A 144,179-nucleotide genomic window follows, 5' to 3' on the forward strand; every position below is an offset into this window, starting at 1 on the left:
AGGTCTTTCCCTCGCCGCCAAGACGCGCCGCTCCTGCAAACTCCTCCCCCGGACCGAAGCAAGCTACATGCAGCTCAAACTTCCCCTCCTCAGATGTTTGGCAACCCAATCGACCACTTTGCCAAACATTTCTCCGATTGGGCTGTCAGTCACATGGACAGCATCAACAATGACGTCATTTCATTGGCGCCCCCCGAAGAGGTAACTCCGCCCACTCCCGATGACATCATTGAGCAAACTTTTTTTTTTCCATCTTCTGCTTCATTCAGTCAGCCACCTCCAAATGACTTTTATTCCAAGATAAAACATTATCAGGACATTTTTATTAAGTGTAAGTCTAGTCAGTCACATTCTGATTTTCAGACTCCACCTCCAGTGACTTTGGTTCCGCCCCCAGTGACTATTGCTCCGCCCACTGCACATATTTTTTCCCCCTGTGCTCCCACCCAATCTCAAGTGGGTGATGATAATAGTCAATTTGGACAATTTGAAGAAGAGTATACCCCCCTCCATACCTCCCCCCACCCACCCTTGAAGACAGTTCCAAACCGCAAAGAGCGCGTCTGGTATCCGCGTCTTGAGGGGGGGGCTAGTACTGGGAACTGTGCTAGTGCGGTGGCACAACTTCGGCGTGCTAAGCCGCAACCTCCTGCACGGCCACCGCCACCAGTTTTTCGGCGTACTAAGCCGCAACCTCCTGCACGGCCACCGCCACCAGTTTTTCGGCGTGCTAAGCCGCAACCCCCTGCACGGCCACCGCCACCAGTCTTTCGGCGTGCTAAACCGCAACCTCCTGCAAGGCCACCGCCACCAGTCTTCCGGCGTGCTAAACCGCAACCTCCTGCAAGGCCACCGCCACCAGTCTTCCGGCGTGCTAAACCGCAACCTCCTGCACGGCCACCTCCACCAGTCCTTCGTCCTGCTAAGCCACAACCGCCAGCTAGGCCACCTCCAGCTGCACCTCGGCTAGCACCTGTTCCTGCACCTTGGCTGACACACCAAGCTTCGTCTCCAGTACCTCCACCACGCCAAGCTCCACCATGCCAAGTTCCTCGGCTGGTTCCCACACCAGCGCCGGCTCCAAGGCTGGTTCCCACACCAGCGCCGGCTCCAAGGCTGGTTCCCACACCAGCGCCGGCTCCAAGGCTGGTTCTCACACCAGCGCCGGCTCCAAGGCTGGTTCTCACACCAGCGCCGGCTCCAAGGCTGGTTCTCACACCAGCGCCGGCTCCAAGGCTGGTTCTCACACCAGCGCCGGCTCCAAGGCTGGTTCTCACACCAGCGCCGGCTCCAAGGCTGGTTCTCACACCAGCACCGACTCCAAGACCAACCCCTGTCCCGGCTCCAAGGCTGGTTCCCACACCAGCGCCGGCTCCAAGGCTGGTTCCCACACCAGCGCCGGCTCCAAGGCTGGTACCCACACCAGCGCCGGCTCCACGGCTGGTTCTCACACCAGCGCCGGCTCCAAGGCTGGTTCTCACACCAGCGCCGGCTCCAAGGCTGGTTCTCACACCAGCGCCGGCTCCAAGGCTGGTTCTCACACCAGCACCGACTCCAAGACCAACCCCTGTCCCGGCTCCAAGGCTGGTTCCCACACCAGCGCCGGCTCCAAGGCTGGTTCCCACACCAGCGCCGGCTCCAAGGCTGGTACCCACACCAGCGCCGGCTCCACGGCTGGTACCCACACCAGCGCCGGCTCCACGGCTGGTACCCACACCAGCGCCGGCTCCACGGCTGGTACCCACACCAGCGCCGGCTCCACGGCTGGTACCAGAACCTGCACCTGCTCCACGGCTGGTACCAGAACCTGCACCTGCTCCACGGCTGGTACAAAAACCTGCACCTGCTCCACGGCTGGTACCAGAACCTGCACCTGCTCCACGGCTGGTACCAGAACCTGCACCTGCCTCCACGGCGACGACGGCTCCTCCTGCCTCCACGGCGACGACGGCTCCTCCTGTTTCCACGGCGACGTCTGCTCTCTCCTCGTCTTCGTCTCAGCGACCTCGAGTGGTCTGGCTGCGCAAGCGGCGCTCTCGGAGGTTTGTTTATGGACGCCAGTGGCGCAAACAGCAGCGACACCCGAGACGTAGTCGTAGAACTCTCCGGCTGCTGAACTTCTGGCGCCACTCACGCCCACCTTCTCGGCAGCCACGAATGTGGCCTTTCCGTGGTCGCCCGCCTCGCCTGCGGCAGCGGCGTTCCACTCGCCGCCGCCACCTGACTCTTCCCCGGTGGATTCGGGGACACGTGGCCTGGCGACCCACCACCAAATCCTCCCTCCACCCTCCCTTGACTCTCGAACTGTTTATTGTTTGTTGGGTTCTAGTTTTATTTAGTGTCAAGGGACATCTGGAATCTGTCCTTTAAGGGGGGGGTACTGTTACGATCCGCTGCCCGGATCAGAGTTTGTTTATGTTGTGTCACGTGTTTTCAGCACCTTGAGTTTAGTTTGTTTCTGTTGCCATGACGGCAGATTGTGTGCACCTGCCTCTGGTTAGTGTTCGGGACGCGCACCTGTTGCCCGGGCGCTAATCAGAGGGCTATTTAGTCTTTGCTCTGGCCTCACTCTGTCTGGCTTCGTAGTTTGTTCCCATACAACTGTTAACGACTACTTTGATTCTGCTAGCTTTTCACGCTATGCTATTTTTTCCTGCTAGCTCCCACGCTAGTCCTTTTGTTTTGCCTTTTGCTATTTGCACGTCTTTTGTTTGTTCATTGAATGATTTATATTGAAAATAAATCATTTTCCTACCTGCAAGCTGTGTCCGAAGCCGTCTGCATCCTTGGGAGAACCACACCCGCATCACTATGCGACCACGTCGTTTCAACTTGCATTGTTTCTCTCATGCAGTTGTTTTTAAAGTTTGTGTGTTTTGTGGCATTTGCATTCCCTATTATATTTGTTTCTGTTCTTTTAACATGTATTTGATTATAGCATTTTTAATTTGCACAACTTTCCCATTGCATTTGTTTTTACGGTGGTTGTGTGTTTTCAGCGTTGGATCATTTGTGTCTGGAGCATCTGAATGTTTCCATCGGCCACAATTGCATATGAAATGTTTTTTTGAGAATATTTGTGTCCAATAATCACATGTGTTGATGTCACAACAATGTGTGTCAATTGAATTATATGTAATGCACGTTAAAGCTTCTACCAGTTTCTCTCTAACAAATAGAAAACACTAGGATTGGATGCCCATTTCCTTGAATAGTATCGCCCCACATTATTTTCTAGGCATAGCGTTTTACACTCAATCTTTTAATAGGATCCATGACTTCTTACTGTACAGAACACTAAATGAAAAATATTATTTTTTTCTTTCCAATCAGAATTTACATTTATTATGTGGGCTAATCACTGCTCGCTCGAGGCAATGTGGGAAATGTGATTAGTGCATAAGCTCTAATTAAGTCTGTGAGGCTTCACACACATTGCTAAAGCACTGGCAGGCGGCTTGCACACACACACACACACACACGCACACACACGCACACACACACACACGCACACACACACACACACACACACACACACACACACACACACACTTGTATTTGTTAACTTCTTGAGACCTCTGAATAGTGCCTATCTCTTTAGGACGACCCTTTCTAGTAATATAAAGATCTTAAACATTAAACATTTACAACATTAATAATATATACAAACTATGTAAATATAAAAAAGCTTGTTGTAAAAAATGAGTTGTAATTTCAGAAGAAAAAGGTCACAATTTCAGAAAAAAAACTTATTATTATAATAAAAGTCGTGATTTTACTCAACGCAAATCAAAATTTTACAAGAAAAACTAAACATGTGTGCAATATTATGATAAAAGTAGTCATTATACTCAATAACAGTCGCAACTTTAGAAAAAAAGCTCAAAATGTTGGCAATTTTATGAAAAGAGTCGTAATTTTACTCGATAAAAGTCACAATTTTATAAGAAAACTGTAAAATGTTGGCAATATTATAATAATAATCGAATTTCACTTGGCAAAATTATGACAAAAGTCATAATTTTACTCAAAAAATGTCACTGTTTAACAAGAACAACAAAAAAACGGCAATATTGTGATAAAAGTCTGAATTTTTTACGACAAATGTCACCATTATGCATTAAAAAGTAATAATTTTACATGAAAAAGTAATACTTTTATGAGATAATATTGCAATATTACAGAAATGGAAAGAATATGATAAATTGTTCCCAATTTTATAAGAAAAAGGTCGACACATTGTGAGAAAAACTGCTTTTAGTAAAACATTTTTGTTGAATTTTTTGTTTGTAATTGGTTTTTAATCTTCATTATTTACTTCATGTTATTACAGTATGTCTCTATATACATATTTATTTTATTAATCTTCTTACACACACTTGTTATTACACATGTTGGCCAGAGGGGGAGCACTTCAAATTTTGACACACACTTGTTGCTTCATATGTTGACCAGAGGGGGCGCACTTTTAAAACCGACACACAGTCAATTTGAAAAATCCCTCCTTTTTGGGACCACCCTAATTTTGATAGATTTCACCACCAGGGGTGCAAATGAGATCTCTATTTTTTGTTTTTTTGTAATGTGCTTAAGGCCGATGACAAACGAGTCGCGGACCACAGATGGCCCCTGTGCCGCACTTTGGGCAACCCAGCTGTAGCAGCTAACTGTTAATGTCTACCATAGTCTTAGTACCGTAGTGTATTTGTTCATCCTTTGGTCACATATGGGACACGGGTTGTCTTACGTCAGCACTGGAAGTCATAAAATCAGCTGTTCACCGTGCTGGTTTTTCCGGGGATGAATAGGAAAGTCCTTCTTTAGCTGCCGTCTTGTTTTATCACATATTGCTGCCTTGGCACCTGTCAATGTTTACTTTTGTATGCACATTAAATCAACAAAGAATCCTGACTTTGGAGCAATGTTCACAGACTCTAGTATTTGGCTCGCTATTAGATGCAATGGTTTTCCATATTGGGACTATGATTTCGGTCCTAACTTATTCACCGGTCCTCATATGGAAGGTACTTTTCCTTGTTGATGTCTCAAGAAGGGTAGAAATAGAAGAACACACACACACACACACACACACACACACACACACACACACACACACACACACACACACACACATTCCTGTATTTGTTAACTTCTTGAAATATCCGAAAAATGCTTCACTCAATGCAAGTCAAAATTTTACAAGAAAAACTGAACATTTGTGCAATATTTTGATAAAAGTTGGAATTTTACTCAATAACAGTCGCAATTTTACAAGAAAAACTTAAAATTTTGGGAATTTTATGAAAAGAGTCGGAATTTTACTCGACAAAAATCACAATTTTATAAGAAAACTTAAAAATGTTGGCAATATTATAATAATCTGAATTATACTTGGCAAACTTATGACAAAAGTCATAATTTTACTCAAAAAATGTCACTGTTTAACGAGAACGACAAAAAAATGGAAACATTGTGATAAATGTCAGAAATGTATATGAAAAATGTCACCATTTTGCATTAATAAGTAATAATTTTACATGAAAAAGTAATAATTTACGAGAAAATATTGCAATATTACAGAAACAGAAAGAATATGAGAAATTGTTCCCAATTTTATAAGAAAAAAGTCGACACTGTGAGAAAGACTGCTTTTAGTAAAAATTTTTTTTTGGGGGGGGGGGAATTTTTGGTTTGTGAATGGTTTTTAATCTTCATTATTTACTTCAAGTTATTACAGTATGTCTCTATGTACATATTTATTTATTTTTTTAAATACATTTTGGCCAAAGGGGGCGCATTTCAATTTCTTACACACACTTGTTATTACACATGTTGGCCAGAGGGGGCACACTTTTAAAACCGACACACAGTCAATTTGAAAAATCCCTCCTTTTTGGGACCACTCTAATTTTGATAGATTACACCACCAGGGGTGCAAATGAGATCTCTATTTTTAGTTTTTTCTAATGTGCTTAAGGCCGATGACAAACGAGTCACAGACCACAGATGGCCCCTGTGCCGCACTTTGGGCAACCCAGCTGTAGAAGCTAACTGTTAATGGCCACCGTAGTCTTAGTACCGTAGTGTATTTGTTCATCCTATGGTCACATATGGGACGCGGGTTGTTTTACATCAGCACCGGAAGTCGTAAAATCAGCTGTTCACCTGGCAGGTTTTTTTGGGGATGAATAAGTCTTTCTTTAGCTGCCGTCTTGTTTTATCACATATTGCTGCCTTGGCACCCGTCAGTGTTTACTTTTGTATGCACATTGAATCAACAAAAAATCCTGACTTTGGAGCATAGGCGCCGATCCCGTGGGTGCTCGGGCCCCGAAGCACCCACGGGATCGGCGCCTATGCTCCGATGCCGTTTTACACAATAATAAAGCCACAAATCATATGGGATATTAACTTCGCTGAACGTCTATTTTTATTTTTTTTAATACACACACACCGAGCACCCACGGGCAGAAATGTAGATTGGCGCCTATGCTTTGGAGCAATGTTCACGGACTCTAGTATTTGGCTCTCTTTATTAGATGCAATGGTTTTCTGTATTGGGACCATGATTTCGGTCCTAACTTGTTCACTGATCCTCACATGGGAGGTACTTTTCCTTGTTGATATCTCAAGAAGGGTAGAAACACACACACACACACACACACACACACACACACACACACACACACACACACACACACACACACACACACACACACACACACAGATGTACAGTAGCAGTACGCGCGCGCACACAGAGGATGGATGCGCTAGGTTGCACAGTGCGCCCCTAGTGGTTAAAACTCTTGTTTAAAAGCAGGTGGCGAGCAGCGGTGCGCCACAGTGAAGCCTGACGCTTGACTTAGACCGAAAAGGCACACAAAAGTTATTAGTGGACTTAAAAAAACTGCAACTTGGGCGAACATCACCATGGCCAACACACCGCAGCCTCCTCACCTGCACTTGGCTGAAGTCACCGCGTCCCAGTTCCTCGACATCTGGAAGCATTTTGATTCTGATGGTGAGACCTTTTTTTTTTCTTCTTTCTTTCTTTCGTTATCCAGCATCAAAACATTAACAGTATTTGAAAGCTTAATCAACGACTATATAGTCGTTCATCTTTGGTTTAGGTATAGTAACACGTTTAACCAAATAATTAGTCCACTTCCTCCGAACAGGAAGTGGACTAAAAACAACTGTTTTCTACGAGTTGCATTCATGTCATTTTAAAAACGTTGGACTTTTCATAAATGGTCATTATATTTACTTGAACATATAATAAATGACTCGTAAACTATGACTGATATATATCTTAATATAAGCGGGGACACTATGGTTTTAAACGATGCATAACATGGTTCAATAATGATTTAAATGGAGAGTGAAAGTGGTATTCCGCAATTTTGCCATCCGTTTGATTTGTGTTTATTGGTGCTTTGTTAATCATATGAAAAGTGAGATAATACAAATATATTTGTGAGTAATATGTCGATTTGATTGGTTTCCATTGGCAATGAAAATCTTGCTTGTTGATGTGTTGTCAATAAGTGCAGCGTCGGGCGACATGTTCTCTTAAAAAAAAAAAAAAAGCTTCATACTGGAGGTCCTATCGATCCAGTATCTGTCAGCATAAAATTATCATTGTTGTAATTTATCCTTAGCACCTCCAGCCTCTCTTTTCCTCCTCTCTAAGCTGATGCACTGACGCGATATTCACTGAATAATTTGCACATTGGAGTAGTGTTGTCCCGATACCAATATTTTGGTACCGGTACCAAAATTATTTCGATACATTTCGGTACTTTTCTAAAATAAAGGGGACCACAAAAAATTGCATTATTGGCTTTATTTTAACAAAACATTTTACGGTACATTAAAAATATGTTTCTTAATGCAAGTTTGTCCTTGAATAAAATAGTGAACATACAAGACCACTTGTCTTTTAGTAGTAAGTAAACAAACAAAGGCTCATAATTTAGTCTGCTGACATATGCAGTAACATATTGTGTCATTCACCATTTTATTGTTTTGTCAAAATTATTAATGTGGTAGAAAATAAATTATTAATCTACTTGTTCATTACCTGTTAATATCTGCTTACTTTCTGATTTAACATGTTCTATCTACACTTCTGTTAAAATGTAATAATCACTTGTTCTTCTGTTGTTTGATACTTTACATTAGTTTTGGATGGTACCTCAAATTTGGGTATCAATCCGATACCAAGTAGTTACAGCTATTGGTTTTTCTCAGCAAGCAGTTGGATGGTTTGCAAATTACCTCACAAGTAGAATTCAGGCTGTTCAGATAGAAGGTTCCTCCTCGGATGTACTGCAAGTGAAAAAGGGTGTTCCTCAAGGTTCTGTGTTGGGCCCCTTATTATTCACTATTTACATAAATAATCTTGGACAGAATATTCCAAACTCAATTTTCCATTTCAATGCTGATGATACTGTCATATACTGCACAGCACCCACTCTTGCTGAGGCTTTTAAATATCTACAACATGCATTTGACAAGTACAAGAACAACTTTGCTATCTTCAACTGGTTTTAAATGCAGAGAAAACAAAGTGTATGCTCTTTACCACATCAAAAACTGTAAGATCAGCACTGTGTGAGAACATTTTAACAAGAAATGGGCAACAAATTATGTTAGTATCTGCTTTTAAATATTTAGGATTTTTAATTGATGACCACTTGAGTTTTAAGGAGCACATTCAGTATGTTGTAAAAAAACTGAAACTTTTACTGGGATTTTATTATAGAAACAAGTCTTGCTTTTCTTTTACTGTGAAACAGAAATTGGTGGAAACAACCTTTTTACCTGTTATTGACTATGGAGATGTGTTGTACATGAATGCTACTGCTGGTTGTCTCCACAAGCTGGATAGTGTGTACCACGGAGCACTGAGATTCATCACCAACTGCGCTCACCTTACTCACCATTGCGTATTATACTCAATGGTTAACTGGACATCTTTATGTGCTCGACGCCTCAATCATTGGTATATTTTCATCTACAAAACCATTCTGGGTATCACTCCATCTTATCTGTCTTGTCTTTTAACAAAGAAACAAGGAAGTCACAATCTTCGTTCAATGAATGTTCTGCAATTTGTCGTCCCCAAAGTAAGAACTGAACTGGGCAAGAAAGCATTTAGGTTTTCAGCACCGAAGGCTTGGAATAACCTACAATCGAATATTAAACTTCATACCCTAGTTACGTTGAATGAGTTTAAAGCTTCTGTGAAAGGACTGCAGTCTACCTTGTCTGTATGCACATGTGTCAGTGAGCAAGTTTTAATGTTGTAAATGTGATGTTTTATGTATTTGTTTACTGTTTTTAATGTAACCTTGCTGCTGCCCTCTTGGCCAGGTCTCCCTTGGAAAAGAGATCTTTGATCTCAATGGGATTTTACCTGGTTAAATAAAGGCTAATAATAATAATAATAAATACAGGATCATACATTGGTCATATTCAAAGTCCTCATGTGTCAAGTGACATACTTCCTGAGTTTATAGACATAATATACATTTTTTAAAAACGAAAGAAGATGTTGTGATGCCAAAAAATATCAACATAATCATAGTAGTATCAACTAGATACTAGGGCTGGGCGATATGGCCTTTTTTAATATCTCGATATTTTTAGGCCATATCGCGATACACGATATATATCGCAATATTTTGCCTTAGCCTTGAATGAACACTTTTTTTTTTTTTTTTTTTTTATATGTCCTGTCCAGCTTCTCAGGCAAATCATATAGTTGATGTAGATGCCCATGTCGGCTGTTCAGATTTACTTTACAAAAGAGAAGTGTAGGATACTTCTCTTGTTGCCTTATTTGTATTTGACTTTATTAAATGTATTTATATTATCATTTAGTGCAGCCGGGCCGGAGCAGGAGGGGATAGAAAGAGAAAAAAAAAGAAGACAGAGGGGGAAATTGTGGGGACAAGAGGGGGATTAGACAGAGAGACAAAAACAACAACAGCAAACAACAACAACAACAACAATAGAGCAACATCAGCAAATATGACATGTACAAATATGATGGTAAAAGTAATAGCAAATAAGCAGTTAGCGAAAAATAAAAAATAATACAGAAATGACAATGAGCATTATTACACTACAAATGGATCAATACAAATACCAAGCCTTGAATGAACACTTGATGCATATAATCACACAAATATGATGATTCTATGTGTCTACATTAAAACATTCTTGTTCATACTGCATTAATATATGCTCATTTCAAACTTTCATGCAGAGAGGGAAATCACAACTAAGTCAATTTACCAAAACTGTATTTATTAAATAGTTATTAAGCAGTGGCACAAACATTCATGTCATTTCAAAACAGAACGTGCAAGATTGTCAGAGACCTTTTTAAACAAGCTATTAGTGCACTTTTGTGCATGATGTCCTCAAGATGACAAATCAAAACAACACTAAATTAAAGTGCACTTTTTGTACAGAACGCCACTACAATAGTTTAAAACAAATAAAGTGCACTTTTGTGCATGATGTCACACAAGATATTTCAATGACTGTCAAATAAAAATTAGCTGCATAATAGGAAATCAAATTGTGTACGTCTTTCGCTATGTGGTAGGTTCTGGCGGACGTTATCTCCTTCTGTCGTTTTTTTTTTCATATGGTGTTGATTTTGAAATGGTTGCCTCGGCATTTTGTTGGTGTGGCACCGAACGGAGATGTTGACGTGCGGAGTAAGCACTGTTCATTCTCGAGCGGGTGACTTTTCAAATGATGCTACATATTAGCAGTAATGCTACTTTTTATAGCAAGACTTTTGCCCCACACTTGACAAATTACGGTTGTCTGTTCCACATATTCCCACTTGAAGCCAAACCACCGCCAGACGATGGACCCCATGCTGTTTTTTGGGGGAATTCATTGTTCCTTCATTTGTTACCAGATTCACACCTTCTTTCTCTCGTATTACCGCTAGCATCACAGCTAACGTTACCCATGCTGCTACCTCTTTGCTGCGCGAGGGCGTATGCGTATGTGACGTATGTCGTGACAGTATGTGACGTGTGTAAGAAGGTGCGCTTGTCTGTCTGTGAGAAGGAGACACAGGAAAGAGTGAGGAGAGCCTGTAGTGTAATGCCAGCAGCTAAAAGCAACTGCGTGAGAACGTATACTCGAATATCACGATATAGTCATTTTCTATATCGCACAGAGACAAACCCGCGATATATCGCGTATATCGATATATCGCCCAGCCCTACTAGATACACTACTGTACTTGGTATCATTACAGTGGATGTCAGGTGTAGAGCCACCCATGGCATTTGTTTACATTTTGATGCCAATGTGTAGTGAAGCATGTTTAGTTATTCCTCGTCCATCAGGGATGATACTTGTAAGAAACGTACTTTATTTGTCACCATGGAGGCGAGGATTAGTGATTTAAAAGTAGCTAAAACACTGCCGACTTGGGCTGGACTTTAGCCGTTAGCTAGCTAGCCATGTCTTAAAGCACCTCTTCCGGTGGGCGTTTCAGTGTTATAACTTCACCTTTATCGTTAGGATACATTTTGGCTTAAAAACTATCTCCCTATTCTGTCTACACACTGTCTGCTTGTAAGTACTCTGTGATTGTGCGTTGTCGAACATGCTCATCTTCTCGTAAACCAGCAATGACTCGAAGTGACGACGACGGAGGCGCGGAGGGGTGGTGGTCCCGTGCTTTTCAGAGGAGGTATAGTCCCGAAAATTATTTATTAGTATCGCGGTACTATACTAATACCGTTATACCGTACAACCCTACATTGGAGTCATTGAAAACTTTTAAGTATGCAACGTTAATTGGATAGGTTGATTGGCAACACTAAATTGGCCCTAGTGAATGAATGTGAATGTTGTCTGTCTATCTGTATTGGCCCTGCGATCAATCAATCAATCAATCAATCAATGTTTATTTATACAGCCCTAAATCACAAGTGTCTCAAAGGGCTGCACAAGCCACAACGACATCCGCGGTACAGAGCCCACATAAGGGCAAGGAAAAACTCACAACCCCAATGGGACGTCGATGTGAATGACTATGAGAAACCTTGGAGAGGACCGCATATGTGGGTGACCCCCCCGCCCCCCTCTAGGGGAGACCGGATGCAATGGACGTCGAGTGGGTCTGACATAATATTGTGAAAGTCCAGTCCATAGTAGATCTAACATAATAGTGAAAGTCCAGTCCATAGTGGGGCCAGCAGGAGACCATCTCGAGCGGAGACGGGTCAGCAGCGCAGAGATGTCCCCAACCGATGCACAGGCGAGCGGTCCATCCACTCTGGACAGCCAGCACTTCATCCATGGCCACCGGACCTGTGCCCCCGCCCCCCTCCACAAGGGAGAGGGGGGCAGAGGAGAAAAGAAAAGAAACGGCAGATCAACTGGTCTAAAAAGAGAATGCAAATGAGTTTTAAGATGGGACTTAAATGCTTCTACTGAGGTAGCATCTCTAACTGTTACCGGAGGGCATTCCAGAGTACTGGAGCCCGAATAGAAAACGCTCTATAGCCCGCAGACTTTTTTTGGGCTCTGGGAATCACTAATAGGCTGGAGTTCTTTGAACGCAGATTTCTTGCCGGGACATATGGTACAATACAATCGGCAAGATAGGATGGAGCTAGACCGTGTAGTATTTTATACGTAAGAAGTAAAACCTTAAAGTCACATCTTAAGTGCACAGGAAGCCAGTGCAGGTGAGCCAGTATAGGCGTAACATGATCAAGCTTTCTTGTTCTTGTCAAAAGTCTAGCAGCCGCATTTTGTACCAACTGTAATCTTTTAATGCTAGACATAGGGAGACCCGAAAATAATATGTTACAGTAATCGATGAGGTGGCGACTTGTCCAGGGTGTACCCCGTGTTCCGCCTGTCTGCAGCTGGGATAGGGTCCAGCTCCCCCCGCGACCCCGCAAGGGACAAGCGGTAGAAAATGGATGGATGGATGGTAAATACATTTCCGCAAATTACAAAATAATAATTATAAATGAAATATTTTCATTGCTTAAGCATACAAAAACTTTTTATGACCTTTGTGAATCCAAACGTTATCATTAAGTGAGCACTCTACACATGGAATAACACCCACAAGTCAACTTGACACTTATAAAGGTGAGACTGGATGTTACCTGAGGCAGAACCAATCAGTGACCACAATACTGAACAACATGCTCTGATTGGTTTGGTTTCATGTAGTGGCAAATATTAAGATAGTATTGATACATTCATGCTTGAAAATGTTTAATTTAGGCCTAGAATATGCTTAAAAAAACAGCATTGTATTAAAGCTGCAAATATAGAGTACGATGTGGCAAGGGCCAGTGGTAATTAGGGCTGCAGCTATTGATTATTTTAGAGATAACTAACAAATTTATCGATTAGTTTATTCAATTAATCGAGTAATCGGATAAAACACATTTATAGCCTCAAAGCATATTTTAGGGAAGATCGTTGAAATAAATTTTTTTTAATGAATAAAATAAACTGCCACACACAGATAATGGCACCCACACATCACCGCTCTCCTCTGTGCGCTATTGCCAAAGGCCGTCTGAACACCATGTCCGCATATTTAAAGTTCCGGGCACTCAATAAGGTTCAGATTTCATAAATTGTTATCAGTTCCACTCATTCAATGATTAATCGAACGAACAGAATATTGATCAAAGCTTTTTTCTAATCAAATTAATCGATTTTTGTTGCAGCCCAAGTGCTATTCAAAGTACCAGTAAAATGGAAAAACTAGTTGCCTCTATATTGAAACTATTATCATATTTATACACCAAAAGACTTACAGAGTTTGCGAGTAAACAGATCAAAATAGTATCACTCTCACGGAGATCCCCGAGCCATTTTGAGAAGATAATGAGCAATCCAGTCACGTGATCCGTGACGTAGCAGGAATAACCACAGTTCCCTTCCCTGTCAAAAACAATGCTAATCATGCAGACTTTGTGAGAGCCAACAACAATTACTTTTGGAAAAATGATGATCCAGAACCTTTTATTTTGGAGCCCGAACACAAGGATGATGAGCAATACGTTTTAGAAGGGGAGTTCGAAACGGATGTAGCTTTAATCAAACACATCAGCAGCATTACTAGGAGCTAAACATACAAACTAACCATAACAAACCATAATAAAAGAAACACTTACTCTACAATTTCCACTCACGCTGGGATGCCGACCGAGGCAAAATTTACATAATCCGGTTTAGATGAAGACTCAATCAAAATCCTAATGAAAGGTTTAAAAAAATGTTGCCGCAACTAGCGTCTTTTTGTGTCTTTTTCGCCATCTCGGAGATGTAAAAGTCAACCACCCTCTCTGTCAATGGCCACGTTTGTCTACCACCAGGTGAGAGGTGCATGAATTATAATCTAGAAATTAACTTTTACCAAGTCTGAGACAAACTAAAAGAAGCTAGCATTAGCTCACTGCTATCAATGTGCCGCTAAAATAGTCCGTCGGCCTTGCGTTTATAATAACAATAACACTCATATTTGGTTAATTTTCAGGTGACAACATGTAAATGGAGCATTTTTGGCGGTTTCTGAAACAGAGGATCTTTGATCTGTTGAGCTAATTGTTAGCTATTTATTTAAGATTTCGAATGCATAAAAAGCCAAACATATGAGTTCTTGTTTTACATAAAGATTGTTGAATGATAGACAGCACATCTCTTTCCATTGTTTGCGTATTTCCAGTATGACTGATCTGATGATATGGTCAGAGTGCAGGAACGTTCATCCGACCCCGAATCTACGAAAATTGCCCAAAATCTTCGGAGCGGAATATTTAAAATTTGTGGCAAATTTGTGGCAACATTTTTTATGTTGAGATGGTGTTTTCACATACTTTGCAGATTGTAAACACAATCGGATATGGTTTAATGGATACAATGAAACACAATCATATAAAATCAACTCGTTTTTCCATTCTACTGGTAATTTAAAAAGTAATTCTTTACTAGGTATTATGATGCACCTGGACATATCATCAGTGACACAGTTTTCTTACTTATTTAGTGTATATACTTTATATGTGTGATGCATATATACAATATCTGTTAATAGTAAAGAAAACATGATTTTGCTTATGAATGTTTCTTAGTTATGAAAATTTAAATTTTGCTCGTTTGTTTGTTTTTAAACCAGTCAACGTCCTTGCTCAGTCCACAATATACCTGCAGATGATGCAGTTGCGTCACATATGTTTTGTATACACATGCTCCTGGGAATCAATCTTGTACGCAATATGTTGTGGCTCCTGCAAGTGTTGAAAAATACAGAGAAATGAAAGTGGAAAGGGGATGGCTCCTGGAGGACACATTTACTGTATGGCCTGCTTAAAGCCCAGTAGTGTCAGCATCATCACTCTTGTTTTTTTAGTCCTGCTTGGGATTTTTACATACCGTGCTTTGCAACAAGCTGCTTTGCTAATCAAATGCAAGTAATGCATCAACACTTTTGGCTACAGTGTTTGATTTCTACCCCACATTACAGGGAGTGTGTTTTTGTTTGACATAAAGAAAGGAGAGATCATTTGTTTGCCTGGATTAAGTAAACATCTCATAGTTTTTAGTTAAAAATACACAGGGGGTGATATACCCAGAGATGATGAAACTATTTATTCCCAAATTGGCGCAGGATCAAATATCATCTGGATTTTGTCTGCATCCTGCAGCTCCTCTGTACTGCGTCCTTCTCATCTTTCTTTGCTTTCTCGGTCAGGTCTTTTTAATCCGATCTGTTCAGAGCTTTAAAAGAAGCACTTCCACTCTCTCCTGCTAATTATAGAATAGTTGTTGTCAATTCTCTTTGTAAAGATGTGGCATCATGGATATTAATCAAAATCACCCAGAACCTGAATCAGTCTGTCCGTCATTGGTAAGAAAACTGTTTGAAATGACTGAATTGCAAGCTCCTTAGGAAGACACACACACTTTACATAGCTTTTAAATATGCACTTAGCTGGCACTGCTCCCCTTTCTGAGAGTGTTCCTACCACATGGTTGAGTTATAGCATCAGAAACTAGAAGACTAAGGCTTCTTAAGTAGCATCTCTTGAGATATGTGACGCAGTATCCCAAAAAGTGTGTTCATGCAAGAAAATAGGTTTTGTCAACCCTCTACCTATGTGGCTGTTGCAGACTCTCAAAGCTCAACTGTTATATAATACACACGCTCCACATTCATACAATATGTGAGGGAAGTTTAATCACCGCAATGTAATGCACGTCTTTTGCTGTATCAAGACTATATTGACCACATATTGTTGAATCCAAGTGGATCATTCGTTCAAACATTTTTCAATATAAAACCAAAACTAAATACATTTTATTTAAATGTTTTTTACAGCCCCAAAACAAACAATAACGGATGTTATTTTTCCGATTTTGTGCACAGTTGAAAAATGGTCAAAAAAGGTAATAGGCAATTGCATATCTCCATTTAAGACACACTTGTACCTTGCCCTCCACCCAAGTGCAGCTGGGATAGGCTCCAGGCCACCCGCAACTCCAAAAGGGACACGCAGTAGGAAATGGATGGATGGATGGCATTTGAGACACCGAGTTTACCCAGTAGTAGAAAAGTAGTAGACATAGAAGAAGACAAGAGGACCGAGGTGTCTAAATCATTGAGGTTATGGGATGTTTTTGTTCTAGCTAAACATTGAAGATGTATGAATACAAAACTGGATGATTAGTCACATCAGGAATTAATCATCTTGTTATGAGCGTATTCACAAAAGGGGCAGGCTTGAATGACTAATCACAAACATGGATTGACTGCTTACAGTTTACGTCACTTCGGAAAATAATAATCTTGCGACGATACTAGATAAAGATTTTTTTTTTTTTTTTAAGTAAACATGGTTACAGTTGGTATAGAAAACCACTCACTACGGTCATACCTAAATCTCTACATCATAAATAAACTGTATATGACCACAACCAACATGCGAATGGAGACAGAATGAATGATAGATACTTAGATGTCACTGTAAAGCACGTTGAGTATCTAGAAAAATGTTGTATAAATCTATTCCATTACCAGTATTATTATATGCACATACATATACAGCAGTAGTTGACCATTTTAGTTTTATTCTTTCAACCTGAGGGTGCCACGGCACACTAGGGTGCTGTGAGATAGTAAGGTGTGTTATGGCAATTTGGCCCATTTCATCTAAATGGTAAAAAAAAATTGCAAATAAGTCTGTTGACCGCTAATGCCTTTGAGTGTTGTTCAATATTTTTCCACTAGATAGCAGCAGGCAGCTAAGTCAATTTAGAATCAATGAGGGAGCTTTGTCAAATGTGGATTACTATCGGAAAAAGGAAAATAAAAACTCTGAACTGACGGATAAAAATATGTTTTTTTGCATGTCTTTGTAAGGAAATGGTACCGCAACATAAAGTCTTGATCCATACGGAGTTCCACCGTATATCATGGCTGTATCCAGACAAACATGGACATTTTAAAAATGCATATTTTCTATTTTTATAGAGCTTATACTACATCTTCAATGTTTGGTTGGGTTAAAACAAAGACATCCCATAAATTTAACTTTATTTAGAACCCTTCGGTTCTCCTGTCTTCTTCTACGTGTGTTTACCTGCAAATCAAAGTCTATGTAAAACTACTTCCGGGTAAACTTAGTGTCTCAAATGGATTTGCAAAAAATACGTTCAAAAACCTGTTATCCGTTTTGTACATTTTTCAACTGGGCACAAAATGGAAAATTGGAAAAACCATTCCTTATCCGTTTGTTTTAAAGGGGAACTGCACTTTTTGGGGAATTTTGCCTATCATTCACAATTATTATGAGAGACAAGACGACAGGATGAGGAAATAGTCCAACGAGTTGGTCAACTTTGGCATCCAATTTAGATACAAGTCGCTTGATCTGCGTTTGGTTACACCACCCCCTCCGTAACTCCCACATCATTCATCGGATTAATCCCGTTCGAACGTCAAAACGTTCAGCGCATTCATTACATTTTCATAATGTCCACAGTGACTAGTAATCAGTGTTGAAGGATAGAGTCGTTGTGATGAGTTTTTTTTTAATTCATGTATGCTTAAAATGATTAAAATACGTAAAAATGACATGTTATTATAAATGGGCCTTTTACTACATTACATTAATACTTACAACATATATATAAAACATTGGAGGTGTTTGGATGTTTTTTTAGAGCGCTTTACAGGTCGAATAGAGCGATTCCCATAGGCTCCATTGTAAGCAGACTTTTGATCGCATTTACTAGTAAGAATGCATAAAAATAGAAAAACATGTCTTACATAAGGATTGGGAATGTTGGCAAAACTCCCCAAAAAAGTGCAGTTCCCCTTTAAGTCTGGAAACAAATATTGAAAAAACAAGTTATTTTGTTTATTTTAGTTTTGGGTTTAAGGCTCGCTAGTGGAAAGACGACTCAAAGGCAGACTTGGCAGAACAGACACAGGTGGGTTTATTCCAGGCAAGGTTCCATACACATGAAGGCAGTCCAAACATAGACAAAGGTAACAGAGGCATTAGGAAAAAAAGGCTAGGTCAAAGGTCAGGCAGGGTTCAGTAACAGAAAGGCAAGACTACATACATGGATAGAACAGCATGAATGGCAATAAACTTGCAATTGGACTAAAACACAGGGGAGTATATATAAGGCAGGTAATTAGCAGTGATGGTAAGCACCTGGGTGGACAGACAGATACTGATTGAAACACCTGGGTACCATGTATCACCTGTTTCCCACCTTTTTTAAGGGGTGCCTTAAGTGGCTGACCCGTTGGCGGTCCTGTTCTTGTGTCCCTGTAATGTATGTCTGCTCTTAGTGGGACTGTGCCGAAAACGTAATTTCAGTTCTTATATGTCTTCCATCCATCCATTTTCTACCCACATATACAGTACTGTTTAGCGCTTTATATCGTGTTCAAAGTAGACAAGCTTTAGTAAAATGTGGACTTTTGTCGAGGCTGTAACCCATTAATAATGTTTACATTGATCGTTAAAGAGAAATTGACTTTAATATACACACTTTTCTATTTACAATCGCTGTCTTAGAAACAGTTAAGTTTGTAAATCGAGCTTCCACCATATCTATTTTTTGTAATAGATAGATTTTGTAAATGACTACTGCTAAACTTCATAAAAGTGTAAAATTGCAAGTATTTAGTGTGCTTTACCTTACATTATTATTTTATCTGATACATGGGATTTGCTCAAAAATTATGTGTACGATTTTAAGACTTTCACTTAGACTGTCGAATATTTTATTTTGAAGATATTTCACAGAAAAAGATACTGTCAGTATAACAACTAATTTTAATATACCGGTAATTAAATTACATTTTCAGGGCTTCAAAAGTATTTTGAGAATAGTGACAAGTATAAATAGTCTATAGCAGGTAATGCCTGAAGTCTAACACTCTGAAGAGAGTACTAACTTCTGAGTTTCCTTCCTGGATTGGATTTGTCCGGGCTTCTCTACAGCCATTTAAACTTGCTACTTGTCTGTAGTTCATACTACTCTTCTTCTAATCTAGTAGTTCTAACATCCTTGCTTTTCTGGGTTTTGGCCGGCTTTTTCCTGCATTCCAAACACATGCATGTTAGGTTCATTGGAAGTTGACTTGGTGTGTTTAAAAGGAGAGAAAGGCTGCATATGAACGGTACAGGAAGACTTTATAGCATTGAGGGGCAGATGATGTATTGTAGAATCTCAGATGAGAACCTCCTGACCTCAGCCAGAACACTGAAGATGGGTCATGGTTTAGTCTTCGACTATGACAATGATTCAAAACATATACACCCAACACTACATAGGAGAGGAAGTGGCTTATTATCAGGTAGATGCACATTAAGATCCAGGAGTGTCCTTGCCAGTCTCCAGATCTTAATCCCGTTGAAAATCTGTGGAGGGAGCGGAAACTTCAAGTTGCCAGGCGACAGGCTCGAATTTATCATGATTTGGATAGTATCTGTAGAGCAGTGGACCAAAATCCCTCCTGAGATGTGTGAAACCCCGGTGAACGACGACAAGTAACGCCTGATCTATGTGCTTGCAAACAAGGGTTTCTCCATCAAATACTTAGTCATGTTTTGCTTGGGGATCAAATACTTATTAATTAATAACCTTTTTCTAGACCTGCTTTTAATAAGCTGTCTTCATTTGGTAAACTTAAACTACCAAAATTTTGCACTGTTCATGTCTTAGTAAGAGGTTAAACTTACACAATCAGTAAGTATTTTGTTTTACTTCTTAACATTTAATGTCACCTACTTTATATTTAATCACACACTTGCTAATTGTTTCTTAGGTCATTTCTCTCCAGGGAGCTAAATGTCAGTAAGACCTACAGGAGGGGGGCTCCATAGCAGGGAGGCTGTCCTACTTATCCAGGCATTTATGAGTTGTGATGCAGAGTAACATACATGTCCACACAGACACAATCACACATACATGCATACAAACATATGCATGCACACACACACACACACTCACACACACACACACTCACAGATAAAAGATGTTAAGATGTCGGCAGGATGAAGCAGGAAAGGATGGGAGAGTGAAGACGAGAGCAAGATGATGAGTTTTGACGAAGAGGAGGGGAAGGAGATGGCATAATAGTGTTTGCAAGTGTGAAATGAGGCAACTCTGCCTTCCAGGGCTTTATTGAAGCAGCTAGTCACATTGTTAGGAGCCATCTGTCCAAGCATTCGGCAGGCTCGTTCAAAAGATGTTGGCACACATTCACATATACTACCTGGGTGAAGGGAGCACAATCATTTGTGTTCTGAATGACTGCTCTCAGGGGAAAAAACAAGAAATATTTATAAGATGTGACGTTAAGTAATGGTCATGGCCAGCAACTGAAACAGTCAGTAAACTATTTAGTAGGGCTGTCAACCAATTACATGTTTAATCAGATTAATCAAATTTTTGCATTTTGATTAATTACGATTAATCACAGTAAATTACTTTATTGTCATATAATTTATTTTCAAAATGACATACAAGAACATTTTTTAAATGTTTTTACTTCAATGCACGTCATGTATTTGTTTAAAATAGTTTTATCTGAGTAAAAGTTCTGTGTTGTGAAGTGAAATCTCCCAGCGAGTCCACTCGTCTTCACTGATGTATGGATTGACCTAAAAACTGACCGTAATGCACACTGCTGCGCCTTTGAGTAACCATCTGCGATTAAGATAAAGGAGTATGTGTGGTCAAAATAAATAGCACAATTAATCTGCGTTTACACATGATTAATGCGATAACGTTTTGTGATTAAGTGTATGAGTTAAAGTATTATATTTGACAGCACTACTATTTAGTAAAACAAATTGTGAAAGCTATACTTGAGCTCTTACTGACTAGGGATGTGCCGATCAATGGGCCACCGATCAGTATCGGACGATTTTTGTGATAAAGTTAATTGTATAGCAGTTAATTGTATATCTCCATACATAGTGTGGAGCCGCGCTCCTAAGGTAATAATCACCTCTATTACGACAAATAAACTGCATTTTTTTTAAATACCTTAAGTATCATTGTCACACCTTACACCAGGGGTCCCCAAACTACGGCCCGCGGGCTGGATACGGCCCCCCAGCGTCCAAAACCCGGCACGCGGGAAGTCCCAAGTTAAAAATGTTTTATTTTTTGTATTATTATTATTTATTTATTTTTTTATTTTTTTTAATCTGTCCTTACTAGTCCATTTTCTACCGTCTCCTAGCCACTCAGGCAAATCATATTGTCTAAAAATGCATTTTACCATAACGTGACATGCAGCAAGTGCACTCTTTAAGTCAATTAGTGCGCAAGGAATATATATGTATGAATATATATATATATATATATATATATATATATATATATATATATATATATATATATATATATATATATATATATATATATATATATAAATATATATATACACACACACACACACACACACATATATATATATATATATATACACACACACATATAGACACATATATACACATACATACACATTACATATACTGTATATATATATACACATTTATACATATATACTGTATATACACATATACATATATATATATATATATATACATGGACATATACATAGACATATACATTTATACACACACATATATACACACTTACATATACATATACATATATATATCTACACACACACACACACACATTTACATATATATATATATATATATATATATATATATATATATATATATATATATATAGCGCGGCCCCCAGCCAAATTGTTTTACCCCAATGCGGCCCCGGAGTCAAAAAGTTTGGGGACCCCTGCCTTACACACTAAGAGCAAGCCAAGAGTAGGCATTCTAATAGCTAAGCTAAGATAGCCGCTAAACTAGCAGGAAATAATAATAATAATAATAATAATAATAGGGACGGCGTGGCGCAGTGGAAGAGTGGCCGTGCGCGACCCGAGGGTCCCTGGTTCAATCCCCACCTAGTACCAACCTCGTCATGTCCGTTGTGTCCTGAGCAAGACACTTCACCCTTGCTCCTGATGGGTGCTGGTTAGCGCCTTGCATGGCAGCTCCCTCCATCAGTGTGTGAATGTGTGTGTGAATGGGTAAATGTGGAAGTAGTGTCAAAGCGCTTTGAGTACCTTGAAGGTAGAAAAGCGCTATACAAGTACAACCCATTTATCATTATTTATTTATAACACCAATAAATAAGTGAATAGGAAAGTTTAAGACGTGTAGATAGAACTGCATTACAGCAGAAACTAAGCAGTTATTAAAAGGAAATTACCAAGAATAAGAGTCCAGAGAGAAGATAATATAACAACAACGGTTAGTGTGTCAGAATTGTCACAGTCAGTACACGATACATATGACACCTATGATACTATATCGGTATATGATCTTTGCCAGAGTGATTAGGTTGATATTTCAATGCACTATAAACCATTTTTAAATGGTTTTTGTTAATGTTTACAAATTCTGAGAATAAGTTACTGAACACAGTAGGAATTTGAGGGCAAAAGTTATTTCAATGAGTAGTAGATAGTACCGTATTTTCAGCACTATAAGGCGCACCAGATTATAAGGCGCACCGCATTATAAGGCGCATAGAATAGACGCTACAGTAGAGGCTGGGGTTACGTTATGCATCCATTAAATGGAGCTGCGCTAAAGGGAATGTCAACAAAACAGTCAGATAGGTGAGTCAAACTTTATTAATAGATTACAAACCAGCGTTCTGACAACTCTGTTCACTCCCAAAATGAATAAACAGCTGTTTTATTATTTTCCCTGAGGTAAAGTCAGTGACGTGGTGTTTTGTTTATCTTTTAACAACAGCAAGGTATAACATGTAATGCAACATTTATATCACATAGTGGAGGGGAACTTTTCCCTGATTCAATAAACACGTAAAAAGCAGTGATACTGTTACGGTAAATCAAACGTTAGTGCAATCACAATATAGTAACACTCGAAATAGTGCAGAGCAATAACAATATATCAATAACTCAACGTTGCTCAAACGTTAGTCACACAACACAACACACAAAATAAACATGTAAAGCTCACTTTATGAAGTTATTCCTCATCCACGAATCCCTCGAATTCTTCTTCTTCAGTGTCCAAATTAAACAGTTGGGCGAAGTCATTAATTGAGTCAGTGTCACTGCTGCTCTATTCCCGTGTTCTACTGCGTGACTAATCGTCTTAAGTTTAAAGTCTGCGTTATAAGCGTGTCTCTTAATAGGAGCCATTTTGGGGTCTTTACAAAAACAAACAAATGGAAATCAAACGTCACGCCTCGCGCAGTCATATATCCCAGCATGCACCGCGCGCTTCTTCTTCTTCTACGGGGGAAAATTAAGTTGGCAGCTGCTTACCGTAGTTGCGATTGATTGATTGATTGATTGAAACTTTTACCTGTTGGAGGCTCAATATTGGTCCATATATAAGGCGCACCAGATTATAAGGCGCACTGTCAGCTTTTGACAAAATTGGAGGTTTTTAGGTGTACCTTATAGTGCGGAAAATACGGTAGTTTTTGTTTTGTTTAGTTATTGTTTGCTATTGACTTTGTTTTGCTTAAACAATTGTATATAATAAAAGAGAATAAGGAAGTAGTTTAAAACATGTTTTGACATTGTTAAATTGTCAATATCACTGACCATAAATACATTTACAAAATGTAGTTAATACATGTGACTTGTATCAGTATTCGTATCAGCCGATCTCACTCAAGGATGATCAGTATAGAAATTGGCAGCATAAATCTCTGATCTGAACATCCCTGTTACTAACACATAAATACACTCACCACGCTCCTTGGTAGTTTTGAATAAGACATTTTGAAAACCACATTTTCTCTTTAAAGTGAATTATTATTTTCTTCATTTAGTTATCCTCCTACCAGGCAACCTGAATTAACATTGATTAGAGAAAAATAAACAAGATTTAAAAACCGCACGTCACTGCTATTTACCAGAACCCCCCGAGCCTCAACCCCTGCTGACAACTGCATCGACCTTTATGGAATAGGAGAAGCCACCTATAGATCATCACCTTCAAAATCCTAGATAAGCAATTTTCCATAAATAGCTTCTCAGTATGGGCAGTGATTGCTTTGCATTATATCATTTCATAGGTTAATCGATTGATCAGGGAGGGAAGTAAACGTGTTATTGGTACAAGGTTCTTGTTAGAATCATTGGCAAGATGCCCACATGAGACCTAATGTGACCATATGTGCTCTATGCAGAAGAGATCCTGTTGTTGACGGTAATAAACCATAATTCCCAGCTCCTCTGACAGAGTTCTCCACTTTATCACATGCTGTTTGGACAATTGTAACTCCCTGTTCTAAGCAGCAGGCTCCCATCCGTTGCTCTCAGATGGTCCAGTATGCAGCTGTACTCCTAATAACTGGTACGAGCAGCGTGAGCACATCACCCCTGTGTTGACATCGTCCCACCGGCTTCCTGTCACTTTTAGGATAAATGTCTTAGTGGTCTGGCTCCCTTTACTATGTGCATTTATTAGCCATAAACAAGGTCCACCAGAGTGACTGGTTCTTGGCTTGGGTCATCGATCTTCCACCCAAGTATTGAAAATTATTGGAATTTCTACAATCATGTCAATTATCCAAACACTCTTTGATTGGCACATTTGTATGTGAAACCTCTTAAAGGGATCCTATTATGCAAAAACAACTTCCTTACCTAGTGGTACCTGTTTTTGAGTATTTGGGATTTGCATAAGTCCCGACCAGAGCCTGAGATATTTATGTAACAATCTTGCCTTCTTCCAAACTTGCCCCAAATGATAAGTGCTAAAAACTACAACATGGCTGATGGGGTGGCGACACAGTCAAAGTAGGCTTGGCTTGGAGGAGGTCCTCTGCACTTAAATAAGAGCCACAAAGAGACAGTTAGAAAGCGGCTTGAAGATGGTCTGTAAAACAAAATCTTCAGAATTTTGACCAAAGCACCATTATTACATACAGACCACGAGGTAGTGTTTTAAAGGCCTACTGAAACCCACTACTACCGACCACGCAGTCTGATAGTTTATATATCAATGATGAAATCTTAACATTGCAACACATGCCAATACGGCCGGGTTAGCTTACTAAAGTGCAATTTTAAATTTCGCGCGAAATATCCAGCTGAAAACGTTTCGGTATGATGAAGCCTGCGCGTGACGTCACGGATTGTAGCGGACATTTTGGGACAGCATGGTGGCCAGCTATTAAGTCGTCTGTTTTCATCGCAAAATTCCACAGTATTCTGGACATCTGTGTTGGTGAATCTTTTGCAATTTGTTCAATGAACAAGCAAAGAAGAAAGCTGTAGGTGGGAAGCGGTGTATTGCGGCAGATGTTGTGTCGGATAACGCGCCCCCGCCGTAGAATGCACCCCCTGACTGTTGTGCCGGATAACACAGCCGGTGTTTCATTGTTTACATTCCCGAAAGATGACAGTCAAGCTTTACCATTGGCCTGTGGAAAACTCAGACAACAGAGACTCTTACCTGGAGGACTTTGAGTTGGATACACCGACGCGGTACCGTGAGTACGCATGCAGCTGCGGCTTCCAAACATTTGATCGCTTGCCCGTACGTGCGTGCCGCAATGTGCATGTTACGTACGTAACTTTGGGGACTTTGGGGAAATATATGTGCTGTATGAACTTTGGGGAGGTGAACGGTACTTTGGGCTGTGGGATTGAGTGTGTTGTGCAGGTGTTTGAGTTGTATTGGCGGGTTATATGGACGGGAGGGGGGAGGTGTTTGTTATGTGGGATTCATTTGTGGCATATTAAATATAAACCTGGTTGTGTTGTGGCTAATAGAGTATATATATGTCTTGTGTTTATTTACTGTTTTAGTCATTCCCAGCTGAATATCAGGTCCCACCCGCCTCTCACAGCATCTTCCCTATCTGAATCGCTCCCACTGCCCTCTAGTCCTTCACTCTCACTTTCCTCATCCACGAATCTTTCATCCTCGCTCACATTAATGAGGAAATCTTCGCTTTCTCGGTCTGAATCGCTCTCGCTGCTGGTGGCCATGATTGTAAACAATGTACGGATGTGAGGAGCTCCACAACCTGTGACGTCATGCGCATATCGTCTGCTACTTCCGGTACAGGCAAGGCTTTTTTTATCAGCGCTTAAAAGATGCGAACTTTATCGTCGATGTTCTCTACTAAATCCTTTCAGCAAAAATATGGCAATATCGCGAAATGATCAAGTATGACACATAGAATGGACCTGCTATCCCCGTTTAAAGAAGAAAATTGCATTTCAGTAGGCCTTTAAATGTAGAAAGAAAAAACAGTCATCACGTCATACTCACAATGACTGTTTCACTTTCAGTTCATTTTATTGGTAAAGGTCAAACTCAATCATTGTCCAAATATTTCAGGACCTAATTGTATGTTCTATAACTCCAAGGTAATGGCTTTATCGAAGGGAAGGAGTTAGAGGGTTTCTTTCGGGAGCTGGAAACAGCCCGGAGAGGAGCTGGCGTGGTGAGTTAAGTAGCCAAGCATTTAACACACTGCAAACACTTACACACGCCGCGTTCATTCTAAATAACTTCTGTTTCGCAGGACCCATCAAACCCAACATTCAGAGAAAAGATGAAGGAGTTCATGCAGAAGTTTGACAAGAACAAAGACGGGAGGATTGAGATGTCCGAGGTAAGACTGGATGTGGTTTGACTATTTGGAAAGATTTCAAATAATTTGTCAGTTAACCAGTTATCTTACTAAACATTTCTAACCAAGTAGGCTGTATCATACAATAGGAACATGCCACCTGAATTAGCAATCATCACAATGAAACAAAATATGTTTTTTAGTATAGAACTACAACATGTATTCATTTTCTGTGTCAGTAGGGATGTAACTATATGAACATTTCATATCAAGGTTATTGTGATCAAAATAATCACGGTTATCATTATTATCACGGTATTGTTGAATGTGCACACACTCTGAAATATTGTAACCAAGTTTTGTTGATGATGATGACGATGAAGAAAAAAACAGGTGTTGAGGCGTTTCGCTTCAAGTTTATGTAACGCAGGGGTTGCCAACTCCATGAAAAAAAATAAGGGACACCTTGTGGGGCTGGTGGACCTGATTGTTTTTCCCTTTTTTGCATGTTTGAAAAGAGTTTTATGCTATCTGCAAAGACTGAATGGAGGCAACTGGACCTTTATTCAGAAGAGTCCATTTGCTTCGATTAAACCTTTTTGGATTATATGACCTGATGACATTCCACACACATTGATTTTTAAACTTGACCTTAATCAGAATTTAATTAAATGTGCAGGTTTTGGAATTATACAAATACATAGGAAAGTAAGTGTTCAATAATCAATGTTTTTTGTGCAAAATAACAAAATGAACAGAATAAAAAAAAATTACATATATATAGTCGTGGTCAAAAGTTTACATACACTTGTAAAGAACATAATGTCATGGCTGTCTTGAGTTTCCAATAATGTCTTCCATGCTTATTCTTTTGTGATAGAGTGATTGGAGCACATACTTGTTTGTCACCAAAAAAATTCATGAAGTTTGGTTCTTTTATGAATTTATTATGGGTCTACTGAAAATGTGACCAAATCTGCTGGGTCAAAAGTATACATACAGCAATGTTAATATTTGGTTACATGTCCCTTGGCAAGTTTCACTGCAATAAGGCGATTTTGGTAGCCATCCACAAGTTTCTGGTTGAAATTCTGACCACTCCTCTTGACACAATTGGTGCAATTCAGCTAAATTTGGTGGTTTTCTGACATGGACTTGCTATTTCACCATTGTCCACACGTTTAAGTCAGGACTTTGGGAAGGCCATTCTAAAACCTTGATTCTAGCCTGATTTAGCCATTCCTTTACCACTTTTAACGTGTGTTTGGGGTCATTGTCCTGTTGGAACACCCAACTGCGCCCAAGACCCAACCTCCGGGCTGATGATTTTAGGTTGTCCTGAAGAATTTGGAGGTAATCCTCCTTTTTCATTGTCCCATTTACTCTCTGTAAAGCACAAGTTCCATTGGCAGCAAAACAGGCCCAGAGCATAATGCTAGACGGTAGGGATGGTGTTCCTGGAATTAAAGGCCTCACCTTTTCTCCTCCAAACATGTTGCTGGGTATTGTGGCCAAACAGCTCAATTTTTGTTTCATCTGACATCACATGGACAAAGATAAGACCTTCTGGAGGAAAGTTCTGTGGTCAGATGAAACAAAAGGTTCACTGCGCACAGTTCAATGGCTTGTTTCTCCAGTGAATGAGCTGTGTCAACAGTCTGTTAGTATATAAAAGTGTGGTTATTCATCACAGTTTTACGATAATTTCAATATAAAACAATAATACTAGCCGTCGGGAGTTCTATTGCGGTTTATTATTATACAGTGTATCGTTACATCCCTATTAGGTTAAAGAGTGACTACAGACTACAGTATGACATATTCTAATTTAACAAGATATTGTTTAAAAACTTATTACGTTGTTAAATATTTTTTAGCATTTAAATGTTATAGCAATACAAATCAAAGACACGCCAATTAACCAATATTGTTATCAACGGTGATGGCGTGTCTCAGATGTTATAGCGATTTTTCAGAAATTTGAAGTCTACCCCTGGGAAGCTGTGGCTACAAATGTAGCTTACCAAATGAATTACCGGTTCTCAGTTCTCATTATAAATCGTCATTCGCCTTTAGATATATATATATATATATATATATATATATATATATATATATATATATATATATATATATATATATATATATATATATATATATATATATATGTTTAATCCTTCAACAAACTTAGGGAACTTGGTTAAAACATGATTTTGAAAAAGTTTTTTTCTCGGCCATCGTCCATAGGTAATAGTATACTGTATTATTAATGTAAAAGTCACTCACCCATTTGAAACTTTACAGTCAAAAATACAGAAAGCATCCACTATCTTTTGTTGTCATCACTCCCATTTCCCTGTCTCGCTTTCTCTCTAGCTGGCCCAGATTCTCCCCACTGAAGAGAACTTCTTACTCTGCTTCAGACAGTTTGTCAGTTCCAGTGCTGAGTTCATGGTGGTAAGTGTTTTTTTAAGCAAGTACAGTATGTTAGTCTAATGCAAAACTTTTGCTCTTTGTCTGTTATGCTAGATGGCTTACTCAAAATTTACAGCACAGTTAACCCTTTTTACTTACAATCTGGCAAGATTTGGTATCGGGAAAAAAAAGACATTGTACAAAAAGTTGTATTCGCACCAAAACAAGTTTTGGCAACAAATAAATACTAACTTTGAATTTGTTTTATTTTTGGTGGATGTTTTCGATGCCAATATTCATATCTTTGTACACTTTTATTGTTTTTGTGTGTTTCAAAATTGTTCTTATGATTGCTTCCCTTTTTTACGATTTTGTTTCTTTTTTGTCAGTTTTGCTTCTTTTTTTTACGGTATCAGAATAATGGCAGTCTTTTCGCAATAGGGGCACTGTGGGCGGGAAGCAGTTTTACTGGACTTGGGCATGCAAATAAAACACCACAGAAGAAAGGAGGGCAGAGGGCATCTAAATTAAGTTTAAAAAAGCTTCAACATTTTCAATTATGAAGCAAAAGTTGTTTTTTACATTTATCTTGAGTAGGTCTGTATTTATTGCTGTCGGCAAAATCATCTCCTGCTCAGAGAGAAATCATGTATTTGTAAACATGATACAGTAACCTACTTTATTACTCTTTGACTACTTCATAACGCACTCTGGTCAACTTTGTTGGTGGAACGTCAATGTTCCACCACTCCTGTCGCTCTTCGTAGCAGATGTCGAAGCAAATGTCAAACTGCGACAGCCAAAATGCTTGCTCTCTTCCTTCTTAACCTTTTACGTGTATAAATTGGTCCACAAAATGTTGACTTTGTTTGCAAAAAATCTTTGAAATTGCCACAAATGCACCAGGACTAAGACCTTCTATAATTGGAGCCATGTTTACTTCCGTAAACACTGCAGCACGTGTGACGTCATGACGTCAAGTCTGCATGCAGGTCAATTTGCTTTCACATTAGACATCACATTTTTTTTTTTTACAATCTGAACAACTACGTAAAAAGATCGGATTTGACAAAAAAATCAGAATTGGACGTCCTACTCTCCAGCGTGAATGTAGTCTAAGTTGAACTCTAGTCTTTTTTGAGCCTTACAAAGTGTTTATACTGTAAGTATTATACTTATTACACACCAGCTGTTATGTAACGTGCATCTTAGTTGTAGTTTTCATTACTAAATTTGGAGCTATTTAAATCGCCATGTAAAATTGCTAATGCTAATCAGTACCATGTCTATAGAAAATCGAATGTAAATTAGCATCAAGCTAGCACATTTTAAAAGGTGGAGCCTTACTATATGTAAACAAGTATGTGAGTGCAGTATGAGTTTGAGTGTGTTCTATCAAGCATGCTTGCTTTGTTGACATGGAAAATTACAACATTACTGTAACTAGAGGCAGTCCGACTGAGTGCTGCTTGAGTCCTTGTTTGACTAACAAATGTTTGAGCCGGCCGAGTCTGCAACCAGACGTGACATCACGTGCAATAAAAGATATCAGAATTTGGAATCATTTGATTGTATGAGGATCAATACCCGGCAGTACAGACGGAATTCCGTCAGTGCCTTTCAAAAGTACCAAATTCCAAAACCCATCCCTATTACAAGTGCCATAACCTACGAATTCTCTCGGCTTATTTTTGGGTTTTAAGTTGCGAGCAAAATGTTGAGATAGAACTAGATACCTAGTTCGCGTAGCAAATGCCACGGTGAACCCCGTAAGATCACCCAACATGTGGTGTCTTACTCTTACTTACATGTTAGTTTTAGCTTGCAACAGCCTGCTAGACATACAAAACTTTGGTTTTCCAACTATTGGACTAAAGAAAGTCAGTTGGTTGGACAGTATGGAGAAGAAGAAGCAGATGATGTGCTTTGAAGAAAAAAAGATCCTCAATAAACATGACATGGTGAAGCAGTACGGGCATACAACTTACAATCTGCACCTTACGGACGAACCAGGAGTCAATAAAGGCTATGATAATGCCAGCCTAGAGCGTGAAAGAAAATAAAGTGTGTTGAAAAGGACAAAAATCAGCAAATGTGTACTTTAGCTCTGTCAAGGTAAAAATCACACTTCTATGTCAAGGCACCACTATACAGCCAAACTGTCCAAAGCTGTTAATTACAGTAAAATGATAAGACACTTTCGAGAGGTAACAGTCAGTTAGTAGTAATTCACCCGTTTTAGTCACTCAATAAACTGTTGGTGTACCTCCCTTTAAAGGGGAACATTATCACCAGACCTATGTGTGTGTGTGTAGGGCTTATATGGACTTTAATATAATATTCATATAAATCATAAAGCTGGTTTGAAGCAATATTGTGTAAAATATTAAAGGGGAACATTATCACCAGACCTATGTAAGCGTCAATATATACCTTGATGTTGCAGAAAAAAGACCATATATTTTTTTAACCGATTTCCGAACTCTAAATGGGTGAATTTTGGCGAATTAAACGCCTTTCTAATATTCGCTCTCGGAGCGATGACGTCACAACGTGGCGTCACATCGGGAAGCAATCCGCCATTTTCTCAAACACCGAGTCAAATCAGCTCTGTTATTTTCCGTTTTTTCGACTGTTTTCCGTACCTTTGAGACATCACGCCTCGTCGGTGTGTTGTCGGAGGGTGTAACAACACGAACAGGGACAGATTCAAGTTGCACCAGTGGCCCAAAGATGCGAAAGTGGCAAGAAATTGGACGTTTGTTCCGCACACTTTACCGACGAAAGCTATGCTACGACAGAGATGGCAAGAATGTGTGGATATCCTGCGACACTCAAAGCAGATGCATTTCCAACGATAAAGTCAAAGAAATCTGCCGCCAGACCCCATTGAATCTGCCGGAGTGTGTGAGCAATTCAGGGACAAAGAACCTCGGTAGCACGGCAAGCAATGGCGGCAGTTTGTTCCCACAGACGAGCGAGCTAAACCCCCTGGATGTCTTGGCTCACACCGTCCTTTATGCCACCGAAGATGATCAAGAGAAGAATATCGACCCTAGCTTCCCTGGCCTGCTGACATGAACTCCAAAATTGGACAGATCAGCTTTCAAGAAAAGAGCGCGGATGAGGGTATGTCTACAGAATATATTAATTGATGAAAATTGGGCTGTCTGCACTCTCAAAGTGCATGTTGTTGCCAAATGTATTTCATATGCTGTAAACCTAGTTCATAGTTGTTAGTTTCCTTTAATGCCAAACAAACACATACCAATCGTTGGTTAGAAGGCGATCGCCGAATTCGTCCTCGCTTTCTCCCGTGTCGCTGGCTGTCGTGTCGTTTTCGTCGGTTTCGCTTGCATACGGTTCAAACCGATATGGCTCAATAGCTTCAGTTTCTTCTTCAATTTCGTTTTCGCTACCTGCCTTCACACTACAACCATCCGTTTCAATACATGTGTAATCTGTTGAATTGCTTAAGCCGCTGAAATCCGAGTCTGAATCCGAGCTAATGTCGCTATAGCTTGCTGTTCTATGCGCCATGTTTGTTTGTGTTGGCATCACTATGTGACGTCACAGGAAAATGGACGGGTGTATATAACGATGGTTAAAAGCAGGCACTTTGAAGCTTTTTTTAGGGATATTGCGTGATGGGTAAAATTTTGAAAAAAACTTCGAAAAATAAAATAAGCCACTGGGAACTGATTTTTAATGGTTTTAACAATTCTGAAATTGTGATAATGTTCCCCTATAAGACAGGAGGAAAACATTCATCGATTTATCAAACACTAAAGGGTCTTGAGACAGGCCAAACAAATATCAACAATGTTTTGTGTATATTGTTAGTCCGGTTCCTGTCAGACATATAAAAAAACAGACATGCAAATGTTCCTGCATGAACCATGAGCCTGCCATATCACTTTCATGCAAAACAATTGTGCATGCCTGCCAGAGTCTCAGGTTCCTTCTCATTTAATTGGATGTATGAAAATATTCTGTATTTATATTCCAAAACATGTTGGACACATGGGCCACATGATTTTGATTATTGTGCCGTATCACATGGGTGTAAAAGACAACAAGAATGTGGATTTTTGAAGAATTGGTAATATTATTTATTTACCTAAGGTTGATAATATCATTTAACTTTCGCAGGGATACGCATTTACAACAAATGGGTTTATTAACCAAAGTGTTGTGTAAAGACGTTTGATGCTATGAGCAGTATGAATAATGAATCATTCTATAACTCACACAAAGCTTTCTTCAGAGTGTTGAAAGCGACAAGGAATAGGAAATAATTTATTTCACCAAATTTTCGCTGAAGATAAAACACTGGCAGATTCTGTGTTAGATCTGCAACAATGAAAGACTGTATCCAATTAGAAACCAATTGCACACAGTGAAGATTATGTCCTTCTCCTCACTGTCATTGAGAAGAATAATGAAATGGGTGAGGGAGGAAGGAGAATATGTGAAGGATAAAAAGGACGGACGATAGCAAACAATCACAGAGGAAACTTAATGAAATGTCGATGGGAAGTTGGTAGCCACAGTTTGAGAGCATAAAACAAGAGAGGAGGATTAATCAGTCTTTGTTGAAGGAGGAAGTGAGCAAAGAGATTTTTAAAGGGTTAGAATGAGAAAGCAGGACCTTCTATTTTCAGGGTCATGTATAATGGATAAGACCGCTGTGGCTCCTCTCTGCAGAGGAGAAGGGTGCACAGGGGGAGGAGGGGGGGGATGGGGAAGGAGCAAGACCATCCATCTTGACAAGGAACCCTTCTTTGGACATAGACAGCTGCAGGATTAAAACATTTATTAAAAAGCCTGTCCCGGCCGTGCTTGTATCTTTCTGTCTTTTGCTGCCCCGCCTGTGTATTGAAGGTAATTTGAAAAATCTTATTTTAAAGTTCATAACTTATTAAGGTTTTTTTGTGGGTTTCTTTTCTTGTAGGCGTGGCGGCGATATGATACAGACCGCAGTGGCTACATCGAAGCAAATGAACTGAAGGTGCGTTCTCATGTTTATGTAAATAGAATTGCCAATCCAACAATGTAACTAAATTATAATGATACATTTATTAATAAAAAAATATATATTTTATTATTAATTTTATGAATAAAAACATTGTATTTATGGGTCTTTGGCAATACTATAAATGTTGTATTTTTCTCATCCCTCTTGCCCACTTAAACTTATAAACAGGACACTCACCCTAAACTTTAATGATCATACATTGTCTTTGCAGTCATATTTAAATCACGGTGTGTCTTTCTATTATTGTATACCATTATTTCTATCACAGATTTTGAATTGCTGCCCTTACTGCACTATACATATTGTTTCTAATACATTTGTGGACAAGCGGTAGAAAATGGATGGATGGATGTGCTTTATGTTCTTTTAATGTCCAACTGTTTAGTGGTGCACATCAATAAAAATAATCAAAATTATGTGTTTCTAAATAAATAATTAGGGTGCTTCCGGAAAGTATTCACTTTTCCACATTTTGTCATGCTACAGCCTTATTCCAAAATGAAATACATTTATTTGTGTCCTCACAATTCTACACACAATATCTCATAATGATGATGTGTAAAAGTTTTTTTTTAATATAGCAAATTTTATTTTATTCACAGCCTATGCTCAACACTTTGTTGATGCACTTTTGGCAGCAATTACAGCCACAAGTCTTTTTTTAATACGATTCCACAAGCTTGGCACACCTATCTGTGGGCAGTTTGGCCCATTCTTCTTTGCAGCACCTCTCAAGTTTCATCAGATTGGATAGGAAGCGTTGGTTTTGTTGTATATTGGTCGATCGTGTCAGTCTCCCAGGACAGAGTGACTGTGTGCTGCATGATGAACCAAGAAGACATCAAGAGTAATCGTCGAACAAAAAGCTTTATTTGTTTCAGCGAGCCTCAGAGAGGAACTGCAGTTTCCCGGAGAAGGAATGGGCCGAATCTCTTCTGATGTCCTCTCGGACAACTATCCTTAAATATATTTTATCTAAAGACCCCCACTCTTTGTAACTCTAGCCTCGGGGCCGGCCAGTTTGGACAACACTCAGTTTGTTTGTACACATGCAGACAACACCTGGGCGTTGTCACTATGCTCAATGGAGTCAGTTGACCTCCAAGCACTGATCTCTACTCCTACCGGGGGGCCCTTATCAAATGTCGTAGTTGTGTTTGCACTTCCTCCTAAAATCCAACTGCTGCTGTCTTTTAAATTCCCCAATGTCCTGGGGGCAAAGCCTGGACATGTGCACTGCTGACCTTCGTAGAATAGTCCTCTACAGGATTCTGTGACCAAATACAAATACATGCTGCTTCCAATCATATAAGAAAATTGAACATGATATAATTCACTCCAGTTTTCATACAGGATGTCTATGTACGTTGCTGCATTCATCGTTCCCTCTATCCTGACTAGTCTCCCAGTTCCTGCCGCTGACTACCATCCCCACAGCATGATGCTGCCACCACCATACTTCACTGTAGGGATGGTATTGACCTGGTGATGAGCAGTGCCTGGTTTCCTCCAAACATAGCGCCTGGCATTCACGCCAAATAATTCAATATGCATCTCATCAGACATGAGAATTGTGTTTCTCAGGCTCAGGGTCTTTCTGTGTTGACTTTGCATGTACTCCCCGTGACTTTGTGGGTTCTCTCCGGGTACACCCTGGGATAGGCTGATTTTGGCACTACTAGTGTGTGAATGTGAGTGTGATTGGTTGTCTGTCTATTTGTGTTGGCCCAGTGATGAGGTGGCAACTTGTCCAGGTTGTACGCTGCCTTCAGCCTGAGTGCAGCCGGTGCAGGTTCTGCTATTTAAAAAAATAATAATAATAATAATAATTCACATTGTCATTATGGGGTGTTGACTGTAGACTTTTGAGAACAAAAATTAATCTATAACATTTTTGAATAAAGCTGTATCATAACAAAATATTTAATCCGTTATACAAACCCCATTTCCATATGAGTTGGGAAATTGTGTTAGATGTAAATATAAACGAAATACAATGATTTGCAAATCATTTTCAACCCATATTCAGTTGAATATGCTACAAAGACAACATATTTGATGTTCAAACTGATAAACATTTTTTTTTTTTGCAAATAATCATTAACTTTAGAATTTGATGCCAGCAACACGTGACAAAGAAGTTGGGAAAGGTGGCAATAAATACTGATAAAGTTGAGGAATACTCATCAAACACTTATTTGGAACATCCCACAGGTGAACAGGCAAATTGGGAACAGGTGGGTGCCATGATTGGGTACAAAAGTAGATTCCATGAAATGCTCAGTCATTCACAAACAAGGATGGGGCGAGGGTCACCACTTTGTCAACAAATACGTGAGCAAATTCCTGAACAGTTTAAGAAAAACCTTTCTCAAGCAGCTTTTGCAAGGATATTAGGGATTTCACCATTTACGGTCCGTAATATCATCAGAGGGTTCAGAGAATCTGGAGAAATCACTGCACGTAAGCAGCTAAGCCCGTGACCTTCGATCCCTCAGGCTGTACTGCATCAACAAGCGACATCAGTATGTAAAGGATATCGCCACATGGGCTCAGGAACACTTCAGAAACCCACTGTCAGTAACTACTGTTGGTTGCTACATCTGTAAGTGCAAGTTAAAACTCTCCTATGCAAGGCGAAAACCGTTTATCAACAAAACCCAGAAACGCCGTCGGCTTCGCTGGGCCTGAGCTCATCTAAGATGGACTGATACAAAGTGGAAAAGTGTTCTGTGGTCTGACGAGTCCACATTTCAAATTGTTTTTGGAAACTGTGGACGTTGTGTCCTCCGGACCAAAGAGGAAAAGAACCATCCGGATTGTTATAGGCGCAAAGTGTAAAAGCCAGCATCTGTGATGGTATTGGGGTGTATTAGTGCCCAAGACATGGATAACTTACACATCTGTGAAGGCGCCATTAATGCTGAAATGCACATACAGGTTTTGGTGCAACATATGTTGCCATCCAAGCAACGTTACCATGGACGCCCCTGCTTATTTCAGCAAGACAATGCCATGCCACGTGTTACATCAACGTGGCTTCATAGTAAAAGAGTGGTTACACCATAAATAACCATCACATGTCTAAAAAGTATTCACATAGTACTTTTGCATGTGTAGAGCAGTCATTTTTATACACAGTATATTCAGGCTTAGACAACACATCTTTCAAATGTCCAGTGTCCTTCTGTAACACCCAGCTTTTGAGGATCATGGTTCGACCCAAATTTGGCCTAATTAGTGAATGCAGGTGTGTTCACCTATATAAAGCCCTCAACCCCACCCTGCCTCTTTTAGTCAAATGTTCAGAGCCATGGTGAGTGACAGGTAACAATTTGTTTGTTGAGCAAATGCTTTTCACTGGCTAACAAGATTGAATGTTTGTAGTTTGTCCATGTTGAGCTTCCTAACACATGTGCACGGTTTGTAAGGAAGTTTAAGGTCAAACAGTGACAGTGTGGGGTCAAACTGTCACAGCAAACAAGATCAGTGCTCGCTAGTGATCGGTCACGTGACTTTCTAAAAGCGGTACGCGCACCGACACAGGGTTTTGATCTATGAGCTCGACGCATGCGCCGATGCATCGGTGTTGCCGGACCCATCACTAGTGCTCGCTAGTGATGGGTTGATGAGGCGTCATGAAGCGTTTCGACACATTGCAAAACTGTATTGATACTGTGTCGATACTGTGTCACTAAATACTGACATCTGCTGGACATTAAAAATCCCTACAGGCAACCTATGGACCGACTCAACTGACACTGATTTTATGACCTAGTATATACAATAATATAAACCAAGTCATTGTATTTCATTTAGGATTATTTCATATCTTCATTTAAATAAAAATATATTTTTATCTTTTTTAGATACAGTCAATAAAAAATGTGAACATGTATCATAACATGGAAATCTAAGAAAACGTGTTGTGAATGAGGATGCTTGTGGACTGGGATTTTTTTATTTTATTTTTTTTTTATACATTTTTATTTAAAAAAAAAGAAGTTTTTCCAACGTATTCAATTTTAGACGATTTCTTTCATTGATTGATTGAGACTTTTATTAGTAGGTTGCACAGTGAAGTACATATTCTGTACAATTGACCACTAAATGGTAACACCCCAATAAGTTTTTCAACTTGATATGATAAATGATACAGATATATACTATCATCATAATACAGTCATCACACAAGTTAATCATCAGAGTATATACATTGAATTATTTACATTATTTACAATCCGGGGTGTGGGATATAGAGAGGGGGGTTAAGTTTGGTTGTTATCAACACTTCAGTCGTCTCTTCTTAATTATTATTTCTCCGGCTGTAGAAAAGACCCGCTCACAGGGCACAGAGGAGGCGGGAGTGCGACACAGTTCACGTATCGGTCACGTGATCAAAACAGCTCATGATCGGTCACGTGACTTTCTAAAAGCGGTACGCGCACCGACACAGAGTTTCGCTCTATGAGCTCGACGCATGCGCCGATGCATCGGTGTTGCCAGACCCATCATTAGTGCTCGCGTTGCAAAGACTGCTTCTGCTTCTAAAATGCCCATAAAATGTGGTACATATCTCCTGCATGTTTGAAAAGATAGCAAAACACCACAGGTGGGCGGAGCATGATAACAGGAATGTGCAATAAACGAGTGTCTCCGTTGTGATGCCCCGTATTATACACGCAAAATCCTCATTAGTCATTCTGCACCACCTTACAATTGCACACGCAGTGTTCGTAAATCGCACGCAACACGCCCACTAATAGCACACGCTATTTCAGTGTGTGTTTTGAAGCAAAATTGAGTGCTAACTTGGACTAATTTAACGCCTGTACAGACTCTATTTGCTTGTGCGCGGACTGTTTGTCTGCAGAAAAGATTGCAATTTTTGACATGGTCACACGACATCATAATAAATGGCAGGGTCATTGTTTATTAGGTTGTGGAAGTGTGTAGGCTTTCAGTGTGGATTAGCGGTCCTCTGCCGATATTGTCCCGCAACATTGAGCGGTTTAGAATAAGGTGTGCATGCATACAGAAAGATTTGCTGTTTATAGATCATCTTTTTACCGGCCAGATGGTATCCTCCCGATGTTTAGGGGCAGCTTGATACTAGCTGCTAACATACACCACACTGACAATTGTTTACTCAGTGGCCCAGTGGTTAGAGTGTCCGCCCTGAGATCGGTAGGTTCCGGGTTCAAACCCCGGCAGAGTCAAACCAAAGACTATAAAAATGGGACCCATTACTTTCCTGCTTGGCACTCAGCATCAAGGGTTGGAATTGGGGGTTAAATCACTAAAAATGATTCCCGGGCGCGGCACCGCTGCTGCCCACTGCTGCCCACTGCTCCCATCACCTTCCAGGGGGTGATCAAGGGGATGAGTCAAATGCAGAGGAGAAATTTCACCACACCTAGTGTGTGTGTGTGACAATCATTGGTACTTTAACTTTAACTTTACATCCCCATCCCTCTTCTGTACTTCTTCTCCTATCACTTCCTCTATGAAGCCATAGCAAGCAACAACTCCGTTCAAGAGCTCCCCCTGCCGGCTGCACCTTGAAACAGCATCCTCAATGGGACACAGCAACACACTCCACATAACTGCCAAACAAACCAAACACATTTTGATACAGTGATGGAGATAGACCCAGATACCAACTTCTTCCACACAATAAGCAACAACTGCCAAATTTACACAGAAGACCAATACAATAGGAACATAAAAACAGATGATAGACTAACAATTATTCACTTTACCAGTATAAGCATGTATGCCATTTTTGATAATATTAACCTATACTTAAGACAAATAACGAACCATGTAAAGTAATAATGATCTCAGAAACCTGTATAGATACAGGAAGGGGAATATACTTTGAATTGGATGGATATGACCCTTATTATATTAACGGGTGTAATAAAACTCGAAGTGGAGTAGCACTGTATGTGAAAAATCATATGAACTATAAAGTAGTTAAAAACAAGTCTCTTGCTATTGACAACCTATTAAAATGCATCACTGTAGTCAGGAAAAGAATAAGAACGTGTTAGTAAGCTGCATACTGTATATAGCGCATCAAAGTCAAGTATAGTGACATGCACAGACTGGATCAAAAGCAACTTTTACATCCATCCATCCATTTTCTACCGCTTATTCCCTTTTACATCCATCCATCCATTTTCTACCGCTTGTCCCGTTCGGGGTCGCGGGGGGTGCTGGAGCCTATCTCAGCTACAATCGGGCGGAAGGCGGTGTACACCCTGGACAACAGATAACCAAAAATATTTTTTTTATATTGAGATTTCAACTTTGATTTTCTATACCCAAATAAGCAAAAAGCAGATTATGTCTTCATAAACACAATGAACAGTATGATAAAAATTTAAAAAAGACTAAAGCAAGCAGAATAACAGAACATAATGCCACTTTAATTGACAACATATTCACCAACGATTTTAATAACAATACAAAGAGTGGTTTGTTAATCACGGATAACACTGATCATCTTCCAGTCTTCACAATATACAATGCTAACTTTAGAGAGACAAAAAATGATAATACATCATACAAAATATTACACACACACAACAAAAGGAATTATGGCCTTAAATTTTTTTTTAAAAGAACAAACATGGGAAAAACAGTATAGTACAACTGATGTGAATAAAGCTTGTTTATGTTTTTTAGACATTGTTTAAGTATCTACATAACAGTGTATGATAAAAACTTTCCACTAAGAATAGTCTCTAAAAAGAAGAGAAAGAAAGAACAACGAATGACAAAAGCATTGCAAAAAGCTTTATCCATCCATCCATCCATTTCCCTCCGCTTATCCGAGGTCGGATCCCGGGGGCAGCAGCATAAGTAGAGAAGCCCAGACTTTCCTCTCCCCAGCCTCTTCGTCCAGCTCCTCCCGGGGGATCCCGAGGCGTTCCCAGGCCAGCCGGGAGACTGTCCCCTGGCCTCCTACCGGTCGGACATGCCCTAAACATCTCCTTAGGGAGGTGTTCGGGTGGCATCCCGACCAGATGCCCGAACCAGCTCATCTGGCTTGTCTCGATGTGGAGGAGCAGCAGCTTTACTTTGAGCTCCTCTCGGATGGCGGAGCTTCCCACCCTATCTCTAAGGGAGAGCCCCAGCGGAGAAAACTAATTTCGGCCGCTTTTACCCATGATCTTGTCTTTTCGGTCATAACCCAAAGCTCATGACCATAGGTGAGGATGGGAACGTAGATCGACCGGTAAATTGAGAGCTTTGCCTTCCGGCTCAGCTCCTTCTTCACCACAACGGATCGATACAGCGTCAGCATTACTGAAGATAAGCACGATCCACTCTTCCTCCACTCCTGAACAAGACTCCGAGGTACTTGATCTCCTCCACATGGGGCAAGATCTATTCCCTAACCCGAAGATGGCACTACACCCTTTTCCGGGCGAGAACCATGGACTCGGACTTGGAGGTGCTGATTCTCATCCCAGTCGCTTCACACTCGGCTGCAAACCAATCCAGTGTGAGCTGAAGATCCTGGCCAGATGAAGCCATCAGGATCACATCATCTGCTAAAAGCAGAGACCTAATCCTGCAGCCAGCAAACTGGATCTCCTCAATGCCCTGAAAGATTTATACGTACAATTTATTAAACAAAGAACAAAGAAGCTGAACACAAATATAAAACATAAAAAAACAATTTAATACGGACTCTACGTAAAAGTAAGAAAGAATATTACGACAAAATACTAAATGATAACAAAAATAACATTAAGGCAACATTGAACATCTTAAACAGTATTATCAAGAAAATGTCTTTGGAAAGCAGAATATCCTCAATTCTTTTTATCGGGTGACGGGGAAAAGGATTATATGGAAGGTCAAATACTTCAACGACTATTTTATAAATATCGGACAAAGCCTAGAAGACAAAATCCCACTAAAACAGATCTGATGATTCTGAAAATAACACAGAAAGAAATCCCAACTCAACTTTTCTAAGCTCAGTGACAATAGAGGAAATAATAGATATTGTAAATCTAAAACATCCACTGATTATGAAGGAATCGATATGAAATTGATTAAAAAAAAAAGGCCATAATAGAAATATTAGAACCAATCATGTTTAAACTTATCATTGCAAACAGCAAAATTCCTAGACCAGATGAAAATAGCTACAATAATATACATTTACAAGACAGGAGACAAACATCAATTCACAAATTACAGACAAGTCTCATTACTCCCACAATTCACCAAAATTCTTGAAAAATTATTTAACAGATTACACAAATTTATAAACAAGTATGAAGTACTGTTAGCTAGACAATACGGATACAGAAGAAATATATCAACATCAATGACAATAATTGAAATATCTGAAGAAATGACCAACGCAATTGGTCAGAAAGAATCTGCAGCTGCAGTATTTATGGACCTATCAAAATCATTCAACACAACCAATCACAGTATCTTAATACACAAATTAGAACGTAAGGCATTAGGGGAGTGGTGTTGAAATGGGTGAAAAGCTACTTAACCAATAGGAAGCAATGTGTGGAAGCAATATTTGGTTAAATCTGAGGACAAAAAAGACTTGACAGAACAAGTAATATGCACACGCCTTACGTCAGACTGTTTTTTTCACTTCCATCTTAAAAAAACACATTCATTACACAAAATTAGTAATAGGTCCACATTAATGTGAATAGATGTTTGTCAACATAAACATGATGCTACAAATATTTAAAGGGGAACATTATCACAATTTCAGAATGGTTAAAACCATTAAAAATCAGTTTCCAGTGGCTTATTATATTTTACTAAGTTTTTTTCAAAATTTTACCCATCACGCAATATCCCTAAAAAAAAGCTTCAAAGTGCCTGATTTTAACCATCGTTATAAACACCCGTCCATTTTCCTGTGACGTCACATAGTGAATACAAACAAACATGGCGGAAAGAACAGCAAGCTATAGCGACATTAGCTCGGATTCAGACTCGGATTTCAGCGGCTTAAGCGATTCAACAGATTACGCATGTATTGAAACAGGTGGTTGTAGTGTGGAGGCAGGTAGCGAAAACGAAATTGAAGAAGAAACTGAAGCTATTGAGCCATATCGGTTTGAACCGTATGCAAGCGAAACCGACGAAAACGACACCACAGCCAGCGACACGGGAGAAAGCGAGGACAAATTCGGCGATCGCCTTCTAACCAACGGTTGGTATGTGTTTGTTTGGCATCAAAGGAAACTAACAACTATGAACTAGGTTTACAGCATATGAAATACATTTGGTAACAACATGCACTTTGAGAGTGCAGACAGCCCAATTTTCATCAATTAATATATTCTGTAGACATACCCTCATCCGCGCTCTTTTCCTGAAAGCTGATCTGTCCAGTTTTGGAGTTGATGTCAGCAGGCCAGGGAAGCTAGGGTCGATAGGGGGTTTAGCTCGCTCGTCTGCGGGAACAAACTGCCGCCATTGCTTGCCATGCTAGCGAGGTCCTTTGTCCCTGAATTGCTCACACACTCCGGCAGATTCAATGGGGGTCTGGCGGCAGATTTCTTTGACTTTATTGTTGGAAATGCATCTGCTTTGAGTGTCGCAGGATATCCACACATTCTTGCCATCTCTGTCGTAGCATAGCTTTCGTCGGTAAAGTGTGCGGAACAAACGTCCAATTTTTTGCCACTTTCGCATCTTTGGGCCACTGGTGCAACTTGAATCCATCCCTGTTCGTGTTGTTACACCCTCCGACAACACACCGACGAGGCATGATGTCTCCAAGGTACGGAAAACAGTCGAAAAAACGGAAAATAACAGAGCTGATTTGACTCGGTGTTTGAGAAAATGGCGGATTGCTTCCCGATGTGACGCCACGTTGTGACGTCATCGCTCCGAGAGCGAATATTAGAAAGGCGTTTAATTCGCCAAAATTCACCCATTTAGAGTTCGGAAATCGGTTAAAAAAATATATGGTCTTTTTTCTGCAACATCAAGATATATATTGACGCTTACATAGGTCTGGTGATAATGTTCCCCTTTAATATTTTACACAATATTGCTTCAAACCAGCTTTATGATTTATATGAATATTATATTAAAGTCCATATAAGCCCTACACACACACACACACACACACACACACACACTTGTAAACACTTCATATGCTCTTAAAACACTTCACCTACATACAATATTTTATGTAATTTTAAAATGAAAAGTTAAATAGGTACTCAAATTTCAATTCAAGCAATCGACCGTAGTATGTGAATTGCAAAATGGTGCGGTAACACTAAGTAGCTATATTTTTCAGAATTACAAATTAAATTCGATAAAAATTGTCGTTCGGCTCAATAATATTTGCTTTCATGGATGTCGGTCATGCCTGTTAATTTCGGTACATGGCAAACACACACACATGTTGCGCCAGCACATACACAAAAACAGTTTGGGTGTATGTTACGTGTGGTGTAGCTCATACAGTAGAGCAGGAGAGGGTGGAATATACAGTAATGCTTGCAGCCCATTTTAAAGATAGCGTCTTTTTGGAAGCCGCGTAACCGTGGTAAACAATCCCTTCTAATATCATAGTTAAGCATTTATTTACAATGATGCGGAAGTAGTATCACACGTTTCAATTCAGAAAATTTAAAAAAAGTCTGTTCAGGGTCACAGTGGAGCTAGAGCCTATCGTAGGGGACTTTGGGCGAGAGGACAAGTTGCAGTCAATAACAGAGTTATGATGTAACTATTCAAATGACCATAACAAGCAATTTAAAATATAATGATGCAAATGTTTTTTACTACTGAGTGTGGTGGAGTGTATTTTTCAGAGCATTGAATCAATCACAACTGGACTGTTCAGGTTGTATTCAAGCCCACATTTTAACCACATTACTAAATCTGTAATCTACCTCTACTGGCATACTTTAGTGACCCTGAGCTATCTTAGTCTTTAAGTCAATTTTGAAACTGTTGAGTTTCCCGTGAGACGTTCTAAAACACTTTCGCTTGCTTACAGGAAATTGCTCTTTGAATTGCTCAATGTGTGTTTGTTGTGCTGTAGTTTTTGTTTGCACTGTTAGTGTCTAGCAGGCTCTGGCAAGATTTCCTTTAGATATTTAACAACTAGTTTTTGAGAGTGTGCAGGTCGCAACTACACTAAGGGCCTGATTTACTTAGATCTATCTACCTTGCAATCTATAAAATAGTGTGTACTGTTAGTGGGTGTGTTGCGTGCGATCTACTACGATTGTGTGCATTTGAAAAGTGGTGCAAACGGCCTTATTTAAATGAGGATATTGTGTGTACTATACGGTGCTTTCACCACAGAGACACTGTCATTTACCGCGCATTGTTGTCATGCTCCTACCTTAAACAAGTAGGAGACATCTACCACTTTTTATTTTAGAAGCAGTCGTGCTGTGCATCTACATTGACACCACTTGTTTGTTCTTTTCTTTTTTTTACCGCTGAAGATGCATGAGAGGGAGGCCACACTTACTGTGCTGAATATGTAAAAAGAAATGCATACTTTAAGAAGTTTTTATCATATAGGATATATATTCTATATGAAAAAAATGTATGTCATTAAAAGATATTAAATGACACCAAAACGCATCAATTAAAGTTATTTTATCAGCCCCTTAAGTCATACAACATCTATACAATTATAAAAGAGTATTGCTGAATAGACGATGTGTCTAATGTTTTTTATTTCTGATTGTTCAAATATGCTGACACACACACACGTAGGACGGAGGATTCTCTGTCCATCATGTCTTTGAAGCGCGAGCACACCTCTCTCACAGACTGTGTCAGTTTGTGAGTCCTTCTCAAACATAAAAAGGTCGCCCGACTCCATTGAGCAAACCGACAACGCCCGGGTGTTGTCTGCATTTGTACAAACAAACTGGGTGTTGTCCAAACTGACCGGCCCCAAGGCTGGAACAACAACGAGTAACTGTCTTCGTGTAAAAGGACAGTTGTCCAAGAAGACAGGAGGAGAGCTCCATACTCTCCTCCTGGAAGCTGCAGTTCCAGTCTGAGGCTTGCTGAATCAAATAAAGCTTTTTGTTCGACGATTGCTCGTTGGCGTCTTCTTGGCTCATCACTCATCACACAGTCACTCTGTCCTGGGAGAGTGACATGACCAGAAATATACCACACTATCAAGTTTGCAGATGTTTTAGTACACACAAAACCTTAAGTAAATCAAGCCCTTAGTAAGTAGAGGGCCACAAACTATGACCCTGCAGGCCTGAACTTGCCCATAGACTGCAATGGCCTAAGAATACAATGACATGGATAAAAAGACTAAATAATCAACACAAGACAAAAGGAATGCATTTACCAAAAACCTTAAACAAATCCAAAATAAAATTCAAGTTTGCAACAATATGATCCACTCCTGGTTCCAGACAGCAGTAAGCATGAGCATTTTGGACCTAATGAACAGTGTTGGGTTAGTTACTGAAACACAGTAACTAGTTACAGTTACTAGTTACTTTATTTCAAAAGTAACTCAGTTACTAACTCAGTTACTTACACCAAAAAGTAATGCGTTACTGTGAAAAGTAACTATTTAGTTACTTTTTTTTTTTAAGGCCACCTTTAATGCCCTTTTAGCCTTCATTTCAGTACTGTTATTGCACTGGAGAATAATACAAACTGTTGATCAACTTGACATGCATTTGCATCACTGAACTCTGCTAAGCAATGTGGTCTATATACAACACACAAAGACAAAGATATGTTTCAAAGGGCCAATTTGTTTCAGGCCAGAACAAATTGACAAAACTATTTGAAATAGCTGCAACATAACATACATAAGTAACAAACAGCATAATAACAACATAGCTGTAAACCAAGGAAGGCACACACTACATACACAAAGCCTAACCAGGCGTTTTTTTCTCTCAAGGAATTCTGAAATAAAATCATGTCTGAAGCCCAGAACACTCTACACATTTCCCCAGTTTTAGTTTAGAGATAAGGAAAGATTGGCCTGGCCCACTAGCATCCCTCTTTATGTTTGTGAACTTTATAGTCTATACATTTAGAGTGATGTGATAATCAAACACTCTAGAAGTCTAGAATGAAAGAGTATATAAGAGAATTGGCAGAGTGTGTGTACCTTCAGTGCTGAATGATGAGCAGAAGCAGAGTTTGGAGTGTTTTCTTGAGCTCGCTTTCCATTTTGATGTACTCACTGTCCAGGTGCCATTTGACGCCCGGTATCATGCTAATTAGCTGCCTGAAAGCGGGTGACTCCACTGTAGAAATAGCCTGCATGTCTTCTAGCACATATGCTGCAATGTCTCTATCAATGTTGTCCTGGCTAGCAGTGCCTTGTTAAAATTCAGCCGCTGTTGCTTAGGAGGTGAAGTGTGTCTCTCTTTACTAGCTTTGTCGAAGCATGTTGCTTTTGTAGCGGTTTCAGCAGATTTGAATTGCTAGGATAGGATCTTTGATCCAAGACACAACTTACATTTAACTAAAATGTTATTTTCTTTGTGGTGGACAAAAGAAAAGTAGTGAGAATATCTCCATGTTAAGAAACTCGGCTTCGGCTTCGCCGTGTCTTGTTAGTAAACACAGACACGCCCCCTCCCACACACACACACATACACACACACAGAGCGCGCCTCTTCTTCGTCGCCTCTTCTGCAGCGCTCCAATAAAACACACTCAGATCTTCTCAGTTTCTAGCCGATACTACATAAAAACTAACGTAAAATATTGCAGTAACGCATCATGTAGTAACGGTAACTAAGTTACTTAATATAAAAAAATTACGCGTTAGATTACTATTTACCGCCAAAAGTAACGGCGTTACAGTAACGCGTTAGTCCCAACACTGCTGATGAATAATCTTACGCACTTCTGTGTTGCTGTGTGTGTGTCCTCAGGGCTTTCTGTCAGACCTCCTGAAGAAGGCCAACAGACACTATGACGAGCAGAAGCTTACCGAGTACACACAGACTATAGTAAGGCTCTTTTCTCCACATTGCACTCGCTCACAATCACACACATTTACTTAATTCAGACTGTTTTTAATGTCTGAGTTTACATATTTGTCTGAGAGTGTGGAATAGAATTGTGGGTGTTGCTACTGCAAGGTAAAGTATTTATTTAATACAGAGCACAACAATATAAAAATAAAAAAAAACATCAAATCAACTGTGCGCATGAGTGGTCTGGACCACTCATGTCCCTCAGGTTGTCTGTTTACAACCCAGATGTTCTAACATCTGCTACTTCTTGGAGGCCCCAGAGGTGACCTGACCTGGTTTGGCGAGGCAGGTTGCTTTTCACACATGACTACATTTTAGCAAATGTTCCTTGGTGAGTCGCGCATGAGCATAACCACCTATGCTGACACAAGACATCACAAGCGGGCATATGGTGTACGATACATATTAAAGGGGTCATACTGCATTATGATTGTTTTTCAACATTTAAAACACTTCGGTGTGGTCTATATAACATGTAAAGGTGGTTCTTCGGTCAAAATTTTGCATAGATTGTTTTATAGACCGTTTACAAGCTGCTTTCTGAACGTTTCTTTTGGATGCGCCGTTTTGAGTGCGGTCTTATTTTCGTGCCTCCACTTCGACAGCGTCTTCTCCCCGTCATCCATGTTGTAGTTTTTAGTGCTTCCATAGCGAGTCTTCTAACAGATATAAGTTCGAACTAGTGTTGTCCCGATACCAATATTTTGGTACCGATACCAAAATTATTTCGATACTTTTCGGTACTTTTCTAAATAAAGGGGACCACAAAAAATTGCAATATTGGCTTTATTTGAACAAAAATCTTACGGTACATCAAACATATGTTTCTTATTGCAAGTTTGTCCTTAAATAAAATTGTGAACATACAAGACAACTTATATGTTATTAGTAAGTGAGCAAACAAAGGCTCCTAATTTAGCTGCTGACGTATTCAGTAACATATTGTGTCATTTTCCATTCTATTATTTTGTCAAAATTATAAAGGAAAAGCAGTTAAAATGTATTATTAATCTACTTATTCATTTACTGTTAATATCTGCTTACTTTCTCTTTTAATGTGTTCCATCTTCACTTCTGTTAAAATGTAATAATCACTTATTCTTCTGTTGTTTGATACTTTACATTAGTTTTGGATGATACCACAAATTTGGGTATCAATCCGATACCAAGTCGTTACAGGATCATACATTGGTCATATTCAAAGTCCTCATGTGTCCGGGGACATATTTCCTGAGTTTATAAACATAATATAAATTTGAAAAAAAACAGAAGTTGTGATGCCAAAAAATATTGACGTAATTATAGTATTATCGACTAGATACGCTACTGCACTTGGTATCATTACAGTGGATGTAAGGTGTAGAAGGGAGGGGGGGGGGGGGGGGGGGGGGGGGGGCGGACCGGTACTTTTCAGAGGCGTTATAGTACCGAAAATTATTCATTAGTATCGTGGTACTATACTAATACCGTTATACCATACAACCCTAGTTCCAACTATATGTTAATTTGTATTAGAAATAGCAACAGTGGAGGGTGCATGTGCATGTACAAGCCAGTCTGGCCCACAACAGAGGACAGAGAAATAGAAGGAACTTATTGACTACAACGTCTGACTACAATGGGGGACTCCCACAAAGCAATTGGGGTACATTTCTACCTTAGATGGAGAAATTTGCTGATGTTAATTAGGCAAATTCCAAATGGCTCGTTTGAAAGAAGTATGAAGGAAGGCAAGATTGTTTTATAAGTATCGCCACCATGCCTCCCTGGTTTGATTTTAAAACAAACATTTGAGACTTATACAGATCCCAAATACACAAGAAAAGTAGGTTTTGCATAATATATCCCCTTTAAACAAGAAAAACAATGGCTGTTTGTTTTGACCTATTCTGATTCTCAAGAAACATCTGGTTGTTACTTGATTAATTGATGTACATGAAAATACTGCATATGCAGTAACCATAGCCTTAACCACAATCCATTTGTTTCTATTTGTAAGTAGAGGACTTTGTCATTTTGACTGAATAAGCCTAGGAATTTGCTACTTTTCAGTCATCTTCCTCTGCTTCTTCCTTTCTCTGCTTCCACTTTGTAGCTCAGGATGTTTGATCTGAATGGAGATGGGAAACTGGGCCTCTCAGAGATGGCAAGGTAATATGCAATTTCACTTCCCTTGGGTGCTGCCTGCTTGACTGCATCACTATATAAATTAAAATCTATTGTGTCCATTTACCTCTTTTCCAGGCTTCTTCCTGTTCAGGAGAATTTCTTGCTCAAATTCCAGGTAAGGAAAGAAACACAATGTAAATTCCTCTTTAAAAGTAGTTTGTTACAGTGATTTTTGATATTGTATCGTTTTATACAGGGTGTCAAGTTGACCAGTGAGCAGTTTAATGCCATATTCACATACTACGACAAGGTGAGTTGTGCTGCAACACTGGGGGGTTTCTGTTTGTTTATGCACACCTAAATCTTAGGCTGTGTCGCAAATCTGCGGCTGAATTCTTCCAAGGACCCAGTCCATGTAGTCGACGAAGTGTGGGTCCCGGCTAGAGTCCTCTAGCAGTTCCTGGAGCGATATGAATTGGGACGGTCTAGTTTTCCTTGCCCTTACGTTTACGTCACCTTTTTGCTGCTCAGTTGTGCGAGGTTGAATAATGGTGAACTTAAGAGAAGAATGTAATTTTTTTTTTTTGTGTTCTCTTAGTCATTTACCTTATTTTAGAGGAAGCGGGTAAAAGTTACCGGCACCGCCCAAGTCTGATTTCCCTGCGGTTAGAGCCGGCCGATCATGGGAGATGGTTGTCATGAAGATGTGTCACGTGTTGACAAGCATTCTAAAACTGTCATTTCTAAATATTAGTTAATGGTGGATTTATTTTTATGCTTGTGAATGGTTGTTGGAGTGGGACCTTTGAAAACCCGCAGACAATCTAGAACAGGGGTGCTCACACTTTTTCTGCAGGCGAGCTACTTTTCAATTGATCAAGTCGTGGGGATCTACCTCATTCATATATATAATTTATATTTACTTATTTATAAAATATATGTTTTTGTTAACAAGTTAAAGGTGTTTAATGATAATGCAAGCATGTTTAACACATATAGTTAATATTGTTAATAAATTAAAGGTGTTTAATGATAATACAAGTATGTTTAATACATATAGTTAATATTGTTAACAAGTAAAAAGTGTTTAAAGATAATGAAAGCATGTTTAACTCATATAGTTAATATTGTTAACAAGTTAAAGGTGTTTAATGATAATACAAGCATGTTTAATACATATAGTTAATATTGTTAACAAGTTAAAGGTGTTTAATGATAATACAAGCATGTTTAACACATAGTTACTATTGTTAAAAAATTAAAGGTGTTTAATGATAATACAAGCATGTTTAATACATATAGATTCCTTTCTTTCATGAAGACAAGAATATAAGTTGGTGTATTACCTGATTCTGATGACTTGCATTGATTATGCAGTGGTGCTGATAAGGTCCGCATTTTCGAATGGAGGAGAAAAAAAGTCCTCCTTTCTGTCCAATACCACATGAAAGTGGTTGGTTTTTGGCATCTTATTTGTCCAGCTTCCGTACTCCTTTGTATACACTTTACAAGAAATACATGGTCGGCAAACTCCGTAGCTTGCTAGCTTGTGCACGCCAGCTTTCTGAGACTCCTATTTTGTTAGCGCAACTGTGCAACTGTGCAGTCGGTCTTTGGAGTTTTAACGACAGGTACGGCGCCAGAGTCTGTTGAAATAAAGTGTTTCTCGCCTTCCAGTCGGTAATTTTATTGAGCTGGCAGCAGCCGGCGTCATCTCAGAAGACCCTCGGGTGCCGTGAATGTCAATCAAGTGACGAAAGTGACGTCATAGTGAAGATTTATGATCGCTCATTTTTAGGACTATTTTTTTAATGCCTGGCTGGTGATCGACTGACACACCCTCCGAGATCGACCGGTAGCTCGCGATCGACGTAATGAGCACCCCTGATCTAGGAGATGTCCCAGAAAGAGTCCTCACGGTCTATTCATACAGCAACACCACACAATCTTATTTAGCAGTTATTTTATTAATGTGTGATTCACAACTGATGTACTTTTCTAATCTTGACAAACTGGTTGGATTACAGCCAGTAATAGAAAAAGTTGATTGGATATTGTGGTAGTCTTTCTCTCGTGGGTCCCCTGATACCGGCAGATCTTCACAGTAGCCCGGGAGTCTGGTGTTATCAATGTCTTTTATTGTGAGCTCACACACGCTAGGACCGCACTCCACTCTACAACTTTTCAGTCCCTCGTCTGGAAGCACCCCACAACAGTCTCTGTTCCGTGACTTTTCAGTCTTTTTGGCGTGTCGTCTTTCTGGCCTTCTCTCTCCGGCAATGTCCAGCATCTGTGTCCGCTCACCAGCAACTCCAACTCCATCAGTGTGTGTCGGCCCGGCTGCTGCTGATAAGCATGGCAGGTGATTGGATGATCAGTCCCAGCTGGGTAATCCAATCACCTGCCAGCTGTGCTTCGAGGCCGGTCCATACACACCCCATTCCTGCAGGTGGTTTGATTGATTGATTGAGACTTTTATTAGTAGGTTGCACAGTGAAGTACATATTCCGTACAATTGACCACTAAATGGTAACACCCGAATAAGTTTTTCAACTTGTTTAAGTCGGGGTCCACTTAAATTGATTCATGATACAGATATATACTATCAGATATATACTATCATCATAATACAGTCATCACGCCGACCACGCCCCCCACCACAGATATTAATTGGGATAGCATAATATTATTATCATATAATTATTTGCAATGAAGGGAGAGGAAATTAATCACAACAACTGCTGTTTCAGCACATGAGTTTATTAATTTATATTAGTTATAAAAATACTTTATTTTTAAATGATCATCCAAATTGGTATATGCGTGTTTTGTGTCATTTCCTTTTGGTCTGTTGTCGTTTAAATTGCCTTGTCTAAGTCCATGTCCTCCTTGATTGTTCTGCACAGCAAAAAAAACGAAAAGTTAAACGCATGATTACATTAATCATTTATTAAAGTAAACATTTTCAAATATTGATTGGCAACACTAAACTGGCCCAAGTGTGAATGTGAGTGTGAATGTTGTCTGTCTATCTGTGTTGGCCCTGTGATGAGGTGGCGACTTGTCCAGTGTGTACCCCGCCTTCCGTCCGTATGCAGCCGGGATAGGCTCCAGCACCCCCCGCAACTCTGAAATTTGATTGATTGATTGAAGCTTTTATTAGTAGGTTGCACAGCGAAGTACATATTCCGTACAATTGACCACTAAGTGGTAACACCCGAATAAGTTTTTCAACTTGTTTAAGTCGGGGTCCACAATTCATGGTAGGAAAGGGACAAGCGGTAGAAAATGAATGAATGGAACATTTACAAATAACATGCAAATGCACACAAAAACAGCAATAACTAATATCGGTACATTGATGCACACATTTACAATACTTCACTATTTCGGCCATTCATTAATAAGTCGACCTCGCGGTCTAAAAAAGTCGTAAGGCTTTACTTGCATGGCAGCTCCCGCCATCAGTGTGTGAATGTGTGTGTGAATGGGTAAATGTGGAAGTAGTGTCAAAGCGCTTTGAGTACCTTGAAGGTAGAAAAGCGCTATACAAGTACAACCCATTTATCATTTATCATTTACTTTCAAACGTTGAAAAAAAGCATCTGGCAAGAAGCAGTCTGCAATGGCCGGATATATGGCTCTCCCTTGGGATAAAGAAAAGAGCAAAGAGCACGGAGGTCGCTCAACATTACGATAGTAGAAGTCTTGTGTTTTAACACAAATGTAAATCACTACTGTCACCCCAGCTTGACGTGTATGCTTTTAGCTGTTTTAAATGAATAAATAAAGCTATACTTACATTTTAAAGTCGCTGTTTTCGCTCTGCATAGCGCTGCCATGTTGAAAAAAAGAGTTGAGTATGCAAAGGAAATTGGGATATGTAAGGGTGCGAAGTACACGGATGGACACTTGTTGGTAATAGGCGAAAAGAACACATTTGTCAGCCAAATTCGAAGGACTCTTGGAGCTTTTTGAATAGGGTCAGACTTTGCGCACCGCGATGATGTCAGTACGCCACAAATGCCCACTGTGAAGGATGCAGCCGCCAAAGAGAGACACCGCTTATATCTGATGTAACTTTGGATAAAAAACATCAACTTTCTCATAGGCTATTCATGGCTGTTTTAATTGAAGCAAATATGGCAACATTGAGTCTGAGGGCTGTCATGTTTGTAGAGTGGATTATTGCATGACTTTCTATTTTGGGGTTACCTTGGAAACAGATTGTGCAAGTGATGAATGTCATATTATGAAATAACTCATTTTCACATTACTTCTCATGAGATTACATTGAATATGCAAGGGTGTATTTACACACTGTTATAGCGATAACAATAGCAACAACAACAAAAATAATTATGTTGAAAACATTACTTTTTCCCTTTGGTCCAACACATGAATATATAATATCCTTCCCTTTCTACTTGGTATGCTCATTATTCTGGGAAAGGCAGCGGAGAACGCATGTCTCTTTCAAGAAAAGCTGGTAGTCTGGAATTGCGATGGTCTGTTAGGAGAGTAAAATAAACATGAAGTATGGTGTTGGCGTCAGCTAAAAATGAGTTTATGAGAATGTTTATTAGCCTTAATTTGTCTACCATTTTATATTTTTTTAAGAGCCCAGATAAAGCCACAGTGTATAACATAAGTTTATCTTGTGTCATATTTCGTATATTTTTAGTTAGTGCCTTTATCGATTTTCTAAAGGATGTAAAGAAGATATACTTGACAAAAAGCAACAGTCATGTCGTTTTGTCATGTAGTGTTGTTAAGACAGCGGATTGTGTGCTGGATTTAGAATGAGACATGTTAGTTTTACCCCCCTCACTATACGACATATTAGCTTTGCATGGGTGACAAAGTAAATTAGTGTAATATCCAATATATCATAAGAATGTACAAACCCCGTTTCCATATGAGTTGACAAATTGTGTTAGATGTAAATATAAACGGAATACAATGATTTGCAAATCATTTTCAACCCATATTCAGTTGAATATGCTACAAAGGCAACATATTTGATGTTCAAACTGATAAACGTTTTTTTTTTTGCAAATAATCATTAACTTTAGAATTTGATGCCAGCAACACGTGACAAAGAAGTTGGGAAAGGTGGCAATAAATACTGATAAAGTTGAGGAATGCTCATCAAACACTTATTTGGAACATCTCACAGGTGAACATGCAAATTGGGAACAGGTGGGTGCCATGATTGAGTATAAAAGTAGATTCCATGAAATGCTCAGTCATTCACAAACAAGGATGGGGCGAGGGTCACCACTTTGTCAACAAATGCCTGAGCAAATTGTTGAACAGTTTAAGAAAAACCTTTCTCAACCAGCTATTGCAAGGAATTTAGGGATTTCACCATCTACGGTCCGTAATATCATCAAAGGGTTCAGAGAATCTGGAGAAATCACTGCACGTAAGCAGCTAAGCCTGTAACCTTCGATCCCTCAGGCTGTACTGCATCAACAAGCGACATCAGTGTGTAAAGGATATCACCACATGGGCTCGGGAACACTTCAGAAACCCTCTGTCAGTAACTACAGTTGGTCACTACATCTGTAAGTGCAAGTTAAAACTCTCCTATGCAAGGCGAAAACCGTTTATCAACAACACCCAGAAACACCGTCGGCTTCGCTGGGCCTGAGCTCATCTAAGATGGACTGATACAAAATGGAAAAGTGTTCTGTGGTCTGACGAGTCCACATTTCAAATTGTTTTTGGAAACTGTAGACGTTGTGTCCTCCGGACCAAAGAGGAAAAGAACCATCCGGATTGTTATAGGCGCAAAGTTGAAAAGCCAGCATCTGTGATGGTATGGGGGTGTATTAATGCCAAAGACATGGGTAACTTACACATCTGTGAAGGCGCCATTAATGCTGAAAGGTACATACAGGTTTTGGAGCAACATATGTTGTCATCCAAGCAACGTTACCATGGACGCCCCTGCTTATTTCAGCAAGACAATGCCAAGCCACGTGTTACATCAACGTGGCTTCATAGTAAAAGAGTGCGGGTACTAGACTGGCCTGCCTGTAGTCCAGACCTGTCTCCCATTGAAAATGTGTGGCGCATTATGAAGCCTAAAATACCACAAGGGAGACCCCCGGACTGTTGAACTACTTAAGCTGTACATCAAGCAAGAATGGGAAAGAATTCCGCCTGAGATGCTTAAAAAATGTGTCTCCTCAGTTCCCAAGCGTATACTGAGTGTTGTTAAAAGGAAAGGCCATGTAACACAGTGGTGAACATGCCCTTTCCCAACTACTTTGGCACGTGTTGCAGCCATGAAATTCTAAGTTAATTATTATTTGTAAAAAAAAAAAATAAAGTTTATGAGTTTGAACATCAAATATCTTGTCTTTGTAGTGCATTCAATGGAATATAGGTTGAAAATGATTTGCAAATCATTGTATTCCGTTTATATTTACATCTAACACAATTTCCCAACTCATATGGAAACGGGGTTTGTACAATAATATCGTCCAACCAAGAATTTCGATTGATATGGCATAAGAATAAGATATTAAATCATGCCGTACATAGTTTTTTGGGGGCTGATAATGATAAGGGCATCAAATTGTGCCATGCTCCACCGAGCAACAAGCTTACTCGCTTAATCTTAGTATGTCTGCAGCGTGGAGTTATTTCCAAGGTTTGCCTTCAGATAGCAAATGTATACATTGCAATGACTTTAAAGTGCTGGTTATGTAAATAGGGCATCTTCCTTCAGTACTTCTACTTGGAATTCACACCTCTAAAAGAATCACTAGGTTTGTTTATACAGCAAAATAAAAATAAGTGACCGGCGGTACTAACAAAAACTACCCAGCTTTACCCAGTTTAAAATTTTTGTATTAGTCTAGATTTTTTTACTTGCAAATGTATTCAAAAGACTCAGTGCACCAGCAGGTGATGTAACACAAATTTAAATGTATTCAATTTCACCATGAAGGGACAGTCACAATAATAGGAACTGCTCTCAAAATATCTGGGCAGGAGTCCAAAACCACCAGGCGTATCTTAGGTTCACAAGAAAGTTCAAACTGCAAGAAGCACAGGAACATTTAAAGCAAAAACCTGCACAAGGTAGCTCACCAAAACTAGAAGAGTAATCCAAAGAAGTGTGTTGCTGTGGAAGACGAGGAGGAATTCACCAGCTTAAAGGCGACCTATAATTCAAAACCAACTGTTCTTACATATTGGTTACTGATTTTGTGTATTTGGGATTTGCATAAGTCCTGAAAATTAGAAATCAAACCATGGAGGCATGGCGAAGGTATTTATAAAACAATCTTGCCTTGCTTTATATTTCTGCCAAACGAGCTGTTTGGAATTTGCACAACCTATGATGTCTTTCCCACCAGTAACATCAGCATAGTATCCATATATGATAGAAATGTACCTGGATATCTTTGTGCAAATCCACCATTTTGAATTATGTGCGAGTGTTTGTACAAACCCCGTTTCCATATGAGTTGGGAAATTGTGTTAGATGTAAATATAAACGGAATACAATGATTTGCAAATCCTTTTCAACCCATATTGGGACGGCGTGGCGAAGTTGGTAGAGTGGCCGTGTCAGCAATCGGAGGGTTGCTGGTTACTGGGGTTCAATACCCACCTTCTACCATCCTAGTCACGTCCGTTGTGTCCTCGGGCAAGACACTTCACCCCTTGCTCCTGATGGCTGCTGGTTAGCGCCTTGCATGGCAGATCCCGCCATCAGTGTGTGAATGGGTGAATGTGGAAATACTGTCAAAGCGCTTTGAGTACCTTGAAGGTAGAAAAGCGCTATACAAGTATAACCCATTTATCATTTATTTATTTATTTATATTCAATTGAATGCACTACAAAGACAAGATATTTGATGTTCAAACTCATAAACTTTTTTTTTTTTTTTCAAATAATAATTAACTTAGAATTTTCATGGCATCGTCTTGCTGAAATAAGCAGGGGCGTCCATGGTAACGTTGCTTGGATGGCAACATATGTTGCTCCAAAACCTGTATGTACCTTTCAGCATTAATGGCGCCTTCACAGATGTGTAAGTTACCCATGTCGTGGGCACTAATACACCCCCATACCATCACAGATGCCGGTTTTTCAACTTTACGCCTACAACAATCCGGATGGTTCTTTTTCTCTTTGGTCCGGAGGACACGACGTCCACAGTTTCCAAAAACAATTTGAAATATGGCCCTGCGATGAGGTGGCGACTTGTCCAGGGTGTACCCCGCCTTCCGCCCGATTGTAGCTGAGATAGGCTCCAGCGCCCCCGCGACCCCGAAGGGAATAAGCGGTAGAAAATGGATGGATGGATGGAATTTGAAATGTGGACTCGTCAGACCACAGAACACTTTTCCACTTTGTATCAGTCCATCTTAGATGAGCTCAGGCCCAGCGAAGCAGACTGCGTTTCTGGGTGTTGTTGATAAACGGTTTTCGCCTTGCATAGGAGAGATTTAACGTGCACTTACAGATGCAGCGACCAACTGTAGTTACTGACAGTGGGTTTCTGAAGTGTTCCTGAGCCCATGTGGTGATATCCTTTACACACTGATGTCGCTTGTTGATGCAGTACAGCCTGAGGGATCGAAGGTCACGGGCTTAGCTGCTTACGTGCAGTGATTTCTCCAGATTCTCTGAACACTTTGATGATATTACGGACCGTAGATGGTGAAATCCCTAAATTCCTTGCAATAGCTGGTTGAGAAAGGTTTTTCTTAAACTGTTCAACAATTTGCTCAGGCATTTGTTGACAAAGTTGTGACCCTCGCCCCATCCTTGTTTGTGAATGACTGAGCATTTCATGGAATCTACTTTTATACCCAATCATGGCACCCACCTGTTCCCAATTTGCCTGTTAACCTGTGGGATGTTCCAAATAAGTGTTTGATGAGCATTCCTTAACTTTATCAGTATTTATTGCCACCTTTCCCAACTTCTTTGTCACGTGTTGCTGGCATCAAATTCTAAAGTTAATGATTATTTGCAAAAAAAAAAACGTTTATCAGTTTGAACATCAAATATGTTGTCTTTGGAGCATATTCAACTGAATATGGGTTGAAAATGATTTTCAAATCATTGTATTCCGTTTATATTTACATCTAACACAATTTCCCAACTCATATGGAAACGTGGTTTGTAGTCGACAACATGTCCACTATGAAACCCAATGAACGAAAATGCTCTGTTGTTGGTTTCTTTCACCAGCACGAGTCACTACACAAACTTTCAGCCTTATCTAAAGAAAGAAGTGCCTTACTTTTATTTGTATGATTTGTGGCGGCAATGTGCCTTCAACTGTGAAGAAATCACTCCAAGTGTGTGCAAACCACATTTTAAAATGACTTGCTTCACAAACTTGCACCAGTTTAAAGAAGGATTTTCCGAAAAAAATACTTTTAATGACGGACTCTGTGCCTACTATTTATGGCAATGAAGGAGACAATAAAATAATAATAATAGAATATTAGAAATGTACACTCGACTCGTTGTGTAGCTAGCTTAGCCTTCTATTGTAAGCGCTAATGTACAGAGCTTCACCATCCTACGGCAATATAAAGAGTGATTTTCCTAAAATAATACTTATAATTGGATCAGAGCCTACTGTGTTTGGCAATGGACGAATAAGTAATATAAAACGTTATTACATTGCTGATGACGCTCTAAGCGTAGCTTATAGCCTTTGGCCTATTGTTTTTACAAGTCGAAACAGCAGTGCAGTGGAGTTGTTAATATAATACAGAATTGTAAAGCCTTCTATTGTCACTACAGGTATACCATAAATTCTGGATTATAAACCACTACTTTTTTCCTACATTTTGAACCCTGTGGTTTATAAAACGGTGTGAATAATTTATGGAGTTTTCTTTGCTGACGGCCATAATAAAATTATAAAACATTTTAAAAAAGCAAATACACTCTTTTGAACGAGTTTGCTCACTACATGTGCTGTAGTGTCCTTCAATTTAGGGCTTTCTTTAACCAGAAGTAGAGTGCAGTTCAGTATTCTCGCCGTCCATAGCGTTTATAAACGTATGGGTTCTTCATTCGTTACTCCAAGCAACATTTGTAAGTTTTACAGTATAAATAAAACTGTCTATACTTACTAAATTGTCCCATGTGTGATGTCTGTAGGAGCGTTTTCATGCACATTTGTACGTGCTATCGTAATGTAATGGCGCTAGCATCGTTAGCATTAGCTGATATGCTAACCCGTTTACTTGTGTCTGTGTTAGTATTATTAACTTACAACAGCATTCTTTTTGTATTGTTTCAGTTTCACAAATTCCTCAGTAAACATCACTGTGGAGTTATTAAGTCTGTTTAGCTAATTGAAGAGCTAACTTTTGCAGCTAATGGGTCCATGACGAGGACTTCTGTAGTTTTTGATCAGCCGTGTTACAGGCACCGTTTGGAAACAGTTATGGTATGTAAGTAAACATTTACAAAAAAATGTTCTGTGTAAATAACTAATTTCAGAATGTGCACCGGTGTAGCTAATATACAGAAACATCATTTTTTCTTCTAAAATGTTGTGGGTGCGGCTTGTACACCGGTGCGCTCCATAGTACAGAAAATACGGTACACCTTAGGGGTGTAACAATTGATTGATACATTGATATATCGATTTATATTCCTGAATTTCAAGTTTTTTTACGCTACAACTGTACATGCTGAATGGGGGGAGAAAGCAGCAAAACAATCGCTTCATTCCGAGACTATTAAATTTAGTCTCCGCAGTAAGGATAATTCTAACCCGAATTTCGGTAGATGTGAATTTCATGTGCTACAATCCGAATGACTTTCGGCATAAACCACCAGTCTTGATCGGAATACAATTTTGATCCGAAGGTGTGTAATCAGGTCAGAATCTTCCGAATGACATGTTCACATGAAGCATTTTTATTCCGGTTAGGCTTTTAATCCGATTAAATGTGTCCATGTGCACATAGCTCGTTAGCATGAACTGATGAAGCCTACTCGAATGAGAGGCAAAACATCTTCTAAGACAAACCAAACAGTCCAGTTGTGATCGATTGAATGCCCTGAGAATACAATGACCTGGATGAATGAGTTCTGTTTCAGTTCAGTTTATTTATTTATACAGCACATTTAAAAACAACCTCAGTTGGCCAAAGTGCTGTACAGACATAAACAATTTTAAAAATAGTGCACGCAGTGTCATAGTTACATTGTAACACAGAAACATGAATAAAACACAATAGTAAACTATACCTTAAAAGAAGTGCAAAATATAACACCTACAAATACTGTAATAAATAAAGATAAAATGACCACGATAACCTGCCTAACTGGATTTGAACGCCAGGGAGTACGAATATGTTTTTAACCTAGATTTAAATTGGCTCAGAGACTGGGAGGATCAAATAGATAGTGGAAGTCTGCTCCACAGTCTAGACCCTGCGGCTAAAAAGGCTCTATGTCTTCTGGTTTTGAGTCTGGTTTTAGGGACTGCCAGCAGGAGCCTAGACTGTCTTGATGTCTATGGGGGAGAACATCCATATACATCTTTCAGGAGCAGTTTAGCAGTGAATCCAACTTCACACTGGTCCATATTGACTAAACAGTCCTATGTAAAATGTCAAGGACAAATAAACACGCAAGTGGGAAAAAGCAACTCTATCAACTTCACTCCAGTGGGGTAGAAGCTACTTAACATACAGGAGGCAATACATGAAGCTGGGTAAACACATGTCGACAGGGCTAAATATATACTGCGGCGTACCCCAGGGATCAATACTTAAATAAATAATGCTATTCGGTAACAGACGGAGTAGACATTAAAAGAGTAACGAAACAACATATTTGGGTGTAATGATAGATGATTGTATGATTATATAAATAAACAACATAAGGTGGCAAGAAATATTTCAATAATGAATGAATTAAAGTGTTTACAAAGTACAAAGAAGAAGAAACCATGTTGAACTTTATTGAAAATGAGATCATCTTTTTCTTCTCTATATGTGAATCACAACTATTTTTTATGACGACTATTGTTTTTTTTTGTTTGTTTTTTTGTTTTGTTTGTTTTTTGTTTTTTTCTTCTTTTTTTGGTGTCCTGTCCAGCTTCTCAGGCAAATCATATAGTTGATGTAGATGCCCATGTCGGCTGTTCAGATTTACTTTACAAAAGAGAAGTGTAGGATACTTCTCTTGTTGCCTTATTTGTATTTGACTTTATTAAATGTATTTATATTATCATTTAGTGCAGCCGGGCCGGAGCAGGAGGGGATAGAAAGAGAAACAAAAAGAAGACAGAGGGGGAAATTGTGGGGACAAGAGGGGGATTAGACAGAGAGACAAAAACAACAACAGCAAACAACAACAACAACAACAATAGAGCAACATCAGCAAATATGACATGTACAAATATGATGGTAAAAGTAATAGCAAATAAGCAGTTAGCGAAAAATAAAAATAATACAGAAATGACAATGAGCATTATTACACGACTATTGTTTTTATTATTCGCTGATTTAAATTGTTTTACAAATTGAGAACAGGAAGTGAAAAAATGTGCTAGTAATTGCTATAAAATGGAAAGGGGTTAGGATTACCGTATTTTTCGGAGTACAAGTCGCACCGGCCGAAAATGCATAATAAAGAAGGAAAAAAACATATATACGTCGCACTGGAGTATAAGTCGCATTTTTGGGGGAAATTTATTTGATAAAACCCAACACCAAGAATAAACATTAGAAAGGCAATTTAAAATAAATAAAGAATAGTGAACAGGCTGAATAAGTGTACGTTATATGAGGCATAAATAACCAACTGAGAACGTGCCTGGTATGTTAACGTAACATATTATGGTAAGAGTCATTCAAATAACTATAACATATAGAACATGCTATACGTTTACCAAACAATCTGTCACTCCCGATTGCTAAATCCCATGAAATCTTCCCCCACGGTGTCGCTCCTGGTATGCGCCGCTAGCGTCCTTTCTTTCTGCTGCTCGATCGCCGTTTTCTGCTGCATATTTCACTACGTCCAGCTTGTAATCTGCAGTATATGATTTCCTTTTCGGTGCCATTTTAGTTCAGTCCTTCTCAGCTTTTATAAGTTACCGCCAATGTTGCTGTGATCTATTTTAATAGCTCCGGCAGTAGCGTATAGCATATAGCAGTTAGCATTCCAAAACCCACAATGCACTTCTGCCATGACCCGCCCCCGCCGAATTCTTATTGGTTGGCGTGTGAGTGACGATTGCTGACTTGTGTGTGACGATTGCGGACATTTTCTTTGTCGCTCACGTGAATGAGATAAATAATATTATTTGATATTTTACGGTAATATGTTAATAATTTCACACATAAGTCGCTCCGGAGTATACGTCACACCCACGGCCAAACTATGAAAAAAACCTCGACTTATAGTCCAAAAAATACGGTATAAGTCGCTCCGGAGTATAAGTCGCACCGGCCGAAAATGCATAATAAAGAAAGAAAAAAACATATACAAGTCGCACTGGAGTATAAATCGCATTTTTTGGTGAAATTTATTTGATAAACCCAACACCAAGAATAGACATTTGAAAGGCAATTTAAAATAAATAAAGAATAGTGAACAACAGGCTGAATAAGTGTACGTTATATGACGCATAAATAGCCAACTGAGAACGTGCCTGGTATGTTAACGTAACATATTATGGTAAGAGTCATTCAAATAACTATAACATATAGAACATGCTGTACGTTTACCAAACAATCTGTCACTCCTAATCGCTAAATCCCATGAAATCTTATACGTCTAGTCTCTTACGTGAATGAGCTAAATAATATTATTTGATATTTTACGGTAATGTGTTAATAATTTCACACAAGTTGCTCCTGAGTATAAGTCGCACCCCCTGCCAAACTATGAAAAAAAACTGCGACTTATAATCCGAAAAATACGGTAAATAAAGTTGAAGTTAAAGTCCCAACGATAGTCTCACACACACACACACACACACACAGTAGGTAAGGTGAAATTATCCTTTGCATTTGACCCATCCCCATGTTCACCCCCTGGGAGGTGAGGGGAGCAGTGAGCAGCAGCGGTGGCAGCGCTCGGGAATCATTTAATGATTTAACCCCCAATTCCAATGGGTCCCATTTTTATAGTCTTTGGTATGACTCGGCCGGGGTTTGAACTCACGACCTTCCAGTCTCAGGGCGAACACTCCAAAACTGCTTGCAGGCTCATGTCTAAATGCGTACACCGATAACCATGATTTGGCACTTTGGTTTTGTTTAACATGAGTATTCAACATTGGAACAACATGGTCAGATAAAAGTAAAATCATTATAGATCCCCTTTAATGTAAGTGTGGCATCATTATTCTTGCTGATTGGACTCTAAAACACATAAAAATACAGAGCCGCTGTGCTCCAAAGGTCTGATTTACTAAAGGTTTGCGTGTGCTAAATGTGAAAACCTGATAGCACAGGCAAATCTGATCTGTTAAATGTGTGCGAAGTGTCACTCTAAAGTGAGCAGAGTAAGACGTGCATTCCATTTTGCGTCTCGGTCTTCATTAATATGCAAATTATATGCTGGTCATCAAATGCACATGCAGTTTTAGTAAATTGCACGCAACACACCCACTAATAGTACGCAGTATTTTATAGATTGCACATGCTGTTTAGCAAGAGGTCTTAGTAAATCAGGCCCTTTTTCTGTCATGTCTGTGTGATCATGTTTTGTTTGGCCATGTGCTTTTTTGGATTTTGTCAGTTCCTGTTTTTTCACTCCCCGTTTTGTTTCCATGACAACCCATTAGTTTTCACCTGTCCTCATGTCACACACCTGATTCATTTGCACTCACACACCTGTTGTTAATCATGTCTGTGCTATTTAAGCCTGTCTGTGTCTGTTGATCTTTTGGGAGACATTATCATATCTATCTATCCTTTCTACCTCTGCTACCTGTCATGCCAAGCCATTGTTTCATGCACGTTTTTCATGCCACAGTAAGTGTTGTATATTTCATGTTTAGCGTTTTTGTCTTTGTGCAAGTTTTTGTTTCATTAGCCAAGTTTTTGTACTTCCGCCTTGTGCGCGCTTTTCGTTTGTTCTTTTTGTTAGTGTAAAATTAAACATGTATTTACCTTCACGCCATGTTCAGTCCAGCTTTACTTGCATCTCAGGAAAACAACCACACCATAGTCCCCGCCTTGACATTTTCAGTAGGCGTGCTACTTTTCAAATTATTTTGTCTTTGTGAAAATATTGGACAAAGTGTGTTGTCAAGCTTATGAGATGCGATGCAAGTGTAAGCCACTGTGACACTATTGTTCTTTTTTAAAATGTTTTATAAATGTCTAATTATAATGTCAATGAGGGATTTTTAATCACTGCTATGTTAAAATTGTAACTAATATTGATACTGTTGTTGATAATATTCATTTTTGTTTCACTACTTTTGGTTTGTTCTGTGTCGTGTTTGTGTCTCCTCTCAATTGCTCTGTTTATTGCAGTTCTGAGTGTTGCTGGGCCGGGTTTGGTTTTGAAATTGGATTGCATTGTTATGGTATTGCTGTGTATTGTTTTGTTGGATTGATTAATTAAAAAAAAAAAAATAATAATTAATTAATTAAATAATAATAATGAATATATAAAACAAAAAAATCGTTTAAAAAAAAATGAGAATCGATTCTGAATCGCACAACGTGAGAATCATGATTCGAATTCTAATCGATTTTTTTCCCGCACCCCTAATATATATATGTGTGTATGTGTGTATGTGTGTGTGTGCGTGTGTGGGAAAATCCTGATGATTGAGGGAACCCCTCATGAAACAGGCCTGTAGAGATGAAGTAGTCTTGTGATTTTTTTCCCACACATCAGGAGATGATTGAGGGAACCCCTCATGAAACAGGCCTGTAGAGATGAAGTAGTCTTGTGATTTTTTCCCACACATACATATATTGCGCTCTACCACGGTATCGAGCATTATTTTTTGGATAATCTTATTAATATGTATGTATGTATGTATATGTATATATATATATGTATGTATGTATGTATGTGTACTGTATATATATATATATATGTGTGTGTGTGTGTGTGTGTGTGTGTGTGTGTGTGTGTGTGTGTGTGTGTGTGTGTGTGTGTGTGTGTGTGTGTGTGTGTGTGTGTATTTATATATACACAAGATAGATAGTACTTTATTGAGTTCCCTCAGGAAAATGTAAATTCCAGCAGCAGTGTATAGAATTGAGATCAAATTTAAAAAGTAAATAATGGGGGTATAAATGGAAACAAAATATTACAATAAGAATAAAAATAAAAAGCAACAATGAGAATAAAAATATAACAGTAAAATAAAAATATAACAAGAGAAACTAGGCACTAGTGACCATGTTATGAAAAAGTATTGCACTGTTAATGTTTATATATGTGTATATGTATATATATGTATGTATGTGTGTGTGTATATATATATGTGTATGTGTGTATATATATATATATATATATATATATATATATATATATATACATACATGTATGTATGTATGAATGTACGTATAGAGAGAATTGATATATTTATTTATAAATCAGATGTTTTTTGTCAACATGTTAAAGATGTTCAATAAAAAATACAAGCATGTTTTTAACACATATATATTCCTTTCTTTCATGAAGATATGAATACAAGTTGGTGTATGACCTTATTCTGATGACTTGCAATGATTGGAATCAGACACAATTCACAGTTGTGCTGATAACTTCCACATTTTTAAGAAACACTGTGGAGGAAAAAAAATAGTTTTCCTTTCTGTCCAATACCACATGAAAGTGGTTGTTTTTGGCATCTTGTTTGTCCAGTTTCCATACTCGTTTTTAAACACTTTACAAGAAATACATGGACTCTATAGCTTGCTAGATTGTGTGCGCTAGCTTTCTGAGACTCTTATTTTGTTAGAGCAGGCAGGATAGAGCAGCGCTTTTATTACAAAGACAGGAACTGTGAGGTTGGTCTTTAGGCTTTTGACAGCAGGTGCCGGTCATTGTTTTCTTAATACTGAGCTTGCAGCAGCCAGCTTCATCTTACAAGATGCTCGAGTGCCGTGACTGTCAATCAAATGACAGAAGATTGATGATCGCAAATTTTTAGGTCTATTTTTTTAATGCCTGGCTGGCACACCCTCCGCGATCGACCGGCAGCTCGCGATCAACCTAATGGGCACCCCTGTCCTAAGTCATCACAAAATTAAAGATTATATAACCTAGCAAAAAAATAATAATCCTTCAACTGAACTTTCAGACAAAACAGAAGTTTTACAAAGTACATTTTCTTAGAAAAGGATAGGAACATGTACTTCAGATACAAATAACGGGTAATAAATATTTTTTTGTGTTATAAAAGTAAATTAAAGCTGAAAGCAGCGATGGACGGGACCGACTTTGACGGCACATAAAATCCAAACCGGAGAAGTAATTAAAACTCTTTCGTCAACTTTTAATCAGAAGGGTTCAATCTCTCTCCTGAGCTAGTTTGAAGCCGACACGACAAACCCGCTCAGAGGAGATCATTTTTGAAAAAAGGTGACCGGTATTTACAAAACTTTTGTTTTGAAGGGGGAATAGCAAACTTCCTGTTGATTTTTGCTGGGGGTTGTCATTGAATGAAATGTAGGTCCAAGTGAGACCTACATAGAGGTTTTAGTTTCATATCACTTTGACATTCCTACTGGAAGTTACAGGCAGTTGTGTCTGTGTTTACTTCCTAGGAGCAGTTTTGTCTGTGTTTTCTTCCTAGGGGGCGCTAGAGCACAATTTTGAGTTTTGGGGTTAGGTTTTTTATTAGATCGCAATTTTTGCCAGTCCTGATGTGTGTGTCCAGTTTGGTGAGTTTTGAAGCATTTTAAGGGGGTCAAATTACAGCTCAAAGAGGCAAAAAAGACTTTGTTTACTAAAATTTCGTTTTGAAGGGGGAATAGCAAACTTCCTGTTGATTTTTGCTGAAAGATGTCAGTGTATGAAATCTAGGTCTAAGTGAGACCTACATAGAGGTTTTTGTTTCATGTCTCTACGACATTCCTACTGGAGGCGCAATTTTGAGTTTTGGGGTTTGGTTTTTTATTAGATTGCAATTTTCGCCAGTCCTGATGTGTGTGTCAAATTTGGTAAGTTTTGAATCATGTTAAGGGGGTCAAATTACAGCTCAAAGAGGCGGCCAGTATAATAATAATAAAACCTTACAATTACAATAGGGTCCTCTGTCCCAAAGGGACATTGCGGTCCGTAATAAATGGGACTAAAAAGTATTTGATGACAACATGATAATCAAATTGAGTTATCTTCTTTTTATTGGCATCCTCTTAATAAGCAACATGTATTGAGCATATGAATTTCAAGTTTAAAACTCTGAAGACATAAATAGACATAAATACCTCACCGGGCGTGAACCCTCACCACATGTCACTGGTTGGTCAGTTCAACCCTAACAAGGCTCGCTGTGCCAGAACCCCACATTAAGTTTAAAGTGCATAATGACACGCAATGATGGCCCAGTGGTTACCACATTGCTCTGTTTTTTTATGACATTCTGCTTGGCCAGATGTCTCCTTAAAGGCAAACACAGTTCTTTTATACTGAAAAAAAAGACCTCAAGAAAGAAAATCTTGTAATATTATTTTAGAGAAAATCCTTAGGGCAATTTGTACAAAAAGATGTTAAGCATTACCCTGCTTCTGTAAACTCAATAAATCACTTAGGACCAGATTTAGTCAAGGTTTGCGTGTACTAAAACATGTGCAAACTTGATAGCACACGCAAAGCTGATCTACTAAACGTGTGCAAAGGGGATTGCGTCTGTTAAGTGAGCAGAATAAGGCAGGCAATTAATTTTGCGTCTGTGTCTTCATTAATATGCAAAATATATGCTGATCATCTAAACGCCCACAATAATGGTGCAGAAAATGCAGATAATTATTCATTAATTATGAATTTATCAACACTCATCACAGTTTTACAAGCACCTTTTGGTGTTTTATTTAGCACATGCCAGAAAGACGTGCTAACTGACAGTTCCTCACACTGCTGCAGGGTCAGTGCTTGCGCTGCAAAGACAGACAACGGACAGATGAGAATCCTCCGTCCAACATTTTTGAGGATGGTCTGAAATAAAAATATTAGCCGTAATGTCTGTTCAGCAATTTTATTTTATAATTATATTTCTGCTGGATGACTTATAAGGCTGATTAAATCATAAATTCAATTGATGTGTTTTGGTGTCTGCTGGCGGGTTTTTTTTAAATGTTGTTTTTTTTTTATTTAGAAAATATATTGCTATTATATACCTCCTATATGAAAGCTGCTTTTATTATGTCTTTTGTAGGCTGCAAAGACAAGATATGTAATGTTCGAACTGAGGAACTTAATTTTATTTTGCAAATAATCATTAACTTAGAATTTAATGGCAGCAACACATTGCACTACAGTTGGCACAGGGGCATTTTTACCACTGTGTTACATGGCCTTTCCTTTTAACAACACCCAGTAAACGTTTGGGAACTGAGGAGACCATTTTTTAAGCTTTTCAGGTGGAATTCTTTCCCATTCTTGCTTGATGTACAGCTTAAGTTGTTCAACAGTCCGGGGGTCTCCGTTGTGGTATTTTAGGCTTCATAATGCGCCACACATTTTCAATGGGAGACAGGTCTGGACTACAGGCAGGCCAGTCTAGTACCCGCACTCTTTTACTATAAAGCCACGCTGTTGTAACATGTGGCTTGGCATTGTCTTGCTGAAATAAGCAGGGGCGTCCATGATAACGTTGCTTGGATGGCAACATATGTTGCTCCAAAACCTGTATGTACCTTTCAGCATTAATGGTGCCTTCACAAATGTGTAAGTTACCCATGTTTTGGGCACTAATACACCCCCATACCATCACAGATGCTGGCTTTTCAACTTTGCGCCTATAACAATCCGGATGGTTTTTTTCCTCTTTGGTCCGGAGGACACGACTTCCACAGTTTCCAAAAACAATTTGAAATGTGGACTCGTCAGACCACAGAACACTTTTCCACTTTGCATCAGTCCATCTTAGATGAGCTCGGGCCCAGCGAAGTCGGCAGCGTTTCTGGGTGTTGTTGATAAATGGCTTCCGCTTTGCATAGTAGAGTTTTAACTTGCACTTACAGATGTAGCGACGAACTGTAGTTACTGACAGTGGTTTTCTGAAGTGTTCCTGAGCCCATGTGGTGATATCCTTTACACACTGATGTCACTTTTTGATGCAGTGCCGCCTGAGGGATCGAAGGTCCGTAATACGTGCAGTGATTTCTCCAGATTCTCTTAATCTTTTTATGATATTACGGCACGTAGATAGTGTAATGGCTAAATTCCTTGCAATAGCTGCTTGGGAAATGTTGTTCTTAAACTGTTTGCTCAGGCATTTGTTCACAAAGTGGTGACCCTCGCCCCATCCTTGTTTGTGAATGACTGAGCATTTCATGGAAGCTAATTTTATACCCAATCATAGCACCCGCCTGTTCCCAATTAGCCTGTTCACCTGTGGGATGTTCCAAATAAGTGTTTGACGAGTATTCCTCAATTTTCTCAGTCGTTTTTGCCACTTGTGCCAGCTTTTTTGAAACATGTTGCAGGCATCAAATTCAAAATGAGCTAATACAAGTTTTCCAGTTTGAACGTTAAGTATCTTGTCTTTGCAGTCTATTTAATTTAATATAGGTTGAAAATGATTTATAAATCATTGTATTTTGTTTTTATTTACGATTTACACAACGTGCCAACTTCACTGGTTTTGGGGTTTGTATTTTACAATATATATTTTTTCAATATTTTTTATGGAACATTTTAGTCATTACTGAAAAACACACAAGAAAATACTGAATACTGAATGTTTTTTTTATATTGAGAATACTCAAATCAAAATGAAGATGCTTTAAAGCTACTTATTGACAGAACTAGTGGAATATTTGATTGAGAAAACAAACACAAAAACCCTTCACTGGCGATACTTTTCTTAAACCTAATCTCCAGCTTGTTTGAACAACAAAGTCGCCAATGTGTTTCTGCTGGCTTGTTTTGCAGGATGGGAATGGCTACATTGATGAGCAGGAATTGGATGCTCTGCTTCGAGACCTTTGCCAGACAAACAAGACGGTGAGATGAGAGCTTTGCTAACGACTTTAGCAACATCACTTCCAAAACCTGCAAGTGTTTTTGTTGGGTTTTGCGTTCTACACAGCATTGTCTGCTTCTCAGCTACACTTCATGTAAACATCGCAAAAGACAAACACATGTTTGTTTACTGCAGTTTAAAAATCAGAGATAGAATAGATTTCAATAAAATAGTCAATGAAATGGTGCATGATCGTCTCAGCCGAATATCGACGTCTCAGTCTCAACATGAAGTTTCCTTCTTTTAATCAGTATTTTTTGTAATGATTAACTTTCTTCTTGGAATTTAAAAAAAAATGTTGAAGTTTGCACATCGCAATTAATGAAATTCACAGATATTAAAATATTTTCAGCTAAAATCAAATAAAACAAACAACTTACGGTACTTATCATTTTTTATACGGTATTATTTGTCCTATATTATGCATTTATTTAGTCATAATTATGGATTTGTTGTATTAACTTACACATTTTGTATTGTTTTTCCCTTACAAAATGGTAATGGTAATGTGGTATATTTGTATACACAAGAAATGGACAAACTATTAGTAATTTTTGAAGAAAGTGTTAGATTTCCCTATTCCTTTTCGGTCATTTTGATTTATGCAAGTTTAAATGTAATGTTGTTTTTCTAACTTTGTTTAGTAAGTCTAAAATAACCTAAACCATTACCATAATAATTTTCATTGAAAACTTGTATTTCCCATAACAATTCTTAATAAATAACTCATAACAAATTATATATTTATACAATTACACAAAGTAACAATATTTTTATTGTTGCACTGATAGGTTTTATTACTAATAACTTACTTACACTCGATACTTGATTATTGTTAAAATGTTGTATGTAAATATTACAGTGGTGCCGCGCCACTTCGCGCTTCTAATTTTGCGGCTTCACTTATCCAAATATTTATCACTTTTTAAAAAATCATGTCACGGTTGTTCTGTGTTTTACATTTGACTATGTCTATTATATGTCACAAATATACATTTTCAAACAAATGTTACGTATTTTTGGCCTAAATTAAGCATTTCCAAGCATATAAATGAACCTAAAATAACAAATCTCGGCTGCTGTTATGTATAGGGATGATACTCAAAACCCATTTTCCCAGTTGTTCGATAAGAAAAGAACCGAGTCCTTGGACTCAAATCACTTTTTGAGAACCGGTACCCGTTATCGAGACCACTATAGTAAAGAAAAAGAGGTGGTTCTTTATTCGAATCCCTGGGAACGAATCCCGTCCCGACCAGAAATGCCCCGTGTGACATCACAAGAAATGACGTCACGGAGCTCAGTCATTAGGCGCAGATAGCGAAAGCAGGAAAAACAATGGACTGGAAAAAGCGCTCCAAGGTGTAATAAAGTTCAAAACAAAAGGTATAATCCAATGAATAACTTTACTGAGAGATTTGAGCAGGGTACAAACACATGACAAACACTTTTACGACCAACCGGAAACATAGCAACCAGGCTAGCAACGCACCTCCTTTACGGCAGCTGTCGCAACGTTCTTAAAGCAACCGCAGCACATACATATATATACAACATATATCTCCCTTTTTTAACTTTTGTTTTTCTTTCCTTGTAAACAAAACAAAATCACACTGTATATGTGTTGTCTGTCTAATTATAAATAATACAGACGAGGCGTGTTGGCTGAGTTCTTGACGTTTACTTTCACAGCGTGCTCATAACCTCATTCTTAGCTGCCGGGTGGCGACATGCAACATCACTTTTCGGGGCTACCGCGCATACTCGTCACTCCTGTTGCATGCTGGGTAGTGTAGTTGTTATATTCCCTAGCTCATAAAATCACATCTTTCCCCCTATGAAGAAATAATGTTAACTCAATAAAGTGTATTTCTTTTTTTAGCTTTAACTTTTCATTTTTTTAGCATTGTAACCACATTTGCAAACAACTTTTCTCTTCATAGAATTTTTTTTCAATAAAGAAATAAAGTGCAAAACTGTCAAAGCATCATAACAAACAGTTACGTCAAATAGCAGCAGAAGTGCACTTTTTGGAATGCTGTATTATTTTCAGTTTTGTGCCCAAGAGACTGATTTTATTTAACACTATATTATTATTTATACACCTATAGTGATCACAGAGACAGGTTGCTTTTGTGTTACTGTATATATTTGTTTTTCTGAAAAATCCCACTTAATATACTTTGGGTAACAACAGTCAATATTTATTTATTTTATTTTATTTTTTAGGGGGGTAACAGTCAATATTTATTTATTTATTACATTTTATTTTTTTCTTATATAATAAAAGTGAGCTTTTGTTAAATCAAATATTGTGTGTTTTTTTCCATATACAACAACCTATCTGGACTCGATAAGAGATTCGATAAGGAATCGGTTCGATAAGAAGATTCGATAATAGGCTCGAACTCAATAATTTCTTATCAAACATCATCCCTAGTTATGTAGTGTACAGCAGATCATCATCGTTATTTTCAAACAACTTTATGTATTTTCACATGTTTCGTGACTGTTTAGGAACTTTGTGTGTGGATGTGTGTCTATTCAGTAATTAATATTATTTTCTATGATAAACTATTTTTAAGGTGAGTATAAGGTTGTTAATTTATATCTAGATGGCTCCAAACATGTTTAAAATAACTTATTTAGAAAGTCGTTAACAGGTTATTAAATAAATATTAAATTTATAAATAAGAATTCTTACTTTGCAAAAATTCACCATCGAACCGATTAACTGCGATAAACGAGGGACAACAATAGTTCAACATTTGGTTATTTTAGAGCACTAAAGGTAGGTGCTAAGGTCAAAGAAAAAAGCTAAACAAACAGATTCTATATATTCCCACCGTCTGTCTGGGTTGTGTATAATGTAAACAAGAATATTTCTACTTGACAGATGTCTCGAGTTGATCAACTTCTTTGACTCAAATATACCCCTTTTTACCCCCTTTCTGTACCCCAAGGAGGCCGACTTGAAGAACCTGTCTGGTTACAAGCAGAGCATCATGAGCCTGTCTGATGGAGGGAAGCTCTACCGCGGCGAGCTAGAAATCGTCCTCTGCAAGGAGCCAATTCAATGACTTCTCATCCTGTCTTACTGTGTATCCTAATCATGTCTGACTGCCCTGCCCTCCGAGTAAAACACTCCCTCCCAGCTAGCTTCCCAACAGCAAAACACCAGGTGCATGTGCCGGCTCTCCCATTTCCTCTTAAAGCTACTACTTCTCAATGGATAACAAGTGCACAATTGGCACAAAATAGCGCAATTGCAAAAAAAAATAAAAAATGGCATTGTTTTCTGTAACCTGATCTCTCAACCCTAAGGTGACCTTTATGAAATAATCAACTAGATCTTGTAGTCCATTTAAAGTACTTTGTAATGCCATGTTATTATTTAACTTCCGATGTTCTTTTGTCCTAATACTGTTAAATGAACATTTAAATAAAACATCTTAACATGAAATCATTTTTCATTTTCTTCTGATTTATGGTCTGAGGTCAAGGCAGGCTCATGGCATAAAGATCAGATCTAGTTAAGTGGGGCCACATATGGCCTGGGTTTTTGTAAAGATGTTATTGTATTGATCTATTTAACTTAATAAATGATAAATGATAAGTGGGTTGTACTTGTATAGCGCTTTTCTACCTTCAAGGTACTCAAAGCGCTTTGACACTACTTCCACATTTACCCATTCACACACACATTCACACACTGATGGAGGGAGCTGCCATGCAAGGCGCTACCAGCACCCATCAGGAGCAAGGGTGAAGTGTCTTGCTCAGGACACAACGGACATGACGAGGTTGGTACTAGGTGGGGATTGAACCAGAGACCCTTGGGTTGCGCACGGCCACTCTACCACTGCGCCACGCCGTAACCCGTCAGTTACCAAATACGACATCATAAAAGTTTAGATAAAATCAATAAAAATAATGTTTGAATCAAATTAGGATTGTGTAACAACCTACACCCACCCTTACAAAATGCAACATGGTTCAGTCCTCCTGGTAGCAGCAAACAGATCATGGAACACTTCATTGTTGTGTTCACTCAACACAGATGCCATAAAGTCATCAAAGCTCACCTTTATGCATTCACACACAACACTTATATTTGATAGGTGAAAGAAGTGTACAAATATGATAAGTCTATTTGTGGCAGCAATGTACAAAGTGATGTTAAAGGCCTACTGAAATGCGATTTTCTTATTTAAACGGGGATAGCAGGTCCATTCTATGTGTCATGCTTGATCATTTCGCGATATTGCCATATTTTTGCTGAAAGGATTTAGTAGAGAACATCGACGATAAAGTTTGCAACTTTTGGTCGCTGATAAAAAAGCCTTGTCTGTACCGGAAGTAGCAGACGAGTAGCGTGACGTCACAGGTTGTGGAGCCCCTCACATCTGCACATTGTTTACAATCATGGCCACCAGCAGCGAGAGCGATTCGGACCGAGAAAGCGACGATTTCCCCATTAATTTGAGCGAGGATGAAAGATTTGTGGATGAGGAAAGTGAGAGTGAAGGACTAGAGGGCAGTGGGAGCGATTCAGATAGGGAAGATGCTTTGAGAGGCGGGTGGGACCTGATATTCAGCTGGGAATGACTAAAACAGTAAATAAACACAAGACATATATATATACTCTATTAGCCACAACACAACCAGGCTTATATTTAATATGCCACAAATGAATCCCGCATAACAAACACCTCCCCCCTCCCATCCATATAACCCGCCAATACAACTCAAACACCTGCACAACACACTCAATCCCACAGCCCAAAGTACCGTTCACCTCCCCAAAGTTCATACAGCACATATATTTCCCCAAACTCCCCAAAGTTACGTACGTGACATGCACATAGCGGCACGCACGTACGGGCAAGCGATCAAATGTTTGGAAGCCGCAGCTGCATGCGTACTCACGGTACCGTGTCTGCGTATCCAACTCAAAGTCCTCCTGGTAAGAGTCTCTGTTGTCCCAGTTCTCCACAGGCCAATGGTAAAGCTTGACTCTCATCTTTCGGGAATGTAAACAATGAAACACCGGCTGTGTTTGTGTTGCTGCAGCCGGCCGCAATACACCGCTTCCCACCTACAGCTTTCTTCTTTGCTGTCTCCATTGTTCATTGAACAATTGCAAAAGATTCACCAACACAGATGTCCAGAATACTGTGGAATTTTGCGATGAAAACAGACGACTTAATAGCTGGCCACCATGCTGTCCCAAAATGTCCTCTATAATCCGTGACGTCACGCGCCGGCGTCATCATACCGAGACGTTTTCAGCAGGATATTTTGCGCAAAATTTAAAATTGCACTTTAGTAAGCTAACCCGGCCGTATTGGCATGTGTTGCAATGTTAAGATTTCATCATTGATATATAAACCATCAGACTGCGTGGTCGGTAGTAGTGGCTTTCAGTAGGCCTTTAAAGTTTCATACACATAATTGTAGTGTGTTCGGTTAAAGTCGATTAAAGTTTGAAACAGACTTCACTAGTTTTTATATCCACAGGAGAATTAACTCCCGGTTGATGCACTAATAATGATAACATATTATTATTATGCTCCAATGATAATCATTCATGTGTGAGGCAACACTATGAAGTAAAGGGAACCTTGCAAATGACATCTGTTTATAAAAAGATAGTTTCAACCAAATTAGGTTAATAATTTGTGTTTTAGTCCATGTAAATATACTGAGTGTGTGTATTTCAGGCGGTGGCGTTTTCATGATCTGGCAGCTTTGTCGCCACTTGTCTGCTTTCTGCTGCAGTGTCTGGTTTCTGGGTCACGGGGCAGCACCTGATTCCCATTTCCCCCTGACTACTTAGGCTCTCCAGTCCATTCACTTGGTGCCAGTAGATTCCTGATGGTTCGCCCTTCCAGTCGTGTTCATCTCCTCTGCTTAGGCTCCACTCACGCTTCTCGTTTCCTGTGGCTCTGCCCCGGCACTACTGTGGAATGTTAACTTTCCTCTCCACACCTTTTGTGTGTGTTTTCCGTTTTTTTTTTTTTTTTTACAGCTTTTGTGTGCATCCTTAGTTATTTTTCCTCACTCCTTTTTGAGTGCACTTTTTGGTATTGTTCTTATTTATTTTCTACTGATCATGACAAATCTAATGGCCAATATGGGCTATGCAGAAAGAAAAAAACACTCTGGGCTAACTGGCTTTAGACAGACTCTCGATTGTCACGACCAGCTGCTGCCTGATTTGATTGCCGCCTTCCACACGCTGTCTGCACCTTTCGCCAACGTGTTGATCAGACGTGCACTGTGACTCGCCCGGAAGGAGGTCACACCAGGACGGGGACCTTCCCAACTCCTCCAGCAGCTAGTCCTCCCACACCTCGGAGAGTTTCACCGGTGAGTCTGGTTCCTGCAAGCAGTTCCTCCATCGTTTGCTCATTAGTTTTTGACCAGCAGCCTGGTCTAGTACTGGTAAGGAATAGCCTGCCATGAGCCTCTAATCTGACAAAGCCACACCTGGGCCTTGGCGGTTAGTAAAAATGTTCCCGCTTTGCGCACGGCACTACCTTGTTTAGGAAATAAATGATGAAGGTGTTCGATCTCTTTGTGACCGCATACTCCATAGACTTCTGTATTCTAGCTGCAGAGAGCAGATATGGTTACGCTGCTTTATGCAGCAATTTTTGCAAGGGATTAAATCATCGCATCAAGTACAAACTTGCAATCCTTGATGAAACTACCACCCTTGTCACACACATTGACTTAGCCATTTGTCTTGACGACGGAATTAGCGAGTGCAATAGAGAAGGCACTAAGAAGGATAACCAATACCTTACCTCTTCGCCGAAAGGAGCGCTATCGACAGCGGCAGAATCGAACCTTAAAACCTCCACTCATCAGCCTAAGGACGCTAGTGAGGTGCCAATGCAGCTTGTAGGACAAGTCACCACTGCGGAGCGAGATCATCAGCGAAAATTACGCCTCTGTGATTACAGTGAAAGCCCAGACCACCATATTTCCAACTGCTCCATTCGTCCTCCCAGACAGACGGTGCTCCTTAAACTTTTTCTTAGTCTCTTCCTGTGGGAATCAACTAACAGCATTCTACTAATGGACTGTGTGAGTACCCGCAGGCTCCTAGACTTGAGCTTTCAGAGACTTTGTCTGGGGAGGAAAATGTGTCAAGATTGTTGCATTTATTGACTCGTTGGCTGAGGATTGCTTTATGGACTCGAACTTAGTGGACTTGCATAAGATAACTAAAATTAAACTTTGCTTCCCTAAGAAGGTCCGGTCTTTAGACGGTCAGTCTTTAGACGGTCGTTTACTGGCGAGGGTGACGCACCAAACAGAGACTAGCTTTACAGCTATCGCTTCTTTATTCTTCCATGTCAGTTGACACCCATTGTATTAGGTCTCCCGTGGCTCAAACTGCAAAATCCCAGTACTGATTGGGGTAAAACCACTGTTTTGAATTGGAGCACAATTTTTTGGCGTCCCATTGTTCCCTTGTTTGCCACTCCTAGCCATGTTAATGAGACCATTAATCTGTCGGGGGTACCTGACGAATATCATGACCTCAAACAGATATTTAGTAAATCAAATCAAATCAAATCAACTTTATTTATAGAGCACATTTAAAATTTACCACAGGGGTAGCCAAAGTGCTGTACAATGAGCAGGTTAAAAGATAAAACAAGTACCAAGCAAACACAACACAACACAAACAGAACACGATAAAAAATAAATAATTAAAATAGAATTAATAAAAACATAAAAACATAAAAACAGGATCACAGCAGGTGTATTATGGGGCGCCATTGCAGGATGGATATCACTCAGTGTTAAAAGCCATGGAATAAAAGTATGTTTTTAAGAGAGATTTAAAAACAGGAAGAGAGGAGGCTTGTCTAACACTCAGGGGTAGGTCGTTCCAGAGCTTGGGAGCAGCAACGGCGAAAGCTCTGTCACCTCTAAGCTTCAGCCTTGTGTCAGGGACCGTCAACAGCAGCTGATCGGCTGATCTTAAGGATCGGGTGGGGCAGTAAGGCTGAAGGAGGTCGGAGAGATAGGTTGGCGCGAGGTTGTTTAGACATTTAAAAACAAATAAAAGGAGTTTAAAATGTATTCGGTAACGCACAGGGAGCCAGTGAAGGGACGCTAAAATAGGGGTGATGTGCTCAAGTCTGCGGGTCTGTGTTAGCAGACGAGCAGCAGGGTTCTGCACGAGCTGCAGGCGGGCGAGGGAGGCCTGGCTAATGCCTACATACAGGGCATTACAATAATCAAGACGAGTCGAGATAAAAGCGTGGATTAATTTCTCAAGATCATGTCTTGATAGAAGCGGTTTCACTTTCGCTATTTGGCGTAATTGATAAAAACTTTTTTGAACGATGCTGCTGATTTGTTTTTCGAATTTAAAATCTGAGTCAAACTTTACCCCCAGGTTTGTGACAGAGTCGCTGAGATACGGGGTCAGAGTGCCGAGGTCAACGTTGGGGGAGGGAGAGCGACTTGGACCGAACAACATAACTTCTGTTTTATCTTCATTTAGGCTCAGGAAGTTAGCTGAAAGCCAGACTTTGATGTCGTGCAGGCAGTCAATAAGACGTTGAACCGTGTTATTTTGTGCCATAGGAAAATAAATCTGGCAATCATCGGCATAAAAATGAAATGCAATACTGTACTTCCTAAAAATAGAACCAAGGGGGAGAAGGTAAAGCGCAAATAAAATTGGGGCAAGGATTGAGCCCTGGGGGACCCCATGTGGTAAAGGAGCTGTGGACGACATAAAACTTTCTACTTTTACACAAAAACTCCTGTCGGTTAGGTACGACCGGAACCAGTTGAGGGCGGCGCCCTTAATGCCCACACAGTTCTCAAGACGAGTGATTAAGGTGGCGTGGTCGACGGTGTCGAACGCAGCAGACAGATCTAAAAGCACCAGGACAACATATTTACCAGAATCAGTGGACAGGAGGATATCGTTAAAAACTTTTAGAAGCGCTGACTCTGTGCTGTGGAGGGCTTTAAAACCGGACTGGAACAGCTCAGTGATACCATTATCCTCTAAGAAGGGCAACAACTGACTGTAGACAACCTTCTCTAATATTTTGGAAATGTATGGAAGATTAGAGATAGGTCTGAAGTTAGAGAGGAGAGAGGGCTAAAGACCAGGCTCAGTCCCTTCCGCCACATGGGCCTCACGACTGTTTCTTTAAACCTGTGTCAAGTCTGGAACGGTCTTCATCAAGTAACTGTACTTGCTGGTCTCTTGCACCCGGTTTTATTTAGCTCTTTCTCTCCATTGGGGGCCGGGTTTTTTTTTCCGTTGAGAAAAAAGATATATCGTTGCAGCCTTGATTTAAAGTTGTGGTACAAACTACATAAGTGTGAATAGTAGCTATTCTTTGCGGATTCAGTATTTAATTCATTATCTTCTGCTGCAGATAATGCTGCACGGTGGAAGAGGGGTTAGTGCATCTGCCTCACAATACGAAGGTCCTGAGTAGTCTGGGGTTCAATCCCGGGCTCGGGATCTTTCTGTGTGGAGTTTGCATGTTCTCCCCGTGACTGCGTGGGTTCCCTCCGGGTACTCCGGGTACTCCGGCTTCCTCCCACCTCCAAAAACATGCACCTGGGGATAGGTTGATTGGCAACACTAAATTGGCCCTAGTGTGTGAATGTGAGTGTGAATGTTGTCTGTCTATCTGTGTTGGCCCTGCGATGAGGTGGCGACTTGTCCAGGGTGTACACCGCCTTCCGTCCGATTGTAGCTGAGATTGGCTACAGCGCCCCCCGCGACCCCGAAGGGAATAAGCGGTAGAAAATGGATGGATGGATCTTCTGCTGCTATTTTCATGAAATCAGACTTAGGCCATGCTTATCACCCGGTGAGAACTAAGGATGGGGAGCAGTGGAACACCTATTTTAACATCTCTATGGTGCATTTAGAATGTTAAACTATGCCTTTTGGCCTCACTAATGCGCCCACGGTTTTCCAAAATGTAATTAACAATGTCCTTAGGGACATGATCAATCAATTCTGTTTTGTGTACCTTGATAAATGATAAATGATAAATGGGTTGTACTTGTATAGCGCTTTTCTACCTTCAAGGTACTCAAAGCGCTTTGACACTACTTCCACATTTACCCATTCACACACACATTCACACACTGATGGAGGGAGCTGCCATGCAAGGCGCTAACCAGCACCCATCAGGAGCAAGGGTGAAGTGTCTTGCTCAGGACACAACGGACATGACGAGGTTGGTACTAGGTGGGGATTGAACCAGGGACCCTCGGGTCGCGCACGGCCACTCTTCCACTGCGCCACGCCATTCTTATCTTATCCAGAAATCTCCAAAAACATGTCTGCCACGTCCGTCTCGTCTTACAGCGGTTATTGGAGAATAGACTATATGTCAATGCTAAGAAGTGCAAATTTCACTCGACATCAGTGTCGTTTCTGGGATTCATCGTAGAGAAGGGCCATCTGAAACCTGATCCTGCCAAAATGCAGTCAGTAGTCGAGTTCTGGGGTTTTGCCAACTTCTATAGGCGGTTTATCCACAAGCTGAACCCTTGACAAGGCTCACATCCATTAAGGTACCTTTCCAGTGGACCCAAGAAGCCTTTTTTTTGCTAAAACAAATGCTTACTAAAGCACCAATCCTAAATACGATGATCCTGCTTTACAATTTTTTGTTGAGGTTGATACATCGGATACAGGAGTTGGAGCAGTACTGTCCTAGCTTTCCCCGGTCGACCACAGGCTTCACCCTTGTGCTTTCTTCTTGCATTGCCTCACAGTGGCTAAAAAAAAACTGTGATGTGGGAAATAGAGAGCTGCTGGCTATTGTTCTCCCGCTACAGGAGTGGAGGCTACGGTTGTAGGCGACTGCCACGTCATTCCTGGTCGTCACAGATCATAAAAACCTGGCATATACAAGGACTGCTCAAAGACCTAACTCCTGCCAAGCACGTTGGTCACTGTTTGCATCAACTTCTCTATTATCTACAGACCCGGCTCCTGAAACACCAAGCCGGATGCACTCTCCAGAGTTTATAGACCTGCCGCTGAGGAAACCACTCCGGAGACCATCATACCTGTGGCTCATGTGATAGGAACACTCCAATAGGAGATGTAGAAAAGAGCGTCCATTGCCGCCTCCAAGACCAAGGTCCAATGTTTCTGCAGGCAAGGTATTTGTACCTAATGAACCGAGATCTGAAGTCCTGCAGTGGGGACACCCGTCCAAGGTATCCTGTCATCCTGGTGTGAGGCGCACTCTGTTTTTAACCTCACTAAATGTAGGAAAACCTGAATCCCATTATCTTCTGACTACTTAATCTCACCAGTCCATTCCCTCGCCGCCAGTAGATTCCTGATGGTTCAACCTTCCAGTCGTGTTTATCTCCTCTGCTTTGTCTCCACTCAAGCTTCTCGTTTTCTGTGGCTCTGTTCCAACGCTGCTGTATAGTGTTAACTTTTTCCTTTGAGAGTGCACTTTTTGTTATTAGTCTTATTATTTTTTCTCTGCGTTGGGGTCCTACTCCGGCAAAGCCGATAGTGACAGATGTTAGGTTTAGAGTGGGGTGGTGGCCCTTCAGAAGTCTAATAACAATAAGAAATAAGTAATGATAAGGACCAGAATGGGGCCACAAATAAAATCTTGTTTAGGACCCTGTTTTAGGTAGTCTATTCTTTTACATTCCACCGCATGAATGTTCACCCATTATAGGACACTATTAGTGACATAATGGATCATTAGTCATCTTTCCAAGAGCAGTTGCAGGAATTCAGGGGTGTTGGGTGGCTGCACAAAACCAAGCAAGTAGCTTTTAACACGCATCCTCAACTTTATAACGTCACATTGATACAAATAATGCAACATATGGCATAGCAAATGTGACTGAAGCTGCACAATAAATAATATTTGATAAATATTTAATGTGGTAGACCAACAGCCTACAAGATTCCGCTCTGAAATCTGAATCACTTGGTAAAATCATTTGGTGTCTGCTTGTGTTTGAATTATCCAAAACAAATAAAAAAGACTGTGTTTTTTTCACTCTTGCTCCTCAGTTGAGGTGCTCATCTTTAGATAGTATAAGATAATGCATCATATTTCTCGTAAAACCCTTGTAATTGACTTGGCATGCTTTTAAAGCCATCTAAATTATACAGCAGGCACACAAGCAGTGGAGCTGAGGCAAGTCCACATCAATTAATCAGAAACATTTAAATCTTTAAAGTGACACACAGTTGCACAAGAAAAATGTCTGTATCACAGGAAATGTGACGATGTGAATTTAGCAGATGAGGGTAATTATGTAATTCATCAGTGGCAATTCCGCGTTAACCGGTAAAGCGTTTGAGTCTTGCAAGTAAAAAATCACATTTGAATGAAATAAAATAACTGTCACATATTCAATTATGCTATTAGTAAAATCATAATGCTTGCACAACAACATAAAAAAGAAGCATACAGTTTTTATTTGATATTTGACTTACTGCAATACTGCTGTGCCTTTATATGATGTGCACTTATGAGAGCCGTCTAAATAAAGTGATGCATGTACAGTCAAAATTCAAATTGAGTATAACCACCAAGATAACAGGAAGCTTGCACTGTCACAGGCTTGTTATAAAGCAGAGGCAGAAAACAACAATATGAATACAGTATGATAACGGACATGATTTATTCACAAATGATAGGCACCCATTTATTTTATTCATGATTTATTTTAATATAGCTCATGTGAATTAAATACGCGATTGAAAATTGATGTTCCAACGCAGATTCTTGCATACACCACACACCCTGGCTGTATCCAAAGCGTACATAACTCAAGAGCACTCTTTGGCTGAAAAATGTAATACAAATACAAACACCGTTTCCATATGAGTTGGGAAATTGTGTTGGATGCAAATATAAACGGAATACAATGATTTGCAAATCCTTTTCAACCCATATTCAGTTGAATGCACTACAAAGACAACATATTTGATGTTCAAACTCATAAACTTTTTTTTTTTTGCAAATAATCATTAACTTAGAATTTCAGGGCTGCAACATGTGCCAAAGTTGTTGGGAAAGGGCATGTTCACTACTGTGTTACATGGCCTTTCCTTTTAACAACACTCAGTAAACGTTTGGGAACTGAGGAGACACATTTTTTAAGCTTCTCAGGTGGAATTCTTTCCCATTCTTGCTTGATGTACAGCTTAAGTTGTTCAACAGTCCGGGGGTCTCCGTTGTGGTATTTTAGGCTTCATAATGCACCACACATTTTCAATGGGAGACAGCCACGTTGATGTAACACGTGGCTTGGCATTGTCTTGCTGAAATAAGCAGGGGCGTCCATGGTAACGTTGCTTGGATGGCAACATATGTTGCTCCAAAACCTGTATGTACCTTTCAGCATTAATGGCGCCTTCCCAGATGTGTAAGTTACCCATGTCTTGGGCACTAAAACACCCCCATACCATCACAGATGCTGGCTTTTCAACTTTGCGCCTATAACAATCCGGATGGTTCTTTTCCTCTTTGGTCCAGAGGACACGACGTCCACAGTTTCCAAAAACAATTTGAAATGTGGACTCGTCAGACCACAGAACACTTTTCCACTTTGTATCAGTCCATCTTAGATGAGCTCTGGCCCAGCAAAGCCGACGACGTTTCTGGGTGTTGTTGATAAACGGTTTTCGCCTTGCATAAGAGAGTTTTAGCTTGCACTTACAGATGTAGTGACCAACTGTAGTTACTGACAGTGGGTTTCTGAAGTGTTCCTGAGCCCATGTGGTGATATCCTTTACACACTGATGTCGCTTGTTGATGCAGTCAGCCTGAGGGATCGAAAGTCACGGGCTTAGCTGTTGACGTGCAGTGATTTCTCCAGATTCTCTGAACCCTTTGATGATATTACGGACCGTAGATGGTGAAATCCCTAAATTCCTTGCAATAGCTGGTTGAGAAAGGTTTTTCTTAAACTGTTCAACTATTTGCTCACGCATTTGTTGACAAAGTGGTGACACTCACCCCATCCTTGTTTGTGAATGACTGAGCATTTCATAGAATCTACTTTTATACCCAATCATGGCACCCACCTGTTCCCAATTTGCATGTTCACCTGTGGGATGTTCCAAATAAGTGTTTGATGAGCATTCCTCAACTTTATCAGTATTTATTGCCGCCTTTCCCAACTTCTTTGTCACGTGTTGCTGGCATTAAATTCTGAAGTTAATGATTATTTGCACACAAAAAAATGTTTCTCAGTTTGAACATCAAATATGTTGTCTTTGTAGCATATTCAACTTAATTATGGGTTGAAAATAATTTGCAAATCATTGTATTCCGTTTATATTTACATCTAACACAATTTCCCAACTTATATGGAAACGGGGTTTGTACAATACACATTTTTTGGACTGCTTCATGTGTCCGTTAATTTTCTATACCACTCGTTTGTGAGCTGGAGCCTCTCCCAGCTGACTTCAGGAGAGTGGTGGGGTATACCCAGGACCAGTCGCCAACATAGGACACACGTAAACAAACAACAATCCCAGCTCACATTCACATCAAAGGGCAAGTTTTAGTCTCCAACAAGCCCAACATGCATGTTTGCAGGATGTGGCAGGAAGCACGGAAAAAAGGGGAAACATGCAAATTCAAAACATCTCCAGTAAACTACACCACCATGCTGCAAATGGAAGATGTTACAAAGCCGATCCAAGAATCAAAGATCAATAATGACATTTAAAACAGCAGTAATGGTATGTCTAATACTTTTAACACCAAATAGTACAACATTTATGTGGGGAGGCGGGGCCGGCAGACCGACAGCGAGGCGTGCCCCGCCAGGGCCGACTCCGAGATGGCGGCGAGGAGGCGTGGCCGGCGGTCCAGCAGCGGGGCAGGGCACACCGGAGCCCGCTCCAAGATGGCGGCGAGGAGGCGGGGACGGGGAGCGAGCAGCGAGGCGGGGCGCGATGGGAGAGACGTCGCAATCACAATAAGGTGCGTGGAGCGCGCAGCTGTAGGATGTAATTATCCTTTCGTACCGTATAAGAGGGCAACAGACGTGAACGTCAGGGAGAGAAACGGAGATGAGAGAAGGAGCCAGAGAGAGGCGGATGCAGAGCGAAAGAGGAAGAGAGAGCAAGGAAGACAACGACACTGTGATGCTGAAAAATTGGAATGGAGGAGCGAGGCGAGCAGATGAAAGGCAAGGCTGGAAAGCAATCCGCGACAGACTTTTTCTTATTTGCAAAAATAAAGAAGTCGACACCTGCTTACCAAGATGTCATTCCTTGATGGTCCTTGGAACCCTCCCGACAGCTTGAGTCTGTCACATTTGGCGCCCAACCGGGAAGGACCACCAGAGGCGGGGGAGTAAGATCCCCTGTGGGCTCTCATAGGCTCACTCGCTGGCCTCGCGGCAAGCAGCCGACTTAAGTCGGCTCTTACAAGCATTGGCGGACCAGATAGAGGGGGGCGGCAAGTGGCCCCCCGAACGGAGAGAAATGAAAGAAGAAGGAAAGACAAAGAAGAAGAAAAAGACAAAAAAAAAGAAGAAAAACACAAAGATGAAGAAAAAGCCAAAGAAGAAGAAGAAGAAAAAGAAAAAGACAAAAAAGACAAAGAAGAAGAAGAAAAAGACAAAGAAGAAGAAGAAAAAGACAAAGACAAAGACAAAGAAGAAGAAGAAAAAGAAAAAGACAGTAGGCTCAGCCGGTTGGACTCCTGGCTTGCGTCCGGCGATGGAGGACTGTGGGGAAGCAGGGCCGGCAGATCGACAGCAAGGCGTGCCCCACCAGGGCCGACTCCAAGATGGCGGCGAGGAGGCGGGGACGGCGAGCGAGCAGCGAGGCGGGGCCCGCCGGGAGAGACGCCGCAATCACGATAAGGTGCGTGGAGCGCGCAGCTGTAGAGGATGTAATTATCCTCTCGCACCGTATAAGAGGGCGACAGATGTGAACGTCAGGGAGACAGACGGAGATGAGAGAGTGAGCCAGAGAGAGGCGGATGCAGAGCGAAAGAGAAAGAGAGCGCAAGGAAGACGACGACACCGTGACGCTGAAAAGCTGGAACGGAGGAGCGTGGCGAGCAGACGAACGGCAAGGCTGGAAAGCAATCCGCAACAGACTTTTTCTTATTTGCAAAAATAAAGAAGTCTACACCTGCTTACCAAGATGTCATTCCTTGATGGTCCTTGGAACCCTCCCGACAGCTTGAGTCTGTCACAATTCCTTTTGTTGCTCTTCCTCCATGTTGGTTTTAGTTGACCAGGGCTACTTTTACACTTATACAGTCAGAAGCTAGGAAAGTAGAGACAAAAACAATATTTATTCATATTTATATGATGGTGTTTAGTATACACCATACACATTGTCCAAAATAAAATAAAACCACTCTTTTGGGACTTTCCAAGAAAACCAACCAAAACCCAGTAATCCCCTTCATTAATGACCCAACATCTCGTCATACCTCACAGCCTACAAAACTATAATCATCAATTTACCTTGAGATAAAAAACAATAACATGACACAACATAATGGACATAATCATCGCCAGTGATGCACATTCCAGAATGTTATGTGATCATACGTCCATCCATCAGTCAGTCAGTCAGTCTGTCCGTCCCTCAGTAAAATAACTCGACAAGGTATGGGTGGATTTTCATCTAACTTACAGGAAGTGTCAGAAATGTGGGGAAGAACAAGTGATTACATTTTATTGTTTAATTTCGTTTAGACACGCCTCCTTTTGACTACGATCCGCCGTGTTGGTCAGCTTCAGGGGCATGTAGAGTTGGGGGTCCTCAGAAAAACAGTGAAAGCTAACACCGTATTTGCGTATGATGTCACCTAGCGGCAGCATATGCAGTAGATGCTGAAGAGTGCAGGACCAAGTACCGAACTCTGTGGAACTCCGCACGTTACCTCAACATACTCTGAGGTTACATTGGGAGACGCACTGCACCCTGTCAGTAAGATAGGAGTTAAACCAAAAAAAGGCTAAGTCTGACATACCTATACGTGTTTTGATATGTGCTAATAGAATGTTATGATCGACGGTATCGAAAGCAGCGCTGAGATCAAGTAGCAGCAACATGGATGACGCATCAGCATCTACAGTTAGCAATAAATCATTAATCACAGGTGCAGCCCAACCAGTGGCGGTTATGCTCTAATTGGAGGCCAGTTCTCCGAGAAATAGTCTCTACTGAAGGAGGAGGCGACAAAGGCAATGGAACTGGCTATCAAAAGACTGTATAAAAACGCCGCAAGACGCCCAATGCACCCAAGACAGTAGAGTCATGCTAACATGTCATGAGCTGTTACTGAAGTCGTGGAAAGATCTGCAAACCATGCTGGCTAGAATCTTTCCCGAAGCCTGTTAGACGGTTGAATGGGTACGAAATATTTTCTTTACTGTTTTCCTTAGCGCTCAATTTGACATACCAGGGACAGTTTAACAATATTACAATTTCACTAGGAGGATCAAACATAAAGTTGATGCGGGTATAGGTCAGATATTGCAAAGCACAGTTGTTTTTAAAGTAGATAATCTTATCATCAGTACAAAAGTTAGGAAAATATGAAATGACCTTTTAAAAAGCACAGAAGCATATTCATGTGCAAAGAGGGGAAGTTAAAGGCCTACTGAAATGCGATTTTCTTATTTAAACGGGGATAGCAGGTCCATTCTATGTGCCATACTTGATCATTTCACGATATTGCCATATTTTTGCTGAAAGGATTTAGTAGACTACATTGACGATAAAGTTAGCAACTTTTGGTCGCTGATAAAAAAAGCCTTGCCTGTACCGGAAGTAGCAGGCGAGTAGCGTGACGTCACAGGTTGTGGAGCTCCTCACATCTGCACATTGTTTACAATCATGGCCACCAGCAGCGAGAGCGATTCGGACCGAGAAAGCGACGATTTCCCCATTAATTTGAGTGAGGATGAAAGATTCGTGGATGAGGAAAGTGAGAGTGAAGGACTAGAGGGCAATGGGAGCGATTCAGATAGGGAAGATGCTGTGAGAGGCGGGTGGGACCTGATATTCAGCTGGGAATGACTAAAACAGTAAATAAACACAAGACATATATATACTCTATTAGCCACAACACAACCAGGCTTATATTTAATATGCCACAAATTAATCCCGCATAACAAACACCTCCCCCCTCCTGTCCATATAACCCGCCAATACAACTCAAACACCTGCACAACACACTCAATCCCACAGCCCAAAGTACCGTTCACCTCCCCAAAATTCATACAGCACATATATTTCCCCAAAGTCCCCAAAGTTACGTACGTGACATGCACATAGCGGCACGCACGTATCGGAAAGCGATCAAATGTTTGGAAGCCGCAGCTGCATGCGTACTCACGGTACCGCGTCTGCGCATCCAACTCAAAGTTCTCTTGGTAAAAGTCTCTGTTGTCCCAGTTCTCCACAGGCCAATGGTAAAGCTTGACTGTCATCTTTCGGGAATGTAAACAATGAAACACCGGCTGTGTTATCCGGCACAACAGTCAAGGGGTGCATTCTACGGCGGGGGTGTGTTGTCCGGCACAACACCTGCCGCAATACACCGCTTCCCACCTACAGCTTTCTTCTTTGCTGTCTCCATTGTTCATTGAACAAATTGCAAAAGATTCACCAACACAAATGTCCAGAATACTGTGGAATTTTGCGATGAAAACAAACGACTTAATAGCTGGCCACCATGCTGTCACAAAATGTCCTCTACAATCCGTGACGTCACGCGCAGGCGTCATCATACCGAGACGTTATCAGCAGGATATTTCGCGCAAAATTTAAAATTGCACTTTAGTAAGCTACAGTGTGTTGCAATGTTAAGATTTCATCATTGATATATAAACTATCAGACTGCGTGGTCGGTAGTATTGGGTTTCAGTAGGCCTTTAAGGGAAATTACACAAACATGCATATTTTCTGGGAACTATAATTTTACATTTTAATATTATTTGAATTTTTGAGCAAAACATAGGCACAGGTACAACGAAATGTTGGGATAAGGTAAATGCTCTCTTCTGGTTACATTGCAAGCCAAACTAGATGCAGGATATAACATCAACAGTCTAACCAAGATGGACAGGTTGCCAAGCAGAAAGATGCTCAGTATGTTGTCAAATTATTGTGCTAAGTGTGCATGTGCAAACTTTAATTTGGAATAATATAAAATAACGAGAAGAATGTGCGGCTAAAACAGTGAATGTTTTTCAAAATTCTGGTAGGATAAGATCCAGGGATGTGCGAGGATAAATAAATACCTGTAGTTTTAAAAGAAGGAATCGTAAAAATCCACTTAAAAATTTGAACAGTTAACAACATCCCACTTACATTACATGTTAATTGAGCAAATTTAGCAATCTTTGGATAATGCAACATGAATTAATCTCAGGCAGATGAATGCTGATATTTTAGGTGCCAACTACCAAAATGTGGCAGAAACTGTCACGCTGGAAGACAAGTATAAATATTTGCATATATACAAAAGCATATTTACATACGTTGTTGGTCACAGGACACTGTGGCACACATGAAAACAAGGTGATCATAGATCGACATGAATTGACAAGCACAGTTTAGGTCCAGTGAAGCACGGTGCCCCGTCAGGACAGCTGTCCAAGTCAGAGGCTTCTTGGACTGAAAGGATGCGGAAAAAGCAGACGGCTTGCAGATAAAAGTATATTTATTTGCAACAAGGAGGTGCACAGGAAGCCGACTTACAGTAGAATGAATCGCAGTTTTTTTTTCATAGTTTGGCCGGGCTCCAGTGCGACTTATATATGTTTTTTTCCTTCTTTATTATGCATTTTCGGCAGGTGCTACTTATACTCCGGTGCGACTTATACTCCAAAAAATACGGTATTTGGAACATGTTAGGCGCATTTCAAGCAAAGTGCAAGGTCGAGTGGGAAGTAGCATGCAAAGTAGCAGTATGCTAATAACCTGCTGTGCTTGTGGTCACCAGTGGGAGCAATGGCGGCGGTGGTAACGCAAGTAGCACATATAAATAAATAAATAAATGTATGTTTTTTGGGGGTTGAAGTGCATTTATATTTATATGTGTATTTATATTTTTATATATATTCGTATTGTATGATGTGAGAGGATTACATGTTACAATGTATCTGAGATTTGCAGTTCTTCTAAAAGTGATGTGAATCCTGATGACACTGGAATAGTGTGGATAAATGGAAATGTAATGGACCCGAGTGGTAGAATATTAAAATCTAATTAAATTTAGCTTAAAACCAGTATAAATATTAAGAACCCAATGTAGTGAGAGCAGCCGTCCCAAAATAAGGAAAGATAATTATGCTTGTTCACAATTAATTACAATCCAGTAAGGGTACAGTCACAACAGGTGTAGTGGGTCAGTGTCCTGGCTCCGCCCACTTCCACGGAGTCCTCCTGCACAGAATTAGAACGGAGGCAGGCCACGGGAATAAAGTCATTTAAAATCAAGGAGATGCTCTCCGGGCTGACGTCACACTTACACGCAAGGGCCTCTGCTGTAGTTCCGCGTAGAAGTATTGGGTACGCCAACTCTCCTCACCAGTCCCACGTGGGACCTACGTGGCCGTACTTGTCCCGTCTCGCTCCACATCTTGGTCGCTCCCGGGGGTCACCGCAGGTCTCTGGGTCCCGATCGCTCCTGCCCACAGAACCACACCGCCAGCGCACAACACACAGCCCAAGGCAGTTGACCACCCCTACATATCCACCATGCACGACACTTACTTCGGAGGCAGAGTTTCCTCTGCCCCTGCTTGTTGTGGGCTTCTAGTGATGGGTCCGGCAACACCGATGCATCGGCGCATGCGTCGAGCTCATAGAGCAAAACCCTGTGTTGGTGCGCGTACCGCTTTTAGAAAGTCACGTGACGATCATGAGCTGTTTTGGTCACGTGACCGATACGCGAACTGTGTCGCACTCCCGCCTCCTCTGTGCCTTGTGAGCGGGTCTTTTCTACAGCCGGAGAAATAATAACTAAGAGAAATCGTCTAAAATTTAATACGTTGGAAAAACTGTTTTTTTTAAATAAAAATGTGTAAAAAAAAAAAAAAAAAAAAAAAGAATTCCCAGTCCACAAGCATCCGCATTCACAACACGTTCTCTTAGATTTCCATGTTATGATACATATTCACATTATTTATTGACTGTATCTAAAAAGATAAAAATATATTTTTATTTATATGAAGATATGAAATAATCCTAAATGAAATACAATGACTTGGTTTATATTATTGTATATACTAGGTCATAAATGCAGTGTCAGTTGAGTCGGTCCATTGGTTGCCTGTAGGGATTTTTAATGTCCAGCAGATGTCAGTATTTAGTGACACAGTATCTACACAGTATCAATACCGTTTTGCTATGTGTCGAAACGCTTCATGACGCCTCATCAACCCATCACTATGGGCTTCTTGGGGTTCACTCCGGTAGCCTGCGGGGTCTGCTGTGTAGTCCTGGGGATTCCTTTCCAGCCTGCGTGCGCCCACCCGGACGCTCTTGGCAAAGCCTGTCGATACTCTCCGGTCGCTCCTTCAAAGCCTGTCGATCCTTCCCTTTTAAACGTGTGCAGTCCTAATGCTCCACAGGTGCGTCTGATCTCAGGTGCCATTCGATTGGGCACTCTGGTTGTTAGGGGCAACAAGCTAAAAGGGGCAACGTCTTAAAATACCAGCAAAGTCCACAAGGAGTTTTACATGCAATTAAAATCCACAACAATAAAAACACTCTAAGACATGCCTGGCAATGAAACATAAAAAAAATAAAATCCCCTACTTGTGTCCCATCACAGAAATTATATTTTATTTGACTGTTTTTGTAAATTGACATGTGTGATTTAAGTTTACTATTTTTGCTTGCATAGTGTAAATGCAGAAACTTTGTTTGTAAAAAGAAAATACATTAATTCTGGATGAAGCTGCCATCATTGCAACATCCGACCATCTTCATTCAATTCTTCCTTTTCCTAGGACTGTAACGTCTAGACTGCCAATCAGAGACAGGTAAGGGAGGCTGCGCTCAGAATAGAGCATACTTGCCAACCTTGAGACCTCCAATTTCAGGAGGTGGGGGGTGGGGGTGGGGTGTGTGGTCGGGGGTGGGGCGGGGGCGGGGGCGTGGTTAAGAGGGGAGGAGTATATTTACAGCTAGAATTCACCAAGTCAAGTATTTCATATATATATACAATATATATATATATATATATATATATATATATATATATATATATATATATATATATATATATATATATATATATAAGAAATACTTGACTTTCAGTGAATTCTAGCTATATGTATATATTTATTTTATTTTATATATATATATATATATATATATATATATATATATATACTGTATATATACTGTATATATATATATACTGTATATATATACATATATATATATATATATAAAAGAAATACTTGAATTTCAGTGTTCATTTATTTGCACATATACACACACATAACACTCATCTACTCATTGTTGAGTTAAGGGTTGAATTGTCCATCCTTGTTCTATCCTCTGTCACTATTTTTCTAACCATGCTGAACACCCTCTCTGATGATGCATTGCTGTGTGGCACGCACAAAAGTGCTTTCATCAAATGCACTAGAGTCTGGAATCTTCCATCTCTCCCTAGCATGGCCCAAAACCGGTCAATCTTTGCTTCCTGAGGAAGATCTTCACTGCCAAGCACTTGGTAGTCCACTACTTCTTCTCGGAGGCTATCCAGGTCCAATCGCAGCTGCGGCTTGGAACTTACAAGCGTATTTATTCATCTTAACTCGTCGTCGGCGTCGCCATGGCTGTATCTTCCTCGTTCTTTTTCTTCGTCTCCTTGTTGTGTGCGCAGTTGTGCACTGCACTCTCTAAAAGCCGTAGATGTTATTGTCACATATGCATGTACAGTAGATGGCAGTATTATCCTGTTTAAGAGTGTCACAACATTGCTGTTTACGGCAGACGAACTGCTTTACGGTAGACGAAAACGTGACTGCTGTTGTTGTGTGTTGTTACCGCGCTGGGAGGACGTTAATGAAACTGCCTAACAATAAACCCACATAAGAAACCAAGAACTCGCCCTTGATCATCTACAGTTATAACGTGATTGGGCAGGCACGCTGTTTATGTTGTGGGAAAGCGGACGTGAAAACAGGTCAGGTCCGCATGGATCTGAAGGCGGCGTGGCCTCCAGCTCGACCTGAATTTCGGGAGATTTTCGGGAGACAATTTGTCCCGGGAGGTTTTCGGGAGAGGCGCTGAATTTCGGGAGTCTCCCGGAAAATCCGGGAGGGTTGGCAAGTATGGAATAGAGATGCAGTGACAGGAAACAGAAACCAAAATATGAGCGCTGGACAGGAAAATGTACATAACACAGGGAAACACAAACATTATCAAATTTACAGTAGCAGGCCTTACACTAGCCCCCTTTCCTACAACGGATACCAGATGTTTTAAGTTCAACAGAAAGTCCAAAACCAAGGGAGGGTGGAGAGAGGAATGGCGGAGGTCACCAAATTGTGCCCCCGCCTCAAAGGGCGGACCAACATTGCCCCCACAGCTAGTGGGGAACAGCAGGTGTTGATGGCGGGTGGAACACCGCCGCAGCTGGCAAAGAGGAGCACGAGAAGCACACGATGAACTCCCCAGCAGCGGCAGTAGTCCATGCCCAGGTCTAGTGTGCTGCTGTTGTCGGCACAGAGGACATCCATGGACTCGCCCCAGTTGCGGCCGACAAGAAGGAGGATAATCCACGACAGACAGGCGCTTCTGCAGCAGGCGAGGACAGCGTACGCCAGACAGGCGCTTCTGCTTTAAGTGAGGAAGCTCAGGCGACGACCCCACCGGGAGACAGACAGGTGGCGGCATCGCCAGGACAGGACGGAACGATGTCAGCATCGTGGATGAAGTCACTGAAGCAGCAGGGAGTACTGGTAGCGACATCGCTGATGAGGTCATCCTAGCAGGGAGGCATGGTAGCGACGTCGGGAAAGACCTCAATGGAGCAGGAAGGCTTACTGGTAGAGACATTGCCAAATGAGGTTATCCAAGCAGGGAGGCATGGTAGCAGCGTCAATGGAGCAGGAAGTAACTGTGCCTCCCCAGCCGCACAACTACTCATAGCAACAGCCCCTCAAGGGACGGATCTCAGACGTCCCCAGAGAGGCCAAAAGACAACAGGGATAGGTGGGAGGGAGCTTGAGGAGAAGCTGGAGAACGCTTCAATGTGGCGGCCATAGAAATCCCTGAGGGGTCACTCACTGGCTGGATCATTTCTGTCACGGTTTGGTGAGCGTTGCTTGCAGCATGACCCCAAGGATGCGAAAATAGCAGACAGGTGTGCAGGTAAAATTATATTTGTTGGCAACAGGAAGGTGCACAGGAAGCCGACTAACAAGTTCAGGGCAGGTTGGCTTGTAGAGGAGCCCGATTAGCAACAAGTGTGTCAAGAGTGCCAATCAGAGACAGGTGAGGAGGGCACCGCTAAGAACAGAGATGCATTGACAGGAAACAGAAACCAAAATCATACTTGCCAACCTTGAGACCTCCGATTTCGGGAGGTGGGGGGCGTGGTTGGGGGCGTGGTTAAGAGGGGAGGAGTATATTTACAGCTAGAATTCACCAAGTCAAGTATTTCATATATATATATATATATATATATATATATATATATAGACGAAATACTTGACGAAATACTAAGTCAAGTATTTCATATATATATATATATATACATATATATATATATATATATATATATATATATATATATATATATATATATATATATATATATATATATATATATATATATATAAGAAATAATTGACTTTCAGTGAATTCTAGCTATAAATATATATTTATTGTATTATATATATATATATATATATATAAAATAAATACTTTGAATTTCAGTGTTCATTTATTTACACATATACACACACACAACACTCATCTACTCATTGTTGAGTTAAGGGTTAAATTGTCCATCCTTGTTCTATTCTCTGTCACTATTTTCGAACCATGCTGAACACCCTCTCTGATTATGCATTGCTGTGTGGCACGCACAAAAGTGCTTTCATCAAATGCACTAGATGGCAGTATTGTCCTGTTTAAGAGTGTCACAACATTGCTGTTTACGGCAGACAAACTGCTTTACGGTAGACGAAAACGTGACTGCTGTTGTTGTGTGTTGTTACCGCACTGGGAGGACGTTAATGAAACTGCCTAACAATAAACCCACATAAGAAACCAAGAACTCGCCCTCGATCATTCTACAGTTATAACGTGATTGGGCAGGTGTCAGAAAAATTGTATTTAAATTATCAAAAAACTTTCCGTTCTGAGTTCTCAATGAACAGACAAGAAGCGGTCTTTGTTGCACCAAGCCAAACGCTTGGAAGATTCCGCTGTGGACGATGGAATGAGACGGGAGGGGTCATCCATTGTCCTCGAAAACCTGCCCAAGCTGAATCCAGGACGAACCCAAGCCTGAGGGATCTTCTTCTTTTGTCTTCAATGTGACCGACAACAATGACTGTTTACATACTCCCCATTCCTGCTGAGACAGGTGTTGTTGCGTAAACATTGAAATCTCTAAATAAAAGAGGAGACGGAAACCTTCTTCGTCAGAGCGTGCTAAGACACTGTAAGAGGTTACAGGTTGAAGCCGTCTCTCCTCAATTGAGTCCAAATTGAATTCTGTCTCTGTTTGATTCCTTGCCTTTTGTCTTGTGTAACAGATGTCCTGTGTTTGAACCTGACATCTAATTGGTCCTTCGAGCCGGATTCCAACACGTCTGACGATTCCAGCATGAGTGAGTGAAACCAGAGGACCATGGCAACCAAATCCTGATTGAGGAACTGCTTTTTCTTCATTTCGGGCTGGAATTGAAAGACTGACGGAAAATCCGAGGACAACAGGAAGGAAGGCAGAGAGCAGTGAGTACGTTTTAAATTGACGAAGAAAGAAACGACTAAGAAGAAGCGTGTGACTGAGGGTTACGACGCATAGACAAACCCTGTAAATCCTAGGCTCTAACAGGTAAAAAGGCCAAATTAGAGGGACGTCGGAGTCCAACGTCCGTGAGTATTAAAATTTTAAATAAAAACTGAATTAAGATAAAAACTGAAGAGGCCAATATACTGCAGGTAAACGGAACCGCGAAAACTGGAATCCGTAATATCCATAAACAAACATACTAGGGGGTGTCGGAGCCCACAATAATTTGAAATATCCGTGAACCATTATCCTGGGGACGTCGGAGTCCAACAGACCTAAAATGGTCTATTCAGAATAAAAAACTGAATTTTGTCCGTGAAAAAACAATAACCTGGAGGGCGACGGAGTCCACATGTAATATACATTGAAATTTCCGTAGATCAATATACTGAAAGGTGTGAATGTGAGAGTGTGTGGGAGTAATCGCCATTAGGCTATCACTCCATATGAAAGTTGTGAGAAGTAAATAGTGGGTTATTGTGGATGCTCTAGGCAAGACACCTCCACTGGGGAACCATCTCCAGTAGAAGCGACGTGTACCACAATAATAAATTAAACCACTATCTTACAACAAAGACAAAAGTAATCCTTATAAGTTTCGGCTCTGTAGGGGGCGACGGATTACTCCAAATTCTCAAAATGGAAAGAGGGACACAAGGAAACGCAGATCTAATATGGTCTATTACAATCTATTTAAACCAAAATAGAAGACAACAACCACAACGTCAGCGGTTACATGTTGGCGTTGTAGCAGAGAAGGACATTTTGCAAGAAACTGTCCTGAAAAAAAAAAATAAAAAAAAAAAAAAAATTAACAATCAAAGTACGGTAACTCAGCATGACTGTTAAAAGACGACACCAATTAGTCATGTTGTCAGCGTATGCCATTGGTGGTAAGATCGCTGCAAACGTGTTTGTTTGTTTGTTTGTTAGTGTGTGTTTAAGTGTGTATCTTTCCAGGTACAAATTGTGTAAAAACCCCGGAGGTTCAAATAAAAATAAAAATAGGTTAAAGGAAAAAGCAAATAGGAGAATAATCTCAAAGTGCTAACGTGAGAGAAAAGTAAAAATAAATGAAGAAATGGGGAAAAATCAATAAGAATTAATGCAAAATGAAATAAACTAATGCGAAAGAGAGATAATGGGGGTATTGAAATAAGAGATGAAGAAAAGGTAGACTGAAGATATACATGTATGTTTGGATATATAAAGAGCGCTTTTATATATACAAATATATATATGTATAATTAAATAATGGAACAAATAAAAACCTAGATTAATAACTATAATAAGAGTTGAGAGGTATAGTATGATAAAATGATAAAGTGGGTTACATGTTTATTAGCTGAGGGAAGAAAAAAAAAAAAGGAGAGAAGCTCAAGTGTTGCTGACCTTTGCCCTTAAGAGTGTACTCACGCACTTACACACCACCGTGTGTGTGTGTGTGTGTGTGGCGCAGTGGGGGAGGTGTGGAAGTGAATTTATTACATGTAAATTTAAAGTAGGTTTAACTTTGAAGTGTAGTAGTATAACATTCTTAAGTTAGATTATGTTTTAGACATTTGCAACACCATACATCTGAGTGTTGAGCTAAGATAAGATAAGGACATAACATAAAATAAATAAGGAGGTATGGCAATCAGGAAAACTATCAGCTAGCGATAGACAACTGTTTGTTTTAAATATTGTTGAATAATAATTGCAAATAAAAAATATAAACAATGGGAAGAATGTAAATTCAGAGTTTAAAAGTATAGATTAAGTGGCATATAGACAGTTAAGTGAGTTTAAAACATTACTTAAAAATACATAAAGTAATATGTATAACATTTGAATTAGGAGGAAAAATAACATTAGCGTTATTAAATAATTTACATAGTGAAAGACAAAATAAGCAAAATACAAATTACAAAGTACAATTATGCAAAAGAGAAGTAAAGAATCTAGAACGTTCTCTAAACAAAAATGGACGCACTATTGTGGAAAATAGAAAAACTAAGTACGACAAGTAGAAAAACCACAAATAAAGAAGCAAATGATATAATTTCTAGGATTAACGAATTATTGTAGAAGTTGAATACCAAATTATGCTGAAATAGTAGCTCCTTTAAGTAAATTAATGAAAAAATTAAATCATCTGTAGAGTGGAATTCAGAAGCTAAAGCAGCATTCTGTGAAATAAAAATAGAACAGAATGTGCGATTGTTACAGTAACGAAAATTTTGAAAGCTATCAAATGACCATCAAATCGCTCAATGCAAGCGGCAGAACTAGAAGCACTAATAGAAGCATGTAAATTAATGAAAGATCAAAAGGTCACAATATATATAAAGATAGCCAAAATATAGGAATGATAAAGTCAACAGGAAAATCTGTAACACATTGGAGAACTGATAAAAAAATAAAATAAAAAAAAAGAGAGAGAAAAGAATTAATAGAAGCAGTACAGCTACCAGCTAAAATAGCAATATGCAAATGTGCGACACACACCAAAGGAACAGACACAGTATCAATAGGAAATGTGTTTGCTGACAAAACAGCAAAACAAGCAACAGAAAAGGAAATACATATTTCAAACTACAAACTAGCGCATGATATACTAAAAGATATGCAACAACAAAGTACTCCAAAAGAGAAAGATAAATGGATACACATTTGATTTTGATAATGAAGTGCATCCAAAGACTCATACATTTAAGCATATCAAGGATTCTTCCAATATTATACTGAGGAACAACTTGATGACGTAGGCATAGAAAATACATTTGCTTTGATTCATTTTTGTCATGTCTGTGTGATCATGTTTTGTTTTAGTAATGTTCGGTTTAAATTTTGGACTTTTTGTGCACTTTTGTTTTGTTTTGTCACCATAGCAACCATTAGTTTCACCTGTCACGTCACGCACCTGTTCCACGTTTGGACTCATTGTGCACTCTTGTCACCATAGCAACCATTAGTTTTCACCTGTCACGTCACGCACCTGTTTCACGTTTCGAGTCACGCACCTGCTTTCACTAATCATGTCCATAGTATTTAAGTTCATTCATTTTCTGTTGTTCGTTCTGACGACATCACCACATTTATGCTCCTGCACACTCTCCACACCCTGATGACCCTTGCTACTCTTTTTTTTCATGCCGGTTCCATGCCAAGTAAGTTTTTGTTTGTTAAGCCACAGTTAGTGTTTTGTTTAATTGTTCATAGTTTCTGCCAATGTGCAAGTTTTGTGTTTAAAGTCTAGTTTTATTCTCCGCCACTGTGCGCGCTTTTTGTTTATTCCTTTTTTGATAGTTTAAAATAAATCATGTACCCACCTTCAAGCCTTGACCAGTCCAGTTCATTTGCACCACGGGAGAACAAACCAAGCCAAAGTCCAAGTCATGACAGATGTCGTCAGCAAAAAAGTTTTCCCGCAGATGACATCACGCCGCCGCCTTGTCATGACGTCACCCCACCCACTGGTGATGACGTCAGAGACCAAGATTTTTTTTTAAATTCTGTTAACTTTGTCTATCAGCCACCACCAAAGGACTTTTTTGCCAGAATCAGACACTTTCAGAACATTTTTTCACAGACCCGCTCACTGGGACAGTCCTTGCCCCCCAAGACTCAAGCCCCGCCCCCGTCACAAAATGTTTCTTTTTTTCCGCCCACAGAACACCAGGTGGGGGAAAAAGAAATATTTTTTGGACAATTTAGTGGGGAGGATTCTGCCCCCCTCCTGACCTCCCTCCACCCACCCCTAAAAACGGTTCCAGACCGCGGGGAGCGCGTCTGGTATCGCTCCTTGAGGGGGGGCTAGGGCTGGGAACTGTACAGGTGGGGTGACTCAGCTTCGCCATGCCAAGCCGCAACCCCCAGCTAGACCACCTCCACCTGCACCAGTAGCTCCACGACGCCAAGCTCCGGTACCAGCTCCACGACGCCAAGCTCCGGTACCAGCTCCACGACGCCAAGCTCCGGTACCAGCTCCACGACGCCAAGCTCCGGTACCAGCTCCACAAGTCCAAGACCAAGACCCTCCACGCCAAGTGCCGCCAGTCGCAGCTCCACGACGCCAAGTGCCGCCAGTCGCAGCTCCACGACGCCAAGTGCCGCCAGTCGCAGCTCCACGACGCCAAGTGCCGCCAGTCGCAGCTCCACGACGCCAAGTGCCGCCAGTCGCAGCTTCACGACGCCAAGTGCCGCCAGTCGCAGCTTCACGACGCCAAGACCCGCCATGCCAAGACCAAGACCCGCCATGCCAAGACCAAGACCCGCCATGCCAAGACCAAGACCAAGACCCGCCATGCCAAGACCAAGACCCGCCATTCCAAGACCAAGACCAAGACCCACCATGCCAAGACCTAGACCAAGACCAAGACCCGCCATGCCAAGACCTAGACCAAGACCAAGACCCGCCATGCCAAGACCAAGACCCGCCATGCCAAGACCAAGACCTGCCATGCCAAGACCAAGACCCACGCCAAGACCAAGACCTATACCAAGACCCACGCCGAGCTTTGCCGCCTGACGCGCCACGCCGAGCTTCGCCGCCTGACGCGCCACGCCGAGCTTCGCCGCCTGACTCACCACGCCAAGCCACGCCTGCCACGATGACGACGCGCCTGCCTCCTCGTCGGCCACGGATATGGCCGCTACCTGGTCGTCCGCCACGCCAAGTGCGCCCACCTCCCAGTCGGCCACGAATGTGGCCATTCCCTGGGCGCCCGCCTCGCCTGCTGCAGCGGCGTTCCACTCGCCGCCGCCACCTAACTCTGCCCCGGTGGATACGGGGACACGTGGCTTGGCGACCCACCGCCATGTCCCCCTCCCGCCCTCCCATGACTCTTGTTGATATTTTCTGTTTTTGGACATCTGGGATCTGTCCGTAAGGGGGGGATTCTGTCATGTCTGTGTGATCATGTTTTGTTTTAGTAATGTTCGGTTTAAATTTTGGACTTTTTGTGCACTTTTGTTTTGTTTTGTCACCATAGCAACCATTAGTTTCACCTGTCACGTCACGCACCTGTTCCACGTTTGGACTCATTGTGCACTCTTGTCACCATAGCAACCATTAGTTTTCACCTGTCACGTCACGCACCTGTTTCACGTTTCGAGTCACGCACCTGCTTTCACTAATCATGTCCATAGTATTTAAGTTCATTCATTTTCTGTTGTTCGTTCTGACGACATCACCACATTTATGCTCCTGCACACTCTCCACACCCTGATGACCCTTGCTACTCTTTTTTTTTTCATGCCGGTTCCATGCCAAGTAAGTTTTTGTTTGTTAAGCCACAGTTAGTGTTTTGTTTAATTGTTCATAGTTTCTGCCAATGTGCAAGTTTTGTGTTTAAAGTCTAGTTTTATTCTCCGCCACTGTGCGCGCTTTTTGTTTATTCCTTTTTTGATAGTTTAAAATAAATAATGTCTTCACCTTCACGCCATGTCTGGTCCAAATGCTCATTTGCACCACGGGAGAACAAACCAAGCCAAAGTCCAAGTCATGACAATTTTAATTGTAGAAGTCTACCAAAACACTTTTCTAAAATCAAAAATGTTTTGGAGTCGCTTAAAGGTAGATTTAAGGTAATTGCTTTATCTGAAACATGGATAAAGAAAGGCAAGGAGGTTGATCTGAAATTAAAGGACTATGATCTGTATGTCACTAGCAGAGACAATAGGACTGGAGGAGGGGTGGCCCTCTATGTATATAATGAACTAAATGCAGACCAGTTAAATGTATGATAATGGCCATACATGTGTTAATGGGGTGTGTAGCTGTTGAGATAGAATTAGAACAAAACAGAAACATTGTTGTTACATGTGTATATAGAAAACCAGGATCAAAAGTGGAAATCTTTATGGATAAATTAGAGGAAATTATTAATGGTCTAAATAAAAATAGGACTATCGTAATTTGTGGAGATTATAATATTGATCTTCTAAAGGTAGATTCACATAAACAAACATCAGATTTTGTAGAGATATTATATGAAAAAGGGCTGTACCCATTAATTACAAAGCCTAGTAGAATAACCACAACTAGTGCAACCTTAATAGACAAAATCTTTACAAATGTTTTAGGGATTCACATCACTACTGGGTTAGTGATAAATGACATAAGTGATCATCTGCCTATATTTGCAATATTTGACTATCAATTCCCTAAAAGAGCATATCATCAAATACTTAAGAGGAAAAGAAGTGTCAATCATATTAACAACTTCAGGTATGACCTATTAAAACAAGAGTGGGAAGAGGTGTATACAGACGATATAAACACGGTCTATGATTCTTTTCGTAAACATTATATTACTCTGTATAACAAGCATTGTCCTGAGGTTCCATGCAGATCTAAACAAAGGCAAAATAATGCACCTTGGATGATAAACAGTTTGAAAAATGCATGTAAAAAGAAAAATAGACTTTGTAAGGCGTTTATCAAATCAAGAACAGAGAATGCTGAAAAACGCTGTAAGAACTACAAAAACAAGTTGACCAATATATTGAGACAAGCAATGAAAGGAATACAAAGAAATTATGAGGATGATGTTGAACAAAAAAGACATCTATGTATGTCCAGACAATAAACCAATCTTACAAAGAAAAATCGGTATAAGTGAGCAGCAATATTGAGCCAAGGTTGAACTCATGGCTCAACAGGAGGGATATGAATGCCCTTATACAGAAGTACTATACTTCCTATAGTTTAATTCTTATAAAAAAAATTGTATAAAACATCTATGCAATTAACTAAATAAGAGTGAAGGAAAACATTATTGTCTGGTCATAGTAGATGCATTTTCAAAGTAGTTAGAAATATTTCCTAAAGGAAAAGCAGATGTGCTGACAGTAGCAAAAGCATTATGCAAATATTTAGTAAAAATGTACATTAACATTACAAGTACAACAGGACTAACACCATTTGAAAGATAGTGGAAAGACCAACCTGGGTACACTTAGTACATTGTAAAAAGGTAATTTCTGTTGAATCATCCAATAAGGAAAGGGAAGCAAAGTCTGGTAATAGTGTGGACGCACACGATGACTAGAGTTGAGCCAAACCACTGACCTTGGTAGAGGAGTGAATCAGCAGAAATGACACCCCAATGGCTCAGACGGTCCATAAACATATGGGTTAACGATATTGGTACTGGTCGGCCCTGCCCCCCTAATATGGTTCACTTGGGAATCTGAGGAAAATGTAGAACTCAGGAAACAAAATGATACTGCACCCATAGTAAACCCAAACCACTGGCAGAATCAAGAAGTAAAATACACTCACAGGGGAGGTCGTATTAGAAGACGGGCAATGGGAGGATTCGGAGTAACCCCATTAGTGGAAAAAAAAAATGCCAGAAAACCCATGCCAGAAAAACAGTAATGGGAAAAAGTATTTGGGATTGTATTTAAAAAGGTCATATAATGAAAAAAAAAAAGTATTTGGAATTGTATTTGTGTTATCAAAGGGACATTTTAACTAGCACACTACAAATTCCACTGTGACAAAGTTGTAAGCATACCATTTGATGGTGTGTCAAAGTTTGTTAATAATTGGTTCCTGTTTTGGTAATTAATTTGTTCCTTATGGTGGAGCAAGTGGGAAAGGCTACAAAAACTGATTGTGTTGTATGTATAAGCCCAGACAATTACTCAAGATGAGTCAAAAAAAAAAAAGTTGAATTGAAGTAATGAGCAAAACAAAATTGACCCTGTAGCTAAAGAGACAAAACAGAAACCAATATTTGATAAATATGTGAAAAAAGCTAATTATACCTGCATTAACATGCAAGACTCTGTACAACAGTTAGGAAACGTATCATCAGATAACTGCATACACATAGTAAAAGTATCAATATTTGTACAAGAATTGTTAACACGCCTGAACAGTTTGATATCTGAACATTGGAAAATAATTAGACATGATGTAAACTGACAAAGTGTTGTAGATCCAACTTATATTGATGGGTGTCCAAGAGGTGTATCTGACGACTATAAATTGGTAAATCAAGTTGCAGCTGAATTTGAATCATCCGTCTACTGGTGGTGTACGATTAACAAGAATGTTGACAGAATAAACTATGTCCACTACAACGTACAGAGATTGGGAAATTGGACACAGGCCGAACTTGAAGCAGTCGCTGATCAACTCGCCGCCACCTCCCTTATGGCCTTTCAAAACCGTATGGCGCTGGACATGTTGTTAGCGGAAAGAGGGGGTGTGTGCGCAATATTTGGTGAACAGTGTTGCACGTTCATACCAAACAACACCGATGCAGAAGGTAGCCTGACCAAAGCACTGGAAGGCCTTCGCACCCTCAACGGTAAAATGAAAGAGCACTCAGGCATAGATACATCTATGTGGGATGGGTGGATGGACGATTTCGGCAAATACAAGTCTTTGGTATCATCAATTCTAGTATCTATGGCCGTGTTTGTAGCAATACTGACGTTGTGTGGATGTTGTTGTATTCCCTGTCTGCGTTCTCTGCTTAACCATCTGATTACCACAGCGATTAGCCCAGCAGATGATAAAGCTGTTCAGATGCACCTCTTGGCGGACGATAAGGAAGATGAATCTGATGATGGGGATACCTACCTGGATGGTGTTCCTGATCTGTTTCCAGACCCGAGTAACGATGAGAAAAAAAATTGATGTTGAACTCTGAGTGTAAACATAACTTGGCCCTAGGGAAATGAACCATTAACTGAAAATCGCAAGAAGAAGTTATTGGGGATGATGAGAGTCTGGGGAAGTTGTTTGATAAACAGGAGGGAAATGTCAGAAAAATTGTATTTAAATTATCAAAAAACTTTCCGTTCTGAGTTCTCAATGAACAGACAAGAAGCGGTCTTTGTTGCACCAAGCCAAACGCTTGGAAGATTCCGCTGTGGACGATGGAATGAGACGGGAGGGGTCATCCATTGTCCTCGAAAACCTGCCCAAACTGAATCCAGGACGAACCCAAGCCTGAGGGATCTTCTTCTTTTGTCTTCAATGTGACCGACAACAATGACTGTTTACATACTCCCCATTCCTGCTGAGACAGGTGTTGTTGCGTAAACATTGAAATCTCTAAATAAAAGAGGAGACGGAAACCTTCTTCGTCAGAGCGTGCTAAGACACTGTAAGAGGTTACAGGTTGAAGCCGTCTCTCCTCAATTGAGTCCAAATTGAATTCTGTCTCTGTTTGATTCCTTGCCTTTTGTCTTGTGTAACAGATGTCCTGTGTTTGAACCTGACAGCAGGTACGCTGTTTATATTGTGGGTTAGCGGACTCAGGTCCGCATGGACTTTAGTCCGCCTGAATTTCGGGAGATTATCGGGAGAAAATTTGTCCCGGGAGATTTTTGGGAGAGGCGCTGAATTTCGGGAGTCTCCCGGAAAATCCGGGAGGGTTGGCAAGTATGCAAAATAAGAGCGCTGGACAGGAAAAAGCACAGGACACAGAAAAACACAAATATGATCACACTAGCAGTAGCAGGCCTGGTACAATACCTGAGCTATTTTCGTCATGGCTAAGCATAGCCTTACCTCGTAACTGAGGAGCTTTGGAGAATGTCCGCTTTTCTGCTCTGGAGTTAAGACACACATTTACAGACACAAAGGTTCTCTTGAAGGCACTCCTTCACTTGTCAAAAAGTAGCTGCTGTGTTTGCATCACTCTGCCCGTTTCAGAAGGTTGTTGCCACATGACATTATTTATAGCTGGAACACCAACATTTTGGCTTCAAAGTTGGAGTGAAATAAACGTCTACACTTTGTAAATATGAGTTGACACACCTATTCATTTTTTTGTACCTTGTATACCTCAAGAGTGGGGGTCGGCAACCCTCTCGAGTCACATGAGGCTCTTTAATGCCACCCTAGTGGCTCCCTGGAGCTTTTTTCAAACATGTATGAAAATGGAAAATATATTTTTGCTTTGATATGGTTTCTGTCAGAGGACAAACATGAACAAACCTTCCTAATTGGTAGATATCTCACTGTTTATTTTAAACATGCTACACTGATGAGAGTATTTAGCGAGCGCCTTGTTGTCCTAATTTCAGCGGTCCATGAACTGTAGTTTGTTTACATGTACAACTTTCTCCAACGCTGCCACAAAAAGACGTGTTTTATGCCACTCCTCCTTTTTCACATTTTGTCCACCAAACTTTTTATGCTGTGCGTGGATGCACAAACGTGAGCTTTGTTGATGTTATTGACTTGTTGGAGTGCTAATCAGCACTTTTTGGTCACTGCATGACTGCAAGCTAACCAATGCTGACATGCTATTTAGGCTAGCTGTATGTAGATATTGCATCATTATGCCTCGTTTGTAGGTATATTTGAACTAGTTTAATTTCCTTTACTTATGTCTTCTGTGTATTTAATTTATATTTGCATGTCTCATGACATATTATCTGTATGTAATATTGGCTGCATTTCTGATTTGTTTGTGTGCCGTTATAGATCACAGCAAACGTTACCCAGCTTGCAAAGATTGCAATAAATCCACAAGAAGAAGACAGCCTGCGGTTTCCTTTAACTTGGATACACACATGCTTTTGGCCATTCTAAGCCAGTAATTTCCAGGAGTTATCTCACCCTCTAAGAAGCCTTCATTTTACTAATGTTTTCCAATGTTGTAACAATGTGTAGAATAAATATTACATTTTAACATTTCTGTCAACGAAGATTTGCGTCAGCCTGCGAGTCATTTTAATAGTAGGCTATTATAGCTAATATAGTGTCAAGACGGGGACTATGGGCGCACTACGAGATATAATGACTGATGAACACCTTCGTTCGATAATGAAGGTTGCCTCAGCTCAAAGCCTGAGCCCCGACAAGATGCCAGGTATCTGGCTTGGGCACATCAGATTAGATCAGTGTGTTGCAAACTGAGCAGTTTAAAGTCCTGAATGGTTGGTCATTGTTATTTTATTTTCAAATTTATTAGCCTGTGGAAAAAGTTAATGTCAATATTTACCTCAGAAGGCTGCAAATAGAAAAGAGGCATTCAATTTTTATTTAAATTGTATTTGATATGCCATTGATATTTTTTAATTATTATTATTATTATTTGAAACTCGATTTTGCATGGCACTATAAAGTTATATAAGCCTTGCTTGTTCAATATTCAATGCAAAACTTGTTTGGGTCCCTATTAAAAGATTAATTTGTTCAACCTTGGCCTGCGTCTTTGTTCAGTTTCAAATTTTGGCCCACTCTGTATTTGAGTTTGACACCCCTGCTCTAGAGGTACAGGATAGGATACACCCTCAACTGATCATCAATCAATCACCATTTATTACTGAATTTAATATTTGCAACAGTAACTTATGTCCCACAGAAAGTGGTAAAAGAGACAGCATTATATTCAAAACCAGTATACTGTGTACTGTCTGCATGCATAGAACATCAACTGTCCATCTGCACTCATTACAGGGAAGACCGATAGTTTTGTGAGCCATGAATAAATTATAGAAAGTGGACAATACATAACTACTGTGCACACATGGGAAGGCTAATTAATCTCTCGCAGCTTTTGGACAGTAGCTCTGCACAGTGAATGCGGGTTGCACAAGTGTTAATTTGCAACATGTGTGTTGTGCCAAGGTAATATGTCTGTAAATGGAGGCGCAGTAGCCCGAAATTCAAATGACCAGTCCCAGTCCTCAGCAGGGATGTCTGCTGTTTCCAAGTAGGGACTTAAATGGACTAAATAGGGATGAGGACGGTTGCCAAGACCTGCGTAGGTCTGATCAGCCGTGCCGTCAGGCCTTATCTCTATACCTACACAGCTTACTAAATGCAAAATACATGCTATTTCTTAAAATGTAGTATGGGGGAATCAAATTGGATTATGAGTTTGATATATTAATGCATATTAACTGTTGCTCAATAATACTCCAAAAACTGAGCTATTATACAATAGCAACCAATGCAGGCATCTGTGCTGGCAAGGGGCCATTATGGCCATTTGTTTTTGTCATTAACCTTTAACAGGCACAACACTGTAGATACATCAGCTTGGAGCGCCAAGGTTATAGCTCTATCGTCCATATTAAATACATAACACTTTAATAGAATTACACTGAGCTGATCGATAAACCCTTACTCAGCAAATAACAAACGTACCTTCACTTTTAATCAAAGCCCTATTTTGGACAATTTAACAGGCATAACTGTATCTGATTTGACTTTAGAAATGTCTATGTCAACCAAAGAAAACCCATGTTATCACAAAATATTAAGTGTGAGCGAAAATCTAATTATAATACCATCATGCAACAATTCTGTCATTACCTTGTCTGTGTTGTCCTCTGACAATAGCGGTCTAAAGTCACCCTGATTATCTTTTGAACTTTTTAGTTAGGGGGAAAACCAAAGATGTTGCTAGTTTTTTTTAATGATAAAAATCAAGACTAAATAGTGCATTAACACATAGAATATTGAAAGTACCATAGAAAGCTTTGTTGATTTCTCGTCAGTTCCTGGCGGCTCCGCTGCAGCCCTAAGCTTTGTCAACGTATTGTCCAATTCCTGTTCCTGCTGTGGGTCAGCTCGAAGCCTTATCAACTTCTTGTCCAGTTCCTGTTCCGCAGCAGCCCAAAGTCTTGTCTATGTCTCGTCCAGTTCCTATTCTGGCTGTGCGGAAGCCTGAAGCCTTGTCGACGTCACGTCCAGTTCCTGTTGCAGCTGGGAAGATGGTGTCCTCTCATACACCTAGTGCAACGCATGACCTACAAATGCACAACTCCAGCCCTACCCTGGAAGAGCCTCTACTCCGCTGGCTCTGCCGTTTCGGATGCCTCACACCGATTTTGCTGACCCTGCTGTCTTTGCCGCCCCCCTGGCTTCTCTAGAGGGTTCCCTCCTTTGTTTACGATCGGCCTTTTAATGATCGACCTAGGCCTTAACCTAGGTTATGACCTTTTCTTGTTTTTGAACTCTGGGACATCTGGAACACGTTCCCCAAGGGTACTGTCATGATTTGTTTGTGATTGCCCCGTGATTTTATTCCCCATATGCTCGTTTGTGGTAAACCTGTGTCCCGCCCTGGCCCCTGTTTGCTCCAATCAGCTTGTTCCTTCCTCTCATATGTGTTCAGACATATTCAGTTGTGTGATTATTCTATGTATTTAGTTCTCAATTGGCTGTCTGGTCTCTGTCCAATCGTCAAATGTCCTATGCTGAGTTTTGCGCCAAGATAGCTTTTAGCAAGCATTTGTGCTTATAACTTTTCCCTTTCTTTTGTATGCTTTGGACAGTTTTACCTTCAACTTCATGTTTTGTATTGTAACACTCAAGCCTCAAGCACCAGACATAGTAGCCGGAACACAAGCTTGTATTGGCAGAGTTGCAAGTTGCAATCAGGCACACAAAACCCTATCACGGGCTACTGTTCTTGGCCATAACCCACGCCGCTTTAACCGTCACTCTCGTTACTCACTCACAAACATCAGTACAGAATTTTGGGGTCCTGAGTTTCTCAAGTCTTTTGGAACCAACCTTTTTTGCTTCCTTGCATTTGACCCACCTCTGCTGTTATTTAATTGATGCTGATGCATTAATTTAGCACCGCTTTGTTTTTCTTTTCTTTTCTGTGACTTTGGTCCAATTCTAAGTCAAAATAAGCCTTTGGCAGCTAATTCCACCCGATCACTGGCGCTAACCATCATATATTCCATATGTAAAGGCATGCAGCCATATAGCGTTGTGGAGAACGAGGGGTTCAGGTTCATGGCCAATGCTTTTGACCACAGACACAAAATACCCTAAGGCGGTTATTTTCTGACAAGGAAATACCTAATCTCCACACTAAAGTAAAAGCGGAGGTAATGGAATCTCTAAGTAACGCGAAAAGAGTTGCTCTTACCATGGATGGCTGGACGTCCTGTGCCACTCAATCTTACATCACTGTCACTGCACACCACATCGATGATGAATGGAATATGCACAACTACGTGCTGCAAACTAGACACTTCCTCGAGGCCCACACAGGAGAGAACTTAACTGAATTTCTTCACTATGTTTTCTCCGAAAGGAACATTACAACTGATAACGCCAAAAACATGCTCCTAGCAGGAGCAGGTGCCCAAATGAATCCACATATAAGATGCATTGCCAATACCTTAAACCAGTGGTTCTTAACCTTGTTGGAGGTACCGAACCCCACCAGTTTCATATGCGCATTCACCGAACCCTTCTTTAGTGAAAAATTAAATATTTTTTCAATTCAAGAAAAAGTTATGTTTTTTTACAGGTGCACAAAATGAACTGTGCATGAACATCACCTTGTTCAAAGAACAAAAACAACACAGTGCATGAACTCACAACAAATTACACACTTTACACACATTACCATGAATTGATTAACGTGGACCCTGACTTAAACAAGTTGAAAAACCTATTCGGGTGTTACCATTTAGTGGTCAATTGTACGGAATATGTACTGTACTGTGTAAACTGTACTGTTTCATATACTGTATTCTCTTCCTTTGCAATCTACTAGTAAAAGTTTCAATCGATCAATCAAACAACCTGCAAATCAGATGGAAAATTAGAGGGAACATTGTTTGGGGGTATCCATAATACGCTGATAGGGAGAAGTTTTTATTTACATGATAAGTCGGATGTGTCTTTACCTCCGTGGCTGAGGCTCCACCGAACCCCTGAGGCTGACTCACCAAACCCCTAGGGTTCGACCGAACCCAGGTTAAGAACCACTGCCTTAAACCCATCATCACAAAGAGCATTGCAGGTGAAACAGGTTGTTGACCTTGTAATTAAAATCAGGAGAGTGGTGACCTATTTCCACAGGAGTACCAAAGCCTCTGATACTCTGCATGAAGTGCAAAGTCAGTTGAGCATAAAACATCACAAGCTGACTGGTGATGTCTCCACTCGGTGGAACAGTTCCTTGGAGATGATCCAGCGTTACTGGGAACAGCACCCTGCTGTGGCTTTGACCTTGCGGGGGGTAAAGCCGAGGGCTCTAGGAGGCCTGCCGAGCTTCACAGAGGACGACTTGACCCTCATGCCAGAGATCACCAAACTGCCTCAGTGAAGAAAAGAGCCCCACTGTTTCAATTATTGCTCCAACACTAGGCCACAATTACAAGTCATTTCGACCCAGAGGACAATGATTCACCTGTCATCTCTGAAATTAAGGCGACATTCAGAGAAGCCTTAGACACCCGCTACACATACATTCAGGAATTCCTGTACAAAGCCTCAGCACTCGATGCACGCTTCAAGGAGCTGGAAGTCCTCGATGATGACGTCACAAGGGACACGGTGTTCCTTGAGATAACCACAGAAGTTGAAAACATGGTAAATGCTCATTTAATGTATTTCACTAAGTTTTTACTAAACTTGTGTTATAATCCAATGTACAGGACTGTCTCAGAAAATTAGAATATTGTGATAAAGTCCTTTATTTTCTGTAATGCAACTAAAAACATGAAAATGTCATACATTCTGGATTCATTACACACCAACGAAATATTGCAAGCCTTTTATTATTTTAATATTGCTGATTATGGCATACAGCTTAAGAAAACTCAAAAATCCCATCTCAAAAAATTAGAATATTTCCTCAGACCAAGAAAAAAAAAAAGATTTATAACAGCAAAACAAAATCAAACATTTGAAAATGTCAATTGATGCACTCAGTACTTGGTTGGGAATCCTTTTGCACGAATTACTGCATCAATGCGGCGTGGCATGGATGCAATCAGCCTGTGGCATTGCTGAGGTGTTATGGATGCCCAGGATGCTTCAATAGCGGCCTTTAGCTCATTTGCATTCGCGTATGTGTGCGTGCAGAAGCCGCTCATATCTTGTGACTGGGCCGGCACTTAGTTAGAAGGGATGAAAAGCGGACGTGACGACAGCTTGTAGAGGACGTTAAAAGCAGTACCTGTAAGGCACGCCCCCAAGACTGTAGAATACGAGATATAATGACTGATGAACACCTTCGTTCGATAATGAAGGTTGCCTCAGCTCAAAGCCTGAGCCCCGACATTAATGAACTAGCATCCAAGAAAAGATGCCAGGTATCTGGCTTGGGCACATCAGATTAGATCAGTGTGTTGCAAATTGAGCAGTTTAAAGTCCAGAATGGTTGGTTTATTCATGATTTTATTTTCAAATTTATTAGTCCGTGGAAAAAGTTAATGTTGATATTTACCTCAGAAGGCTGCAAATAGAAAAGAGGCATTCAATTTTTATTTAAATTGTATTTGATATGCCATTGATATTTTTTAATTATTAGGGACCGCAATGTCCCTTTGGGACAGAGGACCCTATTGTATTTGTAAGGTTTTATTATTATTATTCCGCCGCCTCTTTAAGCTGTAATTTGACCCCCTTAACATGCTTCAAAACTCACCATATTTGACACACACATCAGGACTGGCGAAAATTGCCATCTAATAAGAAAACCAACCCCAAAACTCGAAATTGCGCTCTAGCGCCCCCTAGGAAAAAACACAGACAAAACTGCTTGTAGGAATATCGTAGAGACATGAAACTTAGACCTAAATTTCATACATTGACATCCTTCAGCAAAAATCAACAGAAAGTTGGCAATTCCCCCTTCAAAACAAAAGTTGACTAAAAACAGTCACTTTTGCCTCTTTGAGCTGTAACTTGACCCCCTTAACATGCTTCAAAACTCACCAAACTGGACACACACATTAGGACTGGCAAAAATTGAGATCTAATAAAAAAAAACAACCCCAAAACTCAAAATTGCGCTCTAGCGCCCCCAAGGAAGAAAACACAGACACAACTGCTCCTAGTAAGAAAACTCAGACAAAACTGCCTGTAACTTCCAGTAGGAATGTCTTAGAGACATGAAACAAATACTTCTATGTCGGTCTCACTTAGACCTACATTTCACATATTGACAACCCCCAGCAAAAATCAACAGGAAGTTTGCAATTCCCCCTTCAAAACAAAAGTTTTGTAAAAACCGGTCACCTTTTTTCAAACATTATCTCCTCTGAGCGCGTTTGTCGTGTCGGCTTCAAACTAGCACAGGAGATAGATTGAACCCTTCTGATTAAAAGTTGACCAAAGAGTTTTAATTACTGATCCAGTTTGGATTGTATGTGCCGTCAAAGTCGGTCCCGTCCATCGCTGCTTGCAGCTTTAATTATTATTATTTGTAACTCAATTTTGCATGTCACTATAAAGTTTTATAAGCCTTGCTTGTTCAATATTTAATGCAAAACTTGTTTGGGTCCCTATCAAAAAGGTTAATTTGTTCAACCTTGACCCGCAGCTTTGTTCAGTTTTAAATGTTGGCCCACTCTGTATTTGAGTTTGACACCCCTGCTGTACAGTTACAGAAAAATATGTTATATAGATGCAGAGGTGGGTAGTAACGCGCTACATTTACTCCGTTACATCTACTTGAGTAACTTTTGGGATAAATTATACTTCTAAGAGTAGTTTTAATGCAACATACTTTTACTTTTACTTAAGTATATTTATAGAGAAGGAACGCTACTTTTACTCCGCTACTTTTACTCCGCTACTTTTATCTACATTCAGCTCGCTACTCGCTACTAATTTTTATCGATCTGTTAATGTACGCTTTGTTTGTTTTGGTCTGTCAGACAGACCTTCAAAGTGCCTGCCTTACTGGTGACGTTTCACTTCGTTCCACCAATCAGATGCAGTCACTGGTGACGTTTCACTTCGTTCCACCAATCAGATGTAGTCACTGGTGACGTTGGACCAATCAAACAGAGCCAGGTGGTCACATGACCTGACTTAAACAAGTTGAAAAACTTATTGGGGTGTTACCATTTAGTGGTCAATTGTACGGAATATGTACTGTACTGTGCAATCTACTAATAAAAGTTCCAATCAATCAATCAAAAGTGTGAAGGAAAAAAGATACTTTTTTATTTTAACCGTACATCCCGTCAAAAGTCTAAAGACTGACTGCACAGTTCCTGTCTTCACAATAAAAGTGCCGCTCCATCGCGCCTGCGCTTTCAAAACAAGAGTCTCCGAAAGCCAGCGCAAACAAGCTAGCAAGCTAAGGAGTTTGACGCCAATATATTTCTTGTAAAGTGTATAAAAACGAATATGGAAGCTGTACAAATAAGATGCCAAAAACCCACCACTTTCATGTGGTATTAGACAGAAAGGAGGAACTTTTCTTCTCCTCCATTTGAAAACGTGGACGTTACCAGCACTACTGTCTGATTACAATCAATGCAAGTCATCAGAATTAGGTAATACACCAACTTATATTCTACTCTTCATGAAAGAAAGGACTCTATATGTTAAACATGCATGTATATTCATTAAAACATCTTTAACATGTAAACAAAAAGAGCTAAATAAATACTTATAAATTATATACTGTATATATCAATGTATATATATATATATATATATATATATATATATATATATGTGTGTGTGTGTATGTTGCTCATCAGTTACTCAGTACTTCAGTAGTTTTTTCACAACATACTTTTTACTTTTACTCAAGTAAATATTTGGGTGACTACTCCTTACTTTTACTTGAGTAATAAATCTCTAAAGTAACAGTACTCTTACTTGAGTACAATTTCTGGCTACTCTACCCACCTCTGTATAGATGCCACAATTGAGATTACTAGCAGGATTACATGTGTTTCCTTCCACCACCGAAGGTGGCGTACTCAAGGCACAAGCGAGAGACTTCGCAGCGGCCAATCAAGTGAGTTTTGGGGTGCGCGGGGCGTGTACATCCCTGCTCTGAGCTAGGGTTTCTTAACTCGCTAACCTTGGCCTTGCCCACTAATTTGAATACGTGGTGTGTTGAAGAGTTTGAGGGCGAAGCAAGTAGCAACAGGACAATTTCGAGAAAAGCCGAAAACATGAGTGGCTCTGCTTGTTTCAAAAAGTGTGGTTCTGTGCTGATAACGGGAGCTAACCGAGGACTGGGATTACAGCTGGTGGATAGTCTGGTCAACGGAGGATTTTCGCCGGGGAAGATTATAGCCACCACCCGTGACCCCTCCGCCGCGCTGGTAAACATCACAACTCATGTTTTACTCTGTTCTAGCCAAAACACTGCCAGTAAGATTCGATTAAAAAAAATAAAAATTGTAGAAAATTGTGTATTAGTGCCGAAACAAGTTTTGGCAACAAATGAATACAAACATTACAAAAATACATTATTTTTAGTGGTTATTTTTTTGTACTGCGACATGTTTTTGATGCCAGTAGAGCTGGGTTGCAATCACGTGACCGAGAGGCAGCTCAGGTGGCGTGCGAAATTCTGTAACCCTGCCGCGGGAGCGCGCATGGGGGCGGAGCTCTGTTCCTTGTTCAGACTTCTGCAACACTTTCGTGTTATTAGCGATGTCAATGATACACAATGTGGATTATTACGATCGTGCTTTGATGGTCAAAAATGTTGTTGGAGTTAACATGTGACACCCCTACCCGAAGAAATGCTTGATCATCTGTATTTGTATTCACATCGCTGCACTAGCTTCTCTATTGTGTACGGTGTAATGCTGCCAAGCGGTTGGTCAGCCTACCTATTTTCTGCAAATTACATTATTAACATTCTGTAATTTGGTTTATTATTTATTTTATCTTCTGATTAGATTAAAAAAAATAACACCAATATAATGGGAACAAACACCTCAGCTTAGACTCAAGTCCATGTTAATAAACAAACAAAAAACAACACGTGTTTTATGCCAGAAAATGTGTCCCACGTACGTCTATTTTCCTCAAGCTATGTACTAACATCATGTGGATTATATGTAAAGATTTGGTATTGTACAAAACTGGTGAATTTGGACTCATGTTATTAATGACAAAAAAGTTGTTAGGGGATACATAATGTTTCAGCATATATCTGTGCTGCCATAAAATGTGTCCCCCTTCTATTTCCCTCAAATGATGTACTAATTTAATGTGGATTATTGTGTACACTTATAGTATCATTTACAGCTAAATTTGTACATTTGGACTCATTTTATTAATTACAAAAAAGTTAGTAGGGAATACATAATATTTCAGCATATGTGCTGCCATAAAATATGTCCCCCTTCTATTTTCCTTGATGTACTAACTTCATGTGGTGTATTCTGTACATACTTACCATCATGAACAACTAAACTTGTGAATTTGGACTCATGTTATTAAAAAAAAGTTAGTAGGAGATACATAATATTTCAGCATATTTCTGTGCTGCCATATACATGTGCTCCCCTCTATTTCCCTCAAAGTATGTACTAATTTGAGGATTATTATGTAAATTTTTAGTATCATTTACAGCTAAACTTGTATATATACGTCTATTTTCCTCAAGCTATGTACTAACATCATGTGGATTATATGTACAGACTTGGCATTGTACAAAATATGTGAATTTTGACTTATTTTATTACTTACAGAAAAAGTTAATAGGGGATGCATAACATTGAATGTTTTTCTTGTTTGCAAGATTTGTTTCATGTGATGCTCAACCTATGGAACAATAATGAAAATGTTATTGTTACATAAAAAAGATAGGGCTTTTAGAAAAAAATACACTTTAATATAGTTAGAACATTAACAATGCCTCTCAAAAGTATTTAACAATAGTCATACAATTAGTTTCAGGGCAACAACACAAGCGAAAGATAAATAGCAACAACAACCACATTGGCACAAACGTTTAACAATCTATACATATTAATAAGAACTAGGGCTGTGAAAATAACAAGATAATTATGTGATTAGTCAGAAAATATTATATCAGTAATCATGTACAGACTTAAGTTTAATCATGCAATTTATTTTGGCCTTACACGCTCTTTAAGCTCAACTGCTATACGGTCCGTGATCAGATCAATGCATAAGTCCGTACAACAATGAGTGAGAAGACCCATTCCCTTACAGAATACACCCTTGAAGAATTTGAGATAAAACTGTTTCTAAGTTTTGTGCAAATACTGTAAATGACATGGATTCAAGTGGAACGTATACAAACTTTCCTGGATGACATTTTTAGAATAAAATTGTATCTGTGTAAACTAACTTCCATTTTGCAATTGATTAATCACCTGTCATTAATCATGATTAATCAAAATACCAGTGATTTATCTGACTTAAAAAAATAAAATAAAATAATTTGACTGCTCTACTAAAAACATTTACATGCGATGCAAATAAAACTTTCCTCTGCTGATGCTGGGCCTTGAAGGCATTCTTGGTGGATCCACCGCAAACACTGAATCTGAAAGACAAAGAATCTAAGTTTAAAAAAATATGTAATTCAATACACCCTACATTGTTGTTGTTGCTAAACCGTATTATTTCACAAATATAATTTCATGTAAAGTAAAATTGCAAATAAAACAATAATCCTAGGCACGTCAGGGTTCCATTTTAAATTGAGAAAAACACTGAGTTGCCCAAATTACGTATAAGTCATGTTGGCTACAAAAGTGATATTTGTCTGTCAGCTCATCTATTGCAAATGAAGAAAACAGGATTGTTTAATATAATAGTATCTACTGGGACTAACAGTTCTACTGGATTTTAGTAGAGTCAATGAAATACCAAAATATCTCCTACTAATTTCCAGGAGAAGGGTAACAGCAATGTCCAGCCTCCGTCGGTTTATCACAGCTTTTGTGGCAGGAAAACTAATATTTTCCTTTTTCAGGAGACACTCTACAAACTGAAAAATACATTTTAGCATAACCGTAAGATCCGCCTCATAGTAATAGTATACGATATGCTCATGTAGAGTTTCTAATCTGAAGTAAACAAATGATTGCAGTGTTTTAAATGTCTCAAAAAAGTGTCATACTATTTACTCTGGGTAAAAAAAGGACAATATTGTTACAGAATGAGAATGATGAAGTTGCTCTGCAAAGTCAACCTACTTTCAATGCAAATACATCACATGATGTAGTCAATCTGCTCTGGGTACAGTACCGTACCGCATGTCCACCTAGAAAAATGATAGCCTTCATATCGCATGAAGGCCCTTTAGAAATAAAGGAATCATTTCAAAATATTATATTGTTCTACTTTGTCGTTTAAAAATCTATGTTTTACCTATTAAAACACTTGCCCAAATGGATTAATATTATTCATGTGCCCATTTTTAGGTATTAGTTGTAATACCTTTCACCTAGTTGTGTCCAAACATGTTTTAGTGGCTTCCTTGTACTCTCCAGCAAATTAAAAAACAGGGATCTTTTGTCTTGTGGATACATGATCTACAAATACTGTTGTGATTGGACATTATTTCTTAGCTTACTCTCCAGTGATGATGTTCCTTCACAACTCCCAGGATGACCTCATACTCCAAAGGTTGAATCTAAAATGAAATACAAATATCCAAAGTCCAATACTTATTGACATATGTACACCAATGTTTACAATAGCTGTATTTGCAATACATCACAATAACATTGCCTTCTTTTTAGCTTTGGAATTTCAAAGTATCAAAATCTGAGCAAAAAACATACAATACATCATAAAAATGTATACTTGTTTGAGTCTTTGAGTCCTTTCTTCCCCACTTAGCAGTCATTGCAAAGGAATCAATGAATTTGGCTTTTTGCAGGACCGTTCTTATTGTGCTTGCACACTATGACAGCCAGATAAGCATTGACTACCTGTAAAAAAAAAAACCAGATGATGAAAGATTGACTCTTTTAAAGATGGTAATTATAAAACTAAATAAAATCACTGTACCTCGCTTTCCAACTCCATGTCAGGACCCACTTTGTTAATGTCCCATTAGTACAGATTGTAAAAGGGGTTTATGGCAGCACAGAAGTATGCTGTAATATTATGTATCCCCTACTTTTTTGTAATTAATAACATGAGTCCAAATATACAAGATTAGCTGTAAATGATACTAAAATTGTACTCAATAAACCACATGAAGTAAACACATTAATTGAGGAGTGGGATACATTTTATGGCAGCACATAAATATGCTGAAATATTATGTATCCCCTACTAACTTTTTTGTAATTAATAAAATGAGTCCAAATATTAAAAAATTTGCTGTAAATGATACTAAAATTGTACTCAATAATCCACATGAAGTTAGTACATTTTAATTTCCCCTCTGGGATTAATTAAGTATTTCTGAGTCTGATTCTAAATCTGATAAATCAATTGAGAAAAATAGAAGGGTGTCACACTTTATGGCAGCACAGAAATATGCTGAAACATTATGTATCCCCTACTAACTTTTTTTCTCATTAATAAAATAACATTTGTGTGTCCTCTCTCAATTGCTCTGTTTATTGCTATTCTGAATGTTTCTGGGTCGGATTTGGTTTCGGAATTTGATTTGCATTATTATGGTATTGTTGTGTATTGTTTTGTTGGATTGATTAATTAAAAAAAATAAATTAATAACGTGAGTCCAAATTCACAGGTTTTGTACAATGCCATGTCTGTACATATAATCCACATGATGTTAGTACATAGCTTGAGGAAAATAGACGTATATATACAAGTTTAGCTGTAAATGATACTAAAAATTTACATAATAATCCTAAAAAAAATACATACTTTGAGGGAAATAGAGGGGAGCACATGTTATGGCATATGGGACACAGTTTCTGGCATAAAATACTTGGTTTTTTGTTGTGTTTTTTTAACATGGATTTGAGTCTACTCTATAGTGTTTGTTCCTATTACCGTATTTTTCGGAGTATAAATCGCACCGGAGTATAAGTCGCACCTGCCGAAAATGCATAATAAAAAAGGAAAAAAACATATATAAGTCGCACTGGAGCCCGGCCAAACTATGAAAAAAACTGTGACTTAAATAAAATACGGTATATGGGTGTTATTTTTAATCCATCATAAGGTGAAATAAATTGGAAAACCAAATTACAGAATGTTAATAATGTAATTTGCAGAAAATAGGTAGGCTGACCAACCACTTCACAGCATTACACCGTACACAATAGAGAAGCTTGTGCAGCGATGTGAATACAACATGTAATTTACAGATGATCAAAAGCATTTATTTGGGTAGGAATGTCACATGTTACACCAACAACATTTTTGACAATCAAAGCATGATCGTAATAATCCACATTTTGTATCATTGACATCACTAATAACACAGAAGTGCTGCCGCTGTCTGAACAAGGAACAGAACTTCGGCCCCATGCGCGCTCCCGCGGCAGGGGATACAAAATATTTCAGTGATACAGAATTTCGCACAACCACTTCCAGAATCCAGGCGATGGTCGAGAGCCCCTTTAGAATACTGTTTATTTACCCGAATTGCTGCAAATTTGGGCGCATTTTGAAATGTTTAGAGGCAAATATATAAGCAATTGCGGCAAAGTGGACTCAGTTTAAGCCAAATTGCCGCTTTACATGTAGATAACGTAGATAACATTAAAAACTGTTTAGGCCACCTTGGGAAGTTCGCCCAATGAAACGATAATACCAACTAGACACACAGGTTCGATACCAATGAGGCAGGAGACGTGAGCACTAATAAAATCTTATTTTATTACTAAGTGTTAAAATTGACGAAAAAAGACATAACCAGCTGGATTAATGTAAAAATAATGCCAAATAAGGTCATCCCAATCACACATGACAACCACACAGCACACCGAAAGGGAGGGAACCACCACCCAGGACACCACCGCTGCCTGTCCTCAGCAAACTAAAATACAAGAAAAGAAAATGAAATAAAGAATACAAAAAGGAAACAAACTATACGTAAACAGGTACGGTAAAGGTGCCAACTAGGGATGATGTTTGATAAGAAATTATCGAGTTTAAGCCTATTATCGAATCCTCTTGTCGAACCGATTCCTTATCGATTCTCTTATCGAGTCCAGATAGGTTGTTGTATATGGAAAACACACACAATATTTGGTTTAACAAAAGCTCACTTTTATTATATAAGAAAAAAATAAAATCTAATATATCAATAAATATTGACTGTTACCCCCCCTAAAAAAATAAAATAAATAAATATTGACTGTTGTTGCCCAAAGTATATTAAGTGGGATTTTTCAGAAAAACAAATATATACAGTAACACAAAAGCAACCTGTCTCTGTGATCACTATAGGTGTATAAATAATACTATAGTGTTAAATAAAATCAGTCCCTTGGGCACAAAACTGAAAATAATACAGCTCTCCAAAAAGTGCACTTCTGCTGCTATTTGACATAACTGTTTGTTATGATGCTTTGACATTTTTGCACTTGATTTCTTTATTGAAAGAAAATTCTATGAAGAGAAAAGTTGTTTGCAAATGTGGTTACAATGCTAAAAAATGAAAAGTTAAAGCTAAAAAAAAAACACTTCATTGAGTTAACATTATTTCTTTATAGGGGGAAAGATGTGATGTTATGAGCTAGGGAATATAACAACTACACTACCCAGCATGCAACGGGAGTGACGAGCATGCGCGGTAGCCCCGAAAAGTGTTGTTGCATGTCGCCAGCCGGCAGCTAAGAATGAGGTTATGAGCACGCTGTGAAAGTAAACGTCAAGAACTCAGCCAACACGCTTTGTCTGCATTATTTATAATTAGACAGACAACACATATACAGTGTGATTTTGTTTTGTTTACAAGGAAAGAAAAACAAAAGTTAAAAAAGGGAGATGTATGTATGTGGTGCGGTTGCTTTAAGAACGTTGCGACAGCTGCCGTAAAGGAGGTGCGTTGCTAGCCTGGTTGCTATGTTTCCGGTTAGTCGTAAAAGTGTTCGTCATGTATTTGTACCCTGCTCAAATCTCTCAGTAAAGTTATTCATTGGATTATACCTTTTGTTTTGAACTTTATTACACCTTGGAGCGCTTTTTCCGGTCCATTTTTTTCCCTGCTTTCGCTATCTGCGCCTAATGACTGAGCTCCGTGACGTCATTTCTTGTGAAGTCTCACGGGGCATTTCTGGTCGGGACGGGATTCGTTCCCAGGGATTCGAATAAAGAACCAACTCTTTTTCTTTACTATAGTGGTCTTGATAACAGGAACCGGTTCTCAAAAAGGGATTCGAGTCCGAGGACTCGGTTCTTTTCTTATCGAACAACCGGGAAAATCGGTTTCGAGTATCATCCCTAGTGCCAACCCTGCCCGAGTGCAACAATGGGCAGCCAGCATCAGAAGTTGGCTGCAGATGAAGACATCGCATAATTAACATTAATCGGTATGAACAACATGGGCGCAGCCATTTTGGAAGCGTGTGTCAAAAGGTTAACCGACAACGAGAACAGCCGAGTTGTTCCGAGATTTTCCGAGAGATGCACTCGTTGCATCAGGGTCTCGAAGGACGTCAGGTGTTCGGTGAATTTAGGTCAGGCAGCTCTCAAAATGCAGAGTAAGGAACAAATCAAAAAAAGAAAACACAAACAATTACAGGATGTTACAATTACAATTACACTACATTAACACAACAATTTACAAATTTTTCATATTACATATAGTCTGCCATAATCAAGGATTAGGTTAGAATTAGAGATGTCCGATAATATCGGCTTGCCGATATTATCGGCCGATAAATGCTTTAAAATGTTATATCGGAAATTATCGGTATCGGTTTTTTTATTATCAGTATCGTTTTTTTTGTTTTTTTTTTTGTTTTGTTTTTTTAATTAAATCAACATAAAAAACACAAGATACACTTACAATTAGTGCACCAACCCAAAAAACATCCCTCCCCCATTTACACTCATTCACACAAAAGGGTTGTTTCTTTCTGTTATTAATATTCTGGTTCCTACATTATATATCAATATATATCAATACAGTCTGCAAGGGATACAGTCCGTAAGCACACATGATTGTGCGTGCTGCTGGTCCACTAATAGTACTAACCTTTATCAGTTAATTTTACTCATTTTCATTAATTACTAGTTTCTATGTAACTGTTTTTATATTGTTTTACTTTCTTTTTTATTCAATAATTTTTTTTAAATTTATTTATCTTATTTTATTTTATTAATATTTTAAAAAAAACACCTTATCTTCACCATACGTGGTTGTCCAAATTAGGCATAATAATGTGTTAATTCCACGACTGTATGTATCAGTATCGGTTAATATCAGTATCGATTGATATCAGTATCGGTAATTAAAGAGTTGGACAATATCGGATATCGGCAAAAAGCCATTATCAGATATCCCTAGTTAGAATAGAACAGAAAGTTTTATTGACCTTATATTAAATTATTCATGATTTATGGTTGCCACTCCTGGTTGTGCTTTAAGATTATTATTAATTATTAATTGAGTACTAAACACAAAACTATGGATAAATGTACACATATACGCCATGCAGCAGGTAAAACACATTTGTTAAAGACAAAACACAATTTGTTACAAAATTGTTTCATTTCACTTGCATTAATTGACTGCTAATTTTTCAGTTTTAACTGCGCTAGTATTTGGCATCAAGCCAAGCAGCTGTGTTCGCATCTACGTATCTACATGTGCACAACAGGGGAGCTGGTTAACTTATGAGGGTAGTGTATGTGTGTTTGTGAGAATGGCAACGTGTTGGCAGAGTGATGTCAGTGAGTGAGTGGACGAGTAAAGAGAGAGCAGCAGGACAAGTTACACCTGTCCTGCTGCTCTATAGTCAGGGCTCAAATTTAACCACGGCAACTTTGGCAAGTGCCCCAACCACCCTTGTCACTTGCCGTAATGCCCTAAAATATTAACCAGCATCTACGGCAAGAACATGCCGTGACCGCCCTTGACTTTTTACTTGTTTATGGACGAGGAATGTAACGGTAAACGATATAACGATAAACCGCGGTAAAATTCCAGACGGTTAGTAACACCGTTTAATTTTTAAATGATTGAAAAACCGTCATTTATTAATGCATTCCAGGCAGCATTGCTCACTTCCTGCTAACGCACCAGCAGCCGCGCCTCCGAAGATGGTATATGCACACTAGCGCTGTTTGCAATGGCGGAAAACAACATTCGGACCTTGCTCTTGAGATTTTGCCTTCGTGTTAAACGGACACAATCTGAAGTCTGGACATATTTTGGATTGGCAAAGCATGCTGAAGGTAAAATAATTGAGGACTGTCAGTCCATCACCAGAAAATGCAGGAAAAAAGTGAAGGGAGGTGTCACGCCAAATTTCTTCCCCCTACAAAAACCTTCCCCCCCATACCAATACCCAAAACCCTTTGCAGCACTAGCTCTTCCGGGACGCTACAAGGTGTGCGTGTTTGTGGGGGGGAGGTTTGGTGGTAGCGGGGGTGTATTTTGTAGCGTCCCGGAAGAGTTAGTGCTGCAAAGGATTCTGGATATTTGTTCTGTTGTGATTATGTTGTGTTACGGTGCGGATGTTCTCCCGAAATGTGTTTGTCATTCTTGTGTGGTGTGGATTCACAGTGTGGCGTATATTTGTAACAGTGTTAAAGTTTTTTATACTGGCACCCTCAGTGTAACCTGTATCGCTGTTGATCAAGTATGCGTTGCATTCACTCGTGTGTGCGTACAGAAGCCGCACATATCTTGTGACTGGGTCTGAACAATGTTAGAATGGATGAAAAGCGGACGTGACGATAGCTCGTAGAGTACGTTAAAGGCAGTGCATATAAGGCACGCCCCCAAGACTGTGGTCCGGGTGGACGAGATATAATGACTGATGAACACCTTCGTTCGATAATGAAGGTTGCCTCAGCTCAAAGCCTGAGCCCTGACATTAATGAACTAACATCCAAGAAAAGATGCCAGGTATCTGGCTTGGGCACATCAGATTAGATCAGTGTGTTGCAAACTGAGCAGTTTAAAGTCCTGAATGGTTGTTTTATTCATTATTTTATTTTCAAATTTATTAGCCTGTGAAAAAGTTAATGTTGATATTTACTTTAGAAGGCTGCAAATAGAAAAGAGGCATTCAATTTTTATTTAAATTGTATTTGATATGCCATTGATATTTTTTAATTATTATTATTATTATTTGAAACTCGATTTTGCATGTCACTATAAAGTTATATAAGCCTTGCTTGTTCAATATTCAATGCAAAACTTGTTTGGGTCCCTATTAAAAGGTTAATTTGTTCAACCTTGGCCCGCGGCTTTGTTCAGTTTTAAATTTTGGCCCACTCTGTATTTGAGTTTGACACACCTGGTTTAAAACATCGCATAATTAACGTTAATCGGTACAAACAACATGGGCTCAGTCATTTTGGAAGAGTGTGTCAAAGGTTAACCGACAACGAGAAGAGCGAAGTTGTTCTGAGAGATACACTAGTTGCATCAGGGTCTGGAAGGATGTCAGGTGTTCGGTGAATTTAGGTCAGGCAGCTCTCAAAATGCCGAGTAAGGAACGAATCAAAAAAAGAAAACACGAACAATTACAGGCTGTTGGGAAAAATGTAGCAAGCTACAAAACTTCTTTAGGTAGGTTAATTTCATAGTTTAAATGCAGTGGTAAATTAGTCGATTGTTTGCCCTTGAAACTCAGCAGTTCTTGACCTGTCAATGTTGTTTATGTGATGTATCGTGAATGGGTTTTTTTTATTCGTGGCTGTCAACGATTTGTTTACTTTTTTGTAAACGTTGAACATAAGTTGCTGATGTAAACAATAATGGAATGAAAAATGCAGGGCGTTTTATATATTTGTTTATACTCAACCTTACTAAAGTTTACTACAAGTTAGTTAGGTCATACACTATAGATACAGTCTATTTCAAGTAATTGACATTTGAGTATTTGAATATCCTATACTTGAGTGTGTGTGTGTGTGTATATATATATATATATATATATATATATATATATATATATATATGCTAACACTTTAATATGGGGAACATCCATCCATCCATCCATTTTCTTATTCACCATTGCTTATTAACATGCAAATTAGTAACATATTGGCTCTTAATTAGTCATTATTAAGTACTTATCAATGCCTTATTCTGCATGGCCTTATTATACAACCAGTAAGCCATTGAAAGAGTCTTCCCTCAATAACCTCAGAATTATTGCTTATTAGTAACCCTAACCCTTATATGTTCCCCTAGTGTCTAAATAACTCTAAATTAAGTCTTTGTTACTTACAATATGTTCCCCATACTAAAGTGTTACCATATATATATATATATATATATATATATATATATATATATATATATATATATATATATATTGCCTCAGTGCTCTAAAATATGAGCCCTCCTTTAAGGCAGCACTTGCCTAGACCTTAAAAACTTAAAATTCTTGCCAAGACCTTAAAAACTTAAAATTCGAGGCCTGCTACAGCTGGTGGGCTGCGTCTTTCCCCGGGAACACAAATGACATAGCTTGCCCAAAGCTGACAAAAAAGACACAATCGCATTCAGCTCACATTGCCCCTTAGACTGAAATCATATTTGAAAAGATCAGATTCCAATCTGATTTGGACTACCTGCTTAAGTGGCCTGAATCTGATGTGAAAACAACATCAGATTTGAAGCACTTTGGGGCGATTAGACTGGCAAACAAAATCAGATCTGTGTCACTTAAGGGTAAAGAAAATCAGATTTGGTGTGCAGTGTTAAGAAATGCGATTTTCTTATTCAAACGGGAATAGCAGGTCCATTCTATGTGTCATACTTGATCGTTTCGCGATATTGCCATATTTTTGCTGAAAGGATTTAGTAGAGAACATCGACGATAAAGTTCGCAACTTTTGGTCGCTGATAAAAAAGCCTTGCCTGTACCGGAAGTAGCAGACGAGTAGCGTGACGTCACAGGTTGTGGAGCTCCTCACATTCGCACATTGTTTACAATCATGGCCACCAGCAGCGAGAGCGATTCGGACCGAGAAAGCGACGATTTCCCCATTAATTTGAGCGAGGATGAAAGATTCATGGATGAGGAAAGTGAGAGTGAAGGACTAGAGGGCACTGGGAGCGATTCAGATAGGGAAGATGCTGTGAGAGGCGGGTGGGACCTGATTTTCAGCTGGGAATGACTAAAACAGTAAATAAACACAAGACATATATATATACTCTAGTAGCTCAAAACTCAAAGTCCTCCTGGTAAGAGTCTCTGTTGTCCCAGTTCTCCACAGGCCAATGGTAAAGCTTGACTGTCATCTTTCGGGAATGTAAACAATGAAACACCGGCTGTGTTTGTGTTGCTGCAGCCGCCCGCAATACACCGCTTCCCACCTACAGGAAGGATTTAGCGATTAGGAGTGACAGATTGTTTGGTAAACGTATAGCATGTTCTATATGTTATAGTTATTTGAATGACTCTTGCCATAATATGTTACGTTAACATACCAGGCACATTCTCAGTTGGTTATTTATGCGTCATATAATGTACACTTATTCAGCCTGTTGTTCACTATTCTTTATTTATTTTAAATTGCCTTTCAAATGTCTATTCTTGGTGTTGGGTTTTATCAAATAAATTTCCCCAAAAATGCGACTTATACTCCAGTGCGACTTATATACTGTATGTTTTTTCCTTCTTTATTATGCATTTTCGGCAGGTGCGACTTATACTCCGGTGCGACTTATACCGATTAAATACGGTAATCGGCTTTTAAAAGCACAGACCGCCCCTCTCAAGTTGCAGCAGGGACTTTGAAAGTCCTGCCTCGCTACCAGGAACTGAAATAGTTACTGTGGAACTTTATTTACCTGGTAGTTGTAGAAGGGTATTTTATTTACCTGGGTAAATGGCAAAGTCCCTGTAAAGGTTCCTGCGGTGGAAAAAGGCTGTTTACCTGCTCAGTGGCCTTGTGATTAGAGTGTCCACCCTGAGACTGGAAGGTCGTGAGTTCAAACCCCGGCCGAGTCATACCAAAGACTATAAAAATGGGACCCATTACCTCCCTCCTTGGCACTCAGCATCAAGGGTTGGATTTGGGGGTTGAATCACCAAATGATTCCCGAGCGCTGCCACCGCTGCTGCTCACTGCTCCCCTCACCTCCCGGGGAGTGAACATGGGAATGGGTCAAATGCAGAGGATAATTTCACCACACCTAGTGTGTGTGCGTGACTGTCGTTGGGACTTTTAACTTTTTTTTTTTTTTTTTACTTTTATTCTAACACCATTTGAATTGAAATAATTTAATAATCTGGTTGTGTTTTTTTGTTTCTTTTTACCAGAAACTTCATGAATTGGCGAAGAAGCATCCCAACATCCACATAATCGCTCTGGGTAAGCGCATTAAGAAAGTTTTGGGTTGTATTTGTGCTGCTCATTAGTCTGTTACTAAAACAAAATAACTATTAAACTTTTGTCCATTTAAAAGCAAAAACAACAAACACCAACGCTGTCTAACTTCCTCAAAAAAAACAAGCATGTTGTTTTGATTTGTTTAAAAAGCTGCACACAGGTATATTATTGATTAACTCCTGGTATTTTTAGCAATCTAATAGACTCTATTAATTCGGAACATTTATCTGGTACACTGGAACCTCGTTTTACGCACCCCTCAATTTGCAAACTTTTCGGTTTATAAACTTTTAAATCACGCCAAATGTGCCTCTGTGTACGATGTGTACCATGTCTCGATGTACAAACGCTTCATTGATTAATTGTGTGTGCCGCTGCAATCATAACGGTGCTGCTATTTTGGGGACATCACCTCCTGTGCAGTACAGTACACACAGGGTGCGGCCATTTAGGAGATGTGGAGCCCCTACGTTACATCCTGTTTATGCAGTCTACTATTCTGTCACAACTGCTCAGTGCCTCAGCATGTGTTTCTTTTATCGTCATTCACCAAGCTTTGTCTACTGTATTTTACTTACTCTATTTAGGTCTAAAAATCCAACGCAACAGCTTGAAAAGAAGGCAGGAATCGCTGTGGAATTAGACTTAGAGAGGAGAGGGAACCCTGAAATATATATATATATATGTATATATATATATATTTTTTTTTTATTTTTTTTTTTTTTTTCCCTGCCTATTGTCATGTGACTAGTTAGAGCAGGGGTATCAAACTCATTTCAGATCGGGGGCCACATGGAGAAAAATCTACTCCCAAGTGATTGATTGATTGATTGAAACTTTTATTAGTAGGTTGCACAGTGAAGTACATATTCCGTACAATTGACCACTAAATGGTAACACCCGAATACGTTTTTCAACTTGTTTAATACAGATATATACTATTTTCATAATACAGTCATCACACAAGATAATCATCACAGTATATAAATTGAATTATATACATTATTTACAATCCGGGGTGTGGGATATGGAGGGGGGGGTAAGTTTGGTTGTTATCAACACTTCAGTCATCAACAATTGCATCATCAGAGAAATTGACATTGGAACAGTGTAGGTCTGACTTGGTACATATGTACAGCAAGTATTGGACATAGAGAGAGAGATCAAAAATTATAAGAAAAAGTGACTACATTTGATTGTTTACATTTGATTATTTACAATCCGAAGAGGTATGATGAGGAAGGGAGGGTGTTAGTTTAGGGTTGAAGTTGCCTAGAGGTGTTCTTTTAGTGCGGTTTTGAAGGAGGATAGAGATGCCCTTTCTTTTACACCTGTTGGGAGTGCATTCCACATTGATGTGGCATAGAAAGAGAATGAGTTAAGACCTTTGTTAGATCGGAATCTGGGTTTAACGTGGTTAGTGGAGCTCCCCCTGGTGTTGTGGTTATGGCGGTCATTTACGTTATGGAAGTAGTTTAACATGTACTTCGGTATCAGGGAGGTGTAGCGGATTTTATAGACTAGGCTCAGTGCACGTTGTTTTACTCTGTCCTCCACCCTGAGCCAGCCCACTTTGGAGAAGTGGATAGGAGTGAGGTGTGATCTGGGGTGGAGGTCTAGAAGTAATCTGACTAGCTTGTTCTGGGATGTTTGGAGTCTCGATTTGAGGGTTTTGGAGGTGCCGGACTGGTAAAGACACGGCACGATAACTTAAAAATAAAGACAACTTCAGATTGCTTTCTTTGTTTAAAAATAGAACGAGCACATTCTGAAATTGTCCAAATCATAATGTTGTTGTTTTGTTTTTTCCACTTACATGTTGCGGTTATTATTATTCAATCTCTATTTGTTGTTATTTATATTTTCTTAATAAATGATGTTATAATGTTCATCAGTCAACTCATTGGTGTTAATTTTCTATTAAGATAAACAAAATATATCAAAATCAAATGACAGGATGTTATTTATGTAGTTTGATCATTTTCCTCGACTGATATACTTACATCATGTGGTTTATTTTGTACATATGTAGCATCATCTACAAAGATGCAAAGAATTGCTATTGCGACATCTAGTGGACACATTTAGAACAGCGGTTTCTTTCATTAAAATATTTCAGGTTCATTTTTCTACTTAGCAAACTCATCTCGCAGGCCGGATAAAACCTGTTGGGCGGGCCTAATCCGGCCCTCGGGCCGTACGTTTGACACCCCTGAGTTAGAGATTAATACGTCTCAAGTTTGAATGAGGAGCATTAGGAGCTGCGGCGATTCAATTATTTGGGATACATTATTTCCTGTGTTTACATGACCTAGTGAAGAGAGAGTACAGCCTACCTTTGCAAACACCTTGATTAGTTCCCTGCTGCAATAACACTCCCCATCTCTCATCAATTGCTATTGTCAGTATTGCCAACAAGCTACTGTACTGATATTGTTGACAAATATCATGTTTGCTCACTAGTCGACTCTACCCCATATTTGTTCCCACTACCGCACCTTAAATTGGAGTCCTTAATCTCGTTATATGCAAATATAATGACAATAAAGCCCATTCTATTCTGAAAAACACTGCCCCTAGCCACAAGAGTCGTGATGTTGCTCCAATGTCAGTTACCAAAAGTCTGGATGAGTGTGGAAAAAACCAGGTTTGATCAACAGTCATGTTTCAGCTAAGATGGGAAACTGAGTAATTGTTCCACTTTAAAGACATTATCGATTAACGGGACTAACTTAAGGTGCCAATACAACGTAAATCATGAAGCTAAGTAGCAAGGTATTTTATTGTCATTCTAAACCAGTGGTTCTTAACCTGGGTTCGATCGAACCCTAGGGGTTCGGTGAGTCGGGCTCAGGGGTTCGGCGGAGGTTAAGACACACCCGACTCATCGTGTAAATAAAAACTTCTCCCTATCGGCGTATTACGAATACGACAACAGCAGAAGTCACACTGATTTGCAGGTGTGTAATTTGTTGTGAGTTTATGCACTGTGTTGATTTTGTTGTTTGAACAAGGTGATGTTCATGCACGGTTAATTTTGTGCACCAGTAAAAAAACATGGTAACACTTAAGTATGGGGAACATATTCACCATTGATTAGTTGCTTATTAACATGCAAATTAGTAACATATTGGCTCTTAACTAGTCATTATTAAGTACTTAATAATGCCTTATTCGGCATGGCCTTATTATAAGCCTAACCCTCTAACCCTGGCCCTAACCCTAACCAAATAACTCTAAATTAAGTCTTTGTTACGGTACTTAGAATATGTTCCCCATACTAAAGTGTTACGAAAAACATATAACTTTGTCTTGAATTTGAAAAAAACAAAATATTTTATTTTTCACTAAAGAAGGGTTCGGTGAATGCGCATATGAAACTGGTGGGATTCGGTACCTCCAACAAGGTTAAGAACCACTGTTCTAAACATGGAACATAAAAAACTAAATAAGGTATTTTAAATGAAATAAAGTACTAAATATGAAATAGCTAAATTATCCATCCATGCATTTTCTACCACGTGTCCCTTACTGGGTGGCAGGGAGTGCTGGAGCCTATCTCATATGCAACAATAATACAATCAGCATATAATTGCATTTCATGCAGTGAACAAGTGTGCCAAATGCAATTTTATGCTGTTTGACAAATAGTACATCTACTGTTCATCAATCCGACAGACTCAGGGGAAAAAGCTGTATTTGCTCCCAAGTTGTTCTTATGGTAAGACAGACCACGCTCCAACTGATGTTTTACCGGGGTTTATTCACACAATCTTTGGGTTGTCTCCAGCAAACACCGTGCACAACTGTCATGAGGACATTTTAAAACAAATATAAGCATTTCATGGCATAAATACAAACATAAAAAGAAACCTTAACATTTGTTCATAAACAAAATAAAATAATATTAGGTATGCGCCTTCTTATCACTTCTTAGAACACAGAAAATTTCACATGACGTTTTCTGTGACAGTGACAGAAGCTTTTATTGAATTGGGTGGTTCTAGCTCTAATTAGAGACGCCGCACACGCCCATAATTTGTTTGCCCCCGCATGCCTTCAAAAAGACATTTGTGTAGGTAGCATCAGGGCTTGGAATGCACTGATCCATATTGTTAAATTTCCGTCCGACACCCAGATTTGGATATTTGCCATTACCAACATTATTCCAACATAGGGATAAGAATTTTCCCGTTTCGATTCCACCTGCGACTCTGCTTAATGATTTTGTTCTTTATTCTTATTTAGAAAAAAAGATAACATAAAGGTGGATTAACATCAATTGTGTTCAGTTTAGAGCTAACATGACTAGGGATGTCCCGATCCAGGTTTTTGCACTTCCGATCCGATACCGATATTGTTTTTGCACTTCCGATCCGATACCGATACTGACCGATACCGATACTGACCGATACTGGCCTATCTGAGCATGTATTAAAGTTTAAAGTTATTTAGCTTACTTAGTTGTCAGAATCATGTTGAAAAGGGTTTTAGTACTCTTGATAACAACTAGCCAGCTGAATTAGGGGAGTTTGAATAATACACAATGGTTGGTAACAAGAAACTGACCTGTTTATTCAAGGATAAACACAAAATAGACAAAATTATACATGACAAACAGAAATGGCATCATTGAAACTAGGGCTGGGCGATATGGCCTTTTTTAAATATTGCGATATTTTAAGGCCATATTGCGATACACGATATATATCTCGATATTTTGCCTTAGCCTTGAATGAACACTTGATGCATATAATCACAGCAGTATGATGATTCTATGTGTTTTGATTGATTGATTGAGACTTTTATTAGTAGGTTGCACAGTGAAGTACATATTCCGTACAATTGACCACTAAATGGTAACACCCCAATAAGTTTTTCAACTTGTTTAAGTTGGGGTCCACTTAAATTGATTCATGATACAGATATATACTATCAGATATATACTATCATCATAATACAGTCATCACACAAGATAATCACATTGAATTATTTACATTATTTATAATCCAGGGTGTGGAGGGGGGCGCCGGATGTAAGTGCCAAAAAGACAGCCAAAAGAGTTTGATATGAGAATAAATCTAAAGTTAAAATATAGGGTAGAAATGCACCCATTTGCAGGAAATGTAGTCTTGATTTTCTAAATTTTCTTTCAAGGCTTGCATGTCTACATTAAAACATTCTTGTTCATACTGCATTAATATATGCTACTTTTGAACTTTCATGCAGAGAAGGAAATCACAACAAAAAAAATCACTAATTTTTTCATACGGTTTTGATCTGGAAATTTTTGCCTCGGCATTTTGATGGTGTGGACGTGTGGCACCGAATGGAGATAAGCGTCTCGACAGACGTTACAATATTTGAACAATGATGACGAAAACTGTTTTCTCTGTCGTGTCCGTGTGTCGAAAATTGTTATGCGCTTATTTTTTTATTTGATGTTGTGCGTGGCATAGATTTGCCGTGCGCAGAGGACGCTTGAGCAGTGCGTAATTGCGCAGGCGCGCACCTTAGAGGGAACGTTGGTCACACGGCTGCGCTAGCATCACAGCTAACGTTAGCCATGCTGCTACCTCTCTGCTCAAGGAGGACGTATACGTATGTGACGTATGACGTGACAGTATGTGACGTGTGTAAGAAGGTGCGCTTGCTGTCTGTGAGAGGGAGACACAGGAAAGAGTGAGAAGAGCCTGTCGTGTAATGCCAGCAGCTAAAAGAAACTGCGTGAGAATCCACAGACCTGTGGATGTGTTGAAAGTGTGTTGGAAAATGTGGAACAGAAATTAGGGAGCAGCAGAAAAGTGGAATGTATTATTTAAATCGGTGCGTTGGAAAACACGGACCAGAGTTTTTTTTTTAAACTGGATCTGGATCGGCATTTTCCCATGCCTTGCCGATACGCATTTTTTAGCAAATATCGGCAGCCGATCCGATCCAAATATCGGATCGGGACATCCCTAAACATGACCTTACAAAGCCAACAGTGAGGTCTTCAGAGGCACATAGCATAGAAAAACTGTTTTGAAAATAAACAAGAAAAAATCTGTAGAATTTAACAAAATAAAACATGTGGAAATTAGACAACAATGTAACATTTAGTAAAAAAAATGTAAAACTTTTAAGAATCTTTGTCATCTGCCTAGAAAATATACCGTGCAAAAGTTTGCTTAGATTTACAAGGTGAAACAATAACATAGGCCTATAACATGCAACACAAGATATTTCAAGACTTATTTTTTTATAAATGTACTGAAAATCTCAAAAATGTATGTGGGGTTTTCAAAAACTGTAAACTATGATAATTAAAATGATAATAAAAAAGGCTTGACATGTCTAACTTTGCATGTAATTACTTTGTATCACGTATTAGTTTCACATTTGAAGTTGAATTGATGACATGAATAGACTTTTACTCCATATTCTAAATTCATGAGTTTCACCTGTATAATATAATGAATGAGTGAAAATGTTGTTGGAGGAAAACATGCAACTTCGATTGTCGTCGGCCGCAGCGGGTCCTCGGCCGCGCCGTGTACTGCCAGCGGTTTCGTTGGCAAAAGAAAGCGCGGGAAACTTTGCGGGTCGGGCGCAACCAGCGTGTGCGTGTCTAACCAATGTTTGTTATGGTCTGAGAGTCTTTCAGTTGCATTTTGGCAAACTTTTACATAGATGGTTTTCTTTCTGGAAGGTTCTCCTCTGTGATGATCCGCCGCCCAGATCATGTTTTCTTTATGTCTAGGATTCCCTTAGTTCTGTTTTTCAGCACCCGGATTTGTGTTTCTTGGTTGACGTGGTTGCTGATTATTTTTCACCTGCCTCTGATTAGTGGTCGGGACGCTCACCTGCTCCCAGGCACTAATCAGAGAGCTATTTATTCCTGTTTATTGCACGTTATTATGAATGTGCCTGTTACTACATTACATATATACTTACAGCTTGATATAATTATTTGATGGAGGTTTTCGATACTTTTAGAGCGCTTTATAGGCGGAATAGATCGAATTCCATTACCCAAATTGTTAGAAGACTTTGCTAGCGTTTATTTATGAGTTAGAATGCATAAAAACAACAACAACATAAGAGTGTTTGTTTTACATAGGGATTGTGAATGATAGACACATTTTTAAAGAAAAGTGCAGTCCCCCTATAACCGCTGATGGTTACCTGAGAGGTGGTCCGGGTTGTTGTATGTACGGTTAGTGATCAGATCAATACATATGTCAGTGCAAAGATAAGCGAGGAGACTTTGACTGTTCTTGTAGGACATTCTGAGAATAAAATTGCATTTTTGTCCAAATGTTTTAAGTCATTTTAAAGTATGCAAGTGAGTAACCTGTGATTAATAACCACTTCAAATTCAAAAGTGTGATTAATCTAAATAAAAAATATATAATTTGACAGCACTAAATAAAACAGAAATGTGAGGGCTGTACGTCACTGCTGTGAGGTGTTGTAATAGTCTAACAAGCTTTTTGCCACTTCCATGGGTAAATTACCTGCTGTAGGAAAACAGACCAGTGAACTGTTAGCCTTCTTTTCTTCTGGTTTAATTATTGGATGATGTTATTCTCCCAGATGTACAGAGTCATGAAAGTATCCAGAAGGGTGTGGAAGAGGTGCATCAGCTGGTACAGGAGGAAGGTCTGAACTGCCTTATCAACAATGCAGGAATCAATGTGATAGCTGACTTCCACACTGTAACCGCTGAGAAGATGATTGAAAACTTCCACACTAATGCTGTAGCACCTCTAATGATTACCAAGGTAAAGACTTAACCAATTAAAGTAAAGTAAAGCTCTACTCAATTTTGGGAAAGGCACTTATCTGTCCATGTTAAGTAAATATATTGGTATTTCAATACACTCAATAACATGATGAGTCTGTTCCTTCTCTGTTTATGTCAGGCCTTCCTTCCTCTGCTGAAGCGAGCTGCATCCAGAGGAGCATGCGATCCAGCGACCATGAGCATCCAGAGGGCAGCTGTCATTAACATGTCTTCTACACTTGGCTCTATTGAGCTCACAAATAAGGAGCTTCTCGAACGCTTCAACTGGTACCCCTATAGAGTATCTAAGGTTTGTCAGTCCTATACAAACACAAGCTTGCATTGCCTTTCTAGCAAGATAAATACTGTTACAAAAAACATTTTATAAAACAGAATTCATACCACCTGGTGCATTATGGTGTTAAAGGGGAACATTATCACCAGACCTATGTAAGCGTCAATATATACCTTGATGTTGCAGAAAAAAGACCTTTTTTTTTTTTAACCGATTTCCGAACTCTAAATGGGTGAATTTTGGCGAATTAAACACCTTTCTATTATTCGCTCTCGGAGCGATGATGTCACAACGTGACGTCACATCGTGAAGCAATTCGCCATTTTCTCAAACACATTACAAACACCGAGTCAAATCAGCTCTGTTATTTTCCGTTTTTTTCGACTGTTTTCCGTACCTTGGAGACATCATGCCTCGTCGGTGTGTTGTCGGAGGGTGTAACAACACGAACAGGGACGGATTCAAGTTGCACCAGTGGCCCAAAGATGCGAAAGTGGCAAGAAATTGGACGTTTGTTCCGCACACTTTACCGACGAAAGCTTTGCTACGACAGAGATGGCAAGAATGTGTGGATATCCTGCGACACTCAAAGCAGATGCATTTCCAACGATAAAGTCAAAGAAATCTGCCGCCAGACCCCATTGAATCTGCCGGAGTGTGTGAGCAATTCAGGGACAAAAGACCTCGGTAGCACGGCAAGCAATGGCGGCAGTTTGTTCCCGCAGACGAGCGAGCTAAACCCCCTGGATGTCTTGGCTCACACAGTTCCTTATGCCACCGAAGATGATCAAGAGAAGAATATCGACCCTAGCTTCCCTGGCCTGCTGACATGAACTCCAAAACTGGACAGATCAGCTTTCAGGAAAAGATAGCGGATGAGGGTATGTCTACAGAATATATTAATTGATGAAAATTGGGCTGTCTGCTCTCTCAAAGTGCATGTTGTTGCCAAATGTATTTCATATGCTGTAAACCTAGTTCATAGTTGTTAGTTTCCTTTAATGCCAAACAAACACATACCAATCGTTGGTTAGAAGGCGATCGCCGAATTTGTCCTCGCTTTCTCCCGTGTCGCTTGCTGTTGTGTCGTTTTCGTCAGTTTCGCTTGCATACGGTTCAAACCGATATGGCTCAATAGCTTCAGTTTCTTCTTCAATTTCGTTTTCGCTACCTGCCTCCACACTACAACCATCCGTTTCAATACATGCGTAATCTGTTGAATCGCTTAAGCCGCTGAAATCCGAGTCTGAATCCGAGCTAATGTCGCTATAGCTTGCTGTTCTATGCGCCATGTTTGTTTGTGTTGGCTTCACTATGTGACGTCACAGGAAAATGGACGGGTGTTTATAACGATGGTTAAAATCAGGCACTTTGAAGCTTTTTTTAAGGATATTGCGTGATGGGTAAAATTTTGAAAAAAACTTTGAAAAATAAAATAAGCCACTGGGAACTGATTTTTAATGGTTTTAACCCTTCTGAAATTGTGATAATGTTCCCCTTTAAGATTCTCACTGTTGAGACACTTGCGATTAAGGGCAACATAAATCATATTTGATTGATTGATTGAACAAGAAATTTGTTCTCATACATTCAGGTTGCCCTCAACATGGTGAGCCGCTCTCTGGCAATAGACCTGGAAGGTGATGGTATTCTTTGTATGGCTATACACCCAGGCTGGGTCCGCACCGACATGGGCGGTTCTCAGGTACAGAGTAAAGACGAGTAACTCATCAAAGCTGCTCATGTAGATGACTGATGGCTGAATAATAATCTTTAATAATCTATTTAGTCTGTTCAGACTAGATGCTAACAATGTTTTTGTTTTCCAGGCTCCCCTGAGTCCTGAAGAGAGCATTTCTTCTCTTTTGTCAGTTATTGGTGGACTGACTGAGAAGGATCATGGGTCATTTTTGAACTACACAGGAGAGCCATTGCCTTGGTGATTCGGATTATATTCAAAATGATTGCTATATTGACAAATAGTTAACACCGTTAACTCTTTGGTGGTATTTAGTGCTTTTTAACTTTAAAAAAGGACCTATCTGACGCATTTCCCTGTTGAATATTCTGTTTTGCAACTTGTCCAGGGTGTACCCTGCCTCCTGCCCCAGTGCAGCTGGAATAGGCTACAGTGTGACATCCAGACAGATGAAAGTCTGTATGATCACCTTAAACATAGGAAGGGAGATGAGACTCAGTGTCCAAAAACAATCATGACATAAGTAATAAATCCTACAAGACATAAATCATCATCATCATCTCTTTTTATTCCTTTCATGAAAATGCATATATACAAGCCATATGCAGTTGACACTTTCATTGTTTTTTGTTTCTTATACATTTCCATGAGCAGATAGAAGAATACTATTCTTATATTTATCTGCCCCCTTTTTAACACAAATTATTTTAGATGACTTTATCACTGTTCCCTCCACCAACACCCCAACTCCAACATACTTTTAATTTTCGTTTAAGCATTTTCAAAATGACACGTCCAATCAAAATCAAAAATCAGTTTGATATAATTCCAGTTGTTTCTTTTTGTAACTCTTTTTAAATTCAACGATATTCTTGCAACTTTTTAAGTCTTTCTTTAGAGGCCTACTGAAACCCACTACTACCGACCACACAGTCTGATAGTTTATACATCAATGATGAAATCTTAAGATTGCAACACATGCCATTACGGCCGGGTTAGTTTACTAAAGTGCAATTTTAAATTTTGCGCGACATATCCTTCTGAAAACTTCTCGGTATGATGACGCCAGCGCGTGACGTCGCGGATTGTAGAGGACATTTTGAGACAGCATGGTGGCCAGCTTTTAAGTCGTCTGTTTCATCGCAAAATTGCACAGTATTCTGGACATCTGTGTTGGTGAATCTTTGGCAATTTGTTCAATGAACAATGGAGACAGCAAAGAAGAAAGCTGTAGGTGGGAAGCGGTGTATTGCGGCCGACTTCAGCAAGAACAATCACGGCCGGTGTTTCATTGTTTACATTCCCGAAAGATGACAGTCAATCTTTACCATTGGCCTGTGGAGAACTGGGACAACAGACTCTCACCAGGAGGACTTTGAGTTGGATACGCAGACACGGTACCGTGAGTACGCTTCCAAACATTTGATCGCTTGCCCGTACGTGCGTGCCGCTATGTGCATGTCACGTACGTAACTTTGGGGACTTTGGGGAAATATATGTGCTGTATGAACTTTGGGGAGGTGAACGGTACTTTGGGCTGTGGGATTGAGTGTGTTGTGCAGGTGTTTGAGTTGTATTGGCGGGTTATATGGACGGGAGGGGGGAGGTGTTTGTTATGCGGGATTAATTTGTGGCATATTAAATATAAGCCTGGTTGTGTTGTGGCTAATAGAGTATGTCTTGTGTTTATTTACTGTTTTAGTCATTCCCAGCTGAATATCAGGTCCCACCCGCCTCTCACAGCATCTTCCCTATCTGAATCGCTCCCACTGCCCTCTAGTCCTTCACTCTCACTTTCCTCATCCACGAATCTTTCATCCTTGCTCAAATTAATGGGGAAATCGTCGCTTTCTCGGTCCGAATCGCTCTCGCTGCTGGTGGCCATGATTGTAAACAATGTGCAGATGTGAGGAGCTCCACAACCTGTGACGTCACGCTACTCGTCTGCTACTTCCGGTACAGGCAAGGCTTTTTTATCAGTAACCAAAAGTTGCGAACATTATCGTCGATGTCCTCTACTAAATACTTTCAGCAAAAATATGGCAATATCGCGAAATTATCAAGTATGACACATAGAATGGACCTGCTATCCCCGTTTAAATAAGACAATTGCATTTCAGTAGGCCTTTAGAGAATTCCATGCTTTCACACCAGCAACAGACAAGCACATTTGCTTCAAATTTGTTCGCACTCTTGGATGTTTAAAGTCATACGGCCTTCTGTGGTTCTCATCTTCAGACGTGAACACAAGTAACTTTTGTAAGTCCTTCGGAAGAACTTTATTTCTAGCTTTGAACATCACTAATAGAGTACGTATGCAATTCTACAATGTCTTTTAGTTTTAATAATCCTGACCTAATAAAGAGTGGATTTGTGTGGTCTCTATATCCTACTGTAAAAATGATACAAATTGCTCTTTTCTGTGAAAGAAATAAAGGCATTATGTTGCTGTGATATGTATTTCCCCATATTTCTGCACAATAATTGAAATAAGGTAGAATAATTGAACAATATAACATTCTCATTGTATTATACGGAAACGGTATTTAACCTTGTTCAAAATAAATAAGCTTTTAGATACTTTATTTTTCACATGCAATATAGGAGCTTTCCATGTCAACTTTTCATCTAAGATGACCCCAAGAAATCTATTTTCAGACACCTTCTCAATTTTCACATTGTTTATGGATAAACTAACTTCTATCTTTCTTTTATTACTGAATACCATACATTTAGTCTTTTCCAAGTTTAAAGATAATTTGTTTACATCAAACCACAATTTTAGTTTAACCATTTCCTCTTCAATATTATCGGCTAAGATTTTCAAGTCATCTTCTGAACAGTATACATTTGTATCGTCTGCAAATAATACATACTGTAAAATTTCCGAAACCTCACAAATATCATTTATATATAAAGTAAAAAGTTTGGGACCTAAAATCGAAGCTTGTGGAATTCCACATTCAATATTCATACATTCTGACCAATGATCATCGATCTCAACATATTGCTGTCGTTGTTGTAAATAGCTGGTAAACCAGTCCAGTGCAATTCCTCTAACTCCATAAGTATATCATTTAGAAATGAGAATTTGATGATCTATGGCATGGGTGTCAAACTCTGGCCCACGGGCCAAATTTGGCCCGCCTGACTCGTCTGCTGCTGCGTCCACGCCTGACTCGTCGTCTGCGCCCAAGCCTGCCACGACGACGACGACGCCGCCGCGCCCACCTCCCCTTCGACCACGGATATGGCCGCTCCCTGGTCATCCGCCTCGCCAAGTGCGCCCACCTCCCCGTCGGCCACGAATGTGGCCATTCCCTGGTCGTCCGCCTCGCCAAGTGCGCCCACCTCCCAGTCGGCCACCAATGTGGCCATTACCTGGGCGCCCGCCTCGCCGGCTGCAGCGTCGTTCCACTCGCCGCCGCCACTTGACTTTGCCTTGTTGGATTCGGGGACACTTGGCCTGGCGACCCACCGCCAAGTCCTCCCTCCGCCCTCCCGTGACTTTTGACCCTGCATTTGTTTTGTTTTGTTTTTAGGACATCTAGAATCTGTCTTTAAGGGGGGGTCTGTCATGATCCGTGGTCGGATCATGTTTTGTTTAGTTATGTTTGGTTAGTTTTGGACTCCTTTAGTTATTGCTTGTGCACCTTTGAGTTTGTTTCGTCACCATGGTTACTTATTATTTTCACCTGCCGCTTGTGTTCCCGACGCGCACCTGTTTTCCATCACTGACACTATTTAAGCCTGCATTTCTGTTCACTCGTCCTGTGCTCCTTGTTTGCGGTAAGCTACAATCACGTTGGTTTGTTTTCATGTTCCTGAGTCCTGTGCTAAGTTTAGCTTTAGCTTCCCGTGCGTTCGGCACGCTTTTCTTTTGCTTGTTTTTCTGTTTGCCTATGATTTATGTAATTAAATCATCTCTTACCTTCACATCTTTGTCCGGAGTGTCCGTGTTGTGCACTGAAGGAACGATCCCGCATGAATATGCGACCCCCACGTGACAAATATGCTACAAAGACAACATATTTGATGTTCAAACTGGTAAACATTTTTTTTTTTGCAAATAATCATTAACTTTAGAATTTGATGCCAGCAACACGTGACAAAGAAGTTGGGAAAGGTAGCAATAAATACTGATTAAGTTGAGGAATGCTCGTCAAACACTTATTTGGAACATCCCACAGGTGAACAGGCAAATTAGGAACAGGTGGGTGCCATGATTGGGTACAAAAG

At 39.8% G+C, this 144,179-nt stretch overlaps 2 protein-coding genes across 3 annotated transcripts; both read left to right on the plus strand.

The window, feature by feature from the left end:
• The first annotated feature begins 6,822 nt into the window (after positions 1-6,822).
• calb2a (calbindin 2a) lies at positions 6,823-75,453 on the plus strand. 2 transcript variants are annotated; one of them, XM_061969860.2, is made up of 11 exons: positions 6,825-7,021; positions 27,020-27,096; positions 27,178-27,267; positions 29,602-29,682; positions 34,595-34,651; positions 48,592-48,669; positions 50,792-50,847; positions 50,941-50,980; positions 51,062-51,115; positions 71,900-71,971; positions 74,954-75,453. In XM_061969860.2, the coding sequence occupies exons 1-11, from the start codon at positions 6,931-6,933 to the stop codon at positions 75,068-75,070; spliced, it is 813 nt and encodes a 270-aa protein (XP_061825844.1). In that variant the 5' UTR covers positions 6,825-6,930; the 3' UTR covers positions 75,071-75,453. The 2 variants fall into 2 exon arrangements, with proteins under 2 accessions (XP_061825845.1, XP_061825844.1); XM_061969861.2 differs by lacking the exon at positions 34,595-34,651 and having other exon boundaries at positions 6,823-7,021.
• Positions 75,454-116,796: 41,343 nt separating this feature from the next.
• LOC133612445 (C-signal) lies at positions 116,797-140,493 on the plus strand. The gene is made up of 6 exons (XM_061969859.2): positions 116,797-117,052; positions 130,109-130,160; positions 137,757-137,944; positions 138,086-138,256; positions 139,836-139,946; positions 140,071-140,493. Exons 1-6 carry the CDS (start codon positions 116,900-116,902, stop codon positions 140,182-140,184), a joined length of 789 nt encoding a protein of 262 aa, XP_061825843.1. The 5' UTR covers positions 116,797-116,899; the 3' UTR covers positions 140,185-140,493.
• Positions 140,494-144,179: the final 3,686 nt, after the last annotated feature.

Source organism: Nerophis lumbriciformis, linkage group LG10, assembly GCF_033978685.3.
Source record: "Nerophis lumbriciformis linkage group LG10, RoL_Nlum_v2.1, whole genome shotgun sequence".
Lineage (NCBI taxonomy): Eukaryota > Metazoa > Chordata > Actinopteri > Syngnathiformes > Syngnathidae > Nerophis > Nerophis lumbriciformis.

What these genes read in the sequence shown, in the direction of transcription:
- calb2a (XM_061969860.2), top strand. Translation starts at nt 6,931, where the DNA reads ATGGCCAACACACCGCAGCCTCCTCACCTGCACTTGGCTGAAGTCACC. An exon ending in GAAGCATTTTGATTCTGATG is followed by an intron (nt 7,022 to 27,019) that starts GTGAGACCTTTT and finishes TATAACTCCAAG; the next exon opens with GTAATGGCTTTATCGAAGGG. An exon ending in CCCGGAGAGGAGCTGGCGTG is followed by an intron (nt 27,097 to 27,177) that starts GTGAGTTAAGTA and finishes TCTGTTTCGCAG; the next exon opens with GACCCATCAAACCCAACATT.
- LOC133612445 (XM_061969859.2), top strand. Translation starts at nt 116,900, where the DNA reads ATGAGTGGCTCTGCTTGTTTCAAAAAGTGTGGTTCTGTGCTGATAACG. An exon ending in CATCCACATAATCGCTCTGG is followed by an intron (nt 130,161 to 137,756) that starts GTAAGCGCATTA and finishes TTATTCTCCCAG; the next exon opens with ATGTACAGAGTCATGAAAGT. An exon ending in ACCCCTATAGAGTATCTAAG is followed by an intron (nt 138,257 to 139,835) that starts GTTTGTCAGTCC and finishes TCATACATTCAG; the next exon opens with GTTGCCCTCAACATGGTGAG.